Genomic DNA, 144,179 nt, shown 5'->3' on the forward strand with positions numbered 1-144,179 from the left:
TTTGTGAGAAGAAATTAGTTATTCAAAGACTTGTTATTGGTAGAGGATGAAATATACTCACTCCCAAAATGCATTTGATGCAGTTCTCCATTGATGCTAGTTAAAGCTAATATACATGGAACTGAAGACAGGATGTTGACCTGGTTAAATTCCGGCTGATAATCATGGAACTCTCATTAACCACTACAGAAAATAATGAAAATGGCCAGTGGGATGGTAGTCTTTAAAGATACAAGGTTGCAAATAATGCAACAAAGATGTAAAATTTTGGCGCTAACCTGCAGAAAAGATTATCTCAGAGGAAATGTATTTTGGATTGACCAGAAGGGGAAAAGATGACAAAATATGAGTCTGTTGCTGATTCTCTGTGTGTGGCTATAAGTCATAATCAAACAGAATGAAAGGATTGCTCTGTGAATTTTGGGATCACTACTGTCAACTTAAATGTGATTTGCTTAAATCTGTGACAGGTTTTCCTCTTTTTCCTTAAACATGATTGATTTACTGAATCCTTTGCCCCTGCTGATTGACCAGGACCTTTCAGGCATGGGTATTGACACAGCATAAATGTTCAACAAGAGGAGCCTAGTCACTTGTGCATTGGCTGTTGGAGCAGAAGGGTTGGGGGAATTCTTGTCAGTGTTGGCCTTTGTGAAGGTGAGGGAAAGAGAAGCAATTAGTCCATGATTTATTTGGAATTTGTTGAACCAACATCAACCCTCTACAGTTTGGCTGGTGTTGGGTGTTGCAAACAGACAGGTGGGGGATGGGGGTGGTGCAGGGATTGATAATGAGTGTGTGTGCAAGGATGTTAACATAGTTTGAAGTAAGGTTTCAAAGGTATATTTAATGTTAGAGAAATGTATACAATATACATCCTGAAATGCTTTTTCTTCACATCCATCCATGGAAACAGAGGAGTGCCTCCCAAAAATGAATGACAGTTAAATGTTAGAACCCCAAAGCACACCCCCAGGTTCCCCCTCCCAGGCTCTTGCAGCAACACCAATCAACTTAACTTGGTTTAGCATCATTTAACCTTTCATTTGGTAAAAATTAAAAGAGATATGCTATCATTTCATAAATACTTTGGTTTGAGAGGGGTGAGAGAATTGCCTATCCTCTCAATTCTCCTTCCGCTCATCACTGGGACACTATTGAGATGTGTTAAAAGGATGAATGATGATGACGATGACGTCAACTCAGGCCTGAGAGGCCAGCATCGGGCATTTTCATACCTCACAAGGTGCGGTACGAGAAACTGTGTGGTGCGCCACTCTTCACACAGACACGTCACAGTACAGTAGGTTTATTTATTTTACGAGATCGAGTTGCAAGCTCAACACTCAACCCGGCACAGATGGAAAGCATACTCAGGAACGGCCAGACTGGAATCGAACCTGGGAACCTCCATTCCGGAGTCCGGCGCTGATGTCACTGCACCACTACTGACTGAGTCACCGTCATCGTCATCATCATCAAAAGGCAGGGAGCAATTGTTGATAATGATGAGAAGATGAATGAAAATACATGAAGGTGAGGCTGCATGTCTGGGTCACTAGACAGCTAGGAAATTATAAAGTGTATGGGAAAGATGGATTGGTTTACCTGCAAGGTGGTTTGGTATGAGAGGTGCTGCAGTAAGACTGATGTTACTGGAGGAGGTCAGGGTAGTGCACACTTACTCTGAAGGTACACATGCCAGCCACCATTGTAAACCTGATGTGGTTACTTAACTGCTTTTGACATTGAATCAGAGGTGAGGAACCACACTTCTGCTGTTTGACGTAAAAATAACACTTCTTCATCCCACTTCATAGAGATATGTGTTCATGTAGAGACTTATAGTCTCAATTTTGACAGTATGTGATGCAACACTAAATTAAGGTGGAGGACTACCTCGGTATCATTACATTTCATTAGCATCTCTCATTTTTCAGTCAACCCCAGACATCATCAAATATTGCTTGAAATGCATCTTGTGTGAAACTTTATCTACAAGCTGATTAGTCAGAAAACTTGAAATTATTTTGTTAATGCCATCTTTATATTAAAGCATCTTGGACAAAAGTGCAACATAAAGTATGTGTTTCTCATTTGCTGTGCACCCTCCAAAATCCCAGGAAATTAAAATTCCATCTGAGGTGTTGCTACGAAAAGAGCTTCAGTTGCAAATTGTGCATTGGATTGTTCAACATGAATATCGTTATTTTACAATAAAAAAGTTACTCAATGCTATCTTCCTCCTTTGAAAATCAGCCACCATTCATCAACAATGCCCCGTGGAGGTGTATGAGGGAGCTTCAAATAAAGCTTCTGTTAGAAGATAGATGGGAGTGGTTTAAAATGTGCATATTTTAGATATTTGTTTAATCTAGGTATTGTCTTTTTTTGGCTGCATTGAAGTCTTCAGCTGATTTTACCATACCGCTCAGTGGGACATTGAAAGTGAAATACTGTAATGTATGGAGCTATTTGCTTTAGGGCAATGATTCCACCCCACCCCAACACTAGGTATAAAAAAGTTGTCTGCACATGCATATTGTTCTCTCTCTCATGCTGTAATGTGAATACACCAGATAAAGCCAACTTCCACGTGCGTGCTTTTATTTAATTGATATGTAGTTGTGCATAAACACAAACTGGTGATGACAACAAATCTGAATGTCAGAAAATATCACAAACTGCACTGACAGTTATGGGACAAAAGAGTTAAACAGCATGAGAAGGCTGAAGGACCTGTGATTAACAGTGAAAGATGCATTGAGTTTAAAGTGAAAATAACATGGCGATGGCTTCAGTTGGGAAAGCTGAGAAATTTGAATATGCTAATGAAGGTTGTGAGTCATATAGTGAGAGGGTTGAATTGTATTGTAGTGCCAACAATGTGGAGTAGCAAAAGAAAGCTCCTACACTTCTCAGTTTAATGGCTGCAAGAACGTAGACTCTTACATAACCTAGTAACCCCTGAAAAACCAGCAAGCAAGAAGTTCAAGGAAATTGGTACAATTTTACAAAATCACTTGAGCCCTAAACTGCTGACAATAGCTGGGAGATTTAAATTTTACAAAATGAACCAGTCAAAGGATGAAAGCATTTCTGAATACATTGCAGAATTGCACAAACTTTCCCAGTACTGTGACTTTTAATGCATTAGAAATTGCACCTTTAGGCAGTGGTCCCCAACCACCGGGCTGTGAGGAAACGATATGATTTGGTGATATGAACTGATATGAGTCAGCTGCATCTTTCCTCATTCCCTGTCATGCCCACTGTTGAACTTGAACGCACCTGAGGTCCGCAAGAATATTGTCAATATTAAACCGGTCCATGGTGCACAAAAGATTGGGGACCCCTGCATTAAGGGACAGGCATGCATAGTCAAGGCACTCAAATGAGGCCACTGTCCAAAGGAAACCTAAACTTATAATGGGCATTGACCATTGCAATATCATTAGCGACTTCAGCAAAGGATGCAGCAGGACTACAGAACTACAGGAAAGCAGGTTAGAATGTGAAATGCACGAAGTATCCCTAAATGGTGCAAAAAGTGAAAGATGTTATTGATGTGGCAAATCCTCCCATGATACAAAAGACTATTAGTTCAAAGAAAAAGTCTTCAGAGAGTGTCACAGATGAAGTCATATAGAGAGGATGGGCAAGGTAGACATTCTGAAGTAAATAAAAGACTTTTTTTTTAATATAGTTTGTATTCTGCATGGAGGAAAGTGACCAGGGACCTGTTTTGCGATCCCCTCCTCTTTATGATTTTTATAACTTACCTGGATGAGGAAGTAGAAGGGTGGGTTAGTAAGTTTGCTGATGACACAAAAGTTTTAGATTTAGATTTAGATTATGAGGACACTCAGTCCTCGTTTATTGTCATTTAGAAATACATGCATTAAAAAATGATACAATGTTCCTCCAGAATGATATCACAAGAAACACAGGACAAACCAAGACTAACACTGACAAAACCACATAATTTTAACATTTAGTTACAACAGTGCAAAGCAATACTGTAATTTGATAAAGAGCAGACCATGGGCACGGTAAAAAAAAGTCTCAAAGTCCCGATAGCCTCATCATCTCACGCAGACGGTAGAAGGGAGAAACTCTCCCTACCATGAACCTCCAAGTGCCGCAAACTTGCCGATGCAGCATCATTGGAAGCACCCGACCGCAGCGGACTCTGAGTCCGTCTGAAAACTTCGAACCTTCGACCAGCCCTTCAACACCGAGCACCAACCACCATCCTCTGCCGAGCGCTTCGACCCCGCCCCAGCCGCTGAGCAACAAGCAAAGCCGAGGACTTGGGGCCTTCCCCTCCGGAGATTTCGGACCACACAGTAGCAGCAGCAGCGAAGCAGGCATTTCAGAAGTTTCACCAGATGTTCCTCCGCGCTCTCACATCCGTCTCCATCAAATCAGGATTGTGCACGGCACCCTACTTGACAAATAACAGACATCACCACCGGAGTGGCCGCTGCGAGCTGCGTCGCGCCACCATCTTCTCCTCTCCTCCTTGGGGGTGTTGTGAATAGTCTGGAGGGTTGCCAAAGGTTACAGCAAGACATCAATAGGATGCAGAACTGGCTGAGAAGTGGCAGATGACATTCAACACAGGCAAGTGTGAAGTGGTTTACTTCAGGGTAGGTCAAATTTGAAGACAGCATATAATATTAATGGTAAGACTTTTGGCAATGTGGAGGATCAGCAAGATCTTGTGGTCCATATCCGCAGGACTCTCAAACTCACTGCGTAGGTTAACAGTGTTGTTAAAAAGGCATATGATGTGTTGGACTTCATCAAGAGCCATGAGGTAACGTTACAGCTATAAAAACCTTAGTAAGACCCCACTTGATCAACTCACTACAGGAAGGATGTGGATACTATAGAGAGAGTGCAGAGGAGATTTACAAGGATATTGCCTGGATTGGAGATCAATCTTATGAGAATAAATTGAGTGAACTTGGCCTTTTCTCCTTGGAGTGATGGAGGGTGAGAGGTGACCTAATAGGTGTGTATAAGATGTTGAGAGGCATTGATCGTGTGGATAGCCAGATGCTTTTACCCAGGGCTGAAATGGCTAACACAAGGAGGCATAGTTTTAAGGTGCTTGGAAGTAGGTACAAGGGGGATGTCAGAGATAAGTTTTATAGATAGCTACGTGGAACTTAGAAAAATAGAGGGAAATTCCAGGCAGTTTCTAGAGTAAGTTATGTGGTCGCACAACATTGGTAGCTGAAGGGCTGTAATGTGCTATAAATTTCTTTGTTTTATGTTCACACAAAAAGCATAACCAAGTGAAAAGTCTCAAACATAAAACTAAGCAAACGCATAAAGATACCGAAAATAAAACAAAATCAGACAGCACAGAGTCTGACAAAGGTGAAATATCATACCTAGAACTGCATAGTATATCTGAAGCAGGTCCCAAAATCATCTGGATCACAATAGGTGTGTCTGGTTTAAAACTAAAAATGGAGCCTGATACAGGGTCAGCTTTCTCTATAATTTCAGAGGATGACAACAACAGACTGTTTTCTGAGATACCATTAGAGAAGACCTCAGTGACACTAAAGATTTACAGGGGTGAAGAAGTGTCTCCCAAAGGCAAACTCTAAGTAAATGTGACGTATGGAGGCCAAGCACAACAGTTAGAGCTTTATGTATTGAATAGTGGAGGGCCTGCACTTTTCAGATGTGAGTGGTTGAGAAAAATCCAACTAGACTGGCACTCAATCAAAGCTGTCAGTGTGACATCAAGAGGCAATGGCAGCCCAAATGGTAGCACTAACCAGAGGCTGTCACAGCTGCTTAATGCTAATCAGAAGGTTTTTGAGAAGGGAATGGATAGAAGGATTGAAGACTTAGCTAAAAACTGTTTAGGGTGCCAAAAAGTTCAAAATGCACCCCCATAAGAACCGTTACACCTGTGGGACTGGCCATTTTCACCATGGCAAAGAGTACATATTGATTTGAGATAAATTCCCAAATCATGAACTGGCCATGAGCTCCATGTTTCTGATTCCTTTGGATGCTCATTCAAAGTGCCCGGAGGTTATCCAATGAATCAATCATCTCAGCAACGACTGACTCCACTCTGAGGACTATCTTCACCAGAAATGGCTTACTGGAATGAATTGTGAGTGACGATAGATCAGAAAACTCGTCAGAAGGACTCAGACAGTTTGTGAAGAAAAATGGCACCTGGTATTTCAAGTTAGTTCCTCACCACCCAGAAATGAATGGATTCCAAACCTTCAAGAAGTCCATTAAAGCAATGGACGAGGAAGACATTCCTATACAGCACAAGGTGAACAACTTCCTTTTTGTGTTTCGGAACTCTGTTCATATGACGCAAATCAAACACCTGTATTGCTGTTCATAAACAGGATTCTGAGACCTCGCATGGACCTCCTGAAATCAGATCTATGGAGGGAAGTGCAGAATAAACAGTTCAGCCAGTTGCCAAGTGAAGCAGAAAGAAGCATCGAGATTGGACAGGGATTCCTAGCATGTGATTACTGAGAAGACAAGTCGATACCCGGTAGGATAGCAACAAGAACTGGACCACTGATGTACACAGTGGATGTTAGACATCAGACATGGAGACATCATGTGGACTGGGTACAGGATGCCCAACCGAAGAACACACCTGAATTGCATGCATCCAACTAGATAGACATATTACAGTCACTGGACTTACCTCTCAGTGATGATCATGTCACTGACAGCAATGTGACACCCGAAACTGAGAACATTGTCTTAGGCAAGACACTTACCAAACCCGATGCCACTCCACAGGTACTGAGGTACAACGAGAATGTTACTGTTGACAAGACACCTGCCGAACCTGATGTCGCTCCAGAGCTCCAAAGGCACTATCCTGAAAGAAACAAAGTGCCACCCAAAAGACTGAAACTTTCAGACATGTGAAGTTAGTTATGGATTATTATTGTGAAACCATGTTCATTTAGAATATGGATTTATGAAAAGGAAATTGAATGATTTGTACATATACAATTTCACATTGCATTAATCTAAAGCATGAGAACGGTAATGTATGGATCTATTTCTTTTAGAGCAATGACCCTTCCCCCTTAGCACCACACATTGATCTGTTGTCTATGCATGCAAAGTTCTCTCTCTCTCTCACTGCAGTATGAATACACCAGTTAAAGCTATCTTCCGCAAGTGTGCTTTTATTTAGTTGATATGTAGTTGTGCACAGACATAACAAATATGACTGATTTTTATTGATAGAGACTGTATTTCACTTTGGTAGATGACCTTCAGTAACTTTGGAGATCCAGGGATGGAGTATATGGAATCCCTCAGTACCATTTCAACTTTGCAGTGGCAGTCTGGGCTTGCTAGTGAACTCTAGCAGAATGGCAGGAGTTAAAGGTCAAATGTTGTCTTTGAAAAGGGAATATCATGTTCATCCTTCATGAAATGTACGTGACTTCCTCAGAGCATGCATTAGCAATCTTAGTAATCTATCAGAGGGCAGATTTCTGGACATCTTGAAAGCTCCTTTGGGGACTAATAAACAGCCATGAGGGCAGCACTCTGACTTGCATTACAGATTGTACCTTTGTGCTGAGTTGGTTACTCCAGCCAGATTACACCACTCACTTCTTCAGCCTTCTTCAGCTGAACACCCTTTGCCTTTGACGAAGAAGCTTAGTTTTACCAGTGGAGTCAAACTTTACCTGATCAGTTCAGTATCAGATTTGTGTAGCTTTGTCCAACTCATCAACAGCTTAACGTGACAAAGATGGAGAAATGATTAATATTAATGTGAACACAAAGCACACCAGCTAAGCTTGATAATATCTCTGTTTTAGTCATGCTTTAGGATCAAGCCTCTGTATTTTAACTTTTGTAGGAATGGTGTTAAATGACACAACATCAACTTAAATTTTAAGAATGATTGATTTTGTTTCTTTTGTCTAATATCCTATGAGATAAGATGGATGTATTGTCAGTAATACAATAATTGGCCATGCATATAGACCTAAGCAATTTATATTGCTTTCCCTTTGGCTCTGTGATTTGGGCTAGGTGGTATCAATATGTTTAGAAATCTACTTTCTGTTGTAGGTGCAGCATTACGAACTACTTAAATGGGGACTAATTTGAAGTGCATGACCCTAGTGCCAATTCATTCAACCTTCTGACAGAGCTTGAAATCATTCTATCAATTAATGGCTGACAACCATTCACCATTATTGAATTAAAGCTGGGGGAATGAGAAGTAGGTTAGTATTATCATCATTATCAAAGTGCAAACAAGGAGTATCAGCCAGAAGAGTGACCTTTACCCTCTTAATGATGGAGCCTGTCAAGTTTAGATGGATATTTCAGAACTCACTCTTTTCCAGTGAAGCACGGGGAGTAAGGTTTCATCGTTCATTTTTATCGATTGCATTTCAGCAATAGCCTCTCCGTACTGGTGGAAGCAAATGTGACAAATCAGTAGATAGACCCCTTGAACTGAATGTCTTCAAGGTTCTTTAAATAGACTTTCAGGAGAGCAAACAATACTTAATAGTATAGCAGCAGTGCAGTCTGGTCTGGCAGGAATTCATTGATGGACTAAAATTTTCAAAGTACAACTTACTTCCATTGCTTTAATATATATTTTGTGTTACTGTCCAGAAAGAATATCTGAGTAAGAAATTCATGACAAAAGTGTTTGATCATTCTTTTTTGTTCACAGGCAGAGAAAAACCCAATTACCCCAATATTGTTATTTTCAAAAAAATGAAAAACACATCTGAGTTTAAAATACTTTTGATTTCATGTTCTGTACAGTGGAAAAAAAAGTTGTTAGCCAATTTTCATACAGACATTACCCCTTCAAATTGATTGATCCGAAACAATCAAATTAAAAACCTGAAGCGTTTGCAATACAAAGTTTCTAACATCTGTATTTTACTGAAGCCCGGTATATTTCATTTCATTGATAGCTGTTCTTGACATGTGGCTTAATTGCCACTCTATTCATACAGTCACACTAATGGCACCACAGCTTTCAGCTCCCTCATTTCAACCTGCTCTCGGTCCTGATCCAAATTTCTGTCTCTCTGCCTCATTCACTATGTTTTTAAACACCTGCTTAAAAAGAAATACCTCTGCCACCACGCTTTCAGCCTCTGGTCTTCTTAAATAATCCTCTTTTCAAATACATCGGTTTGAAACTATTACTGTTTTCGAGGATGCAAGGTATTCCACCTCATTGAAGAGATGGAAGTTAATATGGAAATAAGGGGACAACTTGAAGAAAGGAGCTGAGAGAAGAGGAGAAAAGATAAAAAAGGAATTAGCGACATACAAGGATGTGTAAGAGGATGATTACATTCTAAGCTAAAAATTTAAATCTATAGGAGCTTCCTGACACCTATTTTCACTGGTAAGTGTCATGGCCACAGTAACAATTATCAGGTGCCAAAGCTTAAAATATCAATATTTGCCAGTGTCTGTAATTACCTTGGGCAGTTTCTATTAAATACGTTAATATGGGAAACTAATCAACGGAAAGATAGGAGAAAATATACAAATTTAAACTGGAGATTAAATTGCTTCTGAACTTGCACAATACAGCATGCCAAAACCTCACTTGTAACATTGACCAGAATATATATTTTTCGTCTTGGCTGTCTTCATGTGAAGATGAAGACTAGTTTTGCTAAGTATTGAGAAATTAAGATAAGAATCTAGAAAGTAAGGCCCATTATGTTTGCAACTCAAAAAACATATCGAGACTGATTCCATATCCTCCACGTCCTTTTTGCTACATAGTGATGTGAAATACACATTAAGGACCTCACATATATATTTCACATCCATGCAAATATTCTCCCTTCATCCTTGAGTGGTCCCACCCTCTTCCTAGTTATCTATTGCTCCTGATGTATGTATAGAATACCTAGGGATTTGCTTTATTCCTACTTGTCAAGGATTTTTCATGAACCCTCCTGGCTCTCCTAATTTCCATCTTGAGTTTCTTCCTGGATTCTTTATAATCCTCCAGGGCTTTGTTTGATTCCAGCTTCCTAAGCTTTGCATATTTTTTTCTTTTTCTTCTTGACTAAGTTCATCACCTTCTCGATATCAAAGGTTCTCTTACCTTGCCAGTCTTGTCCTTCTTACTGGAACAAACCTGTCCTGTACCCTTTGTAGTTGTTTTTTAAACACCCTCCACATGTCAGATGTCGATCTGGTCAGAAACGGCTGTTCCCAAATAACTCTCCTTAGTTGCTGCCTAATGCTTTTGTAATTTACCAGTATAATACTCTCTCGCAAAGTCCAGATTTATCCTTATCTATAGCTACCTTAAAACTTAAGGAGTTGTGGTTACTGTTCCCTAACTGCTCACCCACTGAAAGGTTGGTCACTTGACCAGACTCATTATCCATCACCAGGTCCAGTACAGCTCCTCTTCTTGTTGAACTGTCTGCATATTGATTTAAGAAATGTTCCTAGATGCACCTCACAAATTCTGCCCCATCTAAACTGCTTGCACTAAGAATATCCCAGTTTATATTAGGGAAGTTAAAGTCCCCATGAAAACAATCCTATTGTCTGTTTTACACCTTTCCTTAATTGCCTGCATATCCGCCATTGGAGCTCTGTAGAACAATCCTATCAGAGTGATTGCACACTTTCTATTTTTTGAATTCTACTCATATCCACTCAGTGAATAAGCCTTCTATTCTGTCCTCTCTGAATGCAGCTGTGAAATTGTCCCTGATTAGTAGTGCAACTTCTCCTCACCCCATTATCTCCCTCTCTATCATTTTTAGAACATCAAAACTGTGGGACGTTAAGCATCCATTTTTGACCCTTTCTCGATCAAGTCTCTGTAATGGCCATGACATCATAGTTCCATGTATTGATCCATGCTCTAAGTTCATCACTTTCATGATTTATTTTCCCTCTCAACCCCATTAACATTCCTTCTCTCTTACTAAACAAAATCTACCAACTTCTTCTTCAAATATACCCAAACATTTAGCTTTCATCGCCATCTACGACAATGAATTCCACAGATTCAGCACCCTCTGGCTAAAGAGTAAAGATTAGCTTAATTTGTCGAAACATCAGTAAACTGCATCACTTAATAAAAAATAAACTTTCTGTCAAGTCATGAAGCCTTTTTCATTGTTTTACTCTCTCCAATTTTCACTCTGACTGGTCACTCAGTTCTGTCTAACATAAATGGAATAAACCATGGAGCAATCTAAAGGTTTTAAATGCTACCTCAACATATGTAATTTTTTCTCAGCTTCTGACAAAAAAAAGATTCTCACTCTGAATCTTATTATCTCCCTTTAGACACTGAAGGCCATCATATTCTTTTCATAAATTTGAGATGCATAGAGTCATTTCCATCAATAGCTAACGCAGTCCAAGGATTGTTCTGGAGGCAGCCTGCAAGTGTTGCCATGCTTCTAGTGGCAACATAGCATGCCCATTATATACTAACCCTAACTCGTATGTCTTTTGTAATGTGAGAGAAAACGGGAGCACCCAAAGGATACATATATGGTCACAAGGATAACTCCTGACATAAAGTAGCAGGAATTGAACCCAGGTCACCATTGCTGGCACTATAAAGCATTACACTAACCCTGTGCTACTGTGGTCACTTTACGCTACTGTGCCACTAAAGAAATTCCTCCCAATCTCTGTTCTAATGTAACATTTTGAGGATGTTTTTCTTGATCACCTTTTCCCCCTCTTCTAACAATCAACCATATCTCCCCAACCAAGTCTCCGTATGCATGACAATTCCATGAACTCACATTTTCATCCATTTCAAACAAGTACATTAGATTCTTAAGATTCGGCCATATTGAATTATTGACTACTTAGATGTAAAATCCGAGGTTCAGAATGTTAACAAGATACTACAGCAATGGTTAAGAACATTCATCGCTACAATAAACAACAAATGTCTAATTGGCATTTATTGCTAATGTGAAAATCAATTCATCCTCATTGATTCTTCAACTGAAAGTGAGCCTTCAGTGTCTAAAGGAAGATCATAACATACAGAATGCGAACCTTTTGTGCCAGAGCCAAGAAGCTCAGAAAAAGATACATATGTCAATGTAACATTAAAAACCTTCAGATAGTCCCACGGTTTACTCTATTTAACTCAGACAGAACTTAGTGACAAGTGCAGAGTGAAAATAGGAGAGAGTAAAGCAATGAAAAAGCCTTCATGAGTTGTCAGAAAGTAGCTTTTATATTCAATCAGTAAAATGCTCTGATTCACTTTGAAGGTTCATTGTCCTCAAGAAAAAAAATACCAATCAAATATTTCCTATCGACTAAAATACGATTCATTGGCCAGATCATGCTGACTATTGCTGGCAGATCTGAACCATCAACATTAAACTGCTTAAACTGCAGGAAGTCTCTGACCTCTGTGTCAAAAGCAGGAGTCCAGAATATATTGACAGATTTGGAAGGCCAATTCTGTCAGGCCGCTCTGACCTTGTACTCCATATAAAGTCCAGGAGTGCGGCCCAGTTTTCACTGGGATTCTCCAGTGTTATATTACAGATTTAAATCCCAAATCATGGGTCAGATCTGAGTGTATTTGATTGCAGGACAAAGAATTTGGAGGTAATTTGGGAAGTTATTTTCTTTTCCAAATTATGCTGGAATTTAATGTTGTGAATAATTTATGTGGTTAATGTGAATTAGTTAGCATTTTATTATTCAAGTGAAATTGAATAAATATTAACATCAATGATTGTTTTTACAGGTGGCAAAGATTTCCCCTCCCAACTGCATCAGCAGTCTGGAGTGTTTGTAGACAAAGTTTCCCAACTGCAATACCTTCGGCTTTGTCAGCAACCAGACACACTGCTGGACACTTTTGTTCCAGATCCTCATCTGGTCAAGATAAGTGATGCTGTGAAGAGATAATTGGATCCAGCTAGCAGGATCCAGATGGTTTGTAATCTGTCTTCTACATTCATCTAATTTCATAAAAGATGGCTCTTCTACCAAAACTCCTGAAACAAAGAAAGAATTATAAACTCTGGCTGTTAGATCTAATGGTTTTTAATACATTCATTGTAAACCAACTTAAATATGAAGAAAGCTCAAATTTTCTATTTATGGTTGCAAGTATAATTTGAGTATGGGGAAATTGTTAAGGCCAAAGTCTATTATTTTTCAGTAACTGGTGCCACTTTCTATATTTCTATGATCAGTTTATTACTAATAATGTAAAAATCATATGGTGAAAACTGAAAAAGATCCTGCAGTGGTTCTGCTATTGCTGATTAAAGTGAATCTGTTACTATTTGCAATAACGTGGGGATGTACTTCATCCAAAATAAAACTTCTTACAAATAATTTGAAAGAATTTCTAAATGTTAAGGACTTCAGATGCAGTAAAGCAAATTATCTGAAGAATTATCTGCATTTGTTAAGCAAGTGTAGAGACTGAGACCTGAAATGTTTGTTTCACGAACGTATGTGTAAGTATGTAATCTGCACATCTGTGGAGGCTCAGGATATCCATACAACTTCCAAATTTACAGCAACAGATATTTTTTTCCTCACAAACTCATTTTAGAAAGTAACTCATAGAGATGTGGCATTTGATTCAATCAGAAGAATGATAATCAGGTAACAACACAATATAGGGATCTCATATTATTTTATTACTGATTATATAGCAGTATTGACATAGACTGGTTAACAGAAAGACAGTCAAATACTGTACTCTTAGTTAATGACAAGTTGAAAATGAAAAACTTTAAGGAGGTAGGCAAGGATTATGAAGAAGCAGAACTACAGGGATATAAATTTGAAAAAAATATCCTGGCTTGTGATGTAAGGAGAAATATTAGAACTGTAAAAAAAATGATGATTGTGGAAATGGTTAATCAGAATACTCCTGATCACAAAATGTGCATTCAGTTTTATATACTTGAATACTTCTGTTACTTTGTCAAAATACTGTATCAATTTATATTGAAATAGATAAATATTAACATGCCTTCATTTGAAACTTGTGCATCAGATAATCCAATTTCTCAAAGATAAAATGAATATTAAAATCATTTATAGCTGAACAAATATTATCTAAGCTTTTATTTAATATAGGAGTCTTATTAAATAATAGGCACTGCATTGTAATTTTACCACTAAGGTTGGCACTGGTAGTTAGTTCTTTAGGTCTGACATTTGCTGAGAATGGGCTGTGAACTTTTATTTAATTTTCTGGTTGAATCGCAGAGACTTTTTTCCAGATCTGTAAAGGATCTGACAGCTAGATCTTGCCAAGGACAAATTAATAAACATCAGTTATAAGGAAATCAGAGGTAAAATCTTTTACACAGCTTGTGTGAAAAAAAAAGTCAAAATATCAAAGCCTTAGTTGGATGCAGATACACAGGATAATGCTTTAATTTGTCTCACTGCTGCTTCTACATTTGTTGTAATTTTCAACACCAATTATCCCAAGGTCACAGCTTAGCTAATGTCTAGCAGAATTTGATTCTTAAATGTCAGTTTGACTTCTGCCTCTGAAATGGAAGGTCATGGGTTCAAGCCCTACTCGAGGGACAAGCGCACATCATTTATGTTGACACTTCAGCACAGTACTGAGGGAGTGATGCATTATCAGATGTTCTGCCTTCCGGATCAGACATTATCTTGTTTGCCTGTTTAGGTAGACTTAACAAATCACATGGCACTATTTGAAGATGGTAGTATCAACTCATGTAGCATACTACAGATACCTCTGCTGTTCTTTGAGGACAATTTTCTTAAAGTGGAATGACACTGAGTCTCTCATGGAAGGTACACATTCTCATACGGCAAAGGTAACTGCAATGGCTTGATGCACGTGCAACTACTTTTGTAATGATACATGCATGTATGAGCTTTGCATTCTAAGATGAACATTGAATGTTTTACTTGGCCATTTCTGAAAACATGCCAGGACAAAATCTGCAGTTCCTGCTACACTGTCACCACCTGCACAGGGCATCCTACCTGTGCAAGCAACAGCACGATGACAAGCAGGTGCTGACTTACCTCAACCTGTTTTTGCTAGAGAAAGTGCTCAAAGAGCCAAGAGTGTAGAGAGTAAGGTGCGAATTTGTGATAATGAAAATGCAAATTATTCACAACTGTTCTGCAATATCTCTCACATTAATATGAATGTCATTGATTTTTATGCACTGCTCCTCTGACATGCTTGCAGAGGCTTTGAGTCTTGAGAATGGTTTGTTAGCTGATGTAAATCTCTTGACTGTTCTAGGATTTTGGAGACCCCTATATAGAGTAAAAGCCCATGGCGTGGGTGTCTAATCCCTGGTAAGGGTGTTTAAAACTAAAGGACATTAGTTAGGAGGGAGGATGTTTAAAGGAGACCTGAGGAGTGAACTTTTTATGCAGAGCAACTGGCAACTGGAATGAGTAGCCAGAGGAAAAAAAACCTAAAGCAGAAATAGTAGTAGCATCTAGGAGGCATGAGGACAGGTGCTTGAATTAACAAGGCATGATGGCCAGCATACAGTCGGTGTAGTGGATCAAAGAACCTCTTTCAATCCTGCGCCATTCTCCATCTCTGTGACTTTATAAGATGTCTGGCGATGTATCGTAGTGTGAGGTTAATGAAATCAAGACATTCAATGTGCCTGAAATCAAAGAAAATTTGAGTTCTATGCACGTGACATTATTCAATCTTTGGGATTTGAAAACAAAAATAACTGCAGATACTGAAACCCTAAAGTAAAACAAGAAACTGCTGGAAATACTCATCAGGTCAAGCTGCATCTGTAGGGTGAGAAATGGAGTCAGTATTTCAGATTGAGAGTCTGTGACCTGAAACATCAATTGTCTCTCACATGCGACAACTCATTTTCATAAATACTCAAATTCTCATATGGAGAATTTCCAGCAGTTTCTGGTTTTATTTAGATTAGATTATGAGAACACTCAGTCCTCTTTTATTGTCATTTAGAAATGCACACACACATTAAGAAATGATACAATGTTTCTCCGGAGTGATATCTGTCATGGTCCGGTTCATGAAGTCCATATTCCGGTTCACGGTCCAGTCCATCGACCCTTGCTCCAGGTTTCCCTGTTTACTCTGTTTCTGTTCTTGTGTAGCTCTAATTGAAGCAGCTGATGCTCATTGGGGCGGGCTGCATAAGTACCTCCAGGGACCAGGGCGTGATTGCTGGATTGTTCTTGTACTTACTCCTTGTATCCCGTCTCCTGTGTTCTGTTTCCTGGCCTGTAGCCCTGCTTTGTCTTGTTGGTAACTCTCGCCCTGCCTGAAGTTCTCGTCTCGCCTTGAATTGCCTAAAGCCTTGCCTTGTCTTGCTGATAACTCTCGCCTCATCTCGCCTGCAGTCTTGTCCTGGAGTCACCCTGTACCTAGCTCCCTTCCTGTCCCTCGCCTCCGTCAGGTAAGCCAGGCCGTCCCGCCGTTACCTGCGGTTGGTTCTGTACCTTCCTGTCCCATGCCTCCGTCGGGTGGTGAACCGCGCCCTGCCCAGGAGTACCGCGCCCTGCCCAGGTAAACTGCGCCCTGCCCCAGAGGAGCCTGCCTAGCCTCAAACCTGAAGACTCCAGCCTCCTGCCAAGCCTCGCCTCAAGTTTTCTGCCTCCTGCCAAGCCTCGCCTCTAGTCTCTAAGACTCCAGCCTCGCTTTGCCTCAAGTCTCCTGCCTCCAGCCTCCAACCTCGCCTCGCCTCAACTCTCTAGCCTCCTGCCAAGCCCTATCTCAAGTCTCCAGCCTCCTGCCAAGCCTCGCCTTGTCTCCTGCCTCCTGCCAAGCCTCGCCTCAAGTCTCCTGCCTCCTGCCAAGCCTCGCCTCATCTCCTGCCTCCTGCCAAGTCTCACCTCAAGTCTCTAAGACTCCAGCCTCATCCTTGCCTGGTTCTGGGGTCCGAGCCAGAGGCAAGACCCAGGTACTGGGTCCTTGTCCAGTCTCTGGCTTAGGGTCCAAACCCGGGCTCCTAGCTCTTTTGTCCAGTCCTGTTCCGGGTTCCCGGTTTTCCTGTCCATCTCCTTGCCATCGCCCTGTATCCTAGTCCTGTCCCTAGTACTTCAGTGTCTGTGTCTTGCACTTGGGTCCGTTCCCAGCCACTTCCCTTCTGACAGAACGATCCAGCCAACCATGGACCCAGTGACACAGACACTGTCGTTTTCCTCTTGCCACCCGGGGTTCCTTTCGGTTTAATACCCTCCCACCCGTCCGGGTCGCCTTTAGTCTGGATACCCTGTTTGGTTGCCAGGAGGCTCCCGTGGGGGGGGGGGGGGGTAGGGGGCGGTGATACTGCCATGGTCCGGTCTGTGAAGTCCATATCTGGTTCACGGTCCGGTCCATTGACCCTTGCTCCAGGTTTTCTTGTTTACCCCGTTTCTGTTCTTGTTTAGCTCTAATTGAGGCAGCTGATGCTCATTGGGGCGGGCTGCATAAATACCTCCAGAGACCAGGGTGTAGTTGCTGGATTGTTCTTGTCCTTACTCCTTGTATCCCTTCCTCTGCCTTCTGTTTCCTGGCCTGTAGCCCTGCCTTGTCTTGCCGGTAATTCTCACCTCGTCTGAAGTTCTCGTCTCGCCTTGAATTGCCTGAAGTCTTGCCTTGTCTTGCTGGTAGCTCTCGCCTCATCTCGCCTGCAGTCTTGTCCTGGAGCCACTCTGTAACCTGGCTCCCTTCCTGTCCCTTGCCGCCGTCGGGCAAGCCAGGCCGTCTCGCCACTACCTGCGGTTGGTTCTGTCCCTTCTTGTCCCTCACCTCCATCGCGTAAGCCAGGCCATCTCGCCGTTACCTGCGGTTGGTTCTGTCCCTTCCTGTCCCATGCCTCCATCGGGTGGTGAACCGCTGCCCTGCCCAGGTGATCCACGCCCTGCCCAGGTGAACCACATCCTGCCCCGGAGGAGCCTGCCTAGCCTCAAGCCTGAAGACTACAGCCTCCTGCCTAGCCTCAAGCCTGAAGATACCAGCCTCCTGCCTAGCCTCTAGCCTGAAGACTGCAGCCTCCTGCCTAGCCTCAAGCCTGAAGACTGCAGCCTCCTGCCTAGCCTCAAGCCTGAAGACAACAGCCTCCTGCCTAGCCTCAAGCCTGAAGACTGCAGCCTCCTGCCTAGCCTCAAGCCTGAAGTCTCCTGCCTCCAGCCTCGCCTCGTCTCCTTCCTCCAGCCTCGCCTCACCTCAAGTCTCTAGCCTCCTGCCAAGCCTCACCTCCATTCTCTAGCCTCCTGCCAGGCCTCGCCTCAAGTCTCCTGCCTCCTGCCAAGCCTTAGCTCAAGCCTCCTGCCTCCTGCCAAGCCTCGCCTCAAGTTTCCTGCCTCCTGCCAAGCCTCGCCTCTAGTCTCTAAGATTCCAGCCTCGTCCTGCCTGCCAGCCAAGCTTTGTTCTTGCCTGGTTCTGGGGTCCGAGCCAGAGGCAAGATCCAGGTACTGGTCCAGTCTCTGGCTCGGAGTCCAAACCTGGGCCCCTAGCTCTTTTGTCCAGTCCTGTTCTGGGTTCCCGGTTTTCCTGTCCATTTCCTTGCCATCGCCCTGGATCCTAGTCCTGTCCCTAGTACTTCAGTGTCTGTGTCTTGCACTTGGGTCCGTTCCCAGCCACCGCCCTTATGTCAATATCACAGAAAACAGGACAAACCAAAGATTAACACTGACAGAACCACATCTTCTCCGCCATCTTCTCCTCCTCTATTTTTCTCTATTTCTGTGTTTTCATTCTGAAAGACATGAAATTCATGACCATACCAAATAAATCACTGGAGGCTTTGTGGATGCAAGGGCAATCAGCTGATTGATATGGGAATATTCATAAGATAATGCTGAAAGGATCTGAAAATGAAAAAAATGTCGAGTTTTTTAGCTCTTCAGATGCTCTTATCCTTGCTGAAGTGGACTGCAGGTCTTTAATCAGCACTGGTTACTCTTGCCAAATAATCTCCCTGAGCACCCAAGAATCTAACCTGCCGAATGTTGAATGTACTGTCATTCATCCCTTACCCAGTACTTAGGGAGCCTCCATTAACTTTCAGGAGTGAAACAGTTTCAGGCATACTAATCAGTAGATCTCTGCCATTGCCACTTTCTGTAACCACTGAGCTCTCGGATGGTGGATATATGCTGCCCACAGCTCTGTGGTATTATCCAGCAGATCATCTTCCTATTGTTATATTTTTTTATAAAGAATATTTGTAGTGGTCTCACGATCTCTAAGCAATGTTTATAGCTGGATGCATACACATTACAATTTAAATGCAAATATGATTATGGAACTAAATAAAATTATTCTCAGCCAAGGTTAGGCTGACTCTGTCAGAAGTGTCACTGATTGATAAAATGTCTAATGACATCTTCTAGCAACAATAAGCACTTGTGTATTATTCTATTGATTTTGATATTGCAATCTATTATTTTTATACTTTACTTAAAAACAGTTGAGCAGTTTGTTTAAACTGATTTCCATTTTCTTTAGCAAAGTAGTTTATAATTGACTCTAAAGACTCTTGCACTGCAAAGTGTAAAATTAATTGTGATAAATTAGTTAATTTATTAGCACTGAATATGCTAATATTGAGCCAGCTTTTATTTCACCCACTGCTGTTGGCCAATCACACATAGAAGAAATAATTCATCCACCAGCAAATCAAGTTGCAACAAAGCTTAGAAGATATTTGCTTCCTGCACTAAAAAGGTCACATAAAATTGCTGACTGCCTTACATTAATCAGATCTGCATTTAAGTCATTACACTCATATGAGTTTAATAAATGTGTGGTATGTTAGGAAAAACAAAATTGCAGTAATTATCCAAATTCAATGTCAAAATGTCCAGCCTACTTGAAATACCAAAAAGACAGTAAGATTGTTGTAACCAAATTCATTCAATCTCCTATTATTAACTTTCAGACAATTTACTCCAATGTTCATAACTAAAGACAGCTTATGTTCCTGTTAGAGCCTCCTTCACAGCTTTCTCCACTAAGGAAAAACAGTGGATTCCAGTTATTGGGACTGCTGCTTTTTTGGGGCAACTCTTGAAGAACAAAAACTAATCGAGAAAATTGAGGGGATTCTCTTTGTTTATTTGGGACACTTTGGGTCAGGAAACTGTTTCCAAACAGCTTCTAATGAGAGTCAGACACATGCACTTGTGGGGCTGCTGAACACTACAGGGTGTTTACATCTAAATTTTTAAATAGTGTTAGCTGTGTATGCTTGAATTCAAAAAGCGATGACTTTTGTCACTGATAGTTGCCAAGAAATAAGCAGTAAGACAATTCTGAACAGTTTTGCTCACTATGGTTTCAAGATTTCAGGCTTGGAGATCCCAGTAACGGGCAGGAGTGAAAATGAAATGATTTCACTTCTTCAACAGGTTAGGAATTAAGAAAAAATTGAAGGTATCAATAATCACCTTGATTGCTACAATGAAAAAGAAGATTTAGAGGATGCACTATGTGAAGGCAGTCCATTATCTACACTAAATGTCTGCACTGATTTGTTTTCATTTGCAGTCAATCAAAAGCACATACCTGCCTACACTGGATGAATTCTTCTGTTGATAACAATTAGGAAATAATACAGTTTTATGGTATTGTAGTTGTATTGGTTTTGTTCTAATTTGTTCAGTATTTCATTTAAATACATAATTTGTTACAGTAAATGGTAGTTTTTCTTTTTTATACCTTTTTAACTATTTCCATGAAGCATTGGTTAATTTGGGCAGCCACTTAATTGGACCAAAATGTACCCATCCCAATATGTTTCAAGTAACTGGAATCCACTGTAGTAAGATTTTTTTCATGAAACAAATTATTCTTTTTGATCAAAATCATGTCTATTCATTCAAAGCAATGATGAATTCCAATGCACCTAACAATTGGAGACATCATCGGACCAGTATGACCATAAATGAGAAAAAAAACACAAAAACATTATTATGATGTAATCTGTCAATTAAAAAATGCATTCTGAAGTTAATGCAATTCATTATGTTTAATACATGTCCATTAACCTATAAATGGGAAAATTATAAAACTGAATCACTGAACTACAGAGATAATTACTTTTCAGAATATTACTTAGATTAATGTTTAGTTACTAATGTTCAGGCTAAATTTTTCCTGAAAATTTGTATTTTGAAGTACAATTAAGATTCTAAAATAAATCATTAGAGGACACTTATGATTGTTAACCAAGTTTTCAGTAACAACCTAAATTATCAACAGTTGCAGTAATGTGGATTCAATATTGCATTGGCCACTTCAGTGGGTAAAATTGAAGTTTCACTCATTGGCATTGTATGAAGCAGGGACCTTTTATTCTGCGTATGTACTAACTTAACTGGAGCAGCAATGAACCCAATTGTTGATGATAAAAGGACAAAAACTCTGCCATGCATGAAAATGATGAGAAAGGATGACCTTTGTCAGTTTTGTCCGCAGTAGCCTTGAAATGAGTTTTGTGTATTCAAGCTATGCAAGCTTCCACATGTGTAAAGAGAGTGATTCATGGGACCTTCAGCATTGAGATAGATATTAACAATGCAGATTGTTTTTTTTAAATTTGAAAATGTTACCTGTGAAATGTCCTGCCTTGGCTAGAGTTGTTACAGCAGCACTGAGTGAAAATCACTATTGAAATTAATGGCAGAGGCTACCGTGACAGTGTATAAGATGATGAAGCACAGATAGAGTAGACAGCCAGCAACATTTTCCCAGAGCAAATACGAGAAGCCATCTCTTTAAGGTGAGTGGAGGAGAATATAAGGAGGATGTCAGAGGTGTTTTTTTTTACACAGAGAGTGATAAGTGCATGGAATGAGCTGCAAGGGGTGGTGATAGAGACAGATATCTCAAGGACATTAAAAGACTCTTGGATAGGTATGTGGACAAAAATCAAATGGAGGTGTATTTGGGAGGAAAGAGTTAGGTTGATCTTGAAGTAAGTTAAAAGATCAGTGAACACCATGGGTTAATGGATATGCACTGTTCGGTGATCTAAGTTCCACATTTGCATTTCAGCTAAATTCAGCCATCTTTTATCGTAGATTCCCCAACAATAATGTGGGTAACATCTCTGACTTTAAAGAATGCTCAAACAAACCTATTCTTTTGCATGACCTGCTCCTTTTGTCAAGTTACATGTTTTTTCCTATTCAATTTTCAGTGATGGTTTGCTGCCGTGATGTCAAACGTTTCATGTTACTTGTTGTTGCCGCAATGGTACAAAGTCACATTCTACATTGTAAACTTTAAGAAGATGCAAACCTGATTCACAGTTTCTGTCACATGGTGCATAAAAAGCAAGTGTTATATGCTTGAACATATCAACCAAATTTCCTTAGGTAGGAGGCGAGGAATGTTATCCAGTGTGACAAATTTTCATTACTGTCAAAAAATTAGCTTGTATGAGTACTAGGTGAAGACAGAATGGAGGAGAACAGCTATTGAATTTTGACTCTGATACCTAAAAAGACAAGCCAAAGAGTGCCCTTGAAAACTCATCCCACTATCAGCCACTGACTGAGAAATCAGGAAGGAAAAGCATATTTAGCATTTTGCAATACATTGCATTGCAAATTGTAACAGCAGATCAAACACATTTTGATTCTTATTACAAACAAGAGAAAATCTGCAGATGCTGGAAATCCAAGCAACACACACAGAATGCTGGAGGAACTTAGCAGGCCAGGCAGCATCTATGGAAAAGAGAACCTTTATCAGCCTGAAATGTTGAATGAATGCTTTTCCATAGATGCTCCTGGCCTGCTAAGTTCCTCCAGCATTTTGTGTGTTGCTCAATTCTTATGATACGAGGGGTGATTGATATGTTCGTGGCCTAAGGTAGAAGGAGTCAATTTTAGAAAACCTAGCACATTTATTTTTCCTACATTTACACACCTGGTCCAGCGGTCATGGAGCATACAGATCCCTTCTTTGTAGAAGTCGGTGTCTTGGACCTCCAGAAGTGGTTCACAGCAGGGGTAATCGATAAGTTTGTGGCTTAAGGTAGAAGGTGATGAGGAGAAACTTTAAACATTCTGCATTTTCACTCAAAGATTTGAACTGCACGTGCATGTAATGAGAGCTGTATAACTCATCTCTTTCTGCCCTGGGCCACGAACTTATCAATCACCCCTGCTGTGGACCACCTGGAGGTCCAAGGCGCTCTTGTTACATGCATGTGCAGTTCAACTCTGAGTGATAATACAGTAAGTTTGAAGTTAATAACTCATCTCCTTCTACCTTAAGCCACAAACTTATCAATCACCCCTGGTGTGGACGACTTCTACAAAGAAGGGATTGGTATGCTCCATGACTGCTGGACTAAGTGTGTATATGTAGGAGGGGTCTATGTTGAAAAATAAATGAACTAGGTTTTCTAAAATTGACGCCTTCTACCCTGGGCCACAAACTTATCAATCACTCCTCGTATTTGTTTTGCCGAGACAATAGCAAATAACTTCTGCTTATTTACAAAGATAAAGGATTGATATAATTTAATATTTCAATAAAATTCCACAAGATTCTTATGATAAATACATACTAGATAATATGTTTTATGACTTGGTTTTAGAATAATTGAGACCAAATATTGCAAATTGCTCCAAATATCAAATGAAAGAGCATACTACTAGATAGTCAGACATTGGTTGGACCGAATCCACAGGGGTTCACAGCCTCACATCCAGCACCTCAAATTTATGACTGTTCTCAAGCATGAAAGTACAGATTGGATGGCTCTTCTACATCATTTCTACAGGCAGTAAAAGCTGTTTACCAAACAGGGCTGTTTGTCATCCTCATATTACTTGCCACATGCAGAGTGCAGTGAGGCTAAGATAACCCATCATTTTAGCCTGTGGGCATATTTGAGTTACAATTGGAACAAATTTTATTGAAGCTCCCTGCTTATCTTTCACAGTTAAATATTCTACTAAAGCTTGTGTTCACAAAATTATGGACATATTCAGGTGAACTTCAAGGGTTGTAATCAATGGTATATTTAAAATTAAATATGCAATTGACTTACGTACTTATACATGTGATGTAATAACATCATAAGTGCAAAGTAATTATTAGTCTGTGTAATGACGTGTAAATATATGTTCTGAAGCTCTTGGTGTCTCCCAGCTCCAGTGCTCTAAATTCAATCCTGACTTTGGATGCTGTCTGCATGGAGACTGCTCGATCCACTTGTCTGCTGTGAACCACTCCATAGTGCAGGTGGCTGACAGGAGAATTGTGGAGTTGATGAGCACGTAGAGATTACAGGGTAAAATTTGTGCAGTCGTATTGATTGGATTGTCTTCTGAGTCGGCATTGACTCGATTGGCTGAATGACTTCTTTCTACATTGTAAGAAAGTATGAGAAATATACTCAACACGTTTTGCTCACTGATCTTCAAATATACGACATAAATCAGAGTTTAGACAATACAGCAATGGTGAAGAGTATTTCTTGTCATATCAACACGCATCTTCCCTAATGTTTTACTTTCCTGTGATTGGTAACATTATATGCAACATATAACAGGCCACATTTCAGTTCAACTTTGCCTTTCCGTAGTGACATAATACTTGCATTACAGTCTGAAAATCATGTAGCACTTGAATGGGCAATGGCTTTTTAAATAATTTCTGAAAATGATCTTTATAATTTGCATTCATCAGTGTACATGCTACAAAGAAATAGTGTAAAAAGCTGAACATATTAAATGTCAGGCTCTGCATAAACTGGGAAACAGTTATTAATATTCATTGAAGAATGAAATGTTAAAGTTCAGGCACTACTGCCTTTCAATCGTAAATAATAGGAATTTTGCTAAAGTTAAACTTTATAATTACCATCAACACAGAACTATTTTGTAAGTTTAACCTTTTCATTACATGGTTATCTATGCAACAGCTACTTTGAGATAATGTAAATTTTTACTGAAAGAAATTTCAATGTGTCCTAATAATGAGGTTTTAGAATTTATGAAATTATGTCCAAGAAGATGGAACATAGTAGATATTTTCATTTAAACACAAAATGCTGATCAGGTTGCTGTGCCAACTTGCTGGATGGAATAACCACAAACCAAGAAAAGTTATAAATTCAAAGTTCCATTTAAATGTACTATCAAAGTATGTACATATATGACCTTGAGATTTGTTTTCATGCAATCATTCACAGTAGGACAAAGTACAATAGATACAATAAATATAGTACACAAATAAATACTGATAAACAACTAATGTGCAAAAGAAGGCAAGCTGTGCAAATGCAAATAAATAAATAAACAAATGGATGGATGGATGGATGAATCTGAGAACATGAGTTGTAAAGTCCTTGAATGTGATTCCATCGGTTGTGGAATTAATTCAGAGTTAAGGTGAGTGAAGATAATCATGCTTGTTTAGGAGCCTGATGGTTGAAGGGTAATAAATGTTCCTGAATTTAGTGGTATGGGACCTAAGGCTTCTGTGCTGCCTTTCTGATGGTGGGAGTAAGTAGAGAGCATGGCCTGAGTGGAGAGGGTTCCTGATGATGGATACGACTTTCTTGTGGTAGCCCGCCTAGTAGGTATGCTCAGCGGTAAAGAGGGCTTTTCCTGTGAAGACTGGGCTGTATTCATCCCTTTTTTTTAGGCTATTCCATTCTTGGGCTTTGTTACTTCCATACCATGCCGTGATACAGCCTTTCAGGATACTCTCCACCTTGCAGCTATAGAAGGCTGTCAAAGTTTTAGATGATATGCCAGATCTGTGCAAACTTCTAAGAAAGTAGAGGTGTTGTCATGCCTTCTTTGTAATGGCACTTGCATGATAGTCCCAAGACAGATCCACTGATATGACAATACCAATCAAATTTAATGTTACTGACGCTATCTACCTTTGATTCCCCTGATGAGGATCGGTTCAGTTATCTTCGGTTTCTTCCTCCCGTAGTCAATAATCAGCTCTTTGGTTTTGCTGATGTTGAGAAGTTTAGCGACTGAATTAACAGATTAGAGTTGATACTTGTTCTGGGAGTTCTTCTCATTTTGTTCAGATTTTCCAGCTCAGTCATTTGAATAACTCCATCCTCCCAGTTAGCCAGGTATTGAGTATGAGCTTTTCCTTCGGGCATAAATGCCAAATTAGATGCAAATTAGGCTCATTATTTCAATGGCTTTCAGAAGTGTTTTAGCTTGTGATTTCACAGAAAATTATTTGTATTTTGCTGAAAATTTCCCTGATCCATCCCAATCAGGAAGTTTCCTAGAAACTTAATGACTCATTCAGAGTATGTTGGCATCACTAGCAAATCCGGTATTTATTGGCCGTCCCCAATTGCTGCTAAAAGCTGATGTGGAGCCATCTATTTGTACCACTGCCATCCATAGGGAGGAAGTTCTTATAGAAGCTGAATGCTTTTACAAACTATATTAGTTTGTGGGTCTTTGAAGGGACAATTAGCCATGCTTATATTGCATTCTGAAAATGGGCTTTTAATCTGGACAGGGCTAAAGTACTTTGTTAGTGAAAACGATTATGCATATCACTCCTTTGCTCCTTTTGAGTACAATGCAGTGGAAATATCAGCACAATTTAACAAAAACTCCAAGTCATTCTATTAAACAACAAAGTTAAATTAAAATCACAGTTCCTTAAGAAGGTTTAGTACATGACAGGTGACATACTGAAATCACAGAGAACTAATCATATAATATGCTACAGAAGTAGGAGATGGATTAATAACCTGGAGTTCCCTAACCCAGAGTGCTGTGGATCAAGAGGGCAGCTTAACCACCATCTTCACAAATGCAATTAGTATTGTGCAATACATGATGACCTTTGACAGTCACATCCACGTTCTCTAAATGACTAAATAAAGCCGTAAATTTAAAACCCACTGCCCAATGAGACTAATATATTGCAGCCAGGAATAAAAGCAGGAAATGCTGGAAATATACGGAAGATTGATAGCACCCCGAAAGAGAGAGATGGTATAGAAACTTAAGATAACATTAACTATTCAGCACAAAAAAAATTATGCATTTCCCAATTGATAAGGCTAATAAATTATTGTTATTGGAAAAATATCAAAGACATGAAAAATAATATTAGTTTTCATTAGACTATTGGAAATGTTAATAATTGAAATGTGTTTGTTCAGATGAAAGGGGGGTGCAAAAGAAGCTTACTTGTGTCCTCGAGTATACAACTCAAATACTACAAAAATAAGATGAGGCCTAAGTTTGTCACTTACATCTATATAATATTATTCACATACATAAACTTCCTTAAATTTGTTCCAATTGTCACCCAAATATGCCCACAATAGTGAGTTTCTACAAACTGTAATATATAGCATTTATTGGCTGCCATTTCCTGAAATATTCTGGTAGCCATTACATTTAGCGTAATGGAGCCCATCATCTCTGCAGTAGTTCCCAGTACAAGTACATGGCAGATCTCCATTGTCACTGCCACTGAAGATTTTAGTTTCCAGCTAAATGGTCCCTAAAAACAAGTGCATACCAGAGTATTGCCCCCAGAACTTAGGATAGTTCATTGTGGAGGTGCAGCAGTACTAAAGCAACACTTCTTTTCAAAAATGTAAGTACCTTTGAAGGGCATTAAAAATTTCTTAAACTGCAAGTAACTATAAAGTGCAGATGTCACTAAAATGGGTGGTGTCAAATATAGTGAGGAAGCTTATGAGAAGTTTCAGTGGAACCTTGATCAGCTGGGTAAGGAGACAGAGGAATGGCAAATTGAGCTTAATTCAGGTAAGCATGAGGTGCTGCAATTTGGAAAGTCAAATCAAGGTAGGACTTCCACAGTAAATTGTAGGACCCTGTGGAATCTAGGACATAGGGGCCTTGAAGTTCAGGTACATGGTTCCCTGAAAGTGGATTTATGGTAAACAGGATGGTGAAGAAGGCTTTTGGTATGCTGCCTTTATCAGTCAGGGCCTTGAGTATAGAAGCTGGGAGGTTATGTTGCAGTTTTTTGAGGACAGTAGCAAGGGCACAATTGGAGTATTTCATTCAGTTTTGATCATTTGCTATAAGAAATACGTTAATAAACTAGAGAGAATAAAGAAAATATAGCAGTCCCTTGACTGCCATATTTGGTATCGTTGAGGATAATGCTACAAAACTGAAGCCATCTAATTTGCAGGTATTGCCCTTTATGTCTCTTATGGTCAGGAGGATGATCTTGCTCAAGTGGAAGGAGGCCACCCTGCCCACTCATGTTCAATGATTATCTGACGTTATGTTGTGCCTTGATCTAGAGAAGATTCGTCGTTCGATTTCTGATTCTGAACATGATTTTCTAATGTTATGGGGACCCTTTCTGAGTTATTTTCATAAACTTTGAACTGTTTTTAAAGTATGGATCTGAGCCATTATTATTATATTATATGGTAAGGTATTTTTTTTCTTCTCTCTTTTTTTACCAACCAGCTCATTTTGGCAGTGGGGGTAGATCTTTTTTAATAAAGTAAAATTATTTTATATTATTTCATTTCATAATTCAATCTTTTTTTCTACATGGTAGATTTGGAATATGGGATACTGTGATCATTTTACTGTGATTTAAATGTAATGCAATTCATATTACCTGTATCCTTATGAATTTTGTATTTATATTCATGCAATTTATATAATATTAATAAAAATATTGATAGAAAAAAAGAAAATATTTACAAGGACATTGCCAGGATTCAAGAGATTGAGTTGTATGGAGAGATTAGACAGGCTAGGAATTTTTTTTGTCGGAACATTTGACACTGAGTAGTGAGCTTATGGAAATGTGTAGAATCACAAGGGACATAGAGATAGAGTGAATATTCAGTCTTATTCTCAGGGCTGGGGAATCAAGAACCAGGGAGCATAGGTTTATCTCTCCCCCACCCCTACCCTTAACTCTCTGCTTTCTGCAGAGATCACTCCCTCCATGATTCCCTTGTCCATTTGTTCCTCCCCAACAATCTCCCTCCAGGCACTGATCCCTGCAAGTGGACTAAGTGCTACACCTGCTCTTTCACCTCCTCCCTCACATCCACTCAAGGCCCCAAACAGTCCTTCCAGGTGAGGTAACACTTCACCTGCGAATCTGCTGGGGTAGTCTATTGTGTCTGATGCTCCTGACGTGGCATCCTCTTCATTGCTGAGGCCCGTCGTAAATTGGGGGACCGCTTCGTCCAGCACCTCCGCATCATGCATTGCAAGCGGGAATTCCTGGTAGTCGAACATTTTAATTCCGATTCCCATTCACTTTACGAAGTGTTGGTCCATGGCCTCCTCTTGTATTTTGAAGAGGCCGCCCTCAGGGTGGAGGAGCACACCCCCCACCCACCTTCCTCTATTCTTCACCTATCACCTTTCAGCTAGCCACTTTCCCCTTCCCCCAACCTTTTATTAACTTTGGCATCTTCCCCCTTCCTTCTCAGAAGAGGAGTCTCAGCCCGAAACATTGTCTGTTTATTCACTTCTGTAGATGCTGCCTGACTTGCTGAGTTCCTCCAGTGTTTTGTATATGTGAATTGGATTTTCAGCATCTGTAGATGTTCTTGTGTTTAACATTTAATAGAAATTTGAGACAACTTTTTTTTATTTTACACAGGAGAGAATATTTGGAATAAGCTGCAAGAGTAAGAGGTTGAGGGAAGTATAATAACAACTTTTAAAAAACAGTTGGATGGATACATGGATAGTAAAAGTCTAGAAAGATGTGGGCCAAACATCTCCAAATGGATCAAGCTTTAGGCATTTGGTCAGTATAGGACAAATGGATCAAAGGGCCTATTTATGTGTTTAATGACTCTGTTACACTATTATTGACTGCTCCAAAGGAATCTCCCACAATTGATGATCCCCTTTGTGTGGTGCACAAAGCTGCAGAGTGTTGTAAACTCAGCCAACTCCTTCATGGCCACTTATCTTCCCACCATCTAGGACATCTTCAAAAGGCGATTCGTCATGAAGGTGGCATCCATCATAAAGGAGCCTCACCATCCAGGCCATGCCCTCTTCACAGAGAGGAAGTATAGGAGCCTGAAGACACACACTCAACATTTTAGGAACAGCTTCTTCCCCACCACCATCAGATTTCTGAACCATCCATGAACCCATGAGTACTACCTCACAACACTGCTCTCTTCTGCAACATTCACTTTTTTTATTTGAATTCTTATTATAATTTATAGCATTTTTTTATGTATTGCACTGTACTCCTGCCCCAAAACAACAAATTTTGTGACATCGGTCAGTGATAACAAACCTGATTCTGATTCTTATTCACAGGAGTGGGTTTCTTCCTGCTGACTGGACTTCAGAATCAGAGTCAGGTTCAATATCACGCATATGTCATGAAATATTTTGCTTTGTGGCAGCAGTATATCGCAATATAAAATCTTACACAAACTATAAATTACAAGAAGTATATATATACTTAAATTTAATGAAATAAATTACAGGGGAAAATGAATAATAGTGAGGAAGTGTTTATTTGTCCATTTAGAAATCTGATGATGTAGGGGAAGAAGTTGTAATGTGAACTAGTTTGAATGGACACACATCCAATATATGTTGCAGTATAACTGACAAAACTTGTGTTTGTTTTCCCTGACCCACCAGGAGTTCTGGTTCTTTCAGTATTTATTTATTTAGCGATACAGCATGGAATAAACACTTTGGACACTTCAAGCCATTCCGCCAGCAACCCCCAATTTAACCCTAGCCTCATCACAGAAAAATATACAATGACCAATTAGCCTACTAAACTGTATGTCTTTGGACTGTGGGAAGAAACCAGAATACCCGGAGGAAAACTATGCATTTCACGGGGAGGACGCCGGGATTGGACTACGCACTCCAATGCCACAAGCTGTGATAGCGTTGTGATAACTGCTCGGCTTGTGTGGTGCCCCAATAAAGTGGCCGCTGAATATGTTTTGGAATAATTGCAAACCATAGTTTATTTTCAGGACATGGAGGGAGCTGCAGTGCAAAAAAAAGTGCTCTGAGATCAAACTTCTCAGCTTTCAATCGGTTTAAAATAGGAGTGCTGAAGATTTGTAATTTTGATTTGAAAATGCATTTCATGTCCAATGAGGTCAGAGATAATACCTGAATGAAACAGTGCACAAGATTATTTGGAGAAAACACTATTCCTTTTTATTACTAATGTAACAATTCTGAATTTATTATGTGTCCCTAATGTCATAAAACTGTGTACGTTACTGTTGAAAAGACCCTCAGTATTAACTGCCCTTTTTTTCAGTTCACACAAAACATGTTAGAATCCCCAGCTATTAATGAAAGACAGAATGTAAAAATTCCTTCGACACAATTAAAAACTGAGGGTCCTGCCCTTTGCAGCTTTGAACACTATGTTGAATTAATGTAGCATGAAAAATCATTATGCGTAGACACAGATGGGTGTAACCATGCAGAAAATGTAATGTTCACTCAAAAGACCCACATATGTAATAAATAATGTATGTATTTTCATAGTGGGTGTGTATCCATAGGTTTGTATGCTTGCAGATGGTATGAAGACTGTTGATTGCAAACCTGTCTGTTTTATTTCCAGCTCTCACCGTCCACTCAGCCAAAGCCTAAAGAGGTTTGGTCATGTGTAAGTATTCAACCATTAAAAGAAAAGGATTCAAGCCAAGGTTTAACTGAAATGTGGTATGTGTGAAAATAGCATGACCTTTTTGAATAAAGATTAATTTATCCACTTCTTGTGAAAAAATAATTAACTCTTAAAGGATTCAATATTTTTGTGTTCTTTTTAAAATATACTTTCCCTGTTTCATGTCATTTCTGAATGCTATTTGAAGTTCTATAAAAATATTAGGAGTATTTGCCAGAGTGCAAATTGCTCCTCAGCAAAAAGAAAAATATGTCTTATTTTGCTCTTTATCCTCACTTGAGTTGCCAACTGCTATTGGAATCCCCAGAGAAGAGAAAGAATTGTTTTTCTTCATGTTTAAAAGCTGTTTGGTTCTGGTAATAACTGTATGTGCGAAATATTGACTTTAGTTTTTTTCTTTGACTTATTCCCAGTTTTTCTAGATATATACTACTTTACTGTCAGGAACAAATGTGACTGGGTCAAGTGTTTCTTTTTAACCATATTTTTATATTAACCCATGACCTGCAGAGTAAAAATCTGAATTGTTATTCCTTTTATATTCATAATATTTGTTAACAGTATCAATTGTTATCTTTTTCATAGGGCATACTAGTTAAGTTCAGTTCCAGTTTAAAGTTTTGCAAATATGATTATATCTTACTTGATGTACTGTCTCATTTTGTGCAACTGACCATCCCAAACTATGCACCCCCAACCCATACATGATACAACTGAGAGTTCAAAGAAAACATTCACAATGTAACTCAGTAATTATTTGTGTTTACCCACAAACTTCATTTCGAAGGCCCTGAGCACTGTTTGAATAGCTAAGATTTTGATAGCAATAAATGGAGATTAATAATTTGGGATTAAAATTCTTTTCCGATTTTAACACCCTGTGTGATAGATGTTGAAGTGTTCTCATCTGTTAAGCAAAGTTCTGGAAAGACTGTCTATTCAAGGCTCACTGAGCTTGTTTAAAAGATTTAAGCCTTGGTCACAAGAAACACACTTGAGCTTTTTTCTTCAATAGAGAGGGAAAAAAGCACACATATCTCTGTGGTAGTTAGTAGATAGTTATTGAATACAAAGCAATTTTGCTTTCTAGTTCAAATGCAGAAGAATACTTTAATATTACTTTAGTTCCTTCAGCTCCAGATTTAAATGAGAATATGGGTAGCTAGTCTACATGAACAGATGAAATTTGGGTAAAGTAATAAAAAGGATAATTACCAGAAAAGTTTCAAATCTACATATTTTCTTCTCTTTGGAAACAAAAGCATTGCAGGAAGTTTTGTGACTGCAGGTATTTAACATGTAATCCCTGTCTGTGGCTGGAAGCGGCTGCTAATTCATGTCTCATTCTGCATATATGTGATTTGGACCAGTTTTTATTTCAGGATGTGCATTCCATTCAGCTAAGCATAAGACCTATGACACCTTTGGAAACTGTGCAGAAAATTGACAGCAAAGTTAACAGAATAACCATAAAACCAAACATGACACTTCAGCTAAAAATTGCATTAACATTTTAGAAGTCTGGAAATGAAGCTCAGATTTAGAATCATCAGCACAGTTTAAAATTTCTCATTTCACAGTGTTGGCTTTCTCCCAGAAAATCCAAGTAAAAGATGGAAAAGCAGAGGTAAATTAAAACAACCAAAATTATTACATTTGGCTGGATTCCAATTTTTGGCAAAGTCTTCAAATCTCACTACTTTTCTTTCCCTCCCCTTTTACTTTATTAGTCTCTTGCCCAAAAGCTTCCCAAACTCTAAACCAAACTGTGCTAATTATAGCAGAAATATCTTTGGCATATTAAAGAAATCATTTTGAAATTACATTAAGACTAATGTAAAAATTATGCTTTGTTTTGTGACTGCCTTTAAGGGGATGAATCTCAAGGTTGTATAACGTATACATGCTTTGATAATAAATGTGCTTTGAAATTTGATTTGGAATATCATTGTAAAAGGATATTTTTGAGGCAAAGCACAATGGTAGAGTAATATATTGGGGGTCCACTTTGTTGAGCACCTCTGCTCCAGCTGCCAAAAGTGGAATTTCACAATGGGTTGCCAACCGTTTTAATTCCTATCCCCATTCCCGTTCTGCTGTGCCAGTGCATGGCCCTCCTCTTTTGCCATGATGAGGCCACTCTCTGGGTGGAGGAGAAAGAGCTTATATTCAGTCTAGGAAGCTTCCAATCTGTTGGCATAAACGTTGACTTCTCCTTCTGGTAATTTTCCTTATTTTTCCCCTTCCCTTTTCTTCTATTCCCCACTCCGGCCTCTTACCTTTTCTCCTCACCTGGCTATCACCTCATCCTGGTGCCCCTCCTTCTTCCATTTCTTCCGTAGTCCACTCTCTTCTCTTATCAGATTCCTTCTTCTCCAGCTCTTTACCTGGCTTCATCTTTCACTTTCTAGCTTGTCCTCCTTCCCCTACCTCTCCTTTTCATTCTGGCATCTTGCTTTCCATCCCTGAAGAATGCCTTGGCCCAAAACATCGACTGTTTGTTCATTTCCACAGATGCTGCCTGAACTGCTGAATTCCTCCAGCATTTTGTGTGTGTTGCTCCGGGTTTACAGCATCTGCATACCCTGTGTTTATATTAGAATTATGTAGGAGGGGGTCTGGCCCCTGCACACATAGCATACAGGCCCACCGGTGTGTGGACATGACCTGGTTTTCGCGAATCAGACCCCCAGCCCCACTGCCTTGTAGGCAGCCTCGGGAGAGACGACATCTAAAGGAGTTATCCCAGACAGCAAATCCAGGGTGGAGCCCCTAAGGTGGCTGGTCTTCATTGAAAATCCTTCCGGCATCTCCTGCAGCCAAGCTGGTGCCAAACATATTGCTTCAAAAGCTTTTCTTTGGACTACACTGGTGAGGCTGAGAGAGGGATCCTGATGACTAGGCATCTCAGGATCTCCATACCATTCCACCCACCCCACCCTCGAGCTTGTGATGATGATCATCATGACCCATTGTCCTTTGAGACAGACAGACACCAACAATAACAACAATATTGAAACATTATTTGTGTGAAAATAGTGAGTGTTGTGTTGGGGTCAGAGGTTTGAAAAGATACAAGGGGTACCCACTGACAGATATGGCATGGGATTAAAATGAACCAGAGAGTTCAAACCTTTCAAAAGGTGAGGTTAAAATAAAGCAAGGCAGCAGGTGACAATGTGTATAGGACAGCAGGAACACTGAACTTCTTTCAATTATGAAGACTTCAGTCATTTCAGACCGGTTTTCCCTGGTACGCGTAGAGGTGTTCACCTTTATCCTGATACCTGGTATGTTTTTGTCCTCTTTGATTCTTCAATTTAAGGTACTATTTTGGAACATGGATACTTCTCTGGAAATTTCTTCTTGGCCACGCTCTTCACACGAATCCTTTAGTTCAGCTCCAATTTATCCACCATACCTTTAAAAGGTTAGCAAGAACAAGTACCACACTGGCCAAAAATCCTTTTTAATCCAAGCAATGGTGCTGACTAGTTATTTGATTGTTTCATCCTGACAGCACACTTAGCAAACTTAAATGCAACAAGAATGTAAAATAGTGATAACGTTAGCAGGTTAAAAGGTCAGTGGTCAGATGGTATATATCCTAGGTTACCATGAGAAGTAAACAAAAAGATGGCAGCACCTTTGGCAATGATTGTTGTATTGTCACTGGCCACAGGAGTAATACCAGATGATAGGAGAGTGGCAAGCGTATGTCTTTGTTCAAGAAAGGTAATAGGGATAACCCTGCAAATTATTGAGCAGTATGTCTTATGTCACTGGTGGGGAACCTATTGGAGAGGATTCTTGAGACAAGATTTACGTGTATTTGTGGAAGCTTACTCTGATTAGGGATAGTCAGCGCAAGATTCCCCATGGAAGGCTCATTCAGAAAGTCAAGAGGCATGGGATCCAGGGAAACTTAGTTGTGTGGATTCAGAAATTACTTGCCCACAGAAGGCTGATGGTGATAGTAAATAAAGCAGAGTCAGTGGTGTTCTGCAGAGTTCTGTTCTGTGACCTCTGATTTTTGTGATTTTTATTAATGACTTAGATGAGCAAGCAGAAGGGTGGGTAAAGGTGCAGATGAAACTAAGGTTGGTGGTGTTGTAGATAGTATAGAATGTTGTCATATGTTACAATGGGACACTGACAAGATGCAGGGCTTGGATGAAAAGTGCCAGATAGAGTTCATCTTGAGAAGTGTGAAGTGATACACTTTGGAAGGTCAAACTTGAAATCAGAGTTAATGGCAGGATTCACAGTAGAGTGGAGGAACAGGTGGATTTTGGAGCTCATGTCTATAGATCCCTGAAAGTGGCCACACTAGTTGATAGGGCAGTTAAGAAGGTATATATTGTGTTGGCCTTCATTAGTTGGAAGATTCGATTCAAGAGCCATGAGGTAAAGTTGCAGTTCTGTGAAATTTGGTTTAGACCACACTTGGAATACTGTGTTCAGTTCTAGTTGCTACTTTACAGAAAGGATGTAGTGCAGTGGTATTTATACCCCTGTCATCTGTCCTTCCAGATTTGTTAGTCAGGTTTCTGCTGTCCCAAATTGTTTACAATCAAACTCGAGTTCTTACTTAGAAGAAGACCTTCATCTTTGTTAAAATTATTTTCCTCTAGTTTTATTTCAATAGCATCCTTCATCAGGCGGTCCCAAAACCCATCAGCGCAGCACAGAAGTTTTGTGCCTTTGAAGTCAATCCTATCGTCATTGCGAATGCAATGTTCTGCTACCGCCAGTTTCTCTGGGTAACCCAAATGGATACACCTCCTGTGCTCCTTGATGTGGGTTTCATAAAAATGATCACCAACATCCAACTGACCTCGGAGGACATAATGGTCAGTTTCAACGTGGTGTCCCTGTTCACAACAGTTCCCATTAAGGACACCTTGATCATCCTGTGGTCAAGGTTTGATAAGGGTACAATTAGCCCTTTTGAACACATCCTAACATTAATGTAGCTCCTCTATAAGGGGAACTACTATGAACAAGTGGACAGAGTGGCCATGGGATTGCCCTTGTCGCTGGCTATTGCTAAATTCTACATGGAGAACTTTGAGGAGAGGGCGTTGAGTTCATCACCATTACACCCCAAATGCTTCTTCAGATGCATCGATGACACCTTCAAATTGTGGCCATTATGGACTCCAGGCACTCCAACAGTTCCTTGGCCATCTGAACAGTATGCATCCAAGCATTCTATTTACGATGAAGATGGAGAAGAATGTTTGCCTCCCGTTCCTGGACATTCTAACATGATGGAAACCAGACAGTAGCCTCAGGCATAGCGACAAATGTGAATACACTCACGTGGACTTATACCTCAACAATAACAGTCACCATTATGCTTCTCAATGTACAGCAGTTCTTTCTACTTAGTTTAACCGTGCAAAAACTATTTCTGACCCGGACAGCCTCTGCAAAGAAATAAGAAGATTACACACAATGTTCCTGCAGAAGGTCTGCAAGGTGAATTATATCAATCGGGCCCTTAGGAAGGCCGATGGAAAAAACTGGAAACCTAACAACGAGGAGGAACTCATCACTACCACCTGTCTTCCCTATACTTCCACAGTTTCTGGAAGGATCACCAAGATCCTGAAGTACTGGATTAATACTATCCACAGACCCAAAGAATGCTTGAATCGCAGCTTATGCAGGTCAAAGATGGCTCGGAACTCAGGATGGTTGGTGTTTACAAGATTCCCTGTGAACGTGGACCAGCGTATATGGGCCAGGTGGAACGCACGCTGGAAACCCGCATCAAAGAGCACAGGATGTGTATCGGTTACCTGGAGAAATTAGTGGTAGCATTCGCAATGGCCAAAACTACTGTGCCGCGCACTGGAACTGCCTGGTAAAGGAAGCCATTGATACAAAGCGTGAGGAAAAGAATCTTAACAAAGACAAAGGTCTCACTCCAAATAAGAACTGGAATCTTATTGTAAACAAGGTGGGATTGCAGAAACCTGATTGTATATGGACTAACCAATCAGGAAGGACAGATGACAGAGGTATAAATACCACTGGACTGGACATGGCCAAGCACCATCAATGATGAAGACAGCAGAGTTTGTCATCGACACGTCAGTAACAATCGATACCTGTACTCGGCTTTATCATGTACACCAAGAAAGCACAAGGTCGTTGTTCTATGCTCTGTTCATTCAGATTTCACATCTATTTCAGATCCTTCAAATCATTAAAACTACTTGATGGCTAAATCTATAAATATAAAAATAATCTTATTATTAGACTAATGGTCAATGAGTTAAGATTATCCATTTATCAAACACTGCGGCATTAAATCCTAAAATTACATCCTTTGCAACAGATGTTTAACATGTAACTTGGATTGCAGTTTGTAAAAGGAAACCAAGGCTTTATAACAAAACCAATTTTAGAAAATGTAATTTGACATAAATTCAGAGAAGCTAGAAACCACATTCAATTTCCAGCTGGTTAAAACTAATTGTTCTATTTTGTTAACTAAACCCACTGGCGTGAACATCTATGCATGGAGACAAAAGAGATGGGGAAGATAGCAAAAGGAATTTTGCATCTGTATTTACTCAAGAGATGGACACAGCATCTATATGCCTGAGGCAAAACAGTAGTGAGGTCATGGAATTTATCCAGATTATAGGGAAGTAGGTGTTGGATCTCTTAATTCAAATTAGGGTGGATAAGTCCCCAGGGGTTGATAAATTAGTCCCTCACACACTGTGGGATGCAATACAGATATTGTAGGGGCTCTAGAAGAGGCATTTAAAATGTTCTTAACCACAAGTTAGGTGCTGGAGGACTGGAGGATGGCTATTGTTGTTCCATTGTTTAAGAAAGGCTCTAAGAATAAGGTAGGATATCATAGGCTGGTGAGCCTGATGTCAGTAGTTGGTAAATTATTGTAATGGATTCTAAGGGACAGGATATATAAGCATCGGGATAGACAGTGCCTGATTGAGGATGGTCAACGTGGCGTTGGGCATGGTAGGTTGTGTCGAACCAAACTTATAAAGTTTTTTGAGGAGGTTATCAAGAAAGTTGATCATGGAAAGACACGGGATGTTGTCTACATGGGCGTTATCAAGGCCTTTAACAAAGTCCTACATGGAGGCTGTTCCAGAAGATCAGTTGTTTGATATTCAGGTGGCCTCTCTCTGCCGAGGGACCTGTGACTAATGCAGTGCTGCAGAAATCAGTGCTGGATTCATTGTTGTTTGTCATTTGAAATTAGTGATTTGGATAATAGTGTAGCAAACTGGCAAATTTTGCAAATGACATCAAAATTGGAGGTATGGTGGACCACCAAAAGCTTGTACCATGATTTGGCCAGCTGGAAAAATGGGCTGAAAAATGGCATGTAGAATTTAATTTAGAGAAGGGTGAGATATTGCACTTTGGGAGGACACACCAGAGTAGGACTTACACAGTGAACAATAGAACACAAGAGGAGTGATGTCACAAAGAGATGTTTTGACACATTGACTATCATAACTCAAAGCAGGGAGTACCAAAGGTAAGATGTTGAAATTGTATAGGAGATTGGTGAGGCCTAACTTGGAGTTAATTTGGAGGCCTAATTTGAATATATAGCCCTGAGAAAAAGAACTTTAGGACATATATTGTATACATTTCTCTGACATTAAATGTACCTATTGATTGAGATTCATTCTCTTCTTGGCATACTCAATAAATCCATAATATAACAATAACCATTTCAGAGTGAATGAAAGACCGCACCAACATGGGCATTCAACCAATGTGCTAAAGACCACAAATTGCACAAATACATCAAGAAAGAAATAGTATTATAAATAAATAAGCAATAAATATTGAGAACATGAGATGAAGAATCTTTGAACGTGAGTCCATATTTGCTAGGACTTGATGACCTGAGTTAGAGGGAAAGGTTGAATAGGTTAGGATGTTATTCCCCAGAGCGTAGGAGAATGAGAGAAGATTCGATAGAGGTATGCAAAATTATGAGAGATATAGATAGTACAAATGCAAGTGGATTTTTTTTTTACTGAGTTTGGGTGAGACTACAACTACAGGGTGTAAAGTTAAATATTAAGGAGAACCTGAGGGGGAACATCTTCACTCAAAGGGTGGTGTAAGTGCGGAATGACCTGCCAGTGGAATTGGTAGCTGTGGGTTCAATTGCAACGCTTAAAAGAAGATTGGAAAAGCACATGGCAAGGAGAGGCATGGAAGGCCATGGTCCAGGTGCAGTTCAATGGAACTAGGCAGAATTACAGTTTGACATGGACCAGTGCGGTCAGGGTCAAAGGGTATGTTCTTGTGTTGTAGTGCTTTATGACTCTAGCCCTCTTATTTTCTATAAAGCTATTTATAACATTATTTTTCACAAAAAAAGCCTTATATCAGAACTACACTTTACATTGAGGACTGGTTCATACAAAATGGTAGATATTTTGTTTATTTTCAGTGGACTTTAACAAATAGAAAACAGTATGGGCATGAGGTTTCTCAGTTGCTCAGTATCCTCAAATCCTATGTACTGTAATGCTGGAGAGGAGTATTGTTTATCAATAAATCTTTAAACTCTGAATACTTATAGTTTGCAATAGAGACAGAACAAATGCAAATCACAATCCCTTGTCTTCTAATTAATGTGGAGTTTACCACAGACAAGATTTTGAAATATCTGTAAATTTCATCTCCTTTATAAATAACTCTGATCCAATCAGTATTACAGTTTAAATGGGGCAAGAATCCAAAAATAATGATAATGCCACTTGATTAGCACTACTTATGGTATGATTTTCAGATTTAAAACAGCTGAAACTTTTGGTAGATTTAACAAAATGGTCCGCAGGTTCTGTGACAGCAAAGTTGCCCCTCTTAAATTAATTTTAATTTTCTTGAGAGATTCAGGACAGTAACAGGGCCTTAAATCCACTCGTAAGATATTTGTTCATATTGTGCAATATTAAAATGCTGCTCAGCCTCTGAACTCCACCACCCCTAACCTGTCATTCCAAATCCCTAGCTCCCACAATGACCCCCATGTCCTGTCCCTCACATCTTCCCATTACTTATACTTCAGCATTATTCATGTTTTTCACTTGCAGTCATGCTTCATAATAGAATAGTCGCAAACTGAAGAAGGGCTGTCAGCACTAATTAATAATAGCAGGAATGCTCAGTTTATCATTCCTGCACCTGCAGCTTGTATTTGTTAATACATTATTTCCACCACTTCCATGAGAGAAATGTGTTAATAGTTTGTTGCTACTCATTTATTAAACAGTGAATTGGAATGCAAAAACATCTTTGACACCAATAAGCATAAGGTGGGAACAAATTGAAATCTAACTGGTAATTCATTCCAGTTCCAATTCGAAGTCACGTTCTAGTTCTGTATATCAATTAATTTCTCCTTCTAATGTTTCGTAAAATTTCAGGATATTTTCCTCTAAATTTGAGCTATGTTCCTTCATTTGCATTCCATGTGGGAATGTTAGTGAAATTAAGTGTTCTGATTAGAGAAATGATGTCGAGGCTTGGATCGGCTGCATAAGAGGTTTTCGAGGATGCTTCCTGGATTAGAGTGCATGTGCTACAGCAGGACGTTAGGCAAACTTCTGTTGTTTTCTCTGTAGTGGCAGAGGCTGAGGGGAGATTTGACAGAGGTTTATAAGATTATGAGAGGCATAGACAGTATATTTTTCCAGTGTTGAAATAACTAATACCAGAGTGCCTGCATTTAAAATGAGAGTGGATAAGCGCAAAAGAGATGTGAGAGGCAAAATTATTTACAGAAAGATTGGTAGGTGCCTGGAATACACTGCCTGGAGAGATGGTGAAGGCAGATACACAAGGGGATTTTACAAGATATTTAGATAGGCACGTCAATCTGGGGAAAATAGAATGATTTGTGCATTGTATAGACAGTAGGGATTACTTTAGTTGGCAATGATTACTAATTTAATTGGTTCAGCATGACATTGTTGATAAGGAAATCTCAGACTCTATTTTTTGAAGCATTTATAAACTTTTTTTGAAACTGAGTGATAAAAGCAGGTATTTGGGTACATAAAAAAAACCTTAGTTTTCAATACCTTGGTGAAAGTGAAGTTGATTGGTTTGGGTGGGGGCGAGCCTACTCAGGAGATTTGAAACAGTCCAAACTCCAGAACTGGTAGAGTTCATATATCTAGGAGATGTATAGGGCTGAAGGAGATTACCGAGAAAAGAATTGTAATTGCAAGATATTAAACTAATTCAAATGAAGACACATAAGTTCAGGAATGCAGGTCTAACTTCATGTTTTACTTTAAGTGACGCGCACACATATCACATGGTAGCATGATGACATTCAGTAAGCAGTTCACATATTTATACATATAACCCATACTGAATTATTTAAATGAACAAGAATACTTAATCAAACTATATATATATATATATATATATATATATATATATATATATATATATATATATATATATAAATACGGATGATTACTCAAATATTACTGGAGTATTAAAAACACAATACTGTAGTATTTCAAGATGAAATGAGAATTTTAAAAAATAAAACATGGTGCTAAAATGCTCAAAATGTGAGACAGCATCTGTCATGAGACCGACAGCATTAATAATTCACGTTGATAACCTTTCAACAGACTAACAAAAATGGTTTCAATAAAAGTTTATCAATCTGAAATATTAAGCTCTATTGCATTTTCTGTTTAATTTATATGTGAATTATAAAAGTGAGTTACTGCTTAACTGGGAGCCATGTACATTGGGAGAGAACAATAAATGGAAATTTGGACATGGCAGCAGATTTTTGGATGACCTTGTGTTTATGAAGGACAGAAATGGCAATGTAAGTATTCCAACCGGAATCATTACGACATTGCTTCTTTTCAATAACATTAAGCTAATTGGCTTATCAGTTCCCAGTTTGATTGATTGCTGTTTGCAAATAACAGAATTGCACAAGCTTCCATCCAAGTCTTAGAGTCCAGCAGGCAGCTGAATGTATGAACTCATGGTTCATTTAGCACTAACAGCTCGAAATGATTTAAGATCCTTATTATTCTCTTCAGGATTAAATCTGCACCTATTCTACATTTTCAGCTGCATGCATTAATCGTAAAAGAGTACAATCTACAGGATTAATGATTGATGCAAGTTTAACCTTTATGAACCCCTGCCATCTCCTAGGAGCCCAGTTAAGTTGCACTACTGTCTTCAGATTCCCAAGTTACTGAAAAATAAATTTTACTGTCCTTCCTGCAGTTATTCACAACTGACCTTTAGCTCCTTTGCTAACAGCTTTAGTTACTTTTGGAGAAGCAAAACATTTATCCCAATCCCTCAGTCATGCAGACAAATGCTCAAATCAGACAGGTGTCCTTAATGTGCTCTTTCTTTTCAATGGACTCCTAACAAGTAAATTTGATCACAGAAGCACAAAACATTGAAAATACTGAACATAAATGGTGAAAAGGCACCAGAAATTGTTAGCAGCCAGTTGGGAGAGAGCAAGATTGGACTGAAGAGACACAGTTTGCTGTCCATCGTTGCTTTATGGATGACACTATGCTCTCTATTTAAGAAAAAAATGTATTGAGGTTTATTCTGCCTTATCAGAGTGTAAGAAAAGTGAACAGGTAGCCTTGTGCAAAACACGGGCTTTTTGAACAATGCACCTTACCTTGTGAACCCAGCTTTCAGATTTTGAGGTGGATAGCAATCTAAGGAGAACTCCTTTCTTAATGTTCAGATGGTTCATGACCAAGGTCAACATGTCTTACACGATGCACTTGACATCTTTCCAATGGCTGTAATGCCTTCATACTGCCTCAGTCCAGTGCATTGGTTGAATGATCTTCATATTTACCAGGTTTGGAATCAAGACCCAGGGTTACAAATTTGTTCATTATTTGTTTAGGTTTTCACTGGAAGGCAAGTCTAAATCAATCATATTTGACAAGAGTGGTTGCTACATGCAAAGAATATGGCTTCAATGGAGAGGATGCAAAGATGTTTCACAAGGATGTTGCCCGGAATGGATCATTTTGGCTGTGAGGAGACCCGATAGGGTGGAATTATTTTCCTTGGAGTGAAGAAGGGTGAGGGGGAAATTGGTTGAGGTATACAGGGTAGACCTTGCTGAGGCTAGGTGGCAATTCTCAACCTCCTCCTGTTACTTATCCCTTGAAAAGGACCCCACTCCGGACCATCAGAAAATTGACTCTGACACTATCACTGACTTCATCAACTCTGGAGAACTCCCATCTACTGCTGTCAAAATCTAGTTTCCTCACCCCATACTGCTTGTTCCTACCTCCTACCCAAGAGCCACAATCCCGACTGTCCATGTCAGTCCACTGTCTCCTGCCTCACTGAACCTGTGTCCATATACCCTGACTCCATTCTATCCCCCTTGATTTAGTTCCTTCTCACCTACATCTGTGACACTTCACATACTTGCGATATCCTCAACAACTTCAAACTCCCTAGCTCTGACTGCAAACATGAGGAAATCTGCAGATGCTGGAATTTCAAGCAACACACATAAAAATTGATGGTGAATGCAGCAGGACTTTAGTCCTGACAAAGGGTCTTGGCCCGAAACGTCAACTGTACCTCCTCCTATGGATGCTGCCTGGCCTGCTGCGTTCACCAGCAATTTTTATGTGTGTAGCTCATTTTCACCATGAATGTCCAGTACATATACACTTCAATTCCCCCATCAAGACCTTCAAGCTCTTCTCTTCTTTCTCAACAAAAGACCCAATCAGTTCCCCTCCAATACCAATCTCCTCCATCTGGAAGAACTGGTTGTCATCTGCAATGATTTTTCCTTTTGTTCCTCTTACTTCTTCCAAACTCAAGGGGTGGCCATGGGCACCTGCATGGGCCCCAACTATACCTGCATTTTTGTTGGTGATGTAAATAGCCCATGTTCCAAGCCTTCCCTGGTAATGCTCTGTCAACTCTTCCCATACTATATTGATGACTGCATTCGTGCTGTCTCATGCACCTATGCTGAGTTAGTCAATTTTATCAACTTTTCATCCACTGAAGAGCAAGAACTTTGCTCTTAAATTCATATGATTCATTCCTGACACCAGTCTCCCTTTTCTCAGTCTCTATGCTTCCATCCCTGGAGAAAAACTGTCTACTGATATCTTTCATAAACTTATCGACTCCCACGGTTATCTTAACAATACCTACACTGTTTCTTGTAAAAATGCTGTTTCTTTTCCTCAGTTTCTTTGTCTCCACCACATCTGTTCTCAGGATGAGGCTTTCCTTTCCAGAACTTCAGAGGTGTCCTCCTTCTTCAAAAAAAAAGGGTTTCCCTTCCTTCACCATTGATGCTACCCTCACCCATATCGCCTCCATTTCCCAGACATCCGCATTCATTCTCCTTCCGGTAGTTTTTATTCCCTCCCCTCTTCCCTATTCTTCAATTTCTCACCGGTCTCTTAACTTTTCTCCTCACCTGCCTATCATCTTCCCCTGGTACTCTTCCTTGTTCACTTTCTCCCATAGGTCACTCTCCTCTCCTATCAGATTCCTTCTTCTCAGCCCTCTACCTTTCCTACCCACCAGGCTTCATTTATCATCTTCCAGCTAATCCATCTTTCCCTCCCCCCACCTTTTTACTCTGGCATCTTCCCCCTTCCTTTCCAGTCCTAAAGAAGAGTCTTGGCCGAAAACGTTGACTGTTTTTTTTCCATTTCTATAGATGTTGCCTGACCCACTGAGTTCCTCCAGCATTTTGTGTGTGTTGCTGAGGTATAAAAATTATGTGGGACACAGACAGATAATGAAAAATACTTCACATCAGTAGGGATGTCTGTAATCAGAGGGCATTGTGTTAAACTAAGCAATAGAAGATTTGGAAGGGATTTGAAGAATATTTCCTTCAGCCTAGGGGCAAGGGACGGCAGGTACTCCTCAACATTTAGTAAGTACCTGTATTTAGATAATCATTTAAAATGCCTTGGCCACAGGCCAGTGCTGGAAAATGGGATTAGTATGGATGAACTGCCTGAAGACAATGGGCTGAATGCATGTTTCTGTACTGTATGACTCTCCGACTCTCTAACACTAGAAGTTTCACCCATTGGATAGGAAAGATAACACTAGCATTCATTGTTTCACCATGACCCTCAGTTGATCTTTAAGCTTTGTATGTTTTCTGTAGCTGAGCTCTGGCTGTGAGTGTGAGGTATTATCTCCAGCGTTTTCCTACTTCCTAACATTGTCTGGCCAGTGTTAGTTGCTTGATTAGCTGTAAGGTAAAATGTATAAGGATGAGATAGTTATTGGGTAGGAATGTTGGTAAGGAAAGTAGGGGTACATTCTTGTTCCATCAATAAGCTACAGATCATGAGAGATTATTGAAAGAGCAGAAACAGGGATTGAGAAACAATGTTATATATGATCTTATCATAACGCTACACTATTAGCTACAGACTCAAAAGCGGCCACTCCATTTAGATGAGTATTGTTTATTTGACAAGGGATAACTTTGCTGCTTAACTGCTGATCTCAACTGTACAAGACCTTCTTTTCAAGAAGGAACCAGCGTGTTGTGGCTATTATGCATTTTTTCTGGTGGTAAAATTCCCAAGAAGAGCCAAATGCAAGTGCAAAATGTGAGGCAGGTGGCAAAACTAACTGGATGAGGGTGAAATGCAGCATCTAACTGCTTTGAGTTATGAGTCATGACAGAGGATGTTGGTAAGCAAGCAATTGGTGTATGGTGCATCTGATAATATCTGTCTGTTGTTACAGGAGGTGGGAACATTGATCATGCTGGGTGTGTGAGGACAGTGAACATTTCTATTTACTCTATCTTAGGATGCGCCATCTTTCAAAGTCATGCAGGTCAAAATGAGGTCAAGAAAGCACAACACAAATTGACTTTAGCTCTCATTCACTTCCTCTTTAAAAATTGCAGGCTGGCTTGAAATGCCGTTGGCCATTCGTGATATTGGAGCCCACGCTGAGGTGTTAAGCAAACGAATAGTGTGGCTTTTGCTGGCTAGATACCGAGATCACACAAATGAGCAAGCACATATCATTCGTGTGTATTATGCACTGTAACCTCGAACTGCTTTGCCCTTATATTGGTGATCTTAATTATACTGACTTGCAGCAGAGCATGGTGTAAACAATGGCTGCTTTTATTATTACCATACAAGATGTTTGGAATGATCGCAACCATTACATATATTTCCTCATGATGAATGTATATAGTTTCATCATGAGGAAATATATGCAATAGTTTAAAAGGAAATGTGCTAATATAACATTACAATAGTGCAAAGTATCAACACTGCATATGGAACTAAGACAGAAGACACAGATTAACTTCAAGTTACAATCATATCACTGGTTTCAATGACCATTTTAATTAACCACCAGTGATGTTTTAGCATCATTAGTTGCTACTTAGAGACAGCTTATTCCATTAAATAAGACTATGCAGGCTTTTTTTTTCCGCATAAGCCATTCTGTTTAATTCACTCACTTCTATATCATTTAATACTTTCTGAGGGAACCAATTCATTTAAACATTATGCTTTGACGTAGTTTGAACAACTGTGAATCCAACATTCTTTTTGAACGGCTGCAATCCCCAAATATTTTTGGGGATGAATAGCAAAATTCAGTCCTACAAGTCATTGGGATGGACCTTGTTGATCACTTTTGACAGCTTCAATTGAAATTGCTAGCATTCAGCCATTTAAATTAAGGTTGGTTCCAGACTTCCGGGCACATTCTGTGAAATACTGTCTGGGACTTTGGCCACACGAGTCCAGTGATGAAACCCAGTATGAAGCATTTAGGAGTCGAAAGAGTTGGTAAATTGCTTTGTTTTAAATGATTTGGTTTTATTATATTTAATTATTAAAGTGCTTTTTATGTATTTTAGTTTGAAGAGTTTAAATATTTTAATGATTTACTTCAATTTCAATAGAATTTAAATGTCTTTCAATGGTAGTGACATTTGAAAACTCTTTAAAATGATTATGATGTTACAGTCAAAAATACCGTGGGAGCCAGCTTTGTTGCTATCAAAAGCTCTCTTGAATGCTTTGGATTTGGATCTTTCTCACTGCACCATAGGAGGCCCTGCCTCAGCTCAAATACCCTCTTGGAGTCTGGATGTAGAAAGCAGCAAGAATGGCCCTTCCCATCGAGTCTAGTTATGAGGACACAATGGACAACAATTTCAGGCAGTGAGTCTAGGTCAGCAAGATCTGGCCCAAGTCATAACTGACAAATCAAGACTACAGAGATTTAAAATATAGTAAACAGTGTTGATTCATGGACTAAATGAAACAGTGATTGCCATTTGCAGGCTTCATTACAACAAGATAGTTCTTAAATACCGTCACAAGCACATGCGATACATTCTTAAAACAGGCTGTTTTATTCCAGTGAGAGCAAAGAAGCCAAGGAGAATCGAATTCCTGCTGATATTTTTTTCATGAAATATTTAAATATAATCCACCTCCTGATTTGGAAGTGTTAATCTCCTGCATCATTATGCTCAGAATTTATCATCCTATCTACAATGTTAAACCATATGCTGTTGGGTCAAGATGAGGCAACATTATTCTACCTACTGGAGAATGTGGAGATGCAGAGATTTAGCCCACAATGTGTGGCCCAAGCCCTTGCAATACAGGATGTGAGCCCTGAAGATCCTTTTCTTTTCACCAGCTCCTTTAATAATCCATTAAATCCAAGGACGGTATAACTACCTGAAACATTTCTGAATAAACCTTTACAGATAAATCTTAAAAATCCTTCAATATCATAATTTTATGTTGCTATCTGTCAGCACATCAGATGAAGTTCAATATGATGAAGAAAAAGGGCATAAGACACCTTATGAATATATATTCCATTATCTTCTTCACTTTTGTCTGTTGACAAATCCTGCTCTGTACAAATCCCTGTCTCAAACTGACTGATCTGTTACAAAGCAATTGACATGCTAATCACAAACCATTGAATGGAGAATGTCTAACTGCATTGCAGTTCAGTTTTAGCTTCAGGGTGCTATCCTGGGAACCTTATTGTCAAGTAATTGAAGAAAAGATGACATGTTTGGACTCATAGCTGATGGAGGCGTTGTATAGTAAATGCTTCACTATTTTCAATGCTTCCCAATACTTCAATCTACTTGCACTGGGATTCTGCTGAGCACCCAGGTCACAACATACTAAGTCAATTAAAGTTGTTGGCAGGGATTCCATCTACAAGGATGCTCTCAGAAACAAGAACTAAAAATAAAAATAACATCAGTACTGTTAATTTGTTTTATTTCAGTTAAAATGATGAAAGAACAAATAATGAGCCAATATAGAAATTATTTTTTGTTTCGAAATTTGAAACACAGTGATGTTTCACTGGCTTTACAACATATGCATTTGCTGTGTTTGCTGTGAGATATATTTGAGAAGCTTTCCTATGAAAATTCAGTGGTTTACTTTGGAGACTTTGCCATTTGCGGCAACTAGGAAAAATGCCAAAGATATTTCAGCTTGCAGCATGTTGTATTGTTTACTATCATCAGTAAAACTGCATTCGTTTTTTTTTACACAGCAAGAGATTAGTACTGTTTGTAGTGTTAAATTCATTAATATAGTAGCAGGGACACTTTGTACTCTGCCTCTGAGATTTAACTACATTACAGAATGAATTTCAGAGGGAGATTATAATGCCATTTTGAATGGAGTATGCAGTTGTTGACAAATTTCTACAAAGTTTGCATAAATTTCCAAGTCTTAAGCAATTTGATAGTTGTTTTGCAACTTCTACATCCTCGACATGTTGTAAGGTATAACATAATTTTAAAGTCGAGTCATTGTCATGTAGATAAATGCACCAGGTAATTAGTTTTTATCAAGGTTCCACGGAAGAAATGTCTCATGACTTTTTCTTTCAAGCTCAGAAATAACCAGGAGGCTGATATTGTCGTGATATACGTGTCAAGATTTACTGGTTTAAGAATACTGGTCATATGATGACCAAATCCTGATCAACATTCTGAATAAAGAGAACGTTGAATCTGGCATGAAGCAGATCTGCAGAATGGCACTGCTGAGAAAGAAGTGGGAAAGATGAATTCCATTAACACATTAATAGCACTGGACAACGATTTTTGTTTTGAAAATATTGTTCCTTCAGAACTTTTGTTTTTGCTTATGATAGACCACTTGAAGCTGAGCACAAATATAATTTCAGACTACTTGTATCATGTAGGAATTTGGAGAAACAAGAAATTGACTTTCATTGAATATAATGTGTTTAATTGCATAACGGTGCTGATGCTTTGCAATAGCTCAACAGAGCTAAAAATGTTTTGTTGATGATTTTCATTTGTACAGTGTCAGAGGCTTCTCACTTAAGTGTACAACAATAGCCAGCCAGCATTGGTGGGTTCCAGTTGCCCTGGTACCGTTTCTCCATGACCGCAAACCTTTCTCCATGCTCGTCACTGACAATGCTAAGGTTTGTAGGAAAGGAGTCTTAAAGTGAATGCAGGTAGTGAATCTTTAGTGACACGTTGCACTTTGTGGTTTTGTATGCTTGAATCTTGTTGTCAACCAGCTGCACATAGTTTGGTGCTCGGTAGCCTTGAATACCTTCCATGTGATTTTCTCTAGTCCCACTAGAAGTTCTTTGATGACCTGTTTGATATGTGGACCAACAAAAATGTCTTCCTTAATCTTGGCATCAGTTATTCTGACTTGAATTTTGAATTCAAGTAACAAATACAGGTGATTTCAAAATAAGGTGTGTGTAAGGGAAATTTAATGCTGATTTTCATGATCAGCAGTTCAAAATTCATAAGGTACACCAAAAAATATTCAGGAGAAAATTTTTTGTTGTCCTGTTTTACTTTATGGCTGCAGAAAGACGTTGTGTCCACAAATCAAGTTGAAACCCATAAACAGAACCATGTATTCAAAATAAGTCATGGCAAGGAGAGATCAGATAACTGTGCAGATTACTGCCACATGATTATATTTTTGTTATCTACAAAGGCCACTTGCAAACCATGTTGCCATTGTTAACACCACATAGACCCTTACATGTTTGTTACAGAAAGCTATGCCATTAACACTGCTTGGCTTTGAAAACACATTGAGATGCCTTTGGTTTGTGGGTCCACTGAGACAGATGCCATAATGAAATTCATCCATCAACACTGATAAAGAACTTGTCATAGACTATTCCATGCATCAGCACAAAACTAAAATATACAGTCATGTAAGCCAAGAAAAATGGGGTCTAACATCAGGCAACAATCAGCTGACATCTACTTTTATATTTTATACTTTGTTGTGGCCAAACAATTAATACTAGAGCGTACAATCATCACAGTGATATTTGATTTTGCTCTTCGTGCTCCCTGAAGTACAAATCGATAGTAAATATTAAAAATTTAAATTATAAATCATAAATAGAAAATAGAAAAATGGAAAGTAAGGTAGTGCAAAAAAACCGAGAGACAGGTCCGGATATTTGGGTCAGGATCCGTTCAGCAGTCCTATCACAGTTGGAAAGAAGCTGTTCCCAAATCTGGCCGTACGAGTCTTCAAGCTCCTGAGCCTTCTCCCGGAGGGAAGAGGGACAAAAAGTGTGTTGGCTGGGTGGGTCGTGTCCTTGATTATCCTGGCAGCACTGCTCCGACAGCGTGCGGTGTAAAGTGAGTCCAAGGATAGAAGATTGGTTTGTGTGATGTGCTGGGCTGTGTTCACGATCTGCTGCAGCTTCTTCTGGTCTTGGACAGGACAACTTCCATACCAGGTTATGATGCACCCTAGAAGAATGCTTTCTACGATACATCTATAAAAATTAGTGAGGGTTTTAGGGGACAGGCCAAATTTCCTTAGCTTCCTCAGGAAGTAAAGGCACTGGTGGACCTTCTTGGCAGTGGACTCTGCTTGGCTGGACCAAGTCAGTTCATTTGTGATATTGACCCTGAGGAACTTAAAGCTTTTGACCTGTTCCACTTGCGCACCACCGATGTAAATGGGGTCTTGCAGTCCGCTACTCCTTCTGAAGTCAACAACCAATTCCTTCGTCTTGCTGACATTGAGGGATAGGTTATTGTCTTCGCACCATGCCACCAGGTTCTTAATTTCCTCTCTGTACTCAAACTCATCATTACCCGAGATACGGCCTACAATTGCAGTGCTATCAGCAAACTTATATATTGAGTTTGATGGGAACTTGGCTACACAATCATGGGTGTACAGTGAGTACAGCAGGGGGCTGAGTACACAGCCTGGTGGGGCACTGATGCTCTGAATGATTGTAGAGGAGAGCTTGTCCCCTATTTTTACAGCCTGGGTCCTGCCTGTGAGGAAGTTGAAGATCTGTAGGAGAACTACTGTAGGAGTTCAGCAAACTCTTCCTTTAACTCTGGTGTAATGAGAAAGCTCCAAAGGATATAAGAAATGCTAAATTTATTCAAATCTTTAAGAAAGAGCATTAGCTGGAGTGTGCAGCTTACTGGGACATTTCTTCCACCTCTGCAACAGGAGAAATATTTCTCTTAAACCAACAAATTCACTTTTCTAAGGAAAACCTTTCTGTTCTAAGGATAACAAATATAATATTATTGCCCGTCATAAAAGTTAAAGGGTTTGGAACAAGATTAGTACCTTGTTTTTATAAAGACTTTGACTTTTTGGTTATGAAATCCAGTGAGAAGACTAGCCAGATGTGTTTGCCCTCCAAAATGTAACAGAGTGCTAAGCCTTCCTCGCACTTAAATGTGACTATCAGCATGTTCTGCAAAATCCTAGAATTGGACCACTCACTCAATACAGAAAAGCTGCTGGAAAGAAAAGGAGAAATGACAGAGACAAAAGCAACATGCAAGCAGTTAGCTGATCTTTGAGAAGACATCTGTACTTTTTACAAATGTTTTTGTGGTTCCAAAACTGGACTCCTCAATCATCTCAGAACTCATTAGTCAATTTATGGTTCAAATCATCCTTAAATTGAGAGAATGCTGAAGCCAATTAATAAGTCAGAAGAAGTTGGGTTACAAAACCAAAAGTAAACACTGGTTTCAATGTAAATATAGAAACACATAGGTATCAATCCAGAGCATGAAAGTGACGTCAATTTTTAGTTAAAACATGTTGTAGTTTATTAAAAATGTCAAAAACATGAATCCATTGAACATTTTTTATGCTTCGAAAGATGAATAAATCCTCTGAAGAGAACTTGCTTAAATGAAATTCATAAATCAGTGTATTTCCTTTATAAACATAATCAAACTGAGTTACTAAATGCTTTCATTTAAATCCCTGCAACGAGTCTTCCCTGTTGCTCGGACCATTATTCATCAGCCTCTTTCGGCTTATATTTATAGTTGTTCATCAGGGTAGCCTACTAGACATTTAAACAGTTTAGCATGCAGCATTCTGATTTGTTAATAAAGGTGAAATGATAGTTCTCTGAAGGACTTACTCATCTGGCGACTTGGTGTATACTTGTGGTCCAATTTACCGCCGGTACTGATTGTATAAAATTTAAACAGTTTTTCCAGTTTATTATGAATTATGTTAGACAGTCGGATAACATCATGACATGTAATCCAAAATATTACTAATCATTTTTAAAAATCCAGAAGAATCTAAAATAATTCAGATACCCAGTTCAGTTTTGTTTGGTCAATAGTTGAATAGTGTTTTTAATCGCTCTTGTTTATTCATGTCTCCAATTTTTAATCAAATGTACAATTAATTCTGCAAGCTACATAACAGGCTTGTATATTGTTGAGAATTTGAACATTTTCATAATTCAACTGGAAAGTTGATAACAAAAATATTCAAAATACTGATATCTGAACATGGGTAAGATACTTAGTGAACTTTTAACCAGATTTCCTCACTTGTGCTAATGAAGAATATAATACAGTGTGTGTCAGAGCTTCTATGCTAAATGGAACAGTGCTGTATGGAGGAAGGAGGCTGTCCTGCTCTGCTGTTGTACACCTACGTGGCATCAAGTGTCCATAGCCAACAGTTTCAAGTGGGAAAGCACTTATAATCCCTGATGTGAACAGAATTAATAGCTCCCTGGAGGAAAATAGTTTTATTAGTACAAGCCAATGTGGATGCCTTCAGAGAAAGTTCTTTAACCAATTTGATGATCTAATGGATAGAATCAGTTGGAATAAGTAGATAACATCATGGCATATGCAGAATACTTCAAAATATTATTGACCATTTTTTTTTAATTCCAGAGGAAATAATAATAATTCAGATACCTGTTTGCAGGTTGACTCAGTAGTGAGGAATGCAGATGCAATATTTGCATTCCTTTCAAGAGGACTAGAATACAAAAGCAAGAATGTAATGTTGAGACTTTGTAAAGCACAGGTGAGGCCTCACTTAGAGTACTGTAAACAATTTTGAACCCCTTATCTAAGAAAGGATGTGCTGACATTGGAAAAGGTTGAAAGGAGGTTCATGAAAATGATTCTGGGATTGAAAGGCTTGTCATATGAAAAGTGTTTGATAAATCTGGACCTGTACTCACTGGAGTCAGAAGACTGAGGGGTGATCTCATTGAAACCTATTGAATGTTGAAAGGCCTCAACAGAGTGGATGTTTCCTTTAGTGGGAGAGTCTCGCACCAGAGGACATAGCCTTAGGATAGAGGGGAGTCCTTTTGGAAATGAGATGAGGAGGAATTTTTTTAGCCTGAGAATGCTGAATTTGCACAATTTGTTGCTACAGTCAGCTGTGAAGGCCAAGTCAGTGGGTGTATTTAATGCAGAAGTTGATAGATTCCTGATTAATCAGGGCACGAAGGGATATGGGGAGAAGGCAGGAGATTGGGGCTGAGAGGGAAAATGGATCAGCCATGATGAAATGACAGAGCAGACTTGACGGGTTTAATAGCCTAATTCTGCTCCTATATCTTATGAAATATGGTCTTATTTCAGTTTTGTTTGGTCAATAGTTCAATGGTGTTGATAATCAGATAACATCATGAAACATATGTGGTGTACAAGAACCTCCAGAAGGTTTTAGATAAGGTACAGGCTTGTCAGCAAGATTGGAACACATGGCATATATATATCAAAAAAATTGTAGTATTGATACTATGTTGGCCAAGTGTCAGACCTCAGAGGTAAAAGGGAATGGTTGTTTTCTGGTTTTGACCAATTTGAGTAATGACTTCCGTCTGGATATTAGATCCATTTCTTCTTTTGGTCTACATTAGGACCTCCACATGGTGCTACGATTATCACAGAGACTGAGAAATCAGGAGCTGAAGGAAGATGAGAAGACCTGAATCCCATCAGTTATGTTTTGATTGCATTGTACTCAAGTCAATAATCCTTCCAAGCATGCTTTCTGTCTAATGCCCCCTCAACAACTTGTTGGTGTCATTTCTGACCTTCCGCCCATGTTTACTCCTGAACTGAATTATTCCAGCTCTCCCTGCAGAAAGGCCAATATTGTCTGCATGATTAGCCTATTCAGCAGCCTCCACCTCTGATCATTATCTCCAGCCCAATCACCCTGACGTAAAAAATTTCTGCTACCCCACCTCTGATTCTTGTCTCTTCTCAATATGACTGGCAGAAACCATTAAATGGATTGAAAGAGAACAATTTCTATTATTAACTCAGCTCTTTTGGATGTCCTGTCATCTTCGTTGCATCACAAGCCAGTTCAGGACAGAGGACTTTCAATATACTAAGTTAAAGCTATTCCCTGTTCAGAAAATGATTTCATGTGGGATGTTCCAACAGAAGAGAGGAAATAAAACTGATGATTCACCAAATTCAAAAGTATCTATCAATACTGAACAATCTTTTTTGCCCACAACTATTCTGTGGCATCAAAAGAATGTGCAAGAGACACAATCTATAAACCTGATTAATGAAACAATAATTAGGTATTTGTATTCACCTACTTACATGCCAAGAATGCAGCATCAGTATTTTTTTTCTACTCAGATTGAGAAAGAAGATTTACCAAGGTGGAGTTAGTTATTTTTGCTGCGTATATTAGAGATGGTGCAGTTGTAACTGTGCCAACAATTCTGAATTTATTGTAACTATTCAAGGTTTATAAAGAAAAAGAAGCTCTTAACACATCTTCATTTGCAATGCATTAAATCGGTATAAAAATGCAAACTGACAGTTTGGTAAACTACAGTGGGAACATTGGTACCAGCTTCACATTAAAGAGGCAAGAATGGGAGTGAAGTCATAATGGGTCCGATTAGAACAGATGTTAGTGCATATTAACTTATAATTCAAAGTTTCAAAGTTTTGAAAATTTCACTGTATATTATGAAAGTATCGTATACAGCATACAACCCTGAGTGTCATCTTCCTTCAGGCAACCATGAAACAAAGAAACACCATCGAACCAGTTTAAAGAAAATTCGCACACAAGTCCATCAAACATCCAACGCACAAAATAGAACAAATTGCACAAACAGAAAAAAGCAAGCAAATAACACGTAGAACATTAGCATCAAACCGTAGAGTTCCCAAAATGGTCCAGGAGCCCCTGTCAGTCAGTTTAGCGCTGTGTCGATGGCCGTAAGCCACAGAGCACAGAGCTGGTTACGCGCCAAAGTGCCTCGATCAAACCACGCAACTAGTAAAAAAGAATAAAGTAATACATATAGAACACAAACTGCAGAGTCCCCAGGAGTGAGTCCACAGCCGTGGAGCATGTTCAGCACTGAGGACATTAAACATCAAACCACACTCTACCCCCCACCTAAAATGATTGCACAGCCATGAGCTACTGAGGCAATTTAACCTTGTAGTGTGGTACCCAAGACTCCTGCACCCCAGCAGACAATGGCAGACAGGGCAGCACTGAACACCCATTAATTTTCTACTCCCATGCTCATCAATTTCAATCTTACTCGATGCTTTAATCGGTGTGGAAAAATGGAACTGACCACGGGTTTGCATTCCACCATTAGGGATCAATGGTCACACCTGCACACTCTCTCAATCTCACTGATTCCTTCAGGAGATATCCCAAAAATGCCAGTTGAATCAAAAGTACATCCTTGAAATGGAAGTTAGCAGATTTCGTGACATATGCCAGTGATATTAAACCTCATTCTGATTCTGAAGTTACAGGCTGCAATCCAATGCAGCTCAGGAGAAATATATTTAAAAGAAGAAGAGTATCTTTATAATTTTCTGAGCTGTCTGCAGGATGTCACAGTTGGTCACTGGCTCCCCTTTGCTGGATCAACTGTGTAATATCACTCGAGTTTTAACATTGATATCTGTCTGGCACTTAAAGAAAGTCTGCCTGACACCTGGAGAGCAAGAATGAATGTGATCTGCAGGGCTTTCAGCAGCAGCACAGAAGATAAAAGTTTCCTGTAAGATGTACCCCCCAGGGAAATGAAAGACAGCAGTAATACCAGGAATTAGTACAGTTTACCAATCTCAAATGTAACAGCAAAGAAGAATGTAAGGTAAAGGAAAATCTGTGTTGGATGAATTTATAATCTAAATCTAAAAAACCTTCCAAAACCTATACTTCAATATCTCTAACTATGTGGGAGTAGGCTTCTCTCGCTGTCTGGATTTGGAATAAATGAAGATGAGAGTCACACTGCAGCTGGCGCTAACGGCAAATAAAACAGTTGTGATTTCCCTTTAATGTTAAAATCAAGCTAGCGGCTATTTAATTGGAACTCACAGGAACTTGTGCATGTAGCTGACCTTAAGGCTCTTCAGACCCGATCCCCAGCTACTACAACAACTATCAATTTCACTAAGCTTCTGACTATTGTGAGACAATCCTGAGTGATCCTAAGTAGGAGGGGGAGGGAGGGAGGGAACATCGACTCAGACCATGAGAGGCCTGCATCGGGCATTTTCATGCCTTACAAGGCGCGGATTGGAAGTCTGTGTGGGGCGCCACTCCTTGCATAGACTAGAGCAATGTGTGGTTAAGTGTCTTGCTCAAGGACACAAACACACTGCCACAGCTGAGGCTCGAACTAGCAACCTTCAGATCACTAGACAAACGCCTTAACCACTTGGCCACCTAAGTATATGCATTGCAAACAATACTTGTCAGACAATGGAAATACTGTTTTTTTTGCACCTGAAGCTAGTAATACACCAAATTTCCCCATGACAACCTCTGTTATTTTGGGAAAACTTTATTACTAAAAGATAACAGGAGAGGAATTCACCTTTGGTTGGTGATAAACCTCTTTTTTGATTCTGTTATAGTTATCAGTCTATAGATTTGTTGAGTATGCCCACAAGAAAATAAATCTGTGGGTTGTATATGCTGACATGTATGTACTTTGATGTTAAATACATGTAAGAACCTGCACTCACAGCACTATCTTCAGTTCCTTGGAAGAAGATGCACTTCTATTTTGCGTACCTTTTATAATAATCTTATAGTTATATGAAGAATAAAACTTACCTCAATTATAATTGAAATATAATTATATAACTTTGAGGTTAAAATAATTGAGACTAAGAAGGAAATACATTTATTACTAAACAAAACCAATGAAAATACTGTATTTTTCCAGCATTCTTTCTTCTTCTACTAAAGGAGACCATGAAGGTTATGAATTACTTACTTCTGCTCTGGTCATCTGGGTTTAGAATAAATTGAAGAGTCCTCTTCTGGATTTAAAGACTCTGCCACGGATGCAACAGGAGGTGCTTGACAGGCCAATTAGGTGTAAAATCAAATGCTCCCTTCTGTTGTTTGTGCTAGGTTCCATGTTGCCCTGGCTTAGAAATTCAATACATTCAAAGCCTTCATAAGTCCTTTTGTTTTGCAATTCTGAGCATTCAGGAGCCAGGGATTCCCATGAGTCAGTGAAGATTTTACACTTTTTCCTTTAAGTATGTCCTCTGCCTTCTAGAAATGTCTTCTCTTGATGGAGCTCAGAATAGTGATCTTGTTTCAGGAATCTGATGTTCAATGTGTGGACCATGTGGATCGTCCAACAGAGCTGGTGGAATATGATCAGAAAGACAGGAGAGGTTGCTGAGAAAAGATATTAATATTAGCTCATCTATCTTGCCAATCAATCAGAAGGGATAACGGTGGTAATTCTACAATGCATTATGATGCCTTCAATCGATAGTCTCTGACTGATCTGTACAGGAATGTGGGGATCACTGCTGCTCAGCAGACCATTAACCTGATTCTGGGATAGAGGCTTTGGTCCTGAAAGTCTGTTTTCTTCAGTTGATTAAGGACTTTGCCTAGGCACCGAAGGCAAGTTATGAATTTCATCATCAGTGTGCATCAAATACTTGAAAGAAGCACAAGGGAAATCTCCTCCTCTCTGCTTTGCTTGGACATGCAGAGAATGCTAATTAGCACATGTTTTATTTAAAAGTAGGCAGCACATTAACAATTACTTCATCATTTGTGGACCTTTCTTCTTGCAGAAGAGTTCCAGGAACATCACTAATTCTCATAAGTTGTTGAGGACTCTAGATCAAAATGAAAGTTCTCAGGCATGAAATTATTGAAGATAATCTGAGGGTGTAGGATTTAATTACATTTGTTATAGGAGGAACTGATTAGAAACAGTCAGCATGATTTCAGTGGTGGAAAGCCTTCCTTGCTAATTTAATTGAGTTTCTTGAGGAGAAAAACTAAAAGATTAAAGTCAGGGGTTATTATTTGTATAGACTTTTGTGAGACATTTGACAATAATCCCACATGGTAGGTTCATCCAGAAAATTAAGCTACAGGGATTGATGAGCTGATTTATTTAATCTAAAATTGGCGAGCAATAGAGGGTAGTGGTGGAAGGGTATTTTTTTTTGGATTGGAAATCTGTTAGCAATAGTGTACCCCAAGGATCAGTGCTGGGAAATGTGTTACTTGTGATATTTTTTGTGAATGTAGGAGGTATAATTGATAGGTTTGCAGATATCATAAAAGTTGAACTGAAGTATGAGGTGATGCATGTTGGGAGATCAAATAATAAATGGTTGAACACTGAATTAGGTTAATAAACAGCGGGATCTTGATTTCCATCCCATAGTTCACTGAAAGTGGTACTATTGGTAGAAAGGGTGGTGAAGAAGGCATATGGCATGCTTGTCTTCATATGTTTGAACATAGACTATAAAAGTTAGGAATCTTTAGGTTAGGTCATACTTGGAGTATTGCTATAGTGCATTAATATATGACTGTACACAAAATGCTGGAGGAATTCAGCAAGCCAGGCATCAGTCCTGTTGAAGGGTCTTGACCAGAAATGTTGATTATTTATTCTTTTCCATAGAAGTTGCCTACCCTGTTGAGTTCCTCCAGCATTTTGTGTGTATTACTTTGATTTCCAGCCATCCGCAGACTTTTTTCTTGATAGCAATAAATGACTGTGTTAGAGAGAGTGTAGAGGAAATTGACCTGGATGTTGCTTGGATTGGAGGACTTTAGTTATCAAGAGAGCTTTGGACAGGATGGAGTGAAGGAGACTGAGAGATAATGTTCTGGCATCAGGAGATTCAATTAGTTTAGTATACTGTTCATTTTGTATGAACATCACTTCTTGTTTGTAAGCTGATTTTATATCATTTCCTGCAAGGATAATTTGGATTTGATTTGAAGTACACAGTGGAAAGACATCCATCTCCATTCTCTCCTTATTTGCACTCGAAATAGCAATATCTCTGAGTCTTAAATTTTGTTAATACTGGTAAATATTTAGTAGACATATTTTGAAGGAAATACTGTTTATTGTTTATTCTTATAAAGACATAATTGCACCACAAGTTTACTCCTATTTAGGTGGCATAGTTATGGAGTTTGTGTGTGCGTGTGTGTGTGTGTGTATTAGTATATTCAAGTCTGTACTGATCCTGTATTGAGCTTAATGTGTATCTTACTTATTGTTCTGCAATTTCACAAGATATGATTTGTAACCCTAAAGGAAGCTTCTGTCTCGGGTGATTTTTGAGGTGTTTAACTCACTGCATAGCTTTGTACATGCACACTACGAGGGCAGTAAAGGTGACCTTATAGAGGCACCTACAATCATAAGAGGTAGAACTTGCATGGATATTGAGAATCTTTTTCCAATGGTAAGGTACCAACAACAACAGGACATAGGTTTAAGGTGAGAAGAAAGAGCTTTAAAGGGCATTTGAAATGGAAGATTGTTAACATAGTGAAAGGCTGATATCTGGAAGTCATTACCAGAAGTGGTGGTGGAGTCAGATACAACTATATAGGAGAGATCTGGACAGGTACCTGAAAGGGCAAAGCACAAATGCTAGGACCCAATGCGAACAAATAGCACTGCTGTGCATTCAGACGGACAGCTTGACTTGAAGGACACATTTCTGTGCCTTATCATTTGGTGACTTTATAACACCATCACCAACACAACCACAAAGATTTTAGTTACTCTAACACAGGTTGAAATAAATGATATTAATTCTTCTACTTCCTACCCAAGATCTACAAACCTGACTGAAGGGGCAGGCCCTTTGTTTCTGCCTGCCCCACTAAGCTTGTCTCCTCATATCTCGACTCCATCCTATCCCACTTGGTTCAGATCCTTCCACCTACATCTTCAACACTCCTCATGCCCTTGATCTCCTCACTAACTTGACCCTGGCCTTGACCGCCTCATTTCACTCTGAATTTCCAGTCCTTATACACTTCTATCCACCATCAAGAAGCTGTTAAAGGTCTGCACTTCCTTCTCAGTAAAAGAACCAATCAGTTCCTCTCCATCACTACCCTCCTTTGTCTTACAGAATTAGTCCTCACCAGAACTATTTTTTCTTCGGCTCCTCCCACTTTCTACAGTCTTGGGACCCGTCTACTGTTTGCTAAGTTTACAAATTTCATGACACATGCCGGTGATAATAAATCTGATTCTGATTACTGCTTTTTTGTTTGCTATGTAGAACAGTCCATGTTCCAAGCCTTCCCTGGTAATGCTCCTCAAATCTTCTTCTGTTATATTAATGACTGCATATGACTGCATTGGCACTGCTTCATGCTCCCATGCTGAGCTCGTCATTTTCATCAACTTTGTCTCAAAGTCCACCCGGCCCTCAAATTCACTTGATCCATTTCTGACACCACCACCACCACCACTGATCTCTCTGTCTTTGTTTTTGGAGGTAAACCGTCGAAGACATCTTTTATAAACCTACCGATTCCCACGGCTATCTTGACTATACCTTTTCCCACCCTGTCTCCTGTAAAATTCTATCCCTTTTTCTCAGTTCCTTCGTCTCTGCTGCATCTGTTCCCAGGATGAGGCTTTCCTTTCCAGGAGAACAGAGGTATCCTCCTTCTTCAAAAAACAGAATTTCCAATCCTTCACCATTGATGCTTCCCTCATCCACACTCCTCCATGTCCCGAACATCTGTGCTCATCCCATCTTCCCGCTGCCTTAACAGTGTTAGAGTTCCTCTTGTTTTCATCTACCCATGAGCCTATGTATAACATTCTCTACAACTTCTGCCATCTCCAAAGGGACCCTATCACCAAATACATCTTTACCACCCGACTCCACTACTTTCTGCAGGAATCATTCCATTCATGACTCCCTTGACCATTCATCCCTCCTCACTGATCTCCCTCCTGGCATTTATCCCTGCAAGGAGCTGAAGTGCTACATCTGCCCATTCACTTCCTCCAACACCTCCATTCAGGGCCCTAAACAGTCCTTTCAGATGAGGCAAAACTTCACCTCTGAATTTGCTGGGGTCGTCTATTGTGTCTACTGCTCCTGATGTGGCCCCCTTTGCGTTGGTGAGACCCATCGCAAACTGGGGGACTGCTTTGTTGAGCACCTCCACTCCATCTGTTAAAAGCAGAACATCCCGATGGCCAAACATCTTAATTCTGATTCCCATTCCCATTCTGATATGTTGGCCCATGGCCTCCTCTTGTACCACGATGAGGCCACCCGCGGGGTGGGGGAGCAGTGCACCTGATAATCCATCTCGGTTCCCTCCAACCTGATGGCATGAATATCAGTTCCACCTTCCTGTATAAAATCCCACCCCTACCCTCTTCTTCTATTCCCCACTCCAGCCCCTTACCCCTTCACATCTGCCTATCACCTCCACCTGGGTCCCCTCTTTCTTCACCTACAGTCCACTCTTCTGTCCTGCCTGATTCCTTCCCATCCTGCCCTTTACCTTTCCTACCCAGCTGGCTTCACCTATAACCATCGCCAACCTCCCACTAGTTTTCCTTCTGTTGACTACCTTCTTCCTTTCCAGTCATGCAGAAGGGTCTCAGCCCGAAATTTCAACTGCTTATTCATTTCCATCACTGCTGCACAATCTGCTGAGTTCCTCCAGCATTTTGTGTGTGTTACTTTGGATTTCGGGCATCTGCAGCATCTCTCATGTTTAATATTCATTCTTTGTTATAGCTCTAGTGCTTGGTCTGATCCCCATGAATTATTCAAAGTCAGCATGGCTTTGTGCATGGATAATTGTGTCTGACAAATCTCAGGTTTTTTAAAGAGGTAACCAAGAAGATAGATGAGTATAGAGCAGTAGACAACTTCAGCAAGGCCTTTGACATGATAGGCTAATCTGGAATGTGAGATGACATGGGATCCAGGAACAGATAGCTCTTTGAATTCATAATTGGTTTAATTGTAGGAAGCAGAGAGTTGATAATCAAACCTTGTCTCTCACACTGGAGGCCTATAACCAGCAGTGTGCCACAGCGGTCATTACTGGAACCATGGTTATTCGTTAATTATCTAAGTAATTTAGGTGTGAATGTACAAGGCAAGGTTAATGACTGCAGATGATGCTAAAATAGATGGTTTTGCAGATAGTGTAGGTTAACAAAAAAATACAGAGGGATCTTAATCGTTTAGGTAACTGGACCAAGGACTGGCTTTCAATTCAGATAAATGCAAAGTGTTGCGCTTTAAGAAGTCAAATCAAGGTAGGACCTATACAGTGATGACTGGAATGTGTTGTGGAACAGAGAAATCTAGGAGGACAAATACATAGTTTGCTGAAAGCAGTACCTCAGCCAGATAGGGTAGTGAAAAATGCTGGTCGTCATCAGTCAGGGCACTGAGTACAGAAGCTGGAAGATTACAGTGCAGTTGTGCAAGATGTTGACAAAAACTCATAAACACAAGAGACTCTGCAAGTGCTTTAAATCCAAAGTAACACACACAAAATTCTGGAGGAATTGGCAGGTCAGGCAGCATCCATGAAAAGGAATAAACAGTCAATATTTTGAGATGGGACCTTTCATCGACTGAGAACTCAGTTGGAGTATTATTTATTGTTTTAGTCACCCTATAATGTGAAACATGTAACTAAACTGGAAAGAGAGCCAAGCTGATTTACAAGGAAGCTGCCAGACTCAAGGGCCTGAGTTATAGCAAGAGGTTGGGCAGGTTAGGACATTCTTTGGAAAATAGGAGATGGAGGGATGTAGAAAATCACTAGGAGTATAGAAAATGCGTATGGTTATTATCATAGGGAAGGGGAACTAAAAACTAGAGGGCAGAGATTTAAGATCAGCAGCGAAAGTTTTAACAGAGACCTAAGGGGCAACTTCTTCTCATAGAAGGGGATGAATTGAAAGAATGAACTGCAAGAAAAAGTAGTTGAGTCAGGTACTATTACATGTAAAAGACATTTGGATAAGTATATAGATAGGAAAAGTTTATGGGATATGTGCCAAATATAGCCAAATGGAGCTGCATGGATGGGCACAATACACTTAGTGTTTCTTCAGATACATAAAATGCAAAAGAGGCAAGAGTGAATATTGGACCACTGGAAAACGATGCTGGGGAAGGAGTAATGGGGAACAACAAAATGGCAGATGAACTGAATAAGTATTTTGCATCAGTCTTCACTGTGGAGGACATTAGCTGTATGGTGGAAAATCCAGGTATCAGGGGTCATGAAGTGTGTGAAGTTACCATAAATAGAGAGAAGATTTTTGGGAAACTGAAAGGTCTGAAGGTAGAAAAATCACCTGGATCAGATGCTGTAAACCCTATGGTTCTGAAAAAGGTGGTTGAAGAAATTATAGGGACATTAGTAGCGATCTTTCAAGAATCACCAGATTCTGGAATGGTTCCGTAAGACTGGAAAATTACAAATATCACTTCACTCTTCAAGAAAGGAGAGAGGCAGAAGAAAGAAAACTATAGGCCAGTTAGTCTGACCTCAGTGGTTGGGAAGATTTTGGAGTCAATTTTTAAGGATGAGGTCTCAGCGTACTTGCAGACATATGATGAAATACACCATAGTCAGCCTGACTTCCTCAAAGGAAAATCTTGCCTGACAAATCTGTTGGAATTCTTTGAAGAAATAGCAAGCAGGATAGACAAAACAGAATTGGTTGATGTTGTGTACATGGATTTTCAGAAGGCCTTCGACAAGGTGCCACACATGATGCTGCTTAACAAGCTTTGAGCCCATGGTAGTACGGTAAAGTTTCCAGCATGGAGAAAACAGCGGTTGATTGGCAGGAGGCAAAGAGTGGGAATAAGGGGAACCTTTCTGGCTGACTGCCGGAGACTAGTGGTGTTCAACAGCGGTCTGTGACTTTGTTGAAAAGCTTGCAGATGTTATGAAGACAGGTAGAGTGGCAGGTAGCTTTGAGGAAGTAGAGAGGCTACTGACTGACAGACAGATTAGGAGAATGGGGAAATAAATGGCAGATGGAAAGTGTATAGTCACGCACTTTGGCAGAAGAAATGAAAGTGTGTTGACTATTTTCTAAATGGAGAGAAAATACAAAAAAATCTGAGCTGCAAAGGGACTTGGGAGTCTTTGGGCAGGATTCATTAAAGGCTAACTTGCAGGTTGAGGCTGTGGTGAGGAAGGCAAATGTATTGTCAGCGTTCATTTTAAGAAGACTAGAATATAAAAACAAGGATGTAATATTGACATTTTATAAAGCACTGGTGAGGCCTCACTTGGAGTATTGTGAGCAGGTTTAGGCCCCTTATCTTAGAAAAGATGTGCTGAAACTGTAGGGGATTCAATTGGAGGTTCACGAAAATGATTCCACAATTGAATGGCTTGTCATATGAAGTGTGTTTGATGCCTCTGGGCCTGTATTCACTAGAATTCAGAAGAATGCGGGGTGACCTAATTGAAAACTATGGAATGGTAAAAGGGCTTGCTAGAGTGCACATGGAGGGGATGTTTCCCATGGTGAGAGAGTCTAAGGCCACAGGGCACAGCCTCAGAACAGAGGGGCTTCCTTTCAGAATGGAGATGAGGAGGAATTTTGTTAGCCAGAGAATGGTGAATCTGTGGAATTCTTTGCCACAGGCAGCTGAGGAGTGAAGTCTTTATGTATATTTAAGGCAGAGGTTGATAGATTTTTGATCAGTCAGGGCAAGAAAGGATATGGGAAGAAGGCAGGTGATTGGGGCTAAGAGGAAAATTGCATTAGCCTTGATGAAGTGTCGGAGCAGACTCGATGGGCTAAATGGCCTAATTCTGCTCCTATATCTTATGGTCTTATGGTCTAATAAGTGGCCGAGGATAGCTGTGCCAAATGACCAGTTTCCATGCTGTACTCCTCCGTGACTCTATTTGTCGGATGCTGGGATGTACAGGAAGGAGAATTGGAAGTGCCTTCCTCTTTGTCCTTGAGGTGAAATTTTTAGTTCAGTTCAGAACAGATGGAACCTCAAAGTCTCAGCTCCAGGTATAGTTGGACATATTGAAAGAACAACAATTAGTAAGCTTACTCTGGTACCTGACAAAGGTTGTGGCTTTTCTATGCAGAGTTCCTGCCATCCATTTCAAAAATCCATTTCAGGCCCAGCACCTAAATCAGTCAAACATGGCTCGTTCCTCATTTTCAGGTCCAGGCCCTGCTGCCTTGATTTGGCCTGTACACACCAAGCTGTAACCATCCTGCATTTTTGAGATTTCTTCACACAGGTCATATACATGGTTCTAAAGCTCACCTCTGAAAGGTAACTTGCAGGCTATTGATTGCAGTGATCATTTTCCAGAAAAAGTGTGATTAATAAAATAGTTAGCCATTTTGTTTGCTGCCAGTAAGTCATCACTGTATTTCACCAATGCTGTCTTAAAGCAGAAAGTTTGACACAATGGCAATCAGCTCTAGTTAACAAGCTACAAAACTTGGGCTTCTGTACCTCCCTCTGCAATTGAACCTCCTCACCAGAAGACCACAGTCAATGTCGATCAGGAATAACCCCTCCTCCTCACTGACAATCAGCACTGGCACATGAATGCTTAGCCCATTGGTTTATGACTGTGTGGCTCGGCGCAGCTCAAACACCATCTATAAATTTTCTGAAGACCCAGAGCTATTGTTGGCAGAATTTCAGATGGTGACAAGGAGACATACAGGAGCAAGATAGATCAACTGGATGAGTGGTGTCACAGTAACAACTTGGCACTCAACGTCAGTAGGACCAAGGAATTGATTGTGGACTTCAGGAAGGGGAAGTCGAGGGAACACACACCAGTTTTCATTGAGTGATCAGGAGTGAAAATGGTGAGCAGTTTCAAGTTCTTGAGTGTCACCACTCTGAAGATCTATCCTGGGTCCAGCATATTGATGCAATTACAATGAGGGGATGACCATGGCTATACTTCATTAGGGATTTGAGGCGACTTTGTAAGTCACCAAAGACGCTCTCATATTTCTACAGGTGTACTGTGGATAGCATTCTAACTGGTTGCATCACCATCTGGTTTGGAGAGGCCACTGCACAGGATGCAGAAAGCTGTAAACTCAGCCAGCTCCATCATGGTCACTAGCCTCCCAAATATTGAGGACACCTTCAAAAAGTGGTGCCAGAAGAAGTCCGTCACAGAGGACCCCCATCTCCCAGGACACGCCCTCTTAAGACCATGAGACATAGGAGCAGATTTAGGCTATTCAGCCCATCGAGTCTGCTCTGCCATTCTATAATGGCTGATCCCGCATCCCACTCTACACCTGCCTTCTTGACATGTCCTTTGATGCCTTGACCAATCAGGAAATGATTAACTTCCACTTAAATATACACACTGACTTGGCCTCCACCACAGTCTGTGGCAGAGCATTCCACAGATTTACTACTCTCTGGCTAAAAAAATTCCTCCTTACCTCTGTTTTCTCAATTTTGAGGCTGTGTCCTCCAGTTCTGGATACCCTTACCATAGGAAACATTTTCTCCACATCCACCTTATTTAGTCCTTTGAATATTTGGTAGTTTCTTCTAAATTCCAGTGAGTAAAGATCCAAAACTGCCAAATACTACTCATATGTTAACCTCTTCATTCCTGCAATCATCCTCGCGAACTTCCTACAGCCTGACTAGTGTCTTGTAAAGGCTCAGCATTATCTCCTTGCTTTTATATTCTATTCCCCTTGAAATAAATACCTGCATTGCATTTGCCTTCTTTACCACAGACTCAACCTGTAAATTAACCTTCCAGGAGTCTTACACGAGGATTCCCAAGTCCCTCTGCACATCTGATGTTTGAACCTTCTCCCCATTTAGATAATAGTCCTCACTATTGATCCTTTTACTACAATGCATTATCATGCATTTCCCAAAACTGTATTCCATTCTTCCAATCTGTCTAAGTCCTGTTGCAATTGCATTGCTTCCTCAGCACTACATACCTCTCCACCTATCTTCGTATCATCCGGACTCTTTGCCCCAAATCCATCAATTCCATTATCTAAATCATTGACAAGCAATCTGAAAAGCAGCAGTCACAATACTGAGCTCTGAGGAACACCACTAGTCACTGGCAGCCAAACAGAAAAGATCCCCTTTATTCCCTCTCGCTGCCTCCTGCCTGTCAGCCATTCTGCTATCCATGCCCGTATCTTTCCTGTAAAGCCATAGGATGCTACCTTGTTAAGCAGCCTCATGTGTGGCACCTTATCAAATGCCTTATGAAAATCCAAGCAAATGACATCCACTGCCTCTCTTTTGTCCACCCTGATTGTTACTTCCTCAAAGAACTCTAACAGATTTTTCAGGCAAAATTTCCCTTTACAGAAACCATACTGACTTTGACATAATTTATCATTAGTCTCCAGGTATCCTGAATACCGGCCCTTAATAATGGACTCCAACACTTTACCAACCACTGGGGTTAGGCTAACTGGCCTATAATTTCCTTTCTTTTGCCTTGTTCCCTTCTTAAAGAGTGGAGTGATATTTGCAAACTTCCAGTCCTCCGGGACCATGCCAGAATCAAATGATTCTTGAAAGAATCTCAGTCATTGCTATCATGAAGAAGGAGGTACAGGAGCCTGAAGACACACTGAGCGTTTCATGAACAGATCTTTCCCTCCGTTGTCAGATTTCTGAATAGACAATGAGCCCATGAACACCACCTCACTTTTTTAGCTCTCTATTTGCACTACTTACTTAATTTAATTTAAGTTACTTAATTAATTAATTAACTTATTTCTTATAGTTTTTAAAAATTGTTATGTACTGCACTATACTGCTGCCACAAAAGGACAAACTTCTTGACATGTACCAGTGATGTTAAGCCTGATTTTGGTTTTGACTAAGATTCTGACTCAAAGTGATATAAATTTACATGCTCCAATTCTATCTCCAGGCCCAGGCTCACCACCCTCGGGCCAATGTTCCCTGTTAGATTTTCATTGCTTTTCTCCCTCTATTTGCTGTAATCATACCCTGTATAAATTTCATGGTGAAATCTTCAGCTTTTCAATTAGTACTCCCATCTCCCCAACATTCTTGTTATCATTAATGTCACATCTGTCTTCCACCCTATCACAGAATTTCCTTTTGATCTTTTCCAAACCTCAAATTTCCCTAGGCATATATTTCCTTAAAATTGTTCATCTCTAATTTCTTCCTGTTTTGATGAACGATCAGTAACCTTTAATGTTAAATCCAGTGCCATGTCTTGTATTTTCTATTTTCATTTCAAATCTCCAGTATTTGTAGCATTTCACCATATCTGTTAATATATTGATGGAAAACTTGATTTATTTGCAATATCAAATATATACAGACATTCCAAATATTAATAGAACAAGTATGAAGTTTTATACAATAATAATTAATATATTTTTATCCACCCTTAATTGTTGCTGATCTGGCATTTAAGTGTCAATCACAAAGGTATTTTATGAAGTTAGATGAAGACACCAGATTCCCTTTCCAGTAGGACTTTAGCAAAATAGGTCAATTTTTACACCAATCTGGTAATTTTACAGTTTCAGCTACTCAGTCTGGTCCTTAAAATAATCAGTTTTATCTACTTAACTTCAATTTGAGTTGGACACCTGTATGAGGGATATCCAAAGTCACATCCCTGAAACAAAAGTCTGGAACCCTGGATGCTGTCCCCATAAATTAGACTCTACTTTGCCTCACTCTGTTGCAGATGCTATGATGCTATACAGCGAAAATATGATTGGCAGTAACTTATTCTCCATTGCATGTTCTAAAGCTATGATGTGGTGATATATGTTTAGTTTGATTCCATTGAAACTTAGCATAGATGCATTGGCACATTGCACAATCAAGAAATTTAAAACAGAATGAGTTTGTACCCCAAGATGTCCCTAAGTGGTAGGTTATAAGTACATTATCAGTTCTTATATGCTCAGTTCAATATTTTACATCACTTACTATTAATGTAGGAAAAGATCTTCCACATGAACATGTATAATTCAGTGACATAAAACAAAATATCTCTCCCAAAATTACAATTAACTAACAAAGAAAAATGTGATTAATAATTATACTTTGATGAGAAGCGCATTTGTGGAGTTTACATTAAATGTTTGACAATGATAGCCAAACTAAATAAAACAGTAAACTTTTATATATGGAGCTGAAGGGCATAAGATGTTTAAATCAGTCATATCATTGGAGGGAAAAATGTGTTTTTGTAGAAAAAGAATTTAAAATTTCCTAATCTTATCATTCACATACCGTAAATGTGATTCACTTTCATAAATTCAGCCTAATTATATCTCAAGTAAACAGGTATTATTAGTCATTTGATTTTTGAAGTTGAGATGCAGCTCTATTTAATGCTGCTAAGTGAAATTTGTATTAGTAATCTCTGTGAAATGTATGCTCAGGTTTTTATTGATGACACTCTTATGCCATTCATATCTCAGTACATATTAATATAATGGTAATGAGTTTTGTTCCATTTAAACACAGGAAATCAGGGCAGGTCAATGCTCTCTTGTCTAGCAACATTCATAATTCCTTCACCTTAAGGCAAATTTTCTATGTGAATTGCATGAAGTTTGGCTTCTAATATAGCAAGGTTATCTTCCTCAGATCCGAATTGAAATATTTTTGTAACAGAAGTGTTATAGAAACATAGAAACATAGAAAATAGGTGCAGGAGTAGGCCATTCGGCCCTTCAAGCCTGCACCGCCATTTATTATGATCATGGCTGATCATCCAACTCAGAACACCGCCCCAGCCTTCCCTCCATACCCCCTGGCCCCCGTAGCCACAAGGGCCATATCTAACTCCCTCTTAAATATAGCCAATGAACTGGCCTCAACTGTTTCCTGTGGCAGAGAATTCCACAGATTCACCACTCTCTGTGTGAAGAAGTTTTTCCTAATCTCAGTCCTAAAAGGCTTCCCCTCTATCCTCAAACTGTGACCCCTCGTTCTGGACTTCCCCAACATCGGGAACAATCTTCCTGCATCTAGCCTGTCCAATCCCTTTAGGATCTTATACGTTTCAATCAGATCCCCCCTCAATCTTCTAAATTCCAACGAGTACAAGCCCAGTTCATCCATTCTTTCTTCATATGAAAGTCCTGCCATCCCAGGAATCAATCTGGTGAACCTTCTCTGTACTCCCTCTATGGCAAGGATGTCTTTCCTCAGATTAGGGGACCAAAACTGCACACAATACTCCAGGTGTGGTCTCACCAAGGCCTTGTACAACTGCAGTAGTACCTCCCTGCTCCTGTACTCAAATCCTCTCGCTATAAATGCTAGCATACCATTCGCCTTTTTCACCGCCTGCTGTACCTGCATGCCCACTTTCAATGACTGGTGTATAATGACACCCAGGTCACGTTGCACCTCCCCTTTTCCTAATCGGCCACCATTCAGATAATAATCTGTTTTCCTATTTTTGCCACCAAAGTGGATAACTTCACATTTATCCACATTAAATTGCATCTGCCATGAATTTGCCCACTCACCCAACCTATCCAAGTCACCCTGCATCCTCTTAGCATCCTCCTCACAGCTAACACTGCCACCCAGCTTCGTGTCATCCGCAAACTTGGAGATGCTGCATTTAATTCCCTCATCCAAGTCATTAATATATATGATAGTTATGATATATGATAGTTATATGATAGTAGTTATCTTAATGCCCATGCAAACAATACTAAAGCAGAAGTTGATAGGTTCTTGATTAATCAAGGTGTAAAAGGTTACAGGGAGAAGGCAGGAAATTGGGGTTGAGAGGGAAAATGGATCAACCGTGATGAAATGGTGGAGGCGATTCAATGGAGCAAATGGCTTAATTCTGCTCCTATCTTTTATGGTCTTACGGTCTTAAATTAAATGAATATTTCAGTTTAGAAAGCTATAAAATAACCCAGCTATAATCGTTCAGCTCAGTGATGTCTGTTACTGATTCAAAACTCTATCCACCATGTAGCTCTATGCCACTTTACACGGTTTCTTATTGAGTTGATTATGTTTGATGAACTAATTTAGAAAGTGTTTTAACATTATGCAGAATTCTTACTGCTTCTGCCCTGAGAAAACTAAAGGGACAGAATTGAAAAATATCTGTATTCTATTTTGAGTGCTGGGTCTATTTGACAGTACAATGCGGAGAGGTTTTATGCATCAGATTCCCAAGTTACACCCCTTATTTAACACATTGATTTTAATACTACTTGACATCATCTAGTTCATTTTTCCTTGATGTTTCTGGGAGGAGTCAGATGTTGCAAAACATACAAGCATGATCTGAAAGGTTATGATGAAGGAACAATATTCTGTCCAATTTATGCTATACTCTGTTGTTTGGTGGGACATTGAAGGAAGCGATTTCTTTTCAGCTGAGCGAATGAAACATTTATTGACTCTACACTAATCTGCCATGCAGATACTGCCAATCTTACAGGTATATTAGTATACTCAAGAAATTTTCAGCAGCCCACTCCTGTAAAATTTTTCCTTTGCTCGACTGTAAAATTTTTCATATTTATTACCATCAAGCAACAGACTCAGCTTTCTTCAATTCTTTAAAATCAATTCATTATTTATTTGTTCTTTTCACATCTAGTCTAGTAAAGATAATGAACTGTGAAGCTAAGAGTGAGATATATGCTGTCCCACTTATCTTGTTTACTGTTGTTATGGCAAGAAATACAGGAGCGTGAGGTAATGGCAGTAAAGGTACCATCACCCAACAAAGGGAATGTTGAAGAGAAGAATCAGAAAGGATAAATTATTTGAGATAGTGGATTCTGTGGTACTTACCAGATCATGATTGTTGTCCATTATTAATCTGATTGCTCAGATGATGAGGAGTAGTAGTCGATACATGTTTGGTCTGATAGAAAAGTGGTGGCAATCTACTCAGTAACATTGATGAATAGGAAAATCTATACTGGATGAAATTTGACTGCAGGAATGAAAGAAGGAAGATGGGGGTCATCAGTAACTGGGGTACAATGAAGTATCTTGAATATTAGGAAAAGTGAAAGCTGTTTGAAAAATATGAAGATTAAAAAAGTGAAAAAATTAATCTGAGGAACAGGAATTTGAAGATCAAGGGAAAATGTAAAAAGAAAATAAAAATAACTATAAATCAATTAGCAAAGAGAATGTAAATTCAAATGGCAGCAGTGAAGGGGAGAATGAAAAGTCAAGGATAGTAGAAAATAATACAGGCAAAAGCCTGTCAATAAATTGTAAAACAAGAAATAATATGCAAAGTTAAGATAAATTAAGAAAGAAGAAGTGTTGTGTTAAATTGACAAAATTTAATTTTTTAAAAATGCAAGGAATAAAAAGGGAAGGGGAAGTAACAAGGGGAAAATAAAATAATTGAAATGAACAAGAATGAGAAAGATAAAACCAGTGAATTAAAATTTCCTATTGAAAATGTGAATGAAAAATGAGATGGAATAAATACATGGAAATTGACAGATGTACAAGGAACAGAAAGGATGAAAAAAATAGCAAAATGAGAGAATTATATAAAGAGAAAAGGTACAAAATTAGAGAGATGGTCAAATCTGGAAACAAAGGTATGTATTGGGAAATGATGAATTGGCAAGGACCAATCCACAGAGAAAAAGAGGACTAGCAGAAAGGTGATGGAGAAAGAAAGAAATTGGGAAAATGATGCTGGACAAATGGGAAGAAATTAAATGGAAAATAATTTGTGCAAGAAAAAAAAGTAAGAGGTTAAGAGAAAAGACATTTTGGAACATAATTGTTTGATATGAGAAATAGATGGCCTTTTTGATAAGCTAACTTTCAGGATGCAACGGGAGTTCTAAGGCTTGTTGTAGTTGCCAAGCTTTATACCCCTCCAGCAGTGATCATGTTATTTGTACTACTGAATCAATGACGTGAGAATACTCCATATTTTGGTAAGCAGTTCAAGGAACTTAACATAACAGCAAAGAATGGTAACGTTTCCAAGGTAGCAGGAAAACATTAAGCTGTTGCCATCCTAATTGTCTGTGGTGATTTTCTAAGTGGTGGAGATCTCACATCTAGGAAGCACTGCGTAGAAAAGGGCTTGAATTGTTGCATTACTCTTTCTAGAATGTATATATTACATTTAGGGGCTGCTAGTATTTAAGCCCATAATGGTGATTGCCTTGCTAATCAAGCATTGGCCAGAAGAGCACTGTCTGAGTGCTGCTGTAATATATTAATTGATGGAAAATATTTCATAACAGTGATTCACTCAATGTACATTACCTAGCTATTTATCATTTCTTTCAGCCACAACATTTATATGACTTGTCCAATTAAATTCAATCATGGAGCCCACCACCAACCTCCACCTCCCAATTCAAATTCAATACCACTGAATCATAGAAGGAACATAGCAAGATCATAATGTAAAATGGATTGGAGAACTCGATATCATTCTGCTGTTATAAGAAAAATTAGATTGAAACTGAGCTATATTGAATGCTTTGAAAATCTTTGATCACAGAGTGCTTACATGAATTTGTAAAAATTAGGAATGTTTCTGATGAGCCCAAACAAACGTTAAAAAGAAAGATTGAAATAGCAGACCCTCTGGACATTATTGGAATGCCAAATGGTATTTAATAAAGGGATATCTAAGAAACTATTAACCAGATTAAAACTCATGAAATTGAAAGAAAATTAATGGCCCCATTAAGAGATTGCCTGGCAGAGATTTAAAAAAGATAGGATAATGGGCAGGCATTGGGATTAGTACGACATGTGGTGACTTTGTATGAGTTATACACACACACGCACAAACACACACACACACACACACACACACACACACACACACACACACACACACACACACACACATATATATATATATGAGTTGAAGCATCAGTTTTGGTTCCATTGGTAGTATCTGATGGTTCCAATGGTGATGGTGCTCAAGTACCAAATTCAGACACATCTAACAAAACTCTACAGTACTGAGATTGCATTTTGGAGGCATTGTCTTTTGAGAAAACCTTGAACAAAAAAATCTCTGTCCACTTGTTCAGATAGATTTAAAGATCACAGTTCATTATCTTCAGCAACCTGTCTAATGTTAATCTCTCAATAAGCTTCATTATTGCAGATTGTCTAATAATCAGCGCATTGTTTTTTGAGAGGATTTATTGCATGCAAATTGGTTCCTACATTTCCTATTTATTGGAATTACTTCATTAACTGTGAAGCACATTTGATATGATTGTGGTAAATAAATATCTTTAATTAAGTTACAAAGAGTTACTGTTAGACAAGGAAAGCCAAACCTATGGAGGGTTTTCACTTGAGGTTAATCAGAAGTACTTCATTGAGATGATTGTTAAAGCAGTGAACTTTTCAAGTGATAAATAATGGAAGTCAAATGAGACAAGGGTGTGTGAACACACATCACAAAGATATTTGGAAAATAAAAAGGCTAATTGAATGGTGGCATTATATATACTGAGAAAGAGAAATCAGAAAGTTGAAACTGATATCATAGCTATATTGTTGGAGTTTAAATAGTTATAGTTGATTTGATCAGTTTTCAAGACAATATAGGATCTGATGGGATTCAGGGAGCTTTGAACGAGGAGTCTGAAGCTTAGAGAAGCATGTGCTTTATTAAATGCCAAGGAATTCAACATGTATAAAAGTTATCTTGTCTCTCCACCAATACCTAGGCGACTGAGACAACCTGGAGTAGAACGAGGTGGGTTGGGGGCGGTGGGGGGGGGGGGGAGTTAAAGCCAAGGCCACTCTCAAGGTAACTCATCAGTTAAGTTAGGAAGGAAGTTGCACCTGAGGATTAATGCACAAACCATAATTCAAAGTTGAAGAGTGCAATATCATACTTCTGTTCTGTTTGCTTATGGCTTTAGGATTTAGATTCTGCAGCCAATCAGGAAGAGGACTTCAAACCATCCTCCATTAAGCTTAGTGATGAGCCAAGAATGCATACCTCCAATGATATCCACCACTCAAGACATATCATAGATCTAACAATTATGTGGGTCTGTATTTCCCTTAATTTGTGGTAAAAATTTTTTAAAAATCCAATTCCACGTGGTTGTTAGATCTCTCTGTTATATGTTTTATAAGCTAGGTCTAGCAAATGATCATGCAAACTGATTTACAAATTAAATCAGGATCTCAGCCATTAACATCATTAACTAAGCTCAAGTACATTGCTTTATTACCAGCTCTCTGCTCATTCAACTGTAGCTGCAGCCAAGCTGGTGAATAGTGTATTTATATAGATGAGGACGATGAAAATTATTATGAGGGATGACAGGAAAAGTACAGACCCAGCCAGTCTGGATCTGAATGTAGACTCTTACCATGCAGTGCAGTGGTTTGGGTTGGCTGGCTGATAGATAGGACATCGTTGGAGTGCCAGTGCTGGGAACATGGATGGGGTCATTTGAAGGAGAACACCAAATTGTGTTCCATAGTGCTAGTTACACTCCTTTAGCAAAGTCTCAGTGGTGCCAGTGAATCCCACAGAATATAGATTGCTGAAGTTCTGTAGCACTGAAATGATCTTGACTGACGAATTCTAAGTGATGACAATGTTGCCAAAAATGCCTCCAAGGCTTAAATAACTTCCAAAAGTGATTGGCCCAGGTGATCAACTCTCACTAAAGAAGTGCTGGCACAATGTCAAGTTAATTTTGCTACTTACTGATCTTTATCTCTGACGATGAGAATTCAAGATGCAGCTAAACTATGAAGTCGCCCAGACGAGGAAGGTTCAGGAGATGGACAATACATGCTGCACTTACCAGTCCTCATATCCTATGTAAAACACAAGCAGCAGAAATTTCACGTCCTAATAGCTACAAAAGCAGCAATCATGTAGTTGTTGATTGTGCATCAGGACCAGTCTACCTTGAGTGGTTCACCAATGTAATATTGCTGAATTTCTACATTAGCTCTCATGAAAACAAAACCGCTCAAAAGTGTTTCATGACACGTGAATCAGTTTTAAAACCACTACTGCCATTTTGGAAACACAGCAGCCAATCTGACAGTGATTCCAAATGGAAAGGGAATTGTAAGTTGCACTGAGAGATATAAGTAGAGGAGTCAGTGAAAGAATTTCAAAGGAAAACTTAGGCAAAAGTAAGCAAACATGCAATGAATGAAATGAATACAAAGAGACATAGTGAGGAAAATACTGCAGATTAATACAAAATGAGGAAGAAAAGAAATATCAAAATGAAAGATGAAAGAGTGAGGCTTTGGAGAGAAGAAATACTAAATAGATGAGCACAATGACAAAAACAGAATAAGGAGAGAGCAGGCTGAAAAACAGAAATAATAGGGATAAGGAAGATTAGCTCAGTAGCTAAAATAAGAAAGTTTTGAAGAAAAAACATTAAAAGTGTGACATTACATAGATGAAATTCAGGAAAGATGAATGGAAGTAAAGGAAGTTGAGAAGAAAAGCAGATTGGAAAACGTTTTATAAATTACAAATGTGGCTCTTTCGCATAATGCAACAAAGTACTGCAAATTAATTGTTCCTAAAGCTAATGGAAAGGCTATTGCTCATTGAGAGCAATTAAATGTCATTTTCTGGATGGGATTATGCTAGACGTGAGTGATATGCCTTGTGACCTAGAGAACTCTTTACTGTTTAATTAAAGTATCATAAAAAATAGCCTGAGTAGTGAGGTAAGTTCCATTTAAAAGCATTATGCCAGCTAAAGAAATGGTGACTGCAAACAGTAGCTGAACAAAAAGAAAGAGGTGTACACTACAGAGAATCATAAACAAGAATTGGTGTAAAATAAACAAAAAGAAAAGGACATTGGTCCAAAATTTCCACGAGCATTTGATGAGCAAAGCTCTTCAGCATAAAAATATTGATACTTTTAGTCTCAATCAGATGTAAATAGACACTACCTTTATTGGGACTAGAACTGCTTCAAATAATGCCATGGTAGCATGGAGGCTAGACATTAATACAGTTCAGGGCTTTGGAGTTCGAAGTTCAATCCTGGTGTCTTCTGTACGAGTTTGTACGTATTCCCTATGGAATGCGTGGGTTTACTCCGAGTATTCCAGTTTCCAACCACAGTCCAAAGTTGGTTAATTGGTCGTTCTAAATTGTCCCGTGATTAGCTTAGGATTAAATCAGGGTTTGCTCGGCAGTATGACTCAATGGGCCAGAAGTGCCTATTCCACGCTTTATCTCCAAATAAGTAAATGAAGTAAAAATGGCTGTAATTTCTCCAACACAATCAAAGTTGCTGGTGAACGCAGCAGGCCAGGCAGCATCTCTAGGAAGAGGTACCGTCGACGTTTCAGGCCGAGACCCCTCCTCAGGACTAACTGAAAGAAAAGCTAGTAAGAGATTTGAAAGTGGGAGGGGGAGGGGGGATCCAAAATGATAGGAGAAGACAGGAGGGGGATGGATGGAGCCAAGAGTTGGACAGTTGATTGGCAAAAAGGATATGAGAGGATCATGGGACAGGAGGCCCAGGGAGAAAGAAAAGGGAGAAGGGGGAAAAAACCCAGAGGATGGTCAAGGGGTATAGTGAGAGGGACAGAGGGAGAAAAAGGAGAGAGAGAGAGAGAAAGAATGTGTGTATATAAATAAATAATGGATGGGGTACGAGGGGGAGGTAGGGCTTTAGCGGAAGTTTGAGAAGTCAATATTCATGCCATCAGGTTGGAGGCTACCCTGACGGAATATAAGGTGCTGTTCTTCCAACCTGAGTGTGGCTTCATACTGTTTGTGATTTCTCCATACTGTTTGTGTTAAGTCAAGAGAACAACAGGTGCTGGAGCAGTCAGAGCAGGGTATTGTAAATAACACACAAACTGAGAAAGAAAGAATGAGGAAAGAGCCAAGTGGAATAATAGTTCTAAGATCTTGCATAACCCCTCTCCTTGCCATTTCCATCAAACCAAAAGTCAACTACAGTTCAATGAGGAGTACAGAAGAACATGCTACCAACACCAGGTAGACATAGAAATGATGTTCTAAGCTTCTGAAGCTTCATCACAAGGCTGAAAGAGTAATAAAGAGCAAGAAGTAACATGCTGTAGAAAGAATTAAACAATCCCACAAAGCAGATTAGAACAAAGTTCGAGAGTCCTGCCAAAAGCAATAATAAAGTGTGGTAGACTAAACAGCTAATGGAAGAAGGAGGCTTCAGCATATGGAAGCAGATGAAAAAGCTGAAATATTTGTAATCATGTTCAGCCAGAAGTGTAGTGCATGATTCATCTCAGCTTCCTCATGTGACCGCCCTGTCACCCAAAGTACAATTCTCAGCTGTCCAAGTATTGTAGTCCATAACATTTTTAACCTAGTCCAATGCAATACAACTCTGACACCACACCAAGAATGTGGAACTTTATCCAGGTATGTCCTGATGATAATGAACAGGGTAAATCCAATATGGCATTTAATTTCCAATCTGTCTACTTTCCCACATCATCAAAATACTGTCAACTGTGATGTCAAGCAGCACTTGCTCATCATTAATCTGTATACTGATAGCCCATAATTTTGATCAAAGATATTGACCAAAGAGCTGTAATTCAGAGATGAAGTGAGATTATTGATAATATCAGAGCAACATCTATGGAGGGAAATAGACAACTAACATTATGGGTGATGGTGGAATGACAACAAAGATGTCATTGAATGTCAGTGACTCGACTCAATGTCAATGGCTAAACTCCTGATTGACTGGCATATTTGAGAAGATGAAGAGCATCCTGGGAATTTTTTCCTGCACCCTTTCCAAAGCCTCTACATTCATCCCTGTATGTTGTGTTCAGAATTGTGCACAATACTCCAAGTGTGGCCTAGCCAAAGTTTAAAAGTGTGCAAGAGGTACAAAATAGGGACCCTCCCCCACATAGTTTTAAAAAGTTGCAATCGGGCTGCTTTCTTCTTGCATTCCGATGGAGTTTGAGCTGTGTAACTGCTCTGCTTACCTGTTTAGAACATCAGACGTGAGTTTAGTAGACTAAGAATGTTTGTTTTAGAAATGTTTGTTAGTATACTTTGAGTCCTGGGGATAATATAATGGTCATAAACAACAGGAATGTACAGTACAGTAGGAGAAAATCAAAACAAATTATACATGTTATGGAAATAGTTATAAACATACATGAAATAATTTTAATATTCTACACTTCAAAGGAAGGCTACAGAGCTGAATACCTTTAAACATTTTAATAAATCATTCTTGATATCCCTCCACAACACACATACAGACCAGTTAACTGCCTAAGAAAGGTGATAAGATTGTTAAAGCACAACTATTGTGCTTTGTCAAGCTGTCTAAGCTAACTTAGGTTTAAATGGAACAGAACTGCATCAAACATTTGTTCTGAATCTTCAGCTTGGCAAAATTCAATATGGAAGTGAATATATTTTGGGAGATCACAGGTAACACATGCTGCAAGCAGTCATGTGCTGGGAGAATGATGACAAGCACATGGAGAAATGCTTTTCTCTGTCAGAGAGGATTTATGCTATGAGATAATTTGTGCCAGTTGTGAGTTTGCGAAACATTAACAGGAACATTCATTCATAATGACCCACATTTTCTTAAACTTTTAAGACTTTAGTCTATAACATAATGTTTATTTTTCTTGTTAATGATGGTTGTCCATCGTATCCAACAACTACAGGAGACTTGGGTGAGGAAGCTTTTACAGTGGAAAAGCTGTTGTAGCGGGGGAGGTTCTCCTCTCTCGACCTTGGAAATCCGGGTCCGGTGGTTCAAGTAGGCATCACAAACTGAGGACTTCCTTAGTTGCAGTGGATAACCATGACTTTTTCTGTGCCTTGTCATACCCTTCACTCTCCATGAAGCCTTACAGAACCACCTTCCTGGCCGTTGGATCTCACTGTTGATCTCATTTGCCCAGTCTGCCATAGCTGACTTCACATGCTAGCACAGGCATTTTCCTATCTCACAGGTACTTTCCCATCTGCACCAGCTACCTTCACCTGGTTTAGCCCACATGCCAAAAAGGTGTACCAGGGTGTGGCTGCTTGGAGACACAGGTGAGGGCTGATTGTCCAGTGAGGCTCAAAGCTGAGGGAACTGCCCCAGAATGGACATGACAAAACCCTGTACCAGAGGTACTACCCCTCAATGGACACCCCAGACACTCCATTTTTCTTGTAAATACCATATGCTTCTTGGACAGGAATACTGCCTAAGCCATTGATTCATTAGAGTATACAGTAGTTATAGACCAGGTCTCAAAGGATTGTAAGAACATCAGATGACTGTAGGAGATGAATAAGTGTTACCTGCTTCACAATGTCCTAATCTCTGAGTTTACTTTCATCTGACTAAAACTAAGACTTCTGTCTAATGGCATGTTCAGGCTGTGCAAGGATCAGTGGGTAGTCAGAGGATTAGGAATGCAAGTGGGTGGATGCAAATTCGGCACTGTAGGATTTTTGAATGGATGTTAGATAGTTATATTTTGAAAACCTGCCAGGGAGAAGTTGTCATCTAAGTAGGAGATCACTTGAGCTGAATCAGAGAATGAAGGAATATGAACAAGGCTACTACTTCCCTAACTATTAAGTCAAAAATTTTGATTTTTTTTATTGCCATCCTTGCACTTAATGAAATAATTTTAAAATAATTTAATGTCGGAAACCATTCGTACTGACTATACTACATAGTTATGCAGATATTTTGATTTAGAATTTTACTTACATAATCCACTTATATAATACTTGAGGAATGGGAAAGTAAACAACACTATGTATGGAGACAGTGAGCATAACTGTGAGACTGGTTACAAGCACTGACAGTTTGATAGTTACTTCGAGGCTGTGTTTAACACCAGGTCAGCTATTTCTGCCCTTGAATTGTAATCGCTAAAGGCAACAATAAGCACTAAGTAATCACAGTTACAGAAGCTGCACTATTGACAAACAAACTGTTCAGTATTACTGTTACCCATAACCTGAAAATCCCATATATGGATTTTTATTGATCTAATTTAAAAAAGAATTATTTTCTTGAGATTTAATTCCTAACAGGGCAGGAGAGTGATGGTAAAGGTTGCTCATTTCTGACACTTCCTTATATGCAGTTTTCCAGCCATTTATTCTACTGTGCAGATTCGCCAGCTGCTGAGTGAAGCAAATGGAAAACCTTAGTCATCGCCCTTTCAAAGACAAAAAGGGTAGATAGTCAATAATGTCGATCCTCCCCCCAAAAAATCTGGCAAGCTTGTTTTTAGCATTTTTAACAAGATTGTAAAAGATTACACAGTAGAAATTTTAAATATAAAATTCTACTTGAGTCAGTGTTAGGATTGCAGGTTTCAGCACTTTTGGTTACAAAGCTGGAAGATGAGGTGCGATGAGCCCGTTGAACTTGGGAGATAAAATTGACAGAAATCCTAAATCAAATTTACACGGTGCTTGTCACTCTTCACTTTATGGTTGTTGATAGAAGTGGTAAGAGCAGACTGAATTCCTTAGCAGATAATCTGACAAGAAGCTTCTTCCAATGCATATTTAGTAGGAATAGATTAAAGATTTTTTAAAATTTAAAAACTGCATCAGGGCATTTCTCATAGGCAGCTTGGCTACAGAATGTACACTATGTCTCCTTCAGGCAGTTTTCACTGAGAGCAAAGCTTTGGAAACTCAGATTGGGGTAACAAATATTTAGGCCAAAGTTTACCAATGAGATCACCATGGAATGAATTTTCCCTAACAAATTATGCTTTTTAATGTAGGACAACTTTCTTAAAGCTGTATTACTGCTTAACATGGCGAATTGTTCTTCATATAAAATCCAACAATCATACACTCAGTGATTACTTTATTGGGAACCTCCTAAAAAAAGTGGTCATTGAGTTTATGTTCTTGTCTTCAGCTACTGTAGTCTATCCACTGCAATGTTCAACCTGTTGTGCATTCAAAGATACTCTTCTGCACACCAACGTTGTAACGTATGGTTAGATGAGTTACTGTGAACTTCGTGTCAGATTGAACCAGTCTGGCCAGTCTCCTCTGACCTCGCTCATTTACAAGGCCTTGCTACCCATAGAACTGCCACTCACTGGATGTTTTTTTTTGTTTTTTGCACCATTCTCTGTAAACTCTAGAGACTGTTGTACATGAAAATTCCGGGAGATCAGTAGTTTCTGAGTTACTCAAGTGACCCCATCTGATACAAACAAATATTCCACAGTCAAAGTCACTTTGATCACATTTCTCTCCCATTCTGATATTTGGTCTGAACAACAACTGAACCTCTTGACCATGCCTGCAGGCTTCTATGCATTGAGTCACTGTCACATGATTGGCTGTTTAGATATTTGCATTAATGTACCTAATAAAGTGGTCACTGAGTATATCAGGAAGAATATATATAACATGTGGGAACACGTCCTGCTGAAGGGTTTTGGCCCGAAATGCCGACTGTGCTTTTTTTCCATAGATGCTGCCTGGCCGGCTGAGTTCCTCCAGCATTTTGTGTGTGTTGCTGTAACATGTGGGACATGTGTTACACTGATTGGCACCACTTTAAGCAATGAATCGTATCCACCAACTCTCCACCAACAACACATGCAGCTTATGGCAAGGTCTGCACACCATTATAGACTTCAAAGCTAAACGCAATGGTGCTGCCAACATTGCTGCCTCTCTCTCAGATGAGTTAAATCTTCTTTATGCTTGGTTCGATGTCGCCAACACTGAGCCCCCAAGGAGAGCCACCAAAGCGACCTGCACCTTGATCATCTCTGGGGCTGAATTACTCAGGTGTTTCCAACAAGTGAACAGCCGCAAGGCTGGAGGACTGACTGGATGACATCCCAGGGCAGGTACTCAGAGTTTGCATGGCACAACTGGCTGCTGTGTTTGTAGATATTTTTAATCTCTTCTTCTCCCAGTGTAGAGTGCTCTCCTGCTTCAAAACATCCACCATTGTCCCCGTACCTATAAAAACCAAGGAAACATGTCTGAACAACTGGTGTCCTGTCACAGTCACCTCAATAATAAGCAAATCCCTTGAGGAGCTTGTCAAGGAATATATCTGCAGTATGCTACCACCCACACTGGACCCCCTACAATCGCCTACTCACACAACAAAATTTCAGATGACCCAATAGCCAGAGCTCTACACACCATTCTTACACACCTGGAGAGGAGGGATGCTTATGTGAGAATGCTGTTCTTGGACTATAGTTCAGCATTCAATACCATAATTCCCTCCAGGTTTGACAAGAAACTCAGAGACCTCAGCTTCCACCCTTCCTTATGCAGCTGGATCCTGGACTTCTTGTCAGATCACTGGCGGATGGTAAGAGTGGGCCTCCTCTTCTCTGCCCCTCTGACCCTCAACACAGGAGCACCCCCAGGGCTGTGTCCAAAGCCCCCTCCTTTATTCCCTGTCCATCCATGACTGTGTCACTACCCACAACTCCAATCTGTTAATTAAATTTGCAGATGATGCTACATTGATTGGCCTTACTTAAAATAATAAAGAAGCAGCCTACAAAGAAGAGATCATTACCCTGACATAGTAGTGTCAGGAAAACATCCTCTCTTTCAATGTCGATAAAACAAAGGAGCTGGTTGTGAACTACGGAAGGAATGGAGCCAAGTTAACCCCTATAGACATCAATGGATCTGGGGCTGAGAGGATGAACAGCTTTAAATTCCTCAGCATACACATCAATGAGGGTCTCACTTGATTTGTACATTCCGGCTGTGTGGTGAAAAAAACACAACAGTGCCTCTTTCACCTCAGACAGTTGAAGAAATTTGATATGGGTCCCCAAATCTTAAGGATTTTCTACAGGGGCACAATTGAGAGCATTCTGACTGGCTGCATCACTGCCTGATATGGGAAATGTACCTCCCTTAATTGCAGGACTCTGCAGAGAGTGGTGCCGACAGCCCAGCGCATCTGTAGATGTGAACTTCCCACTATTCAGGATATTTACAGTGTCAGATGCATAAAAAGGGCCCGAAGGATCATTAGAGACCTGAGTCACCCCAACCACAAACTGTTCCAGCTGCTACCATCCGGGAAATGGTACCACAGCAATAAAGCCAGGACCAAAAGTCTCCAGGCCAGCTTCTTCCACCAGGCTATCAGACTGATTAATATACTGACTGTCCTGTTATACATACTATTTATTACAAATTACTATAAATTGCACATTGCGCATCCAGATGGAGACGTAACATAAAGATTTTCACTACTTACATTTGTGAAGGGTATAAGTAATAAAGTCAATTCAATTCAGTTCAATTCAATATCACAAACTCCTTATGTTGCTGCAAAACATAAGAAGAACCAATCCATCATAGCATCAGGGACCTGAGTTGAAATCTGACTTCAGGTGCCATCTCTGTGGAGTTTGCTCATTCTCTCAGTGGACATGTGTGTTTCTTCCGGGTATTCCCATTTCTTCCCACATCCCAAAGATGTGCAGGTTGGTAGGTCAATCAGTTACTGTAAATCACCTCTTGTACACAAGTAAGTGGTAGAATCTGGGAGAAGAAGAGAATATGGGGAAAATAACAAGTGGGATTTATTGTTGGCGAGTACAGAATTGATGTGCCAAAGGATCTGTTCCCCAGAAACACTCTTTGACACTTTGACCTTAAGATTCTAAATGCTCTGTGTATCAGAAATAAATATGTGCTATGTCAAATGGAAAATCAGTTGTGCAACCTAGATGACAAAGTAGCTATTTTATGCCCATGAAATGGATGACATGAACTGTGCGATGACAACTTACAAGAATCAGTGTACAAACTCAAAATACTGTGTTTTGTATCAAATATATCAATCCATGGACGGAACAGCTACTGGACATATCTGTGTCATGATACTGGTGAAAATGCAATTAATGTCAATGCAACCAGACTTGGGAGCAGAATATGACTTCTTTCCAAAGCACATTATCAGTCTCAAGACGGTAAAATTAAAATCAATGTGATGTGCTTTCTGTGTACATTACCACCATGAGAGGAGCTGATTTATGCTGCTTGTAAGAAATCAAACTAAATAATTGAGCAATGAGATGTGGATATCACCACAGTAGACCAGAAAGATATCATACTAATATTTTATAGTAGTAGACACATAGTCAAATGGATCTGATAATAGTCCGTTATGACTGCAACATCAAAATTGTTTCAATACAAGCAATCATTCTAGTCATATGGCTCACAGATGAAAATACAGACCTATTTCATGGAAGGGAGAAACTAGAAGGAAAATATTATCTATTTCCTGATGAGAGGAAGCAGTCAGCGCTACGTCCAATAAGGTGTTTTCAGATGGCCCTCAAAAGAAAAGTCAAAAGCTGACATGGTGACTCTGATTTGGGTAGGGGAGGTAGATCCAGTATTTAGATATACCTTCCAAATTTTCCACTAGTTGCCTTTGGAGAAAGCAAATGTCTAAATCTAAGAGATCACAATAGACCTCTGAAGACAAGCCACTACCCTGTGAACACAGTGGAAGATGATCCGAAATTTTCAGTGTGCTGAATACAAAGAATGGATTCTGGAACATTGGAAGTGTTTCAATGAATTATCTTTAGGGAAAAATGTCTTTTGGGATCTCAGCATCAAAAATATTTTGGGGGGAGCTGTGTGCTGCACTGGAAGTTCTTAGTTGCTAATGATCATAACAGATGCCGTATTGGTCTTTCTATAGGAAGAAAGTGAAAGAAGCTCAGTTAGGTCAGGAGTAAAAGCAAAGAATAACGATAGACAGTTGTAGGCAGAATGAGCAAAAACTAAAATGAAGGAAGCATCCATCATGCCTATCAGAGATGGTCTGATCTTGGTCCAGGCAAATTCAAACCGGACAGAAGCTTCATAAGTGCAAAAACTTCCTGCAGTTCTTCTGCTATCGGAGTAGGCTTCTGCTCCATCTAAATGAGATGTGTAAGCCACTCAGGTAGATCATGAGGATAAATGGTCAAAGAGAATTAAATCTACAGGAAAGCTTGTTTGTGATACATTTCTGATGAGAAGGCGGACTCTGGGGGAAAAATATTAAAGCAATGCAGTCAACAGCATATACAGACAGGCAAAGCTGAGATGTTTTATGCACAAATTGAGAAAGAACAAGTTTTTGTAAACTTCAGACAAGAAAAGTTTAACATATATATGTGGAAAGAACTTATTTGTGGATGGTTCTCACAATCGACTTATAATTATTGCTGTGAAGCTTTCCTTCGACCATCAAAGCAGTTGCAGAGAATGCTTATAAGGAAGTGATTGCAAAATGCAAAGATTTCTTTGACTCTAAGCAAGGACATTTATGTTCCTCTCCCCTACTTCCTTTGCCCCACAGATGCTGCTCAACCCAATGTCCCTCGAGGAGAATGTTGCTCCAGATTCCAGCATCTGTAGCTTCCTAATATATGTCTCCAAGGACAAGCATGTGCCTGACACACCTAGTTGAGTCTCTCTCAAGAATACAGAGGAGCCTGAGCTGGAAGCAATCAACATGTTGCAGCCATTGATGCAGATATATATTTTGTTATTTACAATATTCTTGACCTAGCAGCACACACAAAATGCTGGAGGAACTCAGCAGGCCAGGCAGCATCTATGGAATAGAGTACAGTCGATGTTTTAGGCCTTGGCCTTGGCCCGAAACGCCGACTGTACACTTTTCCTTTGATGCTGCATTAACTGCTGACCTCCACCATTTTGTGTGTGTTGCTTGGATTTCTGACACTTGCAGATTTTCTCTTCTTTGTGATATTATCGACCACACTTGGAGTATTGTGTGCAGTTCTGGGCTTCTTATTTTAGAAAGGATATACTGACACTGGAGAGGGTTCAGAGAAGATTCAGGAGAATGATTCCGGGAATAAAAGGGTTACTATATGAGGAACGTCTGGCAGCTCTTGGGCTGTATTCTCTGGAGTTCAGGAGAATGAGTGGGGATCTCATAGAAACGTTTTGAATGTTAAAAGGCCTGAACGGATTAGATATGGCAAAGTTATTTCCCATGGTAGGGGAGTCTAGGACAAGAGGACACGACTTCGGGATTGAAGGACATCCATTTAGAACAATGATGTGGAGAAATTCCTTTAGTCAGGTGGGGGTAAATCTGTGGAATTTGTTGCCACGAGTGGCTGTGGATGCCAAGTCATTGGGTGCATTTAAGGCAAAGATAGATAAGTTCTTGACTAGCCAGGTATCAAAGGGTATGGGGAGAAGGCAGGGGAGTTGGGATGACTAGAAAAATTGGATCTTATTAATCGGGAAAAGTTCACTCTTACTGAGATTTAACTTATAACCTGAAAAAAGACTAAATTGTGCTAATAAATCTAAAGCTGCAGGAATAGATTTTTGAGGATTAGAAATATATAAAAGTAAGTCATCAGCATAAAGTGATACTTTATGAGACTTTAAACCACAAGTTATACCAATAATATTAGGAGATTCTCGATAGCAATTGCAAGAGGTTCTAATGCAATATCAAATAATAAAGGACTAAGAGGACAACCTTGTCCGATATCTCGAAAAAGAGGAAAAAAAGGTGAATTTAAAGGGTTAGTACGAACTGAGGCCATAGGAGAATGATATAACAATTTGATCCAGGATATAAATTTCAGGCTGAAGTTAAACATTTCAAGCACCTTAAATAAGTAAGGCCATTCGACCCCGTCAAAGGCTTTTTCAGCGTCTAGGGAAATGATGCATTCAGGATCATTTTGTGATGGGGTATAGACAATGTTTAAAAGTGTACGAATATTATAAAAAGAGTAACGATTTTTAATAAAACCCGTTTGGTCTTCCGAGATAATATAAGGAAGTGCTTTTTCTAGTCTGTTTGCTAATAATTTAGAAAAAATTTTAGAGCCAACATTTAACAAAGATATTGGTCTATAAGATGCACATTGAGCAGGGTCTTTATCCTTCTTTAATATTAAAGAGATCGATGCTCTATAAAAGGATTTGGGTAGTTTACCAAGTTTCAATGAGGCCTCCAGAACCCTGAATAGCCAAGGGATTAATGAAGATGCAAAAAATTTATAAAATTCCACGGTAAACCCATCAGGACCAGGAGTTTTCCCCAGGTTCATAGAAAAAATAACATTCTTAATCTCATCAGTGGTAAAAGAAGTGTCTAACATAGAAGATATATCATGTGAAATCTTAGGGAAATCTAGGTTATCTAAAAAGTCATACATATGTTTAGAATCTCGTGGAAACTCTGATTGATATAAGGAGGAATAAAAGTCAAAAAAGGATTGATTAATCTCAGCTTGATCAAATGTCAGTTGATCTTTTTGATTATAAATCTGATTAATTTGAAATTTAGTACAGTTAGTCTTCAACTGATTAGCGAACAGTTTACCAACTTTGTCACTATGTATATAAAATTTGCTTCTTGTTTTCATTAATTGATTTGCAATAGAGGACGAAAGTAATAAGCTGTGCTCTGTGATCTTCCATGATTGAATGGTAGGGAAGACTCAATGGGCTGAATAGCCTACTTCTGCTCCTATATCTTATGGTCTTATGGTCTTTTAATAATCCAGCAAAGTAAAAATCTGCAGAAATGTCAGTTGTTCAGGTATTTCAAACTCAATGAAGCATTGGAATTGAGGTTGTCTCCTGGCCAATGTAACACACTACAAAAGAGTGCAACATATAGTATATTTCCAGTTCTAATGTAAAACAAATGAAATTGGCAGAAGCGGAGTCATGATGGTGCTAAATTGTGATTCCTTTGCATTCATCTATGAAAACAGCTCAATTTCTACCTTTACTCACTCTCATTTTCCCTTTCAGGGTGGATGGGATTCTGTTGAAGACCCTGACATGGAGTTACACCCAGACTTCGACTCTTAGTGGTAGAGGGACCCACTCTCGGGGGCTCATGTCATCGACTTTTCGATAGCCCTAGGACACCGCCTAGAAGATGAGCGTACCTTCGGGGTTCTGAGGTTTTGTGGCCCTGTGGACAGGTTGATTCTAAGCCAGTGCTGCCGAAGGAAGCGTTGCAGGAAAGAGCAGAACATCAGGAACAGTGGATCAACAGCACTCGGCAAGACACACTCTCTCTTTCTCCCATCAGTGGGTGAGATATTGTTGCCAATTCTCAAGTCACAGAACTCTGAGAAAAAAGCGGCGTGACAGGTTTTTAACACTGTAAATCAGTGAATTGTTTCGTTATGTCTCCCCTCTCGCTGTCAAAGGGGATCACTCTTTTTCTGTTTATTAGGGAGAGAGAGATCCTGCAGCATGTTGAATTGGTGGGAGAACAATTAGTTTGTGTTGTACTGCAGATCATGGTCTTTACTGGAGGCCTTGCTATTGCATGCTTGGTGGGTGAAGGGTGCTGGTGCTTTTTTGTGGAAGTGGGAGGGGTTGGAGGAGGGTCATTACTTTTCTGCTACTTGTGCATGGGAGGGGGAGTTGGGGAGCTTTGGGTTTCTAACATTTTTACTGTCATTCATTCTTTGGGACACTTCTGTTTTTGTGGATGTCTGCAAAGAAAAAGAATTTCAGGATGTATATAGTATACATTTCTCCAATATAAAATGGAACTATTGAACTACTAAATTCAGGATGTGCTTACCGAAAATTATAGAAGAAATAACATTTACTTTCTTCAGTGATTTAATAAGGATAATTTCTTCCAAAATTTAGGCTATGTCATTTATATTCACCTCCTCTGTCTAGTAATTAATCTCCTCTAAAGGTAATAATTCCTATATAGCAACAAGCAAAGTGAAAAAAATTTCCACCAGAGCTTTTTTGATACATATTTACAACACTGTTCCAATGCTGAATTAAATAAAGAGGTGAAGGTTGAGTTTATCGTCATTAGATTAATCAAATCAACATCTTGATTCTGCAAAAGTAGCTAGGAAGCAGTGAAAACATTTGAACTTGAGAAGTTTCCAACTGGCAGTTGTTGAAGTACAGATGTTATGATAATTTTGCTGCCATTACGACACAAAATCTGGGCCCATGTACAAGAATACCATTTCCATCTTGTTTAATCTACTACCTCTAGATATAGTACTTTTCTTCACAGTGACCTGTACTTAAACAACTTCCCTATATCAACCATCCCTTCCCTCATCCCTCACTGGTAGACTTAGCTTAATGATAGCAATCGTATCAGAAGGCTAGGTATAAACCCCGCTCCAATGATCTGTGCAGCTTATCTTGGCTTCAGCATGCATCTGAGACATTTGCTCATTCAGAGATTTTCGCTTTTGGTTGAAATATTAAATTGAGTATCTGTCTTTCCAGGAGGTCATAAAAGACTTAAAGGTGCTGCAAGAAGAGAGGGTGATTTTCCACAATTCTCAATATCCTCATCTCAGCCATTACTAAAACATGGTCATTGCACAAAGTATTTTGCACATTGATTGTCAAGTCCTGTTTGTGTGTAGTTGGTTGTTAATTCTGTTGTATTTCTTTGTTCTACTCTGAATGCCTGCAAGAAAGTCAATCTCAGAGTAGCGTATGGTGACATATATATATAATAGTATACATTCCATAATAAATTTACTTTGAGCATGAACTTTGGTCATAAATTACCTGCTGTTTTGGAAGCATACACAAATTAACCAGCAGAGTAATTTGTCTTCAAAAGTCTGTGACCAGTTATGAAAACTTATTGATTATTCTAAAGTCATAAGAGGCACTATATCCAGACATGTACATTGTTGTAATGTGAACAAAGTCACTAGGGAGAGAGAGAGAGAGAGAGAGAGAGAGAGAGAAAGAAGATTATGTGTGCAAAGTGGTTTATTCAACAAAAATTAGCAGTAGGCTTTATATTGAGACTCTTTTGGAGGAAGATGCCTGTTCGACCCAATATTACATGACATTTTATATGCTAAAGATCAAAGGACAATCCTATATTTAAATGTATCTACAATGCTTCTTTTGAATTAGTTATAAGTTTCACAACTCCTTCTTTGCACCCACACTTCAGACACACAAAATGAATACTAATCCCCATTGCCTGGGCTTTCAATTAACAACTGTTCACCACACTAGGAACCTGTAGTTCAGAGCTGCATTTTAAAATTAATCTACATGTACAAGTCTAAAGATTAGTTGCTGGAGCTAATATTTTGCTATACCCCCTACATCCAGAATATGGTCATTATTCTGACTTGTTTGTAACTGTGTTAATATTGTTAGAACAAATAATATGCCCACAGTATTGTGAGACTATAGACAGACAGACATACTTTATTGATCCCGAGGGAAATTGAGTTTCGTTACAGTTGCACCAACCAACTAACAGGGTAGATTGACATTTGTCTATGCTTTTTAGTGCCTATGTTAAAATCTAGTATATTAATATACAACATATAAGATCATCCACCTAAATTGTTCTTTCATAAGGTCAATGATCCTCATCCTAAAGGACATAAGGCAGGTCAAAGGCATACTTGGTCATCACAGTTAAGAATGATTGGACTCAATGCAGCCATAACAAGCCTTTATTTTGCTCTCACGAAAATGCTTCAAGTGCCAAAGTTGGATTCTGTGGGATGCCTCACAATTGATTCCAGATAAATTCTTGATCAAAGCATTATCTGATCTAAGCCAAGAATTTCAATGTTTTAAATCACTTTCTAATCTTTTTCAGCTTACAATTTCCTGGGCCAGTCACACACTGAATTCTTTTCTCTAATTAGAAGCATAAAACGTTCAAACATTATTTGTGCTTTCCTCTCACTGCAGTGAATATTAAAGTTATTACCAAGTTTGCACAAAAGCTTCTGGCACTGGAAGTGTAAAGGTCTTCCAGAGTAACTCAGCTAGCTCTGCAGCAAGCAGTCTGTGAATTAGCCAAGCACTTGGCTATGTTAAGCTTCAGTGTTAAATGTTCCAGAGCATCTTATTTGAAAATTTCAACCATCCCTTGTGTCGGACTGAATGGCCTAAAAGACACTCAGTGCCAGCCTCCCAGCTGAGGCAGCATTGAAGTCCAGGATTCCAAAATACGCTTAACACTTATATTTTGCCAGCTTCACACAAACCAGGGTTTATCCTTTCTCTCCACAAATCCTCCAGCATAGTCAAACAGGAGGAGGAACGACATCAACACCAATGCAAAATGTGAACAGATTTTTATTACAACTGGCTTTAATGTGTTCAGCGGGGGGAGAATAATATTGGCTAACCTTCCTGCTCCTGGTGACTATTCAGTGACTCATTCTGTACATTCATGTATAGAAAAGTGCCAAGTGAAGAGAGGTTTAAACTCGGATGTGTTGTTATTGATTGCCACTTTGAATGAGAATGTGTCGTATGGGCATAATGCCCAGCTTGTTGGGAGATTAAAGTTATTCTGTGACCTTGACTAAGGAAGTGAGATCATTAAATTTTTTACTGAGTCTGCATCCAACTCTTGGATGTTTCAGTTCTGGCATTGATCTCAGAAGCTGACTCCTGCTAGTGGTGCCTCAGAAGAATCTCTAAATAAAGGGAGGCTTTTTCCTCCTCTTCCACTAAAACATTCAGAATTTTGTCCATGAAAGTGGTGCATACTTTGAAGCTTCCCCCCTGCACTGCTTCCTTCAAGCCTCCAAAACGTGTAGAATGCTTTTCATCATAGTTGGAAAGAAGGAACAGTTCAACAAGGTGTAGGCTTGGCTTCAGTCAGCAGTAGTTACCTGTTGGCTCCCTACAGCTCTCTAAACCATGATCTTTCAAAAATTTATCTGCTTCTGCTTTAAAAATTTGCAATGATCAAGCCTGTACAGACCTCTGGACAGAGATAAACTTCTTCACAAAAAGAATTCCTCTACATTTCTTGTTAAAATAACAGGGCCCGTATCTTGTATGCCCCCTCCTTCGAGACCTAATCGATGGTGAAAGCATCTCAATATCTAGCCTCAGGAACTTATATGTCTCAATTGGGTCAACCCTCATTCTTCGAAACTCCAAAGAATTTGGACCTAATGTTTGACTTCCGGATAGAATCAACCCTCTTGTTAGAGCATGTTCTGGACTTAGGGTGTATAGCAAAATATAAACTTCAGCAATTAATCTTTAGAGCTGAATATGGACTGTAGATTAAATTTAAAATGCAGCTCTGGACAACAGTTTCCTAAGAGCTGTAAAAAGCAGCTAATTAAAAAAAGCAGACAATGTTGATTAACATTGTGAAGAAGGAGGTGTGAAAATTATAAGTAATTCAAAGGAACCATTGTACATACATTGTAAATATAGAATTGTCCTTTGATCTTTAGCGTACAAAATGCCATGTAATGTTGGGTCGAATAGGCCTCTTCCTCTGATAGAGTCTCAATATGATGCCCACTGTGTCTCATTTCATCAAATAAAAGACTACTTCTTACCTACCAGCTACAACTCTCCAGTGACTAGGTTCATGTTACATTTCCCTCCTCAGGAACTTATAGGTCTCAATTAGGTCTCCCCTAATTCTTCTAAATCCCAAAGAACCTGGACCTAAATGTTTGACCTCCTGATCGAGCCAACCCTCTCATCCCAGGCATTAGACCCAAAATCACAATTTAAGTGTACAATTTTCAATGTAATTTGATTTTGCATCCATCAATTATGCGAATGAAATGAACAAATCTAAAATATTTTGCAGTTCTTATAGTTTATACGACCAAGATTTAGCAGACCTAGAGTGGTAAAATTTTAAATATTGAACATGTAACCAAGATAAATATGTAATGGCAAGGAGTTGCACACATAACAACAGAAATATTCATGTGGACAAATATTCATAATATTATACAAAGCCTTTGTCACCAGAAATCACACTAAAATTGAGCATAGCCTGTTTTCCACTGTAATCATACAATGATATTCTTGTGATTCTACTAAGTTGCACGATCAGTTTTCATTGCAATAAAATAAACCAAATAAAATTGTGAAGCTATTGGACACGTTAAAATGAATCAACTCTATAAATTCCAGCCCCATGCCAGTGAATAGATGTAATATCAGAACTCAAGGTGTTGAGCAACACTGGAGCTTATTACCTGCCACTGAAACTTGACCCTGTTGTGGGAAATGGGCCACATCCCTCAAGAATTTATTCCTTCTTTTCCTCAAGTTGTTAAGAGAATTTCTGATTAAAGGGAAGATGAAATGAGCTTGCCTTCCCCTCTTGTCCCAAAAGGCAAGGAGTAATATGCCTGAAGCATTAGTCCTATTAAAAATGTATCAGACTCTGACCATGTACCATATTCACCCAGACTGCATGTCTTGTTTCAGGCTGAACATCGAACTATTAATCAAAGTGCTTCCTTTACCAATTAATGTAAAAGTTACAGTTCCCTCACCAATCTTTTTTTGATGAAGCACTGAGAGATGACCCAGTTATGAATTTAAACTAGAACTGTGCAGTTGTCCAACAACTTCCAGCATGGCTGGTGTGGTGCTTGAAACAGGTACGTCCGCAAAACCAGGTCATCAGCTTAATTGGGCAATTTATTTTTGTTGTTTTTACAACACTGAGTCACATTTCAAATGGACAGACAGGTATGATTATTTAAGTTGATTTAAGTCACAAAAGATGAATTAAAACCTCCTGCAACCCTTTTTTTTAATCAAAACATTGAAGGGAAGAGTTTTTTTAAGAGGTATTTATGCAGGGGTTGTGCTAACAACGTATGGTATATTGTGAGAATGTTTGGAGAATCATTTATTCTGTGGACAACATCTATTGATTTGAACCCAGAAGATCCCATTCAAGAGAATTAGAGATTTCAGATTAATTTAAAATGCATATTCATTTTGTTAATTCTCTCGCAAGACTATCTTTCAAATGAGTTTTTTGACAGGCCAAAATTGTAACTTGATAACAAACTGTGCTTGAGGAGCTCAGAGAAACTGAACAAAATTTAGTATAGGGAATTTGAAACCATAAATAAATCACTTTTGCAAGCTACTACAAGATCAAAATGAAACAGTGATATCATTTGTGAAAAATGGTCGGAACAAAGTTCCTTCAAAAAAATTGAGGTGATATAATGACAGCTTGAAACTTAGGCTGTATGGAAATTGGAAGGTGCAGATCTCTTTTGTGATACAATGTAACTGAGTACAACAAGCCCAGATGGAACTTCACAACTAGAAATGTATCAGATAAATAGAAGTGACAAATATAATTCCAATATAAAACAAAGAAGGCTGATTAGAGCACCTAAATTCAATGATGGGACAAATGATTCAAGGCTTTTACCAGAAGTTATAAATGAAAGTCTCCAAAAACATAAGGATTACAGACAATAGCCTTATTTTGGATCTAAATTTTAATAAATATTATCAATAAAAGCATAACTGAACTGATGAATGATAGCAATGCAAGTAATTTTTGACTTTGTTTCTCTTTAAAGTTCTCCACATGAGACAAGCAAGAAATGCTAAGCTTCATGGAAGTGAATAGATGGAGAAATGGTGTCCAGTGGAATGTGATTGCAATAAAGTCTGCATAGAGTTCAACTGTGAGACCTTTAAAGCACCCGAATTCTCTGACAGCAAAGTGAAACATGACCAGTGTGTAAATGTAGCTTTTAAACTTGTAGGGAACATTCACAGGTCATAGGAATCGAGTGTTAAATTGTTAACCAAAGAAGCAAATGCAGTAAATCTCAAGGTGCAACTATGCTATTCAGTTTCAGTCTTCCATATGTGAAATTACATCATCAGACACACTAGCAGTTAAAGTCATCATTTTAGTGAAGGTTTAGATTGGTTACAAGCTAACAATACTCAAGCTACTCACTCAAAAATGGTATGTTTGTTCCTAATGAAGAGTCACACCTGCTTTTTTTTTAACTTGCCTTTCTCTTTTGTTTATTAATTCACATGCTGTGTGTTCAGGGCATTCTTTCGTACTCATTGCAATTCCAATCTAGCCCAATTAATGGAATTGCTAGAATAGTTCCATACTCAAAAATTTAAAATAGCTATCCATCGATTCCAACATAAAATTAACACCTATGTGCTTCCACCAAACGATATATATAAATATTTGGACCATTGCATTGCTATTTGTGAACAGGAATACAAGGTTTTGAATGTTGCAGAATTAGTTGGGCTACGACATGAATTATTTGTTATAGAATGCCCAGCAAAAATTATCGAGAACATGAGATGAAGAGTCCTTAAAAGTAAGTCCATTCATTGTGGGAACAGTTCAGTGATGGGGCAAGTGAAGTTGAGTGATGTTACCCTCTTTGGTTAAAAGAGCCTAATGGTTGTGGGGTAATTACTGTTTCTGAACCTGATGATGTGAATCCTGAGGCTCTTGTACCTTCTTCCTGATGGCAACAGTGAGAAGAGAGCATGACCAGGGTGATAGGCATCCCGAATGATGAACGCTGCTTTCCTGTAACAATACTGCACATAGTGTTGACACTCAATGGCAGGGAGAGCTTTACCCATGATGAACTAGGCTCTATCCACTATTTTTTGGAGGATTTTCCATTCAAGGTTTTTCCATACCAGGCCATGATGCAGCCAGTCAATATAAACTCCACCTCACATCTACAGAAGTTTGTCAAAGTCTTAGGTGTCATGCCGAATCTTTGCAAAATCCTAAGGAAGTAGAGATGCTGCCGTGCTTTCTTCATAATTGCACTTACGTGCTGGAGCCAGAACAGGTCCTCTGAAAAGATAATGCTGAGAGAGTTAAAGTTTCTGAACGTCTGCACCTCTGAACCTCTGATGAGCAATGTTCCCTCTAATTTGTAATGACCTCTAATTTGTAAAATCTTATGCTGTGCAATCTTTTGCTGAGTGACAACAAAATGTGTGCATTGAATATTTAAGTGGAAGTAAACCTGAAGCTATTTTAAGGATAATAAACTACCAAGTCCAGCTTGTTGTTCATTGTTTAAAACAGGGGTCGGCAACCATTTTGTCTCTGTGGACTGGATTGTGTATTAATGAGTGGACGGTGGACCAGATAAATGCCATAAAAAGTTTGAAATATGGGAATTATCCATTTAAATACATCGTTATGTTTGGCCTCAAATTAAGAATAACGCATGCTAGAAAATCATTTGTGCTTAAGGTTGCCTATCCCTGGTTTAAAAGAAATAAAATCATTGTCAATAAGTACTTTGAGATCCTCTGAGTTTTCGCTGTTGTTTACCTGCACTCTCACATAACACGTAGCAGGATTGTAGTGGGTAATGAAGGATTTTCTTGTAGTGGGTAATAAAGGCTCTTGCACACCATCCATATGTGATTTTCTTGCTAAATTACATTTTTAAAAGTCAAGTTTCCAAATAGCACTCCACTTCTACCCACTTGCAAATTTTCTAGCAACTTTTGCATTGTGACAATACATGCAGGTAACACCAATTTCTATGTTGTACACAAATATTTCTCTTAACCGCACGTTCCTGACCACATGAGCTTTCAGTGTAGCAGTTTCTACTGCTTCATTAAGCCATTTCACTTTAAGTATTTTGCACTTCACTTCCTTTGCTCCTTTGGAATTTAACATAGGTAATTAATAATTTCTTCAACAAGAACATTATAAATAAGCTAGTTCTAAAATCTGCAGAGAAATCATCACAAACACCAGAAAAGGAAATGTGATTGTGTACGAACATGAAATATACTTAACATGTCAACGAGAGAAAAGCTGGCAACCTTTTTTGTGCAGTTTAAATTCCTTCATGCCCTAGTAGCAAAAGATATGTGTGCGCACACACCCTCACACCTTAGAGGGTGTCTGAAGACAGGCTCATGGACCTCTGCTTTCCTCCTCCTGAAATCAACAATCAGCTCATTGGTCTTGCTGACATTGAGTAAGAGTTTGTTGTTATAGCACCACTTAGCCAGATTTTCAATCTCCCTCCTATAACCTGATTCGCCACCACCTTTGATTTGACATATGATTGTGGTGTCATTGGCAAACTTGAATATGTTATTGGAGTTATGCTTAGCCACACAGTCATAAGTGTAAAGTGAATAGAGCAGGGAGCTAATCACACAGCCTTGTGGTGCACCTGTGGTTATGGGGATTGTAGAGGAGATATTATTGCCAATCCAAACTGAAAGGGGTCTGCAAGTGAGAAAATTGATCCAATTGTATAAGGAGATATTGAGGGCAAGGTCTTGAAACTTATTGATTAGTTCTGAGGGATGATGGTATTGAATGCTAAGCTGTAGTTCATAGGGAGCATCCAGATGCATGCATATTTGTTGTCCAGATGTTTTAGGATTGAGTGAAGAGCCAATGAAATGGCATCTGCTGTGGACCTGTCGTGCTGGTAGGCAAACTGAAATGGATCCAAGTTGTTTCACAGGCAGGAGTTGATATATTTCATCACCAACCTCTCAAGACATGTCATTACTGTGGATATAAGTGTTAGTGGACGATAGTCATTGAGGCAGGTTACCACGTTCTTCTTAGGCTCTGATATAACTGACGCCTGCTTGAAGCAAGAGGTTAAAAATTTCAGTGAACACTCCATTCTGTTGTTACAGGGCCAGTACCCAGCCAGTTACGCCATCTGGACTGGATGTTTTCCTTGGGTTCACTTTCCTGAAGGATGCTCACGCATCAGCCTCAGAGACTGAAATCACAGGGTCATTGGGGGCTGTGGGAGTTCATGGTTTCTCCATGCTTTTATGGTCAAAGTGAGCATAGAAGACATTGAGCTCATCTAGAAGTGAAGCCCTGGTGTCATCTATGTTGCTTGATTTCACTTTGTAAGAGGTGACAGCATTCAAGCCCTTCCACAGCTGTCGAGCATCCTTCACTGATTCAAGTTTAGCCCAGAATTTCCACTTTGCCCAAATTGTTACTTCTATTTCTTCCAAAGCCAGCCAGCAAAAATTTGCAAAGATACTCATTGAACTAGGCAGCAAATTTTGGATTAGAATCATGATCCATGCCAAAACCAGTTGTTTCTATACCTGCTGAAGGGCCTTGGCCTGAAACATTGACTGTACTCATTTCCAAAGATGCCACCTGGCCTGCTGAGTTTCTCCAGCATTTTGTGTGTGTTATTTCTGTGCCTGCAACCTCCAGCAATTTACAAATATGAATAGAGTGATGGAAGCTGTCCAACATTACACAAGACGAGATATCTTTAAAAATAATCCACTGGTTTTAAAATTATTGGATTGAAAAATACAATAATTAGCCAATTATTTATCTGACATAAGCCTTACATATTGCACAGCACAAATATCAGCGGGTGGGGTGTAGGTTGGTGGCTGATTCACATCCTGAAATCTCATTGCTGTAATTATCTGATCACTTCAAATTTTCAAATAGTAAATTGAAATTAATGTGATTGGGTGTGTACACCCCACCTTGTTAAAACTCAGCAATTATTCTGTAACAATAAGGCACTCATTTCAGAAATGTTATTCATTTTGTATAACTCTGTGAGCTCAATATACATGTGATAAATGTATGTTAAGCTCATATAATGGCCTGTAAATTTCACAAAGCTGTTCTACATGACCGATATTATTTCACTGGAAGCGCAGTGGAAACTTGCTTGTATGTAAGGATATAGCTTTTGCCAACCTTAGAGCTGAGTAACACCAGTAAAACTGGACCAGCTCCAAGGAAGCTCCTGGGCTTTAATGGTTCAAGTTAATTTCTGAGAACATCAGGCAAAGATTTTCTTTTGTGGAATTGCAGAATCTTTATGTTAAAGTATGCAGTTCTCTGCCACATCAAATGCTGATGTGCATGCCTTTTCGATTAAGAAAGAATAGTTATTGTTATTGTGATTTTCAATAAATCAACCATGGATGATAGTTAATTTGATAATTTGCCTGATTAAATGAATGCAGTTAATTTTATGGAAGTAAATCATTTTAATATTTCATTGTAAAATAAGAGTGGAAGAATTTAAGCACACAATGTTAACAGTTCATGCTGCACTTCAAAGAGGTCTTTTGCAACAAGCAGACAAGTGGGAAAAGTATGTTTTTTGATCAGAAAGAAACAGAAGATGGAAAGAAAAATCTATATATCTCATTTAAACTGCATGTCATGCACTGTCACAGAAATGAACACAGAGAAATCAGTGATGAATGACCATGTACAGACGGTAAAGCACTAATAAGCATAGCTCCTCACTTCAAAGGTTATGACAATAGGGAAAACAGACGGGAGCTGCAGTAAAATTCATATCTTACACTACAACACAAATATGCAAGAGGCAAACTGAAGCAAGATGTTTTATCTCCTTACTTGAAGCATATGTTTCCCTGTGAAAGATGGCACCTTTCACTTCCACTCACTGCAGCACATTCCCATTATTCATCTTCTAGACAGCAGCTCTGTTGGGATTGGGAGAAAAAGTCAAAGTAAACCTGGGAACAGTTTACAGGTAATAAGTTTAAGCAAATATTTATGACAACCACATTATAATTAATTACCCAGAAGTCACTTAGTAAACATACACATACAGACAAGAATTTTTTTTTAATTTGCTCACAGCCCTACCTAATGGAAAATTTGAACAGCTGGACAGCCCATTCAGTTTTTTTTTTACCTGCAGGCAATTAACCTCTCATTGTACTTAATGCTCAGGACATTATGTATATCATTCAGCCTTTCAATAAAATCTGGAAGATCTCTTTATTTAAGAAATTATTTTGTGACTTGATTCAAACTATTTCCCAGAAATATTTTGAGACCTGTTTTCTTCCTTTTTGATTGATGAAGGCACAGAATTGAAAAAAAAGGACACAGGCCAAGACTGAGTCAGAATGACAAAATAATAATATTGCTCAGAATCATCTATTCAACTAATTCAGCTGTGCTGGTTTTGTCATGCTAGCAATAACATGGAGTTCCTTTTCCACCCTGTTTAAATTTAAGAAAACATCCTATTGGCACACAGGACAATCACAGCTTGAAAATGCTGTAACCTCAGCAGTATATTTGTGAAAATATTACTTCAATAGTCAATTTTGATTAATATGTATCAAACACAATTGATGCCATGCCAATATTAAAAGGGAAGTCAACATCATGGATATTATAATCTACTAAAGTGTCCCGGTGGAATATATACAGATTTAATATTTATTGTCTTATTTTAGTAACAAGACCCTGAGGAATTGTGGATTATTTTCAATATGGTAATTCCACAGGTCACACAAGAGAACCTTCTACATAATTTGTAGCATTGCATGGAACAGAACAAATCCACAAACTGTGGACATAGCTCCAAGAATTAACTCAAAAAGCACTACAGTATTTAAATTTCTCACCATTTCGAGCAATTCTTTTCATTTATGGTTATAACCTACTTGAATAAAATACACAGGTAATTCTATCTACTAAATTATTTGATTAGTAGAAACAAAAAAGCAGATCTCCAGCAAACCAAAGCAATTTAGTGTATTTTTGTATTGTTATTCTAGAATCTTATACACTTAAAAGGTTCTTTACAAGTCACAGCCAGCTTACATATACTGCAAATTGGATGTAACCCAACTTACATCCATGACAGCTTGGATCAGACCTGACGGACCATCTGGTCTGTCCCTGTTCATTGTCCGTTGTGCATTTGTTGAGATGTGCTCCTATGAATACTTCTGCTGGATGGTGACCAGAATAATGTGATTTAGCTGACATCAGTTTTATATGCAGAAATATCCATGACTAGTATATTATTGTAGTCCATCTGGCCAATGATAAAGTTCAAATATGGAGACCCATGTACTTTAATGGAGTTCCTCACCAGATATCAGTTCAATTATAATTTACTATTACTAATGAAAATTTAAAGGAATTGCAGAATCTGAAAATCTAAAATAAAACCAGAAAATGTTGAAAACATTCAGCAGATAGGAAATCATCTATGAAAGGAGAAACAGGATTAACATTTCATGTGGAAGATACTTCATTAGAACCAGAAAAAAACAGAAAGCAACTTAATATTAATTTGCAAAGAATGTGGGGAGGGATTGATAGGATGAAGAGTAAATCTCTGATGGGTTGAGCCCAAGGTTGCCATGGAGACAAAGCTGTATAAATCTTCCAGTCAAATACATGAACCACTTCTTTACCTGGAAAGATTGTTCGGATTGCCAGATGGTGTAGAGGGCAGAAGTAGAAAGGATAAGAGCTGCATCTACTGAAAATGCATGGCAAGTGCTAAAGGATGGAGAGTGCTTGGTGAAGAAGGAGGACCTACTGTTCGTCACGTGATTACTGGCTCTGCTTTCATTCTCTCTCATCGTGTCCCACAGCCAAACTATTTGCAACACCTTACACTTTGCGTAATCACCCCTTACCTGCTCTGTTAACCAATCTGAGCAGAAAGACTATATAAAATATTCCTTCAACAACCCTAACTTCACTCTGTCATAGATGTTCCATCTGTCTTATCCAACCTTCTTCCATCTTCCCTGCAACTTAATACTAACACTTTATTTGTTTTTACCAGTTCAAAGGGTTTTGGCCCGAAAGTTTGACTGTTTCTCTTTCCACAAATGTTTTCTGACCTGCTGACTGTTTCCAGCATTTACAATTCTTGATATTAGTTATGCAACAAACCTTTTAATTAGTGATGAACCAATGTCCATTCATAGGGCTAGATTCAGCTGTTACTATACTGTAACGCACATTTCTTTTTTTACCACAAATATTCAAAAATAAACAAATAAAAATATATTTTTTGTTGAAATATAAAAGCTGCCATGATTCAAAGTTCAATGTCATTTTATTACCAAAGTACATGTATGTCACCATTTGCTACCTTAAGATTCATTTTCTTGCAGTGCTGGGGTGAGTGAAGTTTTCCCTTTTGGTTTAAGAGCCTGATGGCTGAGTGGTAATAACAGTCCCTGAAACTGGTGGTGTGGGACCTGAGGCTCCTTCTTGATGGCAGCAGCAAAAAGGGTGCATGAACTGGATAGTGGGAGTCCTTGATGACCGATACTGCTTTCCTGTGACAGCTCTCCTTGTCAATGTGCTCAGTAGTGGAAGGACTTTATCTGTGATGAAGCAGGCTGTATCCACTTTTCCATGCAAGGGCGTTGGTGTTTCCATACTAGGCCAAGATGCAACCAGTCCGTACACTCACCACTGCACATCGATAGAACTTTGTCAATGTTTTAGGTGATATATTGAATCTTCGCAAGCTTCTAAGAAAGTGAAGGTACAGCCGTGCCTTCTTTGTAATAGTACTTATGTGCTGGACCCAGGACAAATTCTCTGAAATAGAAACACCAAGGAATTTAAAGTTGCTGACCCTCACCTATTCCGATCCCTAATGAGGACTGTTCATGGCACTCTGGTTTCTTCCTCCTGCAGTGAATAATCAGCTCTTTGGTTTTGCTGACATTGTGCGAGAGGTTGTTGTTATGGCACCATTCTGCAAGATTTTCAATTTCCTTCCTATATGTAGATTCAGCATCACCTTTCTGCAGGACTTTGGGTTACCAGCAAAGGGGACAACCAAGTGACTGTCTCTTTCAAGTGGCCATCTTAGATACAATGAGTTAAAGGAACTCCTTTAGTGCTAAAGCATTTACAATATCAATGATCATTTTTATTAAAAATTCTCATCTGCATTAAATACAAGAAAATGTATTCAGAAGCTGTTATTAATCTTCCAAGATTCTTCAGAACTGCAGGCCAGGTAGAACTGATTAGAAATACACTTATTCTAATGCATTTGAATGACAAGGTAGAATAAATATAACATCACTTTGATGTTCCAATTCCAAAAATAAACACTGGATAGGATGAAGTAAGATTAGTTTTAACACAAGACATTGAATAAAGAGATTCATGTATAGTCAGTGATGTTATTTGCTGACATGCATTTCAGATTGTTTTAATTAAGATAATTAAGTTTAACTGTTAAAATCTGTTCAAATAAAGTTTCTTAATTAAAACAATCTGAAATACATCTCAGCAAGTAATATATAATTGACTGAATGGAAAAAAATAAATGCTCAGGGGTAGTAAATGAAGAGATTACACAGGAATTTGAGTCCAAGTCAAAGCACTCCGTGGTCAAACGTCAGTAATTCCGGAAGTCATGTCAGCAGGTACGAAAGAAACCAGCCATCTCTAGGTCGGAGATGGGTCCCAGATCAGAGGTTCAGGTGGTGGGTCCAGATGTGAATGAGAGTCAGTGACCACCTTTCCAGCCCAGAGCATCGGGGTCAGAGGTCCGTGCCAGTCCTGAAGTTGAAGTCTGTGTGAATCCAGAATTTAAGGCCCAAAGGTCAAACTTGTTGAAGTCTGGGAGTCAAAATCAATGGTCAAAGCCCAGAGCACAGCTGGTGGTTCGTCCATCATCGTTGATTAAGACCTCGACACCATTAGTCACTTTGAGACTGGATGTGGTGTGTCCAAAGATGACTGGTCAGGCCAATTCGGGCACGAAGTGTCCTGGCATATGTTGTGCAGACATGTGTAGGCACTGCAGTTGTTGCGCTGGTGGCTCTGGGCTTGCGCAGCTCGCGCTTATGTTGTGCTTCAGCAATGCGCCTTGCCTCGTAAGCTTGACAGCCCTTGTGGATGAGGCCGCGCCAGGTAGGGTGGTTTTGTGCCAGTGATTCCCAACAGGTCGTGTCTACGTCAAATGACTTCAGGGAGACCTTTAGTGTATCTTTGTAATGTTTCTTCTGCCCTCCATGTGAGCATCTTCCAGCAGAGGGTTCCCCAAAAAGGAACTGCTTGGGTCTGAGCTCATCCGGCATGCGGATGACATGACCTGCCCACTGGGTCTGTGCTCTCATCAGCAGTGTGTGGACTGATGGTAGACTTGCTCTAGAGAGAACTTCAGTGTCTGGTACTTTATCTTGCCACCTGATGTCCAATATTCTGCGAAGACAAGTCATGTGGAAATGGTTGAGCTGTCTTGCATGCCTTCGATACACAGTCCACATTTCACAGGCATACAGGAGGGTAGTGAGTACCACGGCTCTGTAGACCTTCAGTTTTGTTGCTGGACTGATTCCTCAACATTCCCATACAGTGGAGCGCCGTCTACCGAAAGCAGAACTTGCCTTTGCTATTCTGCAGTTACCTTCTGTATCAATAGTCACTACTCAGGAGAGGGTGCTGTCAAGGTAAATAAACCAGTCCACTGCCTGTAGTTTCTGTCCTTCGATTGTGATTTTAGGTTCTGTGCACGGTGCATGAGGAGCAGGCTGGTGCATGACTTCGGTCTTTTTGATGTTGATGGTGAGTCCAAAGTTGTCACAAGCCATGGAGAATTTGTCCATATTGAATTGCATCTCTGGCTCTGAGCCAGCATACAGGGCACAGATGCCTGAAGAGAATGGTAGAGAAGCCTTAGAGAAATCTGAAGACTGAACACCAAAGGTAAAGGCCCAAAGGAGTCACGCTGGCCCAGAAGAACCACAAAGGTTCATCGCTGGGAATGGAGTTCCATGCAAGTCGGAAAGGTGAGACCTGAAGGTCAAGCTCATGACTAGCGAGTCCTGGGTGAAGTGCAAAACTGGAAACCTTATGTCTAAGAGTCTGAGAATCCGTGATAAGGACTAAAGACCCAGAGGCAGCTCTCCTGAGGTTGGAGGGCTGTCTGTGTGTGTATGTGAGTGGGTGGGAGGAAGGGATAGGAAAGGGATTGTTTTTGCTATTGTTTTCTTGTTTTGTTACTATTGTTGTTACCGCTTGTGTGTTCTGCAGAACATGCTGGACATGCTGTGCTGGTGTTGGAATGTGTGGTGACTCTTGCTGTGCTGGTTCTTAACTCAAACAACACATTTCACTGCACATCTTGATGTAGATGTGATAAATAAATCTAATTTTGAATGGAACCAACAAGAAGGAGAGAACCTACTTGATCTCTTCCTCACCAATCTATCTGTCATTTCTCAGCTCTGCCACCCAACCACAATCAGTTGTGAATAGTGGAACAGTACTGAACAACTCAGCAATGAGGGAGCACGGTACATCAGTGAAAAACAAAGCTGAATATTTGCAAGAATTTTCAGCCAGAAGATGCTCTTTGGTCTCCTTCAGGGGTCACCAGCATGATGGATGCCAATCTTCAGCCAATTTAATTCACTCCACATGATATCAGGAAATTGCTGAAGGCATGGAATACAACTAAGGCTATCGGCTCTTGCTCTCCTGAACTTGGTGGTCAAACTGTTCTAGTACAGCTATAACACTGGCATCGCTCTGGCAATATGGAAAATTGCTCAGGTATCTCTTGCCTATAAGAATCAGGACAAATCCAACTGCGACCCTGTTAGTCTACTCTTGATCATTGGCAAAGCAATGGAAAAAAAAATTGACAGTGCTTTCAAGCAGCAATTATCAACAACCAGCTCACAGAAGCTATGTTTAGGTTCCAAAGTCACTGAGCTCCTGACTTCTTTAAATGCTTATAAGGACAAAAGAGTAGATGTCCTTGATGTCAAGGTAGCATTTGATAGAATACAGCATCAAGGAGCCCTTGTTAAACTGTGGTCCATGGGAATTGGAGGAAAACACTGCACTGAAAGAATCATACCCAGAAGGTATTTGTGGTAGTTGGAGGTTAATCATTCAGCTGCAGGACATCGCTATAGGCGTTCCACAGGGTAGTGTCATAGGCCAAAGCACCTTCAGCTGCTTTGACAATAATCAAAGTTCAGTCTTAAGATCAGAAGTAGGGATATTTAGTGAAGATTGTGTAATATTCTGCACCATTCATGACTAATCAGATAATGAATTACTCCATAACCAAATGCTGCATGAATTGGGCAATATACAGGCCTAGGCTGAAAAGTGACAAGTAATGTGCTGGTTACGAAGTGCTAGACAATGACAATTTTCAACAAAGGAAGGTCAGCTATCATCTCCTGATATTCAATGGCATTCCCATCAATCACTAAATACCCCACCATCAATACCCTGGGAGTTTCCATTGGCTAAAGACTGAACTGGACTAGCTATATACACAATAAGGCTACAAACGTAGGCCAAAGGCAAGCAATCCTGCAGCTGGCAGCTCAACTTCTAACCCTAACAACCTGTCCACCATCTAAAACCTTTGTCAGGAGGGTAGTGGAATCTTCTTCATCTGCCTGAATTAGTGTAGATGTAACACCATTCAAGAACCTTGACTCTATACAGACATGACAACTTGCTTGATAGGCATCATGTCCATCACTATTCACTTCTCCAACACTGACACACAGCTGTTGCAGTTTATACCATCCACAGCATGCACACCAATATTCCCGAGATAGCACTTTCCAAATCCACTGCCTTGAAACTGCCTTTCAAGCCACATACCATCCTGATTTGGAAAAATATCACTCTTCTTTCATTGCATTGGGCCAAAATCCTGAAACTCCCTCCCCAATGGCCATGTTGGCATATCAACACATTAAGGACTACAACAGCCCACCACTGCAACTTCTCAAGAGCAATTAAGATGGGTAATAAAATGCTGGCTTAGTCTCTGATGTACATTTCCATTGAATTAGTAAAATATAAAAAAATACATTTTCAATGAGGAACGAAACTTCAATTTTATATCATGATGATACTGCAAATTACAAGTGGAAGTTAGTTCATTGAACTGGAATTTGTGGTCATTGGTGACAAAATGGTAGTCACAACTACCTTTGAAGAAAGCTGCGCACAAAGCGTGCAGGTCCATGGGACTAGGCAGACTAATGGTTTGGCACAGACTAGATGGGTCAAAGGGCCTGTTTCTGTGTTGTAGTGTTCTACGACTCTATGGCTCTAAAGATATCCCCTTTCTCCAATGTATGCTATAAGGCACCAACTCAAGGGGATTTCTGGTGTCTAGGATGAGTGATATCTTCAAAGTTGCTAAATTTCAACTCCCACGGGCAGCAAACTAGGAAATAAAAGGTATGATTTTTCTCTAGATTTTCATTCAATATACAAAGTGAATATAATTATAAAATACTAATGAAGGAGCTTAAATATAATAAATAGCTATAAACAATATTACATATATTTCAATGGGATTGCCTGAATCTGGAGAACCTGGACTGAACCATGCAGTTGGATCAGGCATTGTTCGGCAGCAATAGACATTGGGGAAGTATCAATGTAATTAAGGCACTTCCTTACTAAGAAAGAAGACAGTAACATCTTGAACATCGAGTGTCCACTGATAAAGGTTCAGTGGGGGTCTCCCAAATTGCAATTCAAAGCCCTAAATGCAAATAGATCTTTATCCATTCACTATGTAGTATATTTGTGTGCCCTAATTTCTTAGTAGTGATATCAATTGTTCATCCCACCTCAGTTGAAGAGGATTCTTCATCAATCTTGGAGGTGATTCTCAGGGATAACATTTATTCACATTTGAAAAGCAAAGGGCTTATTAGGAATGGATTCTTCCAGGACAGGTCATGCCTTATAAATGTGATTAAGATTTTGAGGAGGTGTTGAAGATGATTGAGGGTAGGCTGTGGATGCTGTTGACAAGGACTTTCATAAGGCACTTGTCAAGGTCCTTCTTGGTAACTGATCCAGAAGATGCATGGGTCCATGGTCAAATGGTATATTGAATTCAGAACTGGTATGGCAGAGGGTGGTGGTGGAGGTGTGCTATTCTGACTGGAGGTCAGTGACAACAATTCTGACTGGAGGTCAGTGGAACGAAAGAAATTACAGTGATATGAGAGAGAAACTGGCCCAAGTCGACTGGTAAAGTAAGCTAGATGGAGGGACGGTAAAGCAGAATTGGATGAAAATCCTACAAGAAATAAGGAAAGCGTAGAAAAAATATATTCCAAGAAAAAAGAAAATCATGAATGGAAAATGGCACGAGGATGATTCCTGGAATGCAGGGGCTAACATATGAGGAGCATTTGTTGGTTCTTGGACTGTATTCAGTAGAGTATAGAAGAATGAGAGGGGATCTCATAGAAACATTTCAAATGTTGAAAGGGTTGGACAAAGTAGATGTGGAAAGGCTGTTTCCATTGATGGGTGAGTCCAGAACAAGAGGCCACAGTCTTAGAATTAGAGGGTACCCATTTAAAACAGAGATGAGGAGAAATTTTTTTAGCCAGAGGGTCATGGATTTATGGAATTCATTGCCACATACAGCTGTGGAGGCCCGATCATTGAGGGTGTTTAAGCAGGAGATTGATAGGTATCTAATTAGTCAGGGTATCAAGGGATATGGGAAAAAAGCCGGAAATTGGAACTAGATGGGAGAATAGCTTAGCTCATGGTGGAGTGGCGGAGCAGACTCGATGGGCCGAATGGCCTACTTCTACTCTTTTGTCTTTTGATCTTGCAATCTTGTGATCAGGATTTGGACCTCGCTATTTATGTTAAATAAGTGACTCCAATGAAAATGTTGGTGGATGGATCAGTAAGCTTGCTAACAACACAAAATTTGGGGGATTTATGGATAGTGAGGAGGTCTTCAAAGGATATACCATAGACCAGTTTTAGATATAGCAGATGGAGCTTAATCGATCAAGTGTGAGGCATTTCATTTGAACTCCCAAGTATAATGGGAAAGTATTCAGTAAATCGATCCTTAGGAGTATTAACGTACAGAGGGATCTCAGAGTCCGGGTCAATAGATGCATGAATTTGGCAACAAGGGTAGATAGTGGTAAAGAAGGCTTATGGCGTACTTGCCCATTAGGCTGAGCTGTAGAATATAAACCTAGGGAAGTCATTTTGCAGCTTAGGTTAACCATATATGTAGCATCACACGATTACAAGAAGGATGTGGAGGCTTTGTAGAGAAGCATAAGGGCTTCATGAGAATTCTGCCTAGATTAAGTGGTATTAGCTATAAGGAGAGGTTGCACAAACTTGGATTGGATTTCTCTGGAGAACAGGAAGCTGAGAGGAGTCCTGATAGAAATTAATGACACTTTGAAAGGCAAAGATAGAATATAATCAAAGTCTTTTTCCCCAGAGTAGACTTTTCAAATACTAGAGTGTGATGGCGTTGGGTCTGCAGACCATGAAGTTCTAAACTCAAACAGAAATCTTAAGCCCTATCTGATATAGATAGTTAGGCACCTTCACTGAAGGGAGATTATACTGTAACCATCTACTCTTAAAAGGCCAAATCATTTCCCTGTTTATTCTTCCCCGTTTAGCTGCAATACCCACTATTTGAGTGGTGGGTCTCCCTCCCTACCGAGGAGGAGGTACTTCCAGCTAACAAGATAGTTTAAGCACAGCAAATTTATTTTTAATTATACCTACCTAAATTTTGATAAAATTCTTAAAGCATGTTTAAAAAGCACAGAGATTTTCTATCTTTTAAATGATATCCAAATTACAAATAGTTTCTAAAGCCCAAAGTATTTCCATAACATAGAAACATAGAAAATAGGTGCAGGAGTAGGCCATTCGGCCCTTCGAGCCTGCACCGCCATTTATTATGATCATGGCTGATCATCCAACTCAGAACCCCGCCCCAGCCTTCCCTCCATACCCCCTGACCCCCGTAGCCACAAGGGCCATATCTAACTCCCTCTTAAATATAGCCAATGAACTGGCCTCAACTGTTTCCTGTGGCAGAGAATTCCACAGATTCACCACTCTCTGTGTGAAGAAGTTTTTCCTAATCTCGGTCCTAAAAGGCTTCCCCTCTATCCTCAAACTGTGATCCCTCGTTCTGGACTTCCCCAACATCGGGAACAATCTTCCTACATCTAGCCTGTCCAATCCCTTTAGGATCTTATACATTTCAATCAGATCCCCCCTCAATCTTCTAAATTCCAACGAGTAGAAGCCCAGTTCATCCAGTCTTTCTTCATATGAAAGTCCTGCCATCCCAGGAATCAATCTGGTGAACCTTCTTTGTACTCCCTCTATGGCAAGGATGTCTTTCCTCAGATTAGGGGACCAAAACTGCACACAATACTCCAGGTGTGGTCTCACCAAGGCCTTGTACAACTGCAGTAGTACCTCCCTGCTCCTGTACTCGAATCCTCTCGCTATAAATGCCAGCATACCATTCGCCTTTTTCACCGCCTGCTGTACCTGCATGCCCACTTTCAACGACTGGTGTATAATGACACCCAGGTCTCGTTGCACCTCCCCTTTTCCTAATCGGCCACAATTCAGATAATAATCTGTTTTCCTATTTTTGCCACCAAAGTGGATAACTTCACATTTATCCACATTAAATTGCATCTGCCACGAATTTGCCCACTCACCCAACCTATCCAAGTCACCCTGCATCCTCTTAGCATCCTCCTCACAGCTAACACTGCCACCCAGCTTCGTGTCATCTGCAAACTTGGAGATGCTGCATTTAATTCCCTCATCCAAGTCATTAATATATATTGTAAACAACTGGGGTCCCAGCACAGAGCCTTGCGGTACCCCACTAGTCACCGCCTGCCATTCTGAAAAGGTCCCGTTTATTCCCACTCTTTGCTTCCTGTCTGCTAACCAACTCTCCACCCACACCAATACCTTACCCCCAATACCGTGTGCTTTAAGTTTGCACACTAATCTCCTGTGTGGGACCTTGTCAAAAGCCTTCTGAAAATCCAAATGTACCACATCCACTGGTTCTCCCCTATCCACTCTACTAGTTACATCCTCAAAAAATTCTATGAGATTCGTCAGACATGATTTTCCTTTCACAAATCCATGCTGACTTTGTCCAATCATTACACCGCTTTCCAAATGTGCTGTTATCACATCCTTGATAACTGACTCCACGGGTACACGGGTACAATTCCTAAATACTAAAAAAACATTCCATTGAGTTACAGATGAATAAATCATCCATTGCAGAAATTGAAGGCAGAGGAATAGATTCTATTTCACCCCGTCTTCTTCATTCTTCTTAATGTTCTTTGACCATTCCTAACAAGCCTGACTGTTCTCTTATTTTTACACTGTATTTTTGCCACTGGGATGACTTCATATGCATGTGATTTTTTTTAGATACCGTTTCACAAAGATGGTCTAAAAGCTTCTGGGGCAAGAGTTCCCTGATAGTCACATTTAATGCCGTGAGAGGTGACCCTCTGAGTACACAAATTTTCCAATTATCGATGGATCAGCTATTTGATGTGTTAAGTGATAGTAACATTCTTGTCTGCAAACTTCCTTGAACTAAATAAATGAACCCATGTTGTCTGGTTTGATACAAGCCAAAATAACATAAACCTAAATAACATAAACCCATTGACCTACACTGAGCAATCAGCATTCTGCTGTGGATCAGCATTCTGTGTCCTCTAGGCAGTGCTGTTTGTTTGCAAACCTGTACTTTTAACCTTAGACTAATTATTACTTGCCATTTATATTAAGAACTGAAGGCTGGCTTCCATTTATGACAAGAAGCTGAACAAAGAATACTAGTTGGAAGTTTAAGTTACTCAAAAACAATGCTTTGATCTCTAGAAGAGTCAACTGGAATACTTGAAAGCTGAGATCAGCAAAAAAAAATGGCTCCCTGGCCCTGGACAGTGAATTTCTATCTCAGGATGACAAGGCTTTAAAGCTGAGCGGTGGAAACATTTAAAGGAGCTAATGGGGCATTTTCTGCACTTGTGTTTTTGCACACAGAAATAAATGCCTTGAACATGTTACCAGGAGAAGTGGCAGAAGTGGGCCATGTAGTGGCAACTAAGACAATTTAGATATGCACATGGAATGCAGATAATGGAGAGATGTGGATCATATGCAGGCAGAAAGTTTTATTTTAATTTGGAATCATGGTGTGCACAGGCATCATGGGCCAAAGGGCCTGTCCCTGCGGGGTGCTATTATATGTTTAATGTTCTAATTGTGCTGTGTGTGTCCTTGTGCCTTATGTACAATTTTGCACTAAACCTATCATGGACTGCAACAAAGCATGGGCTAAAATGTCAGTTAAGATTTAATCTGAGTATAGAATATCATTAATAAACTCATGCGCTCCTTAAAAAATGATTAACATTTTCAGATGACCTTTCAGTGAGACTACTGCCTAAATACCTGGTGATATGATCATTTATTTTTATTTCTCTTACTTCCTGATTAAAAAAAACAGTGTACTTCATGGAGGCAAGTTGAATAAATGACTGCTATCTCTGCATTAACCTGTAAATGCATGGAAATTGTACATTTTCTGCCAGTTTCCCAATTTTAATGCAAACTCCCAGCGTTGCCTTTATTACACCTGCAAAACGCATTCCTTTTATTTCAACTTAGATCTGTTGCTATTCAGAGCAGCTGTTGATGAGATCTTCTTCTTTTTGCACCACAGTATTAAAAATGCAAAAAAAAAAGTCAGGATGTTTTACAAAGAGTTTAACCCATTTCAAGGCCTAATGATGACAAAATTAATGCTTTACAATGTGAATCTGTCCAGTCACAAGGAGCCTGCGGCAGTTGAGAACTGCACAAAGACACAGAAGGAAAATCTTTAATGACAGTCTTTTATGGATCAACCGCAATCATGTCTTTCATGTGTTTCTGTGAAGCACCTGGTAACTACAGCTGCATCATAATATATGATTTAAGTGTAAACTGGTTCCCCAGTGGCCTGGAGATTCAAACCTCGTCATCAAGAGCTGCATCTGTGAAGTATATAATTAATCACTATGCTTACAATGGTGTCTGGAGTAGCTGTGCAGCCCTCAGATCTTGAAGTCATTTGTGTGCCAGGAGATGCAGACATTTGTGTGAAGTTAAAAGTTAACTCGTTGGTTTTTGCCTACTGTTTTGATTTGACACACACATGCAAAAGAAATGTTGTGCTATGACAATATTAGTAAATAGTTGATGGAATGCACCTGCAAACATTTATTCATAGAAACTCAAAGCAGAACTGGAACTAACACACAGTTAAGCCTATTTATGTGGCTCACACCTGAAGTGAAATGTAGAGCTGAAACTTCAGCTATACTACTGGTCCTGAACTGATACGCCTGCAGAATATAAAGTTATAATGACAGTAATAGTATATGAATTGCAATGGCATAACTAACAGTTTCCTTAAAAGAATATCTGCATGTAAGGGTAATATTGTGGTGATCACTTTGATGGGGGTAACAATTAAGAAAATAAGGAAAGCAGAAAGACCTGATCATTTTCTTGTAATCAAGAGGATAAACAGACAAGCAAAGAAACATTTACACAGGGCACAAATTGCCAACCTTCTTTGATCCATCAATTTATTTTTCTACTGCTATTCAAGGTAGCATTTGGAGAATTAAAAAAAATAAGTTTACAATTTATGCCAATGTCAAAATAATGAGGAAAAAGAGAGGTGCAAGATGAAAACACAAAAGGCATCTTTACAGCTGACACTTAATGAATAGAAAGTTCATTTTAGATACAACGCTGCATGTTGGTTGCTAAAAAAGCAAATAAATAAAGCTAAATAACTTCAGAAAAGAAATCTTCTGCTACTTTCAGCAGCACTAGACATGTCTTAAGGGAATTTAAGGGGTTGCGAGAGGATACAAATGGTATCACATACAGCATCTGTAGTTGTGAAATGATGAGACAGAGAAGTATATTGTAATATTACACTGTGGATCTCCTGCTTGTCAAGGAACAGTTGCCATCTGGTATCATTCTATCCCTGTTGCTAATGAGCACTTTCCTCCTTTTAAAAAAATACACAATAGAATTCGGTCTTTTCTTAAGTAAGATATATCTCTGTACCTTATACTTTTATCAACACCTCTGAGCTAAACAAGAACAGACTAGTGGATACAATGTGCAGAAAAAAAAACAAAAGATATGTAGAAGTCTCCCATCTCATATAATAGAGCTATTATTTCAATTTCTGCCCCAGGTAGTTAGGTGGCAAGCATTTTTAGATGGTTACTGTATCAAGCATTGACAACATGTCAAGCCTCACATTTTTGTTGACGAACTGACTTGCTCCCTTTCCATCAAAATACAGAATCTTAATGGTTTACAAATTCAGCCACACTGATAATGCTGTGTAAAATTTTAAAAAAACAATGTGACTTTGTATATTCTTTCAAAAACAAGGAACGTTGTTCCCATACAGTTACAGACCAGCCCTGAAACCTTGTACTGTGCCTTACTCATCCATTCAGTTTCTGTTTTTAATCACACTTATCCAAAAGAGTAATTTCTCATTACACAACTCAAAGAAACATTACACTAGATATAACATGCTTCTATTGAACTTCATGTTGACTTTTTTCTTACTGTGCAATCACCTTTTCCATAACTTCTGAGAAAAATATCAGAGCCAAGGTCAAAGCTGAATAATTTTCCAGTCTCTGCTCACACTCTATGAAACATGTCACATACTCTGTGCTATTGATGTTCTGCATTTCCAAGTTCCAGAATATTTGTTGTTTCCATTTTCCCAAAAAGAAACCCTCCTGCTCTCTGTGTGGAAGTTTAGCAGCATACTTACAGATTACATTTTTTATAAAGTCACATATTAGTTACATTTTTAACTGCGCAAATGGTGGTTTGCAGTTTTTAAGAAATGTCTATCCAGTGTTTATTACCTGTCAAAATCAACTTTTTCCCTGTATTGGGTTGTTTTGTCACAAATTGAAATTGCGGCTTTTATGGAGAAGGGGCAGGAGAATGGGTTGAGAGGATAATAAACCAACCGTGATCTATGATCCAATTCTTCTCCCATGTTTTATGGTCTTACAAAACCCCCCTTCCCACCCTGAGCAATGCTAGCCTTCAAAAATGTCTGACTACTCAGTATGATCATCCCATGTATTCTTCTGAGATAGAACCATGGAACCATTACAGCACAGAATCAAGTCTTTTGGCCCTCCTTTCTGCCTAGTCCCATTGACCTGCATCATCATCATCATCATCATCGTCAGGTACCATGCCCAGTTTGAGCTTTGACTGTCATGGCCCACACACTCCTGTTTTGGGTCAAGTGGATAAATCCATTGATATTCATTTCCAGTTCTCTGGCTGCTGTCTCCATCATCATTTGTCTTTGTCTTCCTCTTGCTTTCTTCCTTTCAATCTTTCCCATAATTACCGTGCATTCTAACTCCTCTTTCCTAATCACATGTCCAATGAAGTTACGTTGCCTTTTCATGATCTCATACATTATTTCTCTTTTTCTGCTTGCTCTGTTCATGACATCCTCATTAGGTATTCATTTTGTCCATGATATTCTTTGCATCCTCCTCAAAAACCATGTCTCTGCTGCTACAATTCGTTTCCTCATGTTATTAGATATTGTCCAACATTCTGAGCCAGATAACATAACTGGATAAACGTAACATTTCAGTACTCTGAGGCGGGTTGTCATGCCTAGTTTAGTATTGGTCAGTATACTCTTCATTCTCGTAAAGGTGTCTTTTGCCATCCCTATTCTCCTTTTGATGTCCAAGTCGCACCTGCCATCTGATGTCACCCAGCTTCTTACTAGCAAAAGTTCTTTACTTGTTTTATGTATTCCCCATTTATTCTCAGCCTGCAGATAGGATTTTCCTTCTTTTTCGATATCACCATACATTCCGTCTTTTTGCAACTGATAGATAGACCCATTTTTGCACTTTCTTTAACAACTATATCAATTACGTTTTGTAGTTTCTCCTCCATACTTGCAATTAACACAGCGTCATAGGCATATCTGAAATCATTGATGCTTTCACTGCCAACTTTGATTCCCAAGATTCTCTTATTTTTTGTAATATTGTTTCACTATAAACGTTAAATAAATCAGGGGAGAAAAGACACCCTTGTCTAACGCCTCTCTTGATTTTCGTAAACTGACTCACTTCTCCATCTGTTCTTACAGCGGCAGTTTGTTGCCAGTACAAATTTCTGATTAGGCGGAAGTCTTTCAAACCTAGATCTAGAGTTTTCTGTAATATTTCAAATAACTTATTGTGCTCCTCTTTATCAAATGCTTTTGTGTAGTCGATAAAACCCAAATAAACATATCTTTTTGCATTTGAATAGATCGTTCTGATAGTATCCTTAACATCAATATTGTGTTTCTTGTACCTTTGTCTTTCACAAAACCACATTGTTCTTTGCCTATTTCAACTTGTATCTTACTTTTAGCTCTTGTCATCAAAATTCTTAGAAGTATCTTGGTGTATGACTCATTAAGCTTATGGTCCTATGTAATTCACATTTTATTGCTCCAGCTTTCTTAGGAAGAGTGATAAATACTGATTTTTCATCTCTTCTGGTATTATTCCAGTCACATAAATGTCATTGATTAAATCAGTAAGTTTTTCAATTCCATAATCTCCAAGGGTGATAATTTGTTCTATTACTAATTCATCAGGACCTGCTGCCTTTCCTTTCTTCATCTTATTTATTGCATTACGAACTTCAGATTTTAAAATACTTGGACCTTCAATGTTTTTCTTAATTTCTGGTTTTTCGCCTCGATCATCTTCAAAAAATTCCTGAATATACTCACTTCATCTGTTCATAATCTCATCTTTTTCCATGATACTGGTATCGTCCTTTGTTTTCAAACATCCACCTGAAGAACAGAAGAGCTTTTTACCAGTGATATTCTTGATTTGTTGATGTAACCTTTTTGGATCAGTAATAGGGATTCTTTCTATTTGCTCACATTCCTGGTTAAACCATTCTTCTTTGGCTTTTTGACATAAGCTTTTAACTTTTTTATCTAAGGACTTATATTCTATAGGATTTGCTTTCTTCTTTCTCCTTTCTTCCATTAGATTTTAGATTTCATCTGTCATCCATTTATTCTTTGTGCTTTTTTCTTTTTTAGGAATCACTGACCTTGCTGATTCTACCAGGAATTTTTTGAGCTTATTGTGGACTTCCGGAAGCATAAGACGAAGGAACATGTACCAATCCTCATAGAGGGATCAGAAGTGAAGAGATTTAACAGTTTCAAATTCCTGGATCTGAGGATCTAACCTGGTCCCAACATATTGATGTAGTTATAAAAAAGGCAAGAGAGCAGCTATACTTCATTAGGAGTTTGAAGAGATTTATTATGTCAACAAATACACTCAAAAACTTCTGTAGATGTACTGTGGAGAGCATTCTGACAGGCTGCATCACTGTCTGGTTTTGGGTGGGCTACTGCACAGGACCAAAAGAAGCTGCAGAAGGTTGTAAATCAAGTCAGCTCCATCTTGGGTACTAGCCTACAAAATATCCAGGACATCTTCAAGGAGCAGTGTCTCAGAAAGGCAGCGTCCATTATTAAGGACCTCCAGCACCCTTATCTCACTCTTGCCATTGGGTAGGAGGTACTGATACCTGAAGGCACACAATCAGAGATTCAGGAACACCTTCTTCCCCTCTGTCATTCGATACCTAAATGGATATTGAACTCTTGGACACTATCTCACTTTTTTAATGTATAGTATTTCTGTTTTTTGCATATTTTTTAAATCTATTCAATATACATATACTGTAATTGATTTAGTTATCTTATTTACTATCATTATTTTATTTTGTTTTTTTTCCTTCTATATTATGTATTGCATTGTACTGCTACTGCTAAGCTAACAAATTTCGTGTCACATTCTGGTGATAATAAAGCTGATTCTGATTCACTTGAACATTTTAAGAATGAAAACTCTTTCATGTGACTACAATTTCTGGGTTATCATCAGAACTGTTTTTGCACATACGAATGCCATCATGTCTTACCGGTTCTAATGGAAAACTAGCAATACCAGTAACCCTTAGCGCTGAAGGTGCTATCTTTCACCTGTGAAAATGAAGCAGTTGAAATCATCTCTACGTGCATGACATTTCTGAAGGTGCGGTGACCAGCAGATCGGGAGATTTGGATAGACATCTAAAGCACTGGTTTAAAAGTTTGATGATCAGCTTCCTTAGTGCACAAAGTAAATGCAACCTTCATGGAGAGTACAGTCTACACTCAAGGGCTTGGCCTGTGGTTTTCTGCAAAATGTCGCAAGGCTTAGTGGCAACAGCCTTGGAAAACCTAAGCCTATAAATACATGAATGTGATCCAGCAGAACGTCACATTCTGAAGACTGTGTGGGAGTAGGTTTTCCCGCATGTTGGCAGGGTTTCACCTCCTGCCCTGAGGGCCCTGATTGCCGTACATGGCCTGTCATTGCTGACACCTCCAGCAAAGGATTGTTGCCAGCTGTGTCACCACTGAAGCATTGGTTGGATGAGTGTGTCAGTGGCTAAATGTTGGAGAAAGTGCTCACTGTCATTTATGGCACCATCTGTGGACTTTGGAAGCAGCATTAAGCATCCTTCAACCACTCCTGAAGGTACCTGATTAGATTTCCCGAAGTCAGTCGAATTTTTCATGAAATGATCAAAAAAGCAACTACATAATTGATGTTGTCTCGGTTGTTTGACATGATTTATAGGTTGTAAATAAGTGCTCCAGTTTATGTAGATGAGTGTGATCTTGCACAAGTAATAACGTTGGATGATATCTGATGGCAGGAGAGTTACAGACTTGTTCATGTGAATAACATGTCTCCAGGATTGGTCCAGTCTCCCATTAAGAGAGAATGATTGTTCAGACCATCTTACTCATGAAAACTCAGCACGGGACATATCATCCAGGCATTCAAATTTCTAAGTAACATTTCTAAAAGCCAATGCCTTTTTTTTAAAGTTTAATTTAAAAAGATTTTCAATGTCATGAAAACACAAAAGATCAACAAAAGTAATTTTTGTCCTTTGAAACATCCATAATTTATGTCAAGATTTAATATTCCGAACAGCCTGCATTGAATGGCTCCTTTGTGCTGCGCGCTCATATAAAAATTTACTTTACCTCGATCAAATCAGCAAACAAAAGGGTATGGTTGAAACATAACACCACAGATCAGCCCCCATCATTGCCAAAAGTCATGCTACCTACATTAAATCCGACATTACAACAACTAAAGACAACATAAGACCATAAGACATAGGTGCAGAATTAGGCCATTCATCCCATCGAGTCTGCTCCATCATTCCATCTTGGCTGATCCCAGATCCCACTCAACTTATAGATCAACAAATTTGCTGTATAGTAGTGCGATCACTCGAGTTGAATATGGTGTTCTCCTAAGTTGCTGGCTTTTGGTGGTATCAACAGATTCTGGTTGAGTGTGGGCAAGAGTAAGTGGTGGCTGTGGTTAGCGGTTGGGTGTACATTACCATATATCGCCACATATATTTATATGTATTAAGAAACTGCTGTGGTGTATGAGCATGACATGGAACAAAAAAACAACGTTCAGCAATTATACAGAGTCAAGGATTACACTACTGGGCAAAAGTTTTAGGCACCTATATATAGCTAAGGTACGTAAGACATTTGCAGAGTACTGTAGTAGTTTTATGTTTTGCACCATACTCCTGTTGCTGCAAAAAAAATAAATTTCGTGATATATTTGAGTGATGATAAACCTGATTCTGATCTGGGTCTCTATTGTGGACTAAGAGTGGGAAGGGGGAAGGGAGAGGGGAGGGAATGGAAAGCACCAGAGAGACATTCTGTAGTGATTATTAAACCAATTGTTTGGAATCACATGTCCTTGCCTGGTGTCTCAGGACTGGGTATGCCACTACCCCCTGACCCCAGCACTCCTCCTCTGCCAGCTGTCACACCTCTCCCATTGCAATCCACCCTCACTATTCCCAACATTTGCTCCTGCCAGATTTACAAACTCACTCCCTGCTCCATGTTGACAAATTATTGTGCAAAAGCCTTAGGTATCCCAGCTATACTGAATACATGTGCCTAAGACGTTTGCACAGTACACTTTAGAAAAATTAATTTATAAGTATGGATATGGAATAAAATGTGGATAAAAACATAAATGCCAGCATGTATTTACAATGTAAACTGTATTATAAAAAGTGGTTTAAAGTGTTTACAGTGCAATGACAGGGGTGATAGATAGAGGGGGATGGGGGAGTGTTAATTAGAATGGTTGATCAGATTAACTGCCTGCGGGAGAACCTTTTAAAATAGTGCACATTTCTTGTTTTAATAGCTCTGTAGCACTGTCTGGAAGGAATTTTACAAAATGCAGTATGCTGGGTGGGTAGCATTCAATCTGCTTATTTCCAGTCCGTTTCCTTTCCAATGCCTGTTTACTTCATAATTCTCATCTCAAATGTATCTAAAATGTTTGAGTCACAGTATGAAATTAGTATTACATTTGTAGGTTAATTACCTAAGTCACAGCAGATACCTATCATTGTCCTGCCTCAGAAAAACCCAGAATTCATAAAGTTGAAACTATATTATTGATTGTAATTCCCTGCCCCACCCCACCTCCCCTTTTCATCTCTTCTCCTTGGCTGATGTTTGCAACAATGGAACATTTCACCTTTGTGTGCATGAACAGTGGGGTGAACAGATGTACTGTATACACAAAGTGAGGACAGAGATGCACAGATATACAAGAGGGGCAAGTAAAGGAAGATGAAAACCCAGTAAATTGAAATGACTGGAAAACCTGATGTCTCCTGGTCATTAATAAAGATTGAAACTAGCATTTGTGAAGTAAATTTTGGCAGCCGATATAGTTTTCCCCATGGCTGGTGCTTTCCTTTTATTATAAAACAATCAAATGCAGCTGTTAAGTCAGTAATTATTTTTTGGACCAGATTTTGCTTGATCTGACTCACAACATGCATTCAACCCTTTGCTGGCCCTGTAACCACACTAACATTTTGTGGCTTCCAATGGCTTTCATGGTTTCCAGTGCGGTTTTGGTTCAGTGTATTTACTATAAGCACAGAAAGCTGAAAGAGGTCATTGGGACTATGGGCAACATACCCTTATGTTCTTTGTTCAGCTGATGGCCGTTGACAGCTTGTACTGAAACAGGCCTGTTTCTAATTCTTTAAATATCATTGAAAGTCTAGAGAATCTCCTGCTAGACTTCAGCACGAATCAACCTATTACTTCTTTACTAGATTATTCATCCTCAAGCTGCAGTTTCAGGTGGTGTTTTCAATAGCTTTAGTGCTTTACACGAAGTCCAAGAATGACATTAGGTTGTGATCAGATCAAATGGAACAAGTGCCCGAATGGTGAGGTCTGATTTCAAACATGCATGCATTTTATTGTCACCTGCTTTCCAAATGAGGACATGTGTTGGACAACCACAAAATGCAGTCTAATGTAGTTTTCATTTGTTATTGGGAAATAGATAATGATGGAGATTTCGGTTTGTTTGCACTACCTTACTTTCCCTTTTCTATTTTCTGTTTATGATTTATAATTTAAATTTTTAATATTTACTATCGATTTGTACTCCAGGGAGCGCGAAGCACAGAATCATATATTGCTGTGATGATTGTACGTTCTAGTATCAATTGTTTGGTGACAATAAAGTATAAAGATTTAAAGGAGGCCAGCTAACAAAATTTAATTTGTTCACAGCGTGTATAGGAACTGCTGTTCATGTTTCAAAATAGCAGCAGGGTAAAATGACTGACAACATACACAGCACACTTAAATTCTGAACAGCTGGATGAGATGGGGTGCTGTGACAGTGGAACATGGGGGAGGGGGAAATGTGACAAATAGGAATGTGCAGCCATCCTGCTAAAAAAACATTTCATCCAACTAAGGATGTCAATCTGTGGAAAGTACAGCTTTCCAAAGGTAGGTATGGTGTGAAAAAGTGCTGCTTCTATTATAAAGCATTGCATCTTCTGTAATAAATAGGTTTTTCCACAGTTTTAATCAAAGCATATCCCAGAGCAAGTTACTGCAACAGATCATTGAAAGTGATCTGTTGAACAAAACAACAATTCAGATTCAAGGCTATTACATTGTAAAATACTACAACCTCTGTCTCAGCTTCTAGCAAAGCCACCAGATACCACCTACTAGATAGCCTTTGGCTATAGTATGTTAGGCTGCCTGGAGGAAAAAGCAGTTCAGGTTTGAGAAAAGTTTAGAACATGCATTCTGTTTCAAGGTTATATCAAATGACTCTATTACAAGTTATTTTAACATGGTTTGCTTATTTCTTCATTTCATTTTCTTTCTCGGTTTCTAAGATTACACATGACAAAGGCCTGACAAATTATCTCTTTGTTTAAAAGGATTAGCTCATTCTCCAACTTGGAGTGAAAATGTTCTTTCTTTGATGGCTGTCCAATCAAAGTTTAATATTACATTTCTTTCCCCTTCTACCTTTTTGCAGAAAAACAGTATATTCCTTGAAAGAAAGGCATCAGGACTTTTCCTTATATGGATATAAACAGAAATAAGAGAAATATCAGTCAGCAGGTTTTCTTTATCTTATAGTTATTTTAATTTTGCATTTCTCCTATTTACCACGAATTGGATAGCTATCAAATAAATCAAAGTCAAATGCACAGGTCAATAGATTATATTTATTCTAAAATATACTACAAACATTTTAAAAACAGGCTGAAATTTCATTATAAACTAATTTTACTCCAGGTTTGTCTAATATTCTAAAGGATTCTGTGCAAGTTAAAAATTTTTGTTCATATTCAGTGTCAAAGTTCATGGACTGTTCTCCTGTTGAACTTATTTTAAGTTTTAGATTTCAAAGAGAAATTCCAATCCCTATTTCTGATGTCATCATAATCTACTGTATCCTAACCAAGTTGTGTAACCAATGCCTGCAAAATCTGATATGCAGAGACAGTTGATTGTGCACCATGGATGACAATTCATTCCAAATTGACAGGTAAAATGCACCCTTCATACTTACAGTGTGAGCATGTTGAAAAGGACACCAGCTCATACAGTGCCATCATCCATCTGAAATATGTGAAGTAAGACATTCAAAACAGATACACATATATGCACAGTTTATAGAATGTAACACAAATGTGTGCTGGTTTCGGTGAAGTGTCTTTATCCCAGAATGTTAATTCTGTTGCAGCAGATGCTACTGACCTGTTGAGTAATCCTGGCATTTTGTCATTTTATTTGACTGGCATAGCCATCTTCTCCCATTGTTTTTTTCAATGTGAATCTGCAAGGCCTATTGGCTCCCAGAGAAAACAGAACACTTCTTGTATTCAGTCTTCTATTGCATCATGCAACGACAGCAGAGCCTGCTAAAAATGTACTGTGCCATCTACCTTGAAGCAAGTCATTATTATATCCACCTTGGCCTCCGCCCCACCCTCAATGAAAATGCATCCTGCCTTTAAGAATTGGAAGCAGGCTAGCATGAACTAATGCTAGCCACTCCAGGAATCAGACCTTGTTAATGGAAAATGACAACACCAGCACTATTCACACTGGCTGAGCACTGAATTCATAATGAGCAAACAGCACAGAACTTGCATGCAGCTTGCTGTCCTGTGAGTGCAAGTTAATTGTGTTTTGATTTCTGTATCCATTTATGGGCACCAGTTTGACTCAATCATCCCATGTTGCAAATTTTATTTTAGAGCCTTTGGAAATTTTACTTTCCTTTAAAAAGTCCTTTTTCATAGATTCCACCCTTTTCCTTTATATTCTGTGCTATTGTTAATAACTTTTAAGTAATAACTTTTACTTTATGTTGCAGTGGTGAAGAGATCCCAATGTCACTATCTTTTTACTAATCTCTCCAGTATGTCCAAAGCATGACGTGTTCTTTTGTGTGGCAATGCACACAAATTTTCTGAGCATGTAAGGAATCTGGTTGGTATGCTAGATTCCCTATAGGTTTTCATAAACTAAGAGATTCTGCAAATGCTGAAAATCCAGAGTAACACATACAAAATGCTGGAGGAACTCAGCAGGTCAGGCAGCAAGAATAAACAGTCGATATTTTGAGTTGTGACCTTTCATCAGGACACTCTGTTGGTTTTGCCTTATGACTCTTGACGAATTAAAAGTTTCATATTTTTGTAAGTAGACTTGGATAATCCATTTTATCAGATCATAAGCCCATAAGACCATAAGGTATAGGTGCAGAAGTAGTCCATTCAGCCCATCAAGTCTGCCCCACCATTCAATCATAGGCTGATCCAATTCTTCCAATCATTCCAACTCCCCTGCCTTCTCCCCATACCCTTTCGTACCTGGCTAATCAAGAACTTATCTATCTCTGCCTTAAATGCACCCAGTAGTTCGGCATCCACAGCCACTCGTGGCAACAATTTCCACAGATTTACCACCCTCTGACTAAAGTAATTTCTCCGCATTTCTGTTCTAAATGGACATCTTTCAATCCCGAAATCGTGCCCTCATGTCCTAGATTCCCCAACGGTGGGAAACAACTTTTCCATATCTAATCTGTTCGGGCCTTTTAACATTCGGAATGTTTCAATGAGATCCCCCCTCATTCTCCTGAACTCTGGGGAATACAGCCCAAGAGCTGCCAGACGTTCCTCATAGGGTAACCCTTTCATTCCTGGAATCATTCTCATGAATCTTCTCCGAACACTCTCCAATGTCAGTATATCCCTTCGAAAATAAGGAGATCCACCCCTCACGATATTTGATTAGTGCTAACAGTTTTAATCATTCATTTGGAATTAGTTCTGTGAATGTTGGATCACACCTACACTTCCTGCTGTATGTATCAATAAAACCAAACTGAATCTTATCCTTTTTAACTGATTTATCATCTCCTGTTTCTAATTCTGATGCCCTTTTTAAGCTCTAATGGAGATTTAGAATAACATTGGCATTGAGATTAGTGTACGCGTTATAGATAAATGACTTGCCATGTCATAATGGATACAGAAGCTTAAATGAATCATTGCTTACCAGTCTATATGGTTGCTTTATCTGATAGATACGTTGTCCTGCAATTACTTCTTTACATTCTGTTAGAGAGGCCTCTCAACATTACAAACCTCCCTCTCTCACCAAGTTTCCTTTTGTTTCACACATATTCACAGGATGTTAATTCCCTAAGATGATGAACGTGAATCATAGGTTTGTTATGTTGAACAGTTTTAACATAGTTACAACATATAGAAGTTTTGAAACATTGCTTTTCCATTGCTCCTTTGAACTATTCATTGCCTCTTCATAGCAGGATTTATATCTAGTACAATATGTTAGTAGGGTCATTTACCTCAGTTTTTGCCCATAGATAATGCTCATTTCTCAGAATTGTGAGATTAAAAGGTAGCAGGGACTAGGTATGGATTTCTGCCTCATTAAGATTTTTCTCATGATTTGGGCTTTCTCTAGAACTATAGGGCAGAGGAACTGGACAATGCTCGCACCACATAAAACAAATTATGATAGAAATAAGATAGATGCAAATGTTGCCAATTTCCCATTCTGTTTGCTATTGTAATAATCATAGGTCAACTGCTAGGACCCATCAGAATGGATGGTCAGAGCCAGGGATTTGTTCCAGCTACATAATGGCCCAGGATACAAAACTGGTTATCTGTGATCTGCTGCTCTTCCAGCTTTGGAAAAGAAAGGGCTGGGAAAACTGACTGTTTGGGCTACTTTTGGCTTATGTTTACTTTCCTTTACGGTGATGGCAGGGCAACACTGAGAAATACTCAGTTGCACTGAGCTACAGTAATGTATATTTATAAATTCCATTCAGTTCAAGAATGAACAAATTTTCCAGAAATATACAACAGCTGTATTTTTCACTTAGGCCACCGTAAAATAGTCCAGATTATTTCATTTTTAAACACTGTTTTATGGGATTATTGACATATCAAACTACATAGCAATTATAACAAGAATTCATGTTGTCTGACTGAATACTTAGTGTTTCACTGCAAAATAAACAAATTCATAATTAGCATTGCTTATAGGATGAATTCGAATCATCAGTAGAATTTTGTTGTACTAATCTATTTTGAAACTCATTTTCATTTCTCATGTTATATGAATATAACATAAATTGTTTTATTTTCTGATTAACAGCAGCTTATCAGAAGCACCTGTACAAGCATAGTCTTGCAACACACATCAAAGTTGCTGGTGAACGCAGCAGGCCAGGCAGCATCTGTAGGAAGAGGTGCAGTCGACGTTTCAGGCCGAGACCCTTCGTCAGGACTAACATAAGCATAGTCTTGTATCACTTTCATCACACATCACATAGCTTTCATACTAATTACCTGTAACAAAGAATATTCACAGCGGCAGTAAAAGAAACAAAGTGAATAATTGAAATCTAACGTGCATTTTGAATGATTGTACAAGGGATTTCATGTCACAGTCATGGGTTTTTATTGTCTCAGCATTGATTATGATGTTAACAGGCTTGCCAGTTTATTAATGTCCCAGATGAAAAGCCAAGAAACAGCTCTCCAGGGCTTCCTTACAGAAATTACTCAAAAGACACTCTTAACATCTGCAAAATTGGACTTTGAAGCAGATACAACAACAGAATTAACCATGTAAAATCATTACTATGCACTCTCAACAACAAATGGATAATTATTATGTTATGTTATGCAAATTGGATCATATGCTGTAAGTAACATTCAGAGCTTTATAGGACAAAGACTACTTATTAGTCAGAGTCACATGCTGCAGAAGCACATCCTTCAGCCGACCACATACCACCTATACTAATCTTATTTTCCAGCACATAGCCTTGACAATTTAAGTACTCAGCCAGATGCTACTTAAATGCTCTGAGAGTCTCTACCTTCACCACCCACTCAGGCAGTGTGTTTGAGACTGTAATCACCTTATGGGTTAAAAAAAAAATCTTTAAATCCCCTCTAAGCTTTCTAGCACTTACTTTAAAACAAAGTATTCTAGGTTTAGGCAACATCTGCTATTAGTTGAAGTTCCTGACCACCTTCACCCTGGCCCTCATAATCCTACATAGCTAATTCATATCTCTCAGTCTCCTCCACTTCAATAAATACGCAGCCCATCAACTCTCTCCAATTTAATTCTGTGTTGTCTTATTTTATAATATTGAAATTGTCCTTCTCCCAGTTTAGGGTCTTAGTGTCCTTTCATAGTCATAGTCATAGTCATACTTTATTGATCCCCGGGGAAATCGGTTTTCGTTACAGTTGCACCATAAATAATAAATAGTAATAAAACCATAAATGGTTAAATAATAATATGTAAATTATGCCAGGAGCTAAGTCCAGGACCAGCCTATTGACTCAGGGTGTCTGACCCTCCAAGGGAGGAGTTGTAAAATTTGATGGCCACAGGCAGGAATGACTTCCTATGACGCTCTGTGTTGCATCTCGGTGGAATGAGTCTCTGGCTGAATGTACTCCTGTGCCCAACCAGTACATTATATAGTGGATGGGAGACATTGTCCAAGATGGCATGCAACTTGGACGGCATCCTCTTTCCAGACACCACCGTCAGAGAGTCCAGTTCCATCCCCACAACATCACTGGCCTTATGAATCAGTCGTTGATTCTGTTGGTGTCTGCTACCCTCAGTCTGCTGCCCCAGCACACAACAGCAAACATGATAGCACTGGCCACCACAGACTCGTATTCTTATTCTTTTCCATTATAACCTCAAAAATTTGTCCCATGGGCACACTTTCCAAAACACTATCCTATTATTTCCCTAGGTTTCATTTCCTACGATCATGACTAGTACTGCCCCGTCTCTGTCAAGCCTATCTACATACTGGCTCAAAGAGCTTGTGAGTGCATTACTAGAATTTCAGCCGATCTAGTGTCTATTTCACATCAGGCTAATCCCAGTTAATGTTGGAGAAATTTTAACTCTCTGTGTCTTGCCTACAAATCTGATTCTCCACAGTGTTGCAGTTAGCATGACACGATTAGAGCTCAGGGCGTTCCAGAGTTTGGAGTTCAATTCCGGCACCATTCTGTAAGGAGAATCAGCACATACGCCCTGTGGAATGCATGCGTTTTCCCCAGGTGCTTCTGTTTCCTCCTACAGTCCAAAGATGTACTTAGTAGGTTAATTGCTCATTGTAAATTGTCCCGTGGTTAGGTTAGGGTTAAACGAGTTTGTAGCGTTGCGGAGGCGACATGGCTCAAAAAGCCTATTCCACACTGTGTCGCTAAGTTAATTAAAAAAATAAATAAATAAATTCCTGCTGACAGCACCCCAGCAAAACAATCATACCCCTTTTTGCTAAGTTCTACCAATTTGACCTCATTAGTAAGCCTTCCTTCTCCATTACCTGCTACATCTTGTATATCTATTTCCATTAATATACTCAGTTAACATATTGCATAGTTTTCAAGGTACCAGTGCTTCAAAGAGGGTATTCTCAGGAGCAGCAATGAAAAGGTTAATATATGGTTGGCCTTTTTCGTGTTTTCACACAACCTGCATTACATCAAATTGACACCTGGAGCAAATGGTAAGATAATATGTAGTCAATTAAATCAAAAGGCTTATGGCATGATGTATAGGGCCTATACACAGGCTGTCATCAAAGCACCTGGGAACTATTACCGTTCCCAGTTACCTTGTACTGTGCCAGACTAGTGAGATTGAAGCATAGAAGCTCAGCTGGTGCATTCTCCTTCCTTCCAAAAGCGAAGTGTATCATTGCGCACTAAGCATTCAATACACAATTTCATATTATATTTAATGGAAAATTGGATATATACTTTTTAAGGATAATGTGAAATATTTAATTCTCTAGCTTGTTAAATCATTGCAAATTACTTCAGCTAGATTGGGCTAAGGTGATGAGAATAATAGCAGGATACCATTAATTAAAGTCATTTCAGCAGTTTAATAGTTGCATTTCCCATATTGCAGGATCATTTCACAAGAGGAACTTAATGCTATCATTTAGTTCTTTTCTAATCAGGAGATTGAGCACAACTCCAAACCAGATGCCCTGCAAGATTACTGCTTTCACTGTCATCTTGCAGCTGAGGTCTTGGTGCTATATCAACCAAACTGCTAGTGAGCCTTACCATAACATGATGGAAGAATATATAGTGCAAGAAGCAAAAATCTTTTGAAATAAGGGCTTAAGTAAATACAGGAATGTGATTTTTTTTTGTACAGAATGGACACCAGAAATTAACATTTCATTTGATTTTCTTTTCCATTCAGGTCATTTGAATTATGAATTCTTGAAGAGTTCCACCTCAAGTGCACCAGAAAATTGCATGTCAATTCCCTCTGAAATTACAACCAATTCCCTTCAAAGCCTACCATGATTAAACAGTCAAGGGAAATTCTCCTCCAAGTTTGCCAATCAAATTGGCAAAAAGACATCTTTTTGCAGAGCTTCACCACAACAGAACCTATTTCCACAAGTCACCTTGTTTAGCCACTCCCAAGTCAGCATTTCTTCATCTGCACACACATTATTAAATCATGAGGGCACAGTCAACTCTTAGAGGGAATTATAAAATCACTTCAGTGAGCCATCCACTTGGCCCATCACACCTGTGCTGACAGAGCAATCCAGTTAGTTAGTTTCCTTCCTTAGTCTGTCTCCTGCAGACATGCAATTTCTTCCTCCCTTTAAGCTCTTTCCTTATTAAGTTTCACCTGCTTCATGCTCAATCATTCCACCAGCCTGCTACTGCCCTTGGTTTAGCACACTTAAATGTTCTGCATCAGCTACAAACATTAAATGATGTATTTAAAAATTCTAAGCCAATATACATTAAGAATAGCAGTACCCTGTAGTCAGGACTGGAGAACATCAGTCTTATCCTCTTCCCATATTGGAATGCATCCACACACCAACGCTTTCCATTTCCTTTTCCAATACCAATTTCAAATCCATGATACCAATATACTTTTTGATCCATGTTCAATGGTAATAACAGCTCTTTTTGCATCAAATAAACTTCTGCAATTCCAAAAATGAAATACTAGGGGTTCTAAAACAGAAAACACAGCAAGTACTTAGCAGGATGAGCAGCAGCAGAACTGGATTCTGGGGAAATGTCATTAGCCAGAAGTTCTCACAATATATTATAGGTTTAACCATAAGACATAGGAACAGAATTAGGCCTTTTGGCCTATCAAATCTGCTCTACCATTTCATCATGGCTAATCCATTTACCGTTTAACCCCTTTCTTCTGCCTTTTCCCTACAACCTTTCATGCCCTGACTAATCAAGAACCTATCAATCTCTGCCTTAGATAGTTTGATGACCATTTGTACCATTTTATGTTTTATTTCCCATTTCTAGCATTTGTAGTATTTTGCTTTTGCAAAGGGTTCTTTTTTCTGAGTCTGGGAGTTGAAGCAAAGAGCAATAAATGGGAAATTGCAGAATGGAATGGTAGGCCTAGGATCTTATTAATTGTAGGGAGAGCAACTGACAACCAAGAAAAAGGGACGACATGTTGAAGACCTGGTGTAGAATGCATCATTGTCAGATTCTCTTACTTGTCTCTGGATCTGAATATTAACCAAGCATGACTTTTGCTTCACAGAAGCAGTGCACGTCAGAATGAAGTGATCAAAGAAAACACTCTTAATTACTGTTGGGTATCCTAATACAGCTTGGCAATGAGAACCAGACTGCAAATTTGCCAGCTTTGACTGTGACTGCATTGGAGGAAGAATTGTGTGGTGGGGCAAGGATGTTCTGACTGTTATTGCTGTTTTTAATCTACAGGCTGGAGGAATGCTATTCCTTGAGATTTCACAATACAAGTTAAAATATTTTACAGGTAGGATTCTTTTACATTCTTTAGTAATCACAACTTAACCTGATGTAGATCCTGAAGTAACTGGAAGCTCGAGCTACATTTAACCAATGTTGCATATATTGAAATGAATCCAGCATTTACTGTGAGAATTTGCCATTGCCAAAATGAGGAATCACAACCAAATTTAGCAACAGTCAGTAACACTTGCAAATCAATATAAATATTCTTAGTATAAAATGCATTGGTCCAATATTTACCCATGTTTTTCCTTGTGCCAGCTTTTGCATTTTAGTCCCTAATCTCCTGTTTTACAAAATGCTCACAGAATGGCAAGAGATTGAGCAGAAGATGGCATTTTGCCTTGAGCAGCAATAAATGACAGTGCAGCATATTGGTTTGACAAAATTACTAAACAGCACTGTTCGTGTGTGTCGGTAAAATATTGGCATTCAGTCGAACATTCTCAGACTGTAGCATGAATGATTATGAAAGGAAGAAAAAGACAGTTTGAAACTTGGAAAGAATAGTTATGACAGAGGTATCATACAGGAATTCTTCAACCATTTGTTGTGTCAAACCTGATATCCTGCTCCCTGCACCAGTTCCGTAGTCACTCATTTATCTGTTCTGCCTTCATATTCATGCCCTTGCTAGCACATGGCATTAGGACTAATCTAGAGGTTACTGCATTCAAGGTCCTGTTTTCAAAATCTTTCCTAACACCCTAAACTCAATGCACAGGATCTCTTCCCTTTTTCTACCTATGTCATTGGAGCCAACATGCACCACAGCCTCTGGCTGCTCACCCTCTGTTTGAGACATCCTCATCCCTAGCACTTGGGAGGCAACACACCATTCTGGTGTCTCATTCCCACCCAGAGAATCTTCTGTCTGTCCCCTATTGAACCTTATACAGTATCATAATTGTTCTGCTTGACTTCATCTTCTCTGCTGATCCTCAGAGCCAGCCACAGAGTCATTGACCTGACTGTTGTTGCTGTGTCCTGATCGGTCATATACCCCAGCGGTATCCAAAGGGTAATATTGGTTGCTGAGGAGAATGGTCAAAGGAGAACCCTGCACTGATTGCTTACTCCTGTTACATCCCCTGGTGGTCACCCATCTATCTGAAGCCTATTTCTTGGAGGTGACCATCTTAATAAAAGTCTCATCTATGAAACCCTCAGGCTTCCAGACGATCCTAAGTTCCTCCAGATCCAGCTCTAGTTTTTTGTCAGGACCTGCACCTGGGTTCACTTACCACAGAATCTCTGACATAATGATCAGGGGGCCCACGATTTTTCCACATTTCACCACCCTGTCTACCATCCTGCCTGTATTGAATCAAGAACCAAGTTCAAGTACAAAATGAAACCTGACATATTTTTACATCTGCCTTCTAAAGTGGCTTGCTCTCATTTTCCTCACCTAGGCTACAAACTCTGCCTCTTCACACTAAAGCTGCTTGAGCCAAAGCCTCAGTTCCCTGCTCTTATGTAATGAATATTACCTTTCCAAGCCCGAGAGGCTTAATGCTAACTCAGCTTTCTAGCACAGCAGCACAGCCTTTCCATCAGGACAGAGTTACTTCTGACAAAGTCAAACTTCTAACTAATACTCCTTGCTCAGTGTATCGTTGTAAACAAGAACCAGTCTTCAGTTCTTATTGTAAATTGAAAGCAATAATCAGTCTGAAGTTAAAAGGACAGTTTTACAAACAAACAACACTGTCTACATAGCACAGGATGCTTGTCCACAGCAGGATTCTTTCTGCCTGCTCAAAAGATATGATTTGCGAAGTAAAGTGACCATGAGATTATCTCATTTGTATCAACCAAACGTAAAACAATGGGGTTATGTTAATTGGCCTCCATCAAACCAGATAACACTGGCAGAGTTAATTAATTCAAGAAAGTTTGCAGACCAAGCTAATACGTTTATTTAGTATATCAAACATGGTCACAGGTAGGATCAATCAGTAATTAGGATATTTGTGTACTCAGAGGGTCTGCCCTTACAGTATTAATTTTGGGTCTCAAGAATCTCTGTCCTCAGAAGCTTTCAAACCAACAGTATGAATTATTTGTCCCAGCAAAGGTATTAAAAAAAAACATCACATGCAAATAATGTCAACAGTCTAAATCTTAGAAAGCATTGGGGATTGTTAGGAGTGATAAGGCAAGTGGCAGAAAGAAAAACTAGAATTTATTCATCAGCCTTCGGTTTCTGTAATGGATGATTCATTTGTCTTCTAGTTCATAAGAATTTTACCTCTGTTTGGAAATCCTTTGTAGATTATAAATCTTTTAGAATAAGAAAATCTTACATAAATCAGAAATTCTCTGTGATCTTTAAATGTGTGTTAAGAACTGTTTATCTAAACTTAAATGTGTGTCATCAAAATTAAATTAAACTGTGTTTAGATTACTTTGTTAGTTGGAAGTATCTCCTCCTTGGTAAGAAGGGGAACAAATAGTGGGTATTGACAGCTAGACCTCACTGCGAAGGCTAGACAGGAAAGTAAGCTAGTCTTTGAAGAGAAGGTTGATACAGAATAATCTCTCTATAATGAGGGTACCCATAGATACCTATTTCAGATAGGGCTTAAAATTTCCTTTTGAGTTTTACACTTTGCAGACAGTGAACGCAATATCATCACACTTATACTTGTCCACTCCAACAATGGCCACTTCACATGACCCTGACTTCTTTACTGGCTGTTGTCCATTAGCCAATCAACTATTAAATAACAATTTGCAAATGTGCCTCTTTTAGAGTATTGTTAAGTGAAGCTCATCAACAATTCCTGAGATCTATTTCTTTTAAACTCCATTTCAAGTCCCTGCTCTGACTAACATTGTTTAGAAATAACGCAAATGTGACAAATGTACAAGGTTGCCCACAACTATAAAGGTAATTGTTTCATTTGCTAAATATGGTTTAACTAACAAATCAATTTACTTAATTTTCTTTTTTCAGCTTTTGTCATGAAGATTTCTTGGAAATTGTTTCAAGCTCTGGAAAAGATAATGCTTTTCCTAGCAGGCATAGCTGACATCCTTGCATGCTTTGCAAGCAAGTCTGTAATATAAATGTAATAAAATTTCAATGAAAAAAGTGTGCTGAGGTTTGTTTTTTTTTTCAGTTTGCCAGCACTTATTAATGCTTTGGGACATACAATTTTCAAATTGTTTGTTTGCCTAAGAAAATGTTTGAATATCATTGATTAAGTGTAATATGTTTGATAATTGTTGCTCTTTATAACCAAAATCAAACCATTTCAGGTTAACAATACCTTGCATTTGTGTGGCATGTTTAGCAGAATAAATAAATGAGAGAAGCAGCGCCAGGAAAATAGTTACATTTTAGCATAGCCACGGAAACAGATAAGACAAGAAATCAAAACTTTGGTAAAAGGTAATAAAGACTGAAGGACAGGTGAGAGGTAAATGCACATTGCAGTTTATTTATTTATTTGTTTATTGAGATACATCACAGAATAGGCCCTTCTGGCCTTTCCAGCTGCACCCTCCTGCAACCCCTGATTTAGCCCTTAGAGGCTATTCTAGAGATTGGGTCAAGCTATCTGAAGTCTCCGTTGTCAAAGATAAAATGATTAAAACCTGAGATTTTAACCAAGAGGCTGGAGGGGGCAAGGTAACAGAGAGGCCAGAAGCTTCTCGGACTGAAGAGTGGCATGGAGCAAGTGGCAAACCTACAGAAAGACTTGCAAACAAGGCATGCATTTTAGAATGGAGGCATTTTCGGATTCTGCTAGTCGGGATAAGTGAGAACACAAATAATAAGTCAAGGTGATATAGCGATCATGATCCAGAAGTCTCAAGAGCACTTGCAACTTCCAGAAGTGACTTATTTGCAATAAACCTTACTAATGTAACAAATACCATAGTTCATTTTGAGATATGAGGATATTTAATTTCTTTGAATCAGGCACCTGCATTTCAATAACATAATTCTTCCAGATGCCTGTCACCCTGCATGCAAAGCTTCACAGATCCTTTGACATTGCCCGTGAAAGCTGGTATAATATTAAGTTTGTGCTTCTGCCCTTCTAAGCCAAAACTACAGATAGTTGCAACATATTTCAGCTTGACACCTACAGCTGCACAAGGAAGGTCATTGTGAATCTCTATTCAAATAGAAGCAATTACAAACACAAGAGATGCTGGAAATCCAGAACAACACATACAAAACATTGGAGGAACTCAGCAGGTCAGGCAGCATCTATGGAGAGGAATAAACAGTCAACAATGCAAACAATAAGAAGTAATTATATTCCATTCTCTCTTTGTGGTGTCTAGCAAGCAGAAAGATTTGTATGTTCGTATTATCATACAATTATTTCACCACTTAAGTCTATGCTAGCCCTCAATGCAATTTCATTTGGCTATAGCCTGTTCTGTTTTATTTGGTCATGCATACCACCAGATTCTTCCAACTCCCTTACAAGGAATAATTGAAAGTAAACAATTAACCTACCAAACAATGTATTTAGATGTGCTATAAATCTTTGCATGATGCAGAAAATGTTCATAGAGTCCAGTTTCCATTGACTATTATTACATTCCTCTACAGGCATATCCACCTTTTTTGCTCTTTAAAAGGACAACAAGGTATCTTACCATCTCAACGTTGAGATCGTACAATCTCAGCTGCAGCTTTTCAAGATAGAAAATTCCAGAAGTTCATGACTCTTAGTCCATCTTATGCATGTTGAATTCGTCTCTTCAGTTCTGTCTACATGCATGACATTGGCTCAGCCCTCACTCTAGAGCAGGGGTTCCCATCCATTTTTATGCCATGGACTTTTGCTATTAACTGAGCGGTCTGTGGACCCCAGGTTGGGAAACCATGCTCAAGAGTAACAGTAGGACTAATCTGGGATAAACCATGAAACATATGCCTGGAGTTGAAGGTGGTAGTAGAGGTCCTTAATGAATATGTTGTTTCAGTATTCACCACTGAGAAGTTCCTTGAGGAATGTGAGGACAGCAAAAAACAGGCTGATATGCAGGAAGATGTCGATGTTAAGAAAGAGGATGTGCAGGAGTTTTTGAAAAGCCTCAGGGCCAGAGGGTATATACCCAAGTTACTACATGAGAGGTGAGGGAAGAGATTGCTGCAGCTTTGGCAATGATCTTTGTGTCCTCACTGGCCACCAAAGTAGTACTAGATGACTGGAATGTGGAAAATGTTATTAATTTGTTCAAAACAGGTAATCAGGATACTCCTGGGAATTATAGACCAGGAGTCTTACAACAGTCATGGGCAAACCATTGAAGAAGATTCTTAGAAACACGATTTATAAGCATAAACTGATTAGGAATGGTCAGCATGGCTTTGTGAGGGACAGCTCACAAGCAATGTTCCCTCTAATTTGTAATGACCGTGTGCACAAAAATCTTATGCTGTGCAATCATTTGCCCAGTGACAACAACATGTGTGCAGTGAATTTTTCTGAATTTTTGTCATGTTTCTTGTAGCTGCACATTCCTGACCACATGAGCTTTTGGTGTAGCAGTTTCTACTGTTTCATTAAGTCATTCTGCTTTAGCAGTTGTTTTGCATTTCATGCCCTTTGCTTCTTTGGAATTTGGCAGAGTGAATCAATAATTTCTTCAAAAAAAAACAGTTTAAATAATTCAGTTCTAAAATCTCCAGACAAATCATCACAAGCTCCATGTTGTCAGTACAGCCCACATCAGAAATCAGAAAGGGAACGTGATTGAGGACAATCGTGAAATATCCTTGACATGCCAACAAGGTAGAGGGTGACAAACTTTTGTGCGCAGGTTAAATTCCTTTGTGTGCTAGCAGCAAAAGATGTTTGTGCACAAACAACCTAGAGGGAACCTTGTTTACAAGCCTGATAGAATACTTTAAGGATGTGACAAAATATCCTCTACTAATGAAAGTAGACAAGTGGATGTGGTGTATATGGATTTTAGTAAAGTGTTCAACAAGGTTACCTACCTTTCTGAATGAGTATAAGGTAGGTAACCTTGTTGAACACTTTACTAAGTTAGGAAGCATGGGATCCAGAGAAAGTTGGCTGTGTGGATTCAGAAATGGCTTGCCCACAGAAGGCAGAGGGTGGCAGTAGATGGAGTATATTCTGCCTGGAGGTCAGTGACCAGTGGTGTTCCGTAGGGATTCTATTCTCGGACACCTGCTGTTAGTGATTTTTTTATAAATCATTTAGATAAGGAAGTGACAGAGAACACACATAGTTAGAATCCAGCACAGACAGTCACAAAATAATATTAGAAAAGCTCCTGAGTGTCATGACCTGAAGATTGACAGATTGACATTAAATGCACAAGGTTTATGTACAACAGTATAGTGTTAGTGACACTTTAGTAATATTAGGAACAGTGGAATAAATATGAGAGAAGACACAATAAAAGACGGAAAGTCACCAGTGCAGAATGAGAGTGTGCCTGTGAGCTAGGAAGTGAGGTGGGGTGGGGAGGAGATGCTGGGTAGCAGGGCATTCAGACAGGGTGTACATGTGTTCTGGATGGCAGCAGGGTGTTAAGAAGTCTAACAGCCTGGTGGAAGAAGCTGTTGCCAGATATGAAATCTCTGGTTCTGCTTCTGGTTCAAGATTCTAATGAAAATGGGAAAATGTGAAATTTAATGAAAGGAGTATTCATTTAAAAAATATGCCAGAGAAATTATTAGGAAAGACAGCTAATAAATTCCAGGGCCTAATAACTTGCATCCGAAAGTATCAAAAGAAAGCCATGAAAAAAGTGCCTGCATTTGTTGTCATCTTCCAAAATTCATTAGATTAAATAATAGTTCTTTCAGACTGAATATGTATTTTTAAAAAGGCATTACAGAATGGTCAGTGACTATCAGAAATCGGAAAATTGCTAAAGAGTGTTGTAAATGTTATGTTAATAGGCCACTTAAAAAATTAGGAAAGATTGCTGAGCCTCTGGTGATGATCTTTGCATCATGAATGGGGACAGGAGAGGTTCCGGAAGATTTAAGGGTTGCGGATGTTGTTCCCTTATTCAAGAAAGGGAGTAGAGATAGCCCAGGAAATTATAGACCAGTGAATCCTACTTCAGTGGTTGGTAAGTTGATGGAGAAGATCCTCAGAGGTGGGATTTATGAACATTTGGAGAGGCATAATATGATTAGAAATAGTCAGCATGGTTTTGTCAAAGGCAGGTCATGCCTTATGAGCCTGATTGAGTTTTTTGAGGATGTGACTAAACACATTGATGAAGGTAGAGCAGTAGATGTAGTGTATATGGATTTCAGCAAGGCATTTGATAAGTTACCCCATGCAAGGCTTTGAGAAAATAAGGAGGCTTAGGACCCAAGGGGATCTTGCTTTGTAGATCCAGAATTGGCTTGCCCACAGAAGGCAAAGAATGGTTGTAGATGGGTCATATTCTGCATGGAGGTCGGTGACCAGTGGTATGCCTCAGGGATCTGTTCTGGGACCTCTTTTCTTCATGGTTTTTATAAATGACCTGAATGAGGAAGTGGAGGGATAGGTTAGTAAATTTGCTGATGACACAAAGTTTGGAGGTGTTGTGGATAGTGTGGAGGGCTGTCAGAGGTTACAGTGGAACATTGATAGGATGCAAAACTGGGCTGAGAAGTGGCAGATGGATTTCAACCCAGATAAGTGTGAGGTGGTTCATTTTGGTAGGTCAAATATGATGACAGAATACAGTACTAATGGTAAGACTCCTGGCAGTGTGGAGGATCAGAGGGATCTTGGGGTCTGAGTCCATAGGACACTGAAAGCTGCTGCACAGGTTGACTCTGTGGTTAAGAAGGTATATGGTGCATTGGTCTTCACCATCTGTGGGATTGAGTTCAAGAACCAAGAGGTAATGTTAAAGCCGTATAGGACCCTGGTCAGACCCCACTTGGAGTACTGCACTCAGTTCTGGTCATCTCACTACAGAAAGGATGTGGAAACTATAGAAAGAGTGCAGAGGAGATTTACAAGGATGTTGCCTGGATTGGGGAGAATGCCTTATGAGAATAGGCTGTGTGAACTTGGCCTTTTCTTCTTGGCGCGACAGAGGTTGAGAGGTGACCTGATAGAGGTGTATAAGTCGATGAGAAGCATTGATCATGTAGATAGTCAGAGGCTTTTTCCCAGAGCTAAAATGGCTAACATGAGAGGGCACAGTTTTAAAGTGTTTGGAAGCAGGTACAGAGGAGATGTCAGGGGTAGGTTTTTTACGCAGAGAGTGGTGAGTGTGTGGTATGGGCTGCTGGCAACAGTGGTGGAGTCAGATATGATAGGGTGTGTTAAGAGTCTCCTGGATAGGTACATAGAGCTTAGAAAAATAGAGGGCTATGGGTAACCTGAGGTAATTTCTCAGGTAAGTATATATTTGGCACAGCATTGCGGGCTGAAAGGCCTGTATTGTGCTGTAGGTTTTCTATGTTTCTATGTTTCTATTATGTAAGACAGTGTAAGTCAACTTCGATTAATGAAAAGGAAATCATTTTAAAAACCAGCTAGATTTTTTTTGTGTGTGTGTACTTATTAATAATGTATAAAGAATATAAATATGCTTTTACCTTCTTGATTTTCAGAAGTCCATAGGAGAAAATCCAAAATATATCAGTACCAAAACATAAAGTAGATGGTATTGGGGCAATGTGTTGCATTGTCTGAAAATCAGTTGACAGGAAAGAAAGTAGGAGCATATGCATCTTTTGCAGGTGGCAAGCAGTGACTAGCAAGGCATCATAGGGCCCCAGCTATACAGGTAAATAAGGAAATGGTATGTAATATTTCTAATTTTGCTGACGTGAGATGGTGACGTTGTATTCATAGAAATAGAACAGTGCAACACATTAACAGGTCCTTTGAAGCTGAACAGAACTAATTAAGCTAATTAACATAATTAAAATAACTCCTCCGCCTGCACAAAGTCAATATCTGTGATAACCGACATTAATTGGGAGACCATTTCACTGAATATTGAAGAGACCCGATGTAAATTGGGAGGCCACTTCGCTGAGCTCCTTTGATCCGTCTGCCACAAAAGTTGGATCTCCCACTGACCTCCCATCGAACTTCTCGTAATTCCACCCCCCCAACCATTCACCATTCTTATTTCCCTCTCTCACCTTATCTCCTTACCTACCCATCACCTCCCACTGGTGCTCCTCCCCCTTCCCTCTCTTCCATGGCCTTCTGTCAGCTCCTTTCAGATTCCCCCTTCTCTAGCCCTTTATCTCTTTCACCAACCAACTTCCCAGTTTTTTGCTTCACTCTCCCGGATTCACCTTTCACCTGCCGCCTTGTATTTCTTCCTCCCCTCACCCCCCACCTTTTTACTTCAACTTCTCCTCTTCCTTTCCAGTCCTGATGAATGGTCTTGGTCTGAAACACTGACTGATTACTCTTTTCCATAAATGCTGCCTAGCCTTCTGAATTCCTCCAGCACTTTCTGAGTATTACTTTGGATTTCCAGCATTTGTAGATTTTCTCGTGATTGCCAGAGTCAATATCCATTCTTTACATATTCATGTGCTTAAACACCTCTGTAACTCTGTACTGTATCTGCATCCATCACCAACCCTGGAAGTAAATACCAGGCACACTCCACTCTGCACATGTCAATCCTCAATTTGAATACATGCCTTATAATATTAGATATTTTGATCTGAGGGAAGATATTATATGTCTACACCAGCTATGCCTTTCAATTCTATAAATTTCTATCAGGTTTTCACTCAGCCTTTTTGCATTCCAGAGAAAACAGCCTCTGGCCTAACCAGCCTCATCACCAGTGTCCTCTAATACAGGAATTATCCTGGTAAACCTCTTCTGAACACACTCCCCCCATTCAATAACATTTTGAAGAATGAGGGGAGATCTCATTGTAGTATTCATTGAGCTTAACTTAGTCATACCTTTAGGTAAGAGCAAACGAGAAAAAAATAATCAATCTATGGATAGACTCACTTTAAACACAGTGGTTGGGCTTCTGTGCCAGTGCCACCTGACAAATCTGATACTTATAAGTGGAATAAAAGCAGGAAATGCCAGGAGCACTTAGCAGATCAGACAGTTTTAACCTGAAATTAATCATTTTTCTTTCCACAGATTCAGCCTGACCTGCTGAATGTTTCCTGTATTTTCTGTTATTATTTCAGATTCCCAGCATTTGAATGGAACTTTAAAACTGCATAGATGAAAGGTTGCATCTTAGGAAAATGGGAAGCAAAATTAAAGGTGTACATCTAAGTGAAATAGTTCTTCTGAAAGATCTACAAACATTTGTACAAGAGAATCGATGTTCATGAGATTCTTTCAGAAATAGGTCAAGGGAGATTGTGAAAGAAAGAACATCAGATTCAACTGAATTTTGTTAAGAAATGGCACCTTCCCCACGTTAAGAAGTGGATACAATACCTATGGTGCTTCTTCTTGAAAGATCAAAGGGAGCCGTAAAATCAGAAAAAAGGTTCAATCTATAAATAATGTGCATTACTTTCTTCCCAAAGTGGGTAAAATATGAATGAAGTGTTTGCACATGTGCAGTCTAGTTCGAAAGACAGCAATAAACAAGGTACACATGTTTTTAACATGACTCTGTGATTTATTGCAATGATTCATTGTTGAACTTCTCTAATGGAACCCTTTTGTATTTGGTGGAGATTGCTTCAAGACCTGTGACATTATATTACGTTGCTCAACCTTCTCATTATGAAGTGACTGCTCTTGCCACCAAATATAGAGGATGGGGAGGCACAGAAATGAAGCAATCTAAATACCCTGAGGCAATGCACTATAGTGTAGAAATAGCAACAGCAAATCAAATTCCACATTTGTTTGCTGACCCAAATTCCTTTCCTCTTTGTCTCTGACAATCATTTTGTCTATTTGTACACAATAAAGTAAAAGCTATATAAAAAATAAGTTTAAATAAACGGCACAGTTGTCTTTCCATGGTCTACATACCTCTAGTCCCCATCTGTTCATATGCCTGTCAAAATGCTTCTTAAATGTTGCTATTGTAACTACTTCTACCACCTCCCCAGCACCATGTTTCAGGCACCTACAGCTCTGCAAAAACAAACTTGCTTTAAACTCCTTTAAACTTTGCCTCTCTCAACTTAAAGCTATATCTTCTGGTACATGGCATTTCTATCCTGGGAAAAGGATCCCGTCTATCCCATCTGTCACCCACAGTCACTTGCACTCTAAAGAAAATAATTCAAGTCTGTTCAATCTCTCTACTCCAATCAACCTTGTGGTGAACCTCTTCTTCACCCTGTCCAAAGCCTCCACAACCTTCATGGAATTCAGCTATCAGAACTGCGCACAATACTCCAATTATGGCCTGAACATAGTTTTCTTCA

This window comes from Mobula birostris, chromosome 4, assembly GCF_030028105.1.
Source record: "Mobula birostris isolate sMobBir1 chromosome 4, sMobBir1.hap1, whole genome shotgun sequence".
NCBI lineage: Eukaryota > Metazoa > Chordata > Chondrichthyes > Myliobatiformes > Myliobatidae > Mobula > Mobula birostris.